Source organism: Centroberyx affinis, unplaced genomic scaffold (genome assembly GCF_046629955.1).
Source record: "Centroberyx affinis isolate AG114_WGS23_722 - 3 ecotype Tasmania unplaced genomic scaffold, CSIRO-AGI_Caff_v1 ptg001769l_1, whole genome shotgun sequence".
NCBI classification, from domain to species: Eukaryota; Metazoa; Chordata; class Actinopteri; order Beryciformes; family Berycidae; genus Centroberyx; species Centroberyx affinis.
Window position 1 is genome coordinate 53,471 of NW_027280164.1, and position 144,179 is coordinate 197,649.

Sequence of the window (144,179 nt, forward strand, 5' to 3'; positions counted from 1 at the left end):
CGGCCTCTCTCCCTCTGACAATGTAGCCGTGATAAAGAAGACCGAGCTTACCAAGAAAACCGAGGTTCAGACTCGCTCTCCATCCAGGAGGAGTGTGCTGAAGCCCGCTGTCCGCCAGACCCGCCCCACCCAGCACCACTCCTGCCCCCGGAGGAGACCTACAGGTGACACTTTGCCTCGTCCCACCGCACGACGGGTGCTGTCTGCAGCGGGGCCGCCAGAACGCCAGCACCCGCCGCATCTCACCTTCACTGTCAGCTTCCATTTGGTTTTTCGGCTTCCATTTTGTTTTATGGGTTGCCATGTTTTGTGTGTGTGTCTTTATATTTGATCAGAATAAAAAAAATAACTGCCGTACATTTTTTCATTTGCCTTTTTTATTTTTGCACATGTGCCTGATCTTAACTTTCTTTTTACTCGAATGCATCCTTCCTTGCTGCTACCATGTTCATCATCCTGTTTGTATGTTCTGGGAGGACTGTTGGGCGACTGTATGCTGCTGCAACATGTTTTTGCTAATCTCTCATGTCATTGTCCATAACACTTCAAAGCTTGTCTGATAATGGTCTGAAATACCTGTAATGAAACACCTCCCTGACCTCCCTGGTCTTCCACAGAGTTCTGTAGCGACTCAAGCTTTTTCTGGTTTATACCCATGGTTGCCAGGCAACTAGTGGTCTGCGGTTTTGTTCTACAGACCTGACTGTACAAAGACTCCCCAATGCTCCTCCGTCACAGAGGCGGTTTGCACTTCATTCCTCCCCGACGGACGGAATTCTGTGTCATTGACGATGAAAGCTCAGTAGACTGCTGCATTGCCCCAATTAGATTTGTGCAGGGGGTGGGTTGCCTTACATAATACAAAATCTCCCATTCTGTGTGATATCCTGCCAAATCTTTGCAGAACAGAGCTTTCTCTTGCTCCAACGGGGCAGCAGCCCGCTCCCATGGAATATTCAATTTGTCATATAGCTTAGCACGCCAGATTTGGGGTTTGCAAAGTTACAAAGTGTTATTTTCAGATGGAGTGGGAGAGACTGTGCATGCGTGTGTCTGTGTGTGTGTGTGTGTGTGTTCTTGCATTTCTATCCTCGCAAGGATAGAAAGATGAGGAAAATCCCCCCAAAACCCCCAAAGTGAGAACATTTCTCACAATAAAGTCACAACGAAACGGCATTTTGAGAGCATCTTGCTTCCTTAATGTGATGTATTTGGGGCGGGACATAATGTGGGAAGGGATCATTCAAAATTGTAAACCAATGGGGTATCAGTTAGGGAGAGAAAGGCAGTTGCATTGGATGGGAGGTGCAGGATTGTTTCAAAAATCTGTGATGGTTTTATTGGTTGGAATTTTTATGTAGGCCTCCTAGTACAAGATGACGTTACCACTAAAAATTTTCCATTTTCCATGAAGTAAAAGTAATGAGATTTTGATATAAAAATACAAGAGAATACTTGTTTTGTCTCTTTTATTTAGCATAAATTGTCAAATGGGTGTATGGTATAAGAATGAGCTAAAAAAAAAAAGTCAAAAAAGGCATTTTTCATTTCAGTGAAACTTTAAGGCTAATTTGGGGTGATGACTTGAGTTTAAGGTTAAGATTAGAATTAGGATTATAGGTTTAGGTTAGGGTAAGGGTCAAGGTTAGGCATGTAGTGGTGAAGGTTAGGGTTAGGGGTTAAGGAATAAAGGTTGTCAATGAAGGTCCTCACGCATTTGTATAGTAATACATATGCGTGTGCGTGTGTGTGTGTGCAAGAGAGAAAATGAGTTGCTTTTTTTGCGAGTTTACTTTTTTCCTTACTTGCTGTTGAATTTTGTCTGACCTAAATACCCTCCCACTCTCTTTGTGTCTCTCTGTCTCTCTGTCTGTCTCTCAGTACCAGACGGCCGTCAGCCCCTCAGCGTTGCCAGACAGTCTCGGGACAGAGCCTCGGTTAGTATACTCCACCAGTGACCTCTGCCTCACAAACCACTCAAATATTGTATTGCAATCTGCCTAAATCACGAAGTGGGGTTGCAATAGAGAAGAGAGCGTCCCATCCCATCTGGAAATCTTCTCCACACACAGGATGTGACTAATTAAAACTAATTAAACACCAGGCTGGACTCACCAACGTCTGGTCCCTTTGGTTTCCTTTGGTATAAAGCATCACAGACCAGTTGGTTTGGTAAACATGAGCGTGTTGTGTGCAGTTTACTGACGTCACCTTACAGGATTTCTGGGTATTGAAGTTAAAACAGTTTTCAAACCGTTACAGTACCTCTTGCTGCCATTTGGATCAGCTAGTAGTGCTTTAAGACAGTGAAACAATAAAAACCACAGAGATCAGGCTGAGCAAATCCCTCTGGAATAAAGAGCTATTGAAAATCATCTGCATCACTTTCATAAAGTCCTGAGGAATAAGTGAAGAGAAACCTCATCAAGAGTACAGATATACACGAGGTATTGTACGTGCATCTAACCTTTGTTCCCTGCATGATAAAACCAGCGCACTTTACTTCTTTATTAACATAACCTTACTCTTTGTGAAATGGCCTCCCTTTGTACTAATGAGTGTGTGTGTGTTGGTTGTTTTTACATCTGTGTGAAACGCTGCCTTGTTTAATGGGTTTTTCACACACACACACACACACACACACACACGTGGAATGAAGAATCCCCACAGCATTTACTCAGTGGGTGTTGAATCACCCCGTGACATTTCTCCAGCAGCTGTGGTCGTGACACTCCTCCGCCACCGTAATGACGGTGATTGTGTCGAAAATAACACAATCCCCTGGCACATCTTAAATGTCATGTCATCGCAGCATACTGTAAGAGCAGTCTGTCACTTCATGCCCACACTGTATACAGTGATTAGCCGAAGTTTCAACACCGATGATGATTTACGCACTCCATTTACAGTCTTCCAAAACATCTGTTGCCATGGTCTTTTTTTCCTTTCTTTTTTTTTTTTTTGAGCCATCTGTAAGTGTAGCTCATCGAGTTCTTGCATGGTGAAAAATAGTTTTCAAGCTCCTGTTTTTAAACATCAGCTCTTGATTTTCTTATTATTTTGACATATTTAACAATGAATGTGCACGAATGGCTGTTTATTTAAATTCTAAATACAGATCTGATGTTAATATCTCATTCTCCATGCCACAAGGAATCCATCAAATCCTGTGTTTTGATGATGCATGTTGACTCACTTTTATTTTCACCACTGTTTTGTCACCCTGTTGTCTTGTATCTCACCCGCCGGGCCTCATCTCTGTGCCACCCCAGTGCCATCCCCATCACTCGCCATCACTAACAAAGATCCCCACCCACATATCCCGGGTGGCCTCCTCGTCCGCCGTCATGCCCCCCCGGTCGAGCTCCACCTGCTCTAACCACTCGTTGGTAGAGTGGTTAGATAAGCCCCGCCCATCCTCGGCCGATTCTCGACACTCCCATGTATTACGCAGTCTTATAGGAAAGGTAGGTGGATGGTAGAGCAGCGCTGAATGTAGCTGTAAGACCTAAAAGTACACAGCATCTTTTATGTTTGAAATATTGTTTTTTCTTCCTAATTGAGCCCCTCTAAGCCTTCAGGATTAAAAAAAACCTCAGGCTGATGTCAGTTTCAGTGGCCTAAGGAACGACTTATTAATCTCCTGTGTGTGTGTGTGTGTGTGTGTCTGTCTGTGCGTGGTTCTTTTGCCGTATTTTGGCATATGCATGTGCCTGTGTCTATATATGTGCCTCTGTTTACGTGCATGTGTGTATTTCTGTTAATGTGCGTGTGTGTGCATTTCTGTTTGTGTGTGTGTGTGTGTGTGTGACAGGACGGCGGGTCGCGGAGCCCTGAAAAGAGGTCCTCTCTGCCACGGCCTGCCTCCATCCTGAGTCGCCGCGGTTACCACGACCACGAGGAGAGCTCCACCTCCATCACCAGCTCCGGCTCCACGGCTCCACGCAGACCCACATGTAGGCTGCAGCTCCTCTCTGCTCCGCTCAGCTCACACATTAACGGCATTTAAAGGGACATGAAGTTTGAAGTCCACTTTATCGACCTCTATAGGCCACCAGTAGGAATTGCAACAACACTGATAGAACATTTACGCAACTCCCCCACACACCCACACCCCCCCCCGTCCCCCTGAGCTATGGTGGCCTGTAAGTGACACAAACAATGAAGTGACATTTGCACAATAGAGATGAGTAAGCCAGCTAATTAGAGCAGAGATCTAACAGAAGCGCCTAGTGAACAGGTTCCAAAACAGGGTATGAGCTGGAAAATGAATTATGAATTGGTGAAGTAGTCACTGAGTCATTGGTATTGATCAACAACCCTATCAACCTCCCAACAGATATATTATAGTCATTTTGTGCTTTGGGGCAGTAAAAATTTAACTTATTGCCCCTGTAATAGAAAGTTGTTTATAGTATACAACAATGGAAAACAGGGTTTGACGGATATGGATTTTTGACCAATATGGATTTTTGAAGGTCGATACTGATAGTTTTGGATTGAAGCTGCGCCAAAAATTACAAATATTCAGTGTTTATCCAAGAATTCTATTCTTGTGGAAAAGCCTCTGAAACTGAATTTAGATCCTGATGGGACATTAAACTCTCAATTGAAACCCAGGATAATAATATTTGTTCAATGTACTATAATTAAATTAGCTGAAGATCAGAGAAGGCCAATACCAAAACTGATATTTTTTCAATTCTGTCTGAATACCAACATTTTGTGCTGATATTTGGTATCTTTAAATTTGACCGTTTTCTTGCCAAAATGTTTGTAAAAATTACAAATATTCAATGTGTCCCCAGACTTCACCCCAGACAATAATAAAATATTCTTAATAATAATAATAATAGACGACATCTGATTTTTAATAAAAGGACAATATCAGCCCCATATATCAGTTTAACCCAAATGTAGAACAATCATATCAAAACAATAGAAAAATGCTTAGGCTACTAATTTTCATAATATGGTTGATTACAATAATTGAATAACTGATTAGGCATGGAATCACGCCTATTACAACTCTGTCACTGTGACTGTCCCTCAGGCTCTGGCATGCTGACACAGTTAGGCCTACTGAGCAGATAGTAGCAGTGTTTTTTCCTATCCATCTCTTTCTCTCTCTCTCTCTCTCTCTCTCTCTCTCTCTCTCTCTCTCTCTCCCTTGCTGTCTCTTTTTCTGTGTTCATCTCTCCCTCCCCTCTTTCACCATCTCCGCATAGCTCTGTCTCACTATTTTCCCTCTGCTGTTTTTACTTATGTAGCTTGGTTTTCAGGACAGATCCAGGTGAGTGCATTTGGGATTGGAGTGTCAACAGCAACGGCCAAACCTGCTTCTGCTTCTTTCCTCCTTTCATTCCTCATTCCCCCTCCTTCTTCCTCTTTCTAGATCCTAAACCTTTCCTCTTTTGCTTCCTGTAGCGTTTCGCACTGAGATGAGGGCAGAGCATAGGACAGGACGGGCCCCTTGTATGACAGGTAGAGGGGATTCTCCATACCTCTTTCTTATGAGTTTTAGCTTTTATATTTAAAAAAGAGTTGAAAGTCCGCACTCATCTTTACAAATTTTAACTAGATGGCACTCAGTAGAGCGCATACCTCCGCCTACACTATGCAATTGTTAAGAAATGCCAGTTCCACATGTTGGATCTTCACCAAAAGCTATTCACGACATCACGAGATGCACACATTTTCATGACTATACCTGAAATAGGACATGGGATCAAATTCAGTTCAAATTCAGACAGTTTTAAGCATTTTAGCCGATTATTGCAACACCAGATGGCCAATGAGCTCTATATTTGTTCAGTTTCCATTAGTGCTGCACTTCTACCACTGTACCAAGTTTTGGAAAAATTTGCAGGGCGGATGTGCCTAAACTGGAAATGAGCTCTCCAGTGCCACCATGTTGTTTGATTGGACCAATAATGGAGGATTTCTTGTCTGCTGTTAGGCCACAAAGTTTGATGGTGCTCAATCATACGTTTTATGCCTTTTTGTGATAAGCCACGCCCACCACCACACGGCCAATTGGTATGACAAGTTAATCAGTTCTTCAACAAAGTTTCATGCAAATCCATTGATAACTTTTGAGATATCCTCCTAACAAACAAACAAACAGACAGACAAACAAACAAACAGACGGAATGGGGTGAAAACATAACCCGCATCCAACTCCACTGGCGGAGGTAATGAATCATTCAAGGGAAGAGATTAGACAATCATTTGGACCATATGTCTTCATCAGTGTCCCTTAGGCTTATTTTCTCAACCCATAGAAGAGCATGTAATCCTTCAATTCAAGTTAAAGGGGCGTTATTTCCTGTTTAAAACATGAAAATCACCAAACAACAGCAAATGGTAGAACTTTGCAATGCACTCCTAACCTCCAGCTGACCAGTCCAATCCCCCCCCCCCACCCTAATTTCCCTCCAATCCAGGCACAGAGTCGGTGCGCTCCCGCTCGGCCCGCAGCGGCCACTCCACCCCGCGCACCCCGGGCTCCACGGCCATCACCCCGGGGACCCCGCCCAGCTACTCCTCGTCCTCGCGGACCCCCGGGACCCCGCGCTCCCTCAGCCTGATCTCCCAGGAGCGGAAGGTGGCGGTGGTGCGCACCCCGCCCAAGTCGCCCGCCACCACGCCCAAGCAGCTCCGCATCCTCAACCAGCCGCTGCCCGACTTCAAGAACGTCAAGTCCAAGATCGGCTCCACAGACAATATCAAGTACCAGCCCAAAGGAGGCCAGGTAACGCTCGTCTTCCACCCTCTCCTCCCGAAACCCTGTATCTTCTGTCCGACTACTTCCTCTCCTTTGCGATGTTGTATGCTTTTTACATGTGTTTCTGTCTTGCTTATGGTCTCAGACAAAGTGTTTTTTTGACTGCTCCCTCAACTCCCTCAGCCTTGCTATGTTTATTTTCCTATGGCCTTTCCCCCTCTTCCCCTTTTACTGCCTGTAACCACACTCATAGTCTTCCAGTCTTTCACCCTACCTCCACCGTCTGTCCTTCAATCTGTCTGCTGGCTCATGGATTTAAAAGAGGGACAAGCAGAAAGAAAGATTTTTTTTTAAGTGCTCTTTGAAATAAGGGAACAGATGGATGGCGTTCTGGAGAAGAAATAACGTTGCGTCCATTAATGCTTGCAGCCATTTAGTGCAACTTAAGACTAAAATTGAGGAAATAACATTGGACTTTTGCCTCTATTTCTTGCGATCTGGTTGATGCAAATGCAATTGAATGAAATGCAGCTTTAGTCTATATGTTTCTATTCTTTGAAGATGACGTTTCCCCCAACAACCAGGGTTCCCAAAGGCCCAAAAGTTTGTGGATTTGAGAGAAATCTATTAAAGCCTTGAACGTTTGTTAAAGTGATTGGATGACCTTGAAAGTACTCTTTATTTTTAATGTTTTTTATTGAAATATAGCACCCAAAGTCATCAGTATGCCTCAGCTCTCTGGCAATCTCTCTCCATGGAGATTTGTGTTGATATAGCAGCAGTTTTAAAATGAATGATTTCACCAGGATTTCTTGGCATGACAAGGTCGAGAGTAAAAAATGAGGCCTCTATGATGTCTAATTTTGACCAATGTCAATTTTGAGTTCTGTCATTGAAGTCACTGAAAAATCCTTAAATTTGACCGTAAGCGTGGGAACCCTGTACAGAGCTTTTCATACTTCACATTCGGCTTCTTCCCCCTGGCTTGTGTGAGGCCAGCACTTCCAGCAAACGCAAATCTGCATTTCAAATCGCGTTTTCTGTTGCCGTGCAGAATCTGCCTAAGACGGGTCTCCGACTGGAGCGTACACCCGGCGATGTGACAGATCTCTCGTTCCGGCGCGAGCCTCTCAGAGCCCAAACACAAAGTCACCGCTGCAGCAGGGAGCGTCGTGATGGCTACAGCAGTGTGTCTGTACAGATCAGCTCTTACAAGCCTCCGCTGATGACCTGATTAGGAGCCTTAGCGTTTTGGCTGACATCTTTACAACTTGCCTGATCTCCCCGCTGCTCTGTGCAGCCAGCCACAAAATAAGCAAAGATCATCCTCCAAATGCCTGCCTGTCATCTGCAGGAGAAACGGGCCGGGCGGAGGGATAGTTTCGGTGTGTGTTTGTGTGTGTCGTGGGTCACGATCGGAGGCTGTGCTGCATCTAGTCTGGCATTGTTATTCCTAACGTGTGCAAATGTATTTTGGAGTGGAGGTTTCTGTAGAGTGGATGAGTGGCAGATGGCAGTAGGGTGATGCACACTCAGGAGTTGTACAAATTTATGTCATTTCCACACATATATTGAATACTTTTTTACATTTTTATTTTGGGAGTGATTTATTTTCAGGGTCGTGCAGCTGAATGTTGCCATGCACTCCTTTGTGTGTGTGTGTGTGTGTGTGTGTGTGTGTGTTTGTGTGTGTGTGCGCGAATGTGTCACTCTGTTATCTGGCACACCCCATGCCTGTTTCCCCAGCCTCCCAAAGTTACTCATGCCCCAACATCAGTGTCTAGCTATTTCAGGGGTGACCTCCTCATCACGTACACACAGTATTTTATCAAACTCTCCCCCTGCTGAGCATTCGCATAGAAATTCCAATGTTAGAGGAGAGAGTTGAGATTGTCATGGGGCGTATCAAGTAGGTACGTCCCATCACAGATGTTTCCACGACACACAAATTTAAAGCTTCCAGGAATAACAGCCTCCTCTATGTCGATGTATTCATTGCAGAGCTCCCACTTATTCCTGCATGCTTGCTGATCTTACTACTTCCATTATGCTCCATTCCCAAGAGGGATTGTTTGTAAAAATCAAGTTTGATCTCTTTTTAGGAATGGCCTGGTAACCTGTTGGTTGAAAGACATTAGAGTTTCCCGTTAGAACATACTAATTTGGCTCTAATGTGATATAACCAAGAAGGAATTGTCTGCAGTACTAATACAGGAGAGAGGACATCCCAACTTCATGACAGTCTAAAACACCACAAAGTACAGTCTCAACACTCCTACTAAAGGAGCATCATCAGTCTTTGTGTCAATAACAGCAGCTTTGATGTCAAGAACTTCAACATCAATCCCAAAATCATCTCAACATCTGCTTAAAAATGAAAGTGCATACTCAAAATTTTAATTTCAGCATTTTAACTTGAATGTGTGCAGAAAATGTGGGTGTTTGCCACTTGGTGTTGCATTTTCAAGGTCTGGAGCACCTTCATGATTTACCCCTAGCCCCCTAAAGTGTGTGTGTGTGCATGTGTGTGTGTGTGTCACCCCTGGGTGGCAGCGGGTGTCTCCATAGACTCCAACTAGTAGTGACAGCTCTCCCCCCAAACACAGGGCTGACTGTCTGTGCAGCGAGGTCGGCCTGACTCCCATATTGCCCAATGTCTCTTTAGCCACCAGCCGCCTGAGAGCGAGTTAAAATTTAATCCTCCTCTTCACACGGTGGCTTTCTGCTCTTTTGACGGCGCGACTCAAGAGGGGTTTAAAGGCGCATGAATGTTTTAGGAGGCTCAGTAGCAAGTGTCTAGACAAACACTTAGCCTAAACACTGCTATTTGCTATATAAGTGGATTTAAAGAAAGCGCCTCAGAGAGGGATGAATAATTGTGCGGCTTATCAGACAATTATAGAAATAAGAAAAATGAGTTTTGGTCTTCCACTGTATTATGTATTAATAGTTTTGTTTGATTATACACAAATGTATTATTCGTTAATAATCTGATCATTTTTTGATAGTGTAGACTGGACCAAAGTGGAGGGTTATGCAAAACTTTTTTTGTGTGTATCCGTGCAAAAGGAGTTTGCTCTGACCAACTTTCCACACTGAGACTAATACTTGGCTTGTACCTGAATTTACCTGTTCACCAGAGAGTGAGTTTCCCTCCAGGGATCATTGAAGCTTAACATTATTATTATACGTGCATTCACAATGCACTGCTTCTACATCCTAGGCCTTGAAACAGCAACTGGGGCTGTGTGCTTATCGTCGTCTGCTGTCCGCCATTTTGAGTGTGGCCTGTTGCTTGGTGTGTGTGGGAGTTTGTCTGCTGTTGTAGTGGTCAATGTGAGTCTACTGAGTATCTCACATCATGGTACATCTACTTTAGACCAGGCGACAGTCGGCTAAAGATCTCTCTCTGTAGAATGTCTGTGTGGAGATAAAGCACAATTTATCAATGACACAAAATAGGAATATGCATTCATTCTTCTGGATGAGGGAAAAAGGCTAACAAAGGAAACAGTAGGTCTGAGTAGGAATCCGTATCAGCACAATGTCACAGTTCGTCCTTCCTCTCCCACCTTCTCAGTGTCTCAGTGTCACCATTTGCCTTTTGTGCTTTGAAAGAAAATATGTAGACTGAAGATGAACCTCATCTCTTAAGGCCTAAATGTGAGACCGTAATTTAAAAGACAGGACATTTCAGACATTTCTGAACATAAAAAGGTGACTTCTGCTTCATTACAAACTGGCCTCATTCTGAAGTGTTTCAGAACCAAGCAGCCAGATGTGCAGTCCCCACAGTGTTCCCTCCCCTCACATCCAAACACACCTCTCCTTAATGGAAGAAACACTGGACCAAGTGCTTAAGGATGGCAAGGTGGCAGCCCACAAATTTGGTCTCCCTGACCCATTCCTCAGAGCAGTGTTCTCTGTGTTCTTCACCATCTGAACATTTGGACACTGCACTGTAAGATGGGTATACAATAAGTAAAGACATCAGGCTGAGGCCATCCTTAAGCACCTGTTTACTTGGTTAGAAAACTAGGAATAAAGAAGCTGGTTCTGTAGATATGGCCTGCTATGGTCTTCTTCTCAACCCTCTGCCTTGTGCCCCCCGTGATTGAAGTATTCTTGAACTGCCCCTCTACAGTGTATTGCTGCTGTCATGTGATAATCTCACATCTCCAACTTTTCAGGAACTAAGGGCGTTTTCACATCTGCGCTTTTAGTCCGGTTAAATCGGACTCTGGTTCATTTTCCCCCTTGGAGGGATTCGTTTGGGCAGTTGTGAACACAGTAATCGTACTCGGGTGTGGACCAAAACTACCGCACCGAGACCCTTTAGAGGAGGTGGTCTCGGTCCGGTCCCAAACGAACTCTGGAGCGGTTCGTCTGTGGTGGGAACGTGATCCGACCTCGATCCGACCCAACTACCAGGTGTACTCTATTTACTCCGCAAGTTTGAGCTAAACGGCTCCTGTAGCCAGGTATAGCAGGTATAGCAGGTATAGCAGGTATAGCATTTTCAAGACGTTTCCTCGAAGTGCATTTGGCATTCTGCTGGTACAGTTTTGCCTGGTATATTGCCCAGATAATTACAACAGTTATGAGCAAATGCCAACTCTGCCATTGCTCCATGTTGCATAGCAATGTGCACTAGTCCAGAACACAGGACCTTCTTCCTTTATTTACTTTCTTGCTCCCGCCCCAGACACATCTGACCAATAAGCGGAGTGAACGTTCTCATGTGGTTTGTAGTGATGCATTTTGGTTCGCTTGGAACCAAGGGGAAAACGCTCCAAGTTTACAAACTCATCAACTTATTCGGACCAGAGCAAACAAACTATAGGTGTGAAAACGCCCTAAGAAAAACAGCCTTGCCTAGCTTGACCACCAAGCATTTTTGAGTTTATCCAGTGGGTTTTGAAAGGCTAGGGTAGTTTGTTTTCTCACCCCACAGAGGACCTTGCAACACTTGAATTGAAGTTAAACATGAAAATCACCAAGACTGGAGTTACAAGGTTTTCACATGACAACAGCAATATACTCCTCGGCCTGACCCTTATATAGTACAGAACGTACTTGCTGTAGCGAGCCCCAACCAGTCCAGTGGGTCCCTGCCATACCAACTGACCTGTCCTATGATTGTGCTTGTAGAAGCGCAGGGGCCACAGTATGCCAACGGAGGCCAAACGCAGCGCCTCCTGGATCTGGAAATCAGTACTGCGCCTCGTCTCCATTACCCTATATCTGTCAGCAGCACACAGTGTGACCTGGACCAAAGACCCGCTGGTATACCTCAGCACTGTCTGTTAGCACCATGTTTCCTACAGTAGGTAAAGGAAAACACCAAAGTTTTGGGAGAGTGAGACTGACCCGTTGGCCATCTTAGCCATTAAGTGATGAGAGCATGACAATCATTCACGTGTCTCCAGTACATTGTTCGGTCCAGTGCTCCATGCTAACACTTTAGCAGCAGTGTTGAGTGATACTAGGCTCCATGCTAACACTTTAGCATACACTATGTTGAGTGATAGTGGGCTCCATGCTAACACTTTAGCATACACTGTGTTGAACGATACTAGGCTCCATGCTAACACTTTAGCATACACTGTGTTGAGCGATATTAGGCTCCATGGTAACACTTTAGCCTACACTATGTTGAGTCATAGTAGGCTACTATCATTATCTCAAAAGTGTGAAAATGAGAACTTGTAGCAGTGTACTGCTGTACTCAGCAGTGTAGGAAATTGGTAAAATTGACACAAAATATGATACAAAAATAACATACTGTTTTGAACTACCAGGGACAACTTTCCTTGTTTCCATAGCAAGTGAAAATGGTGGGTGATGGCAGCTAAAAATCACTGCGCAGTGGATGAATACATGGTTGCTCAGCTGAAATAGGTCCAAAAATAAATACATCAGCTGTATTTATTGATGATATTTCATTTTTTAAATTTGATGAATTTACAGGCCTTTTAGTGGCCTATTATCACTCAACACAGTGTATGCTAAAGTGTTAGCATGGAGCACATGGATGATGTTGGTGTCTGTGTTCTCATCACTTAACAGGTAAATTGACCAATGGGCCAATGTGCCAAAAATTTGGTGTATTCCTTTAACATACTTGCTCAGAATCACACACACAAATACACTTGAATGCAGATGCTCATGTACTCTCACTCAGTAATGCACACACACACACACACACACACAAATCTTGTCAAGATGTACCTCTGTTTGATTTTGCACTTGATTTCTTAGTGGGACTGTTGTAGAAATTTCATTCAAAAGGCCATATCATACTCAATAACAGAAAATGCCATGTCATTCATCTGCAGTAACAAGCATTTTCTCAATACCATGTTCATCAGTGTCGTCCTAATGTCTCCTGCCAGTGGTTTCATGACAAGCATCCATCTCCATCCACCATTTAAGAGGCCCATATTATCTCTGTATTTCTCCATAGATTCAGATTTTAAACAAGAAGCTGGACTTCAGTCACATACAGTCAAAGTGCGGCTCCAAGGATAATCTGAAGCACTCTCCCCGTGGAGGCAATGTATGTACCCTTCCATCTCTACCCTCTTTCTCCTCTCTCTTGCGTCATCCATCGAGGAGATGGGTCGAGACTCTAATTCAGAGCTTGGGAGGCCACCTCTGTGATTGTCCTGAGAATTCCCACTGTACCTATCTTTACCTGAATGTCCCGAGGGGATCAATAAAGTGCAATCTTATCTTATCTTATCTTATCTTATCTTATCTTATCTTATCTTATTTTAACACGGTCCCATCTCAGCACTGTAGTTTCAATCTCACCTTCTCACCTTAGTTTTAATCTCACCCCAAAGATCACATTTAAAGGAGGTTTGGCAATTGCGGACATTATATTTTACTCACTTACATGCCTGCCAACATCCAAAAAGAGCATTCCAACTGGTCTGACAGCCTCTGTTTTTAGCCTCCTCACTGCTGTCAAAACAGTGTCAGAGTGCATTACCGGTCTCAAGATAAGATAATAATCTTCCAAATGACTCCATGTTGGGGCGGTAAGGTGACCTTTTGGTTAGACAGACTGTGCTGGAACCAGATGAGCTGGGCTCAAGCCACTGCATTGGCAAACTTCTGCCCTGGTTAGATTCTCATCTAATCCTATACTCCTTTACATATTGGCTCTTGGCTTGTGTCAGTTTTAGTTTTTCCTCACTACGTTGCTCTCCTGGAGGCTATTGGCAGGTCTGTTGGTGAGTGAAATGTGTAGGCTCAAAAATCCAACTCTTCTTTTCCCTGGAAATGACATTACCACTCATGCAGTTTATCCAGACTCCCTATCCGCCACTGTTTGCCTCTTGAACAGCCCCCACATTAAAAACTGAAGTTTCCTCTTCTTGTTGGTCATTTAGTTTCATATACGTATATCCAGTAGATGTGATATATACCCAGTAGATGAGGTATATGTGTTTTCTCTGTCTATACTGCCATTCTTGATTTTATCTAGCCCATCAACACCTTTGCATTCTTAGTCCTTTTGAACTCTGAAACAACCATTTGTATGTTGTTATGCTGGATGTTACACTATTTCAAAACCTTTCTTCAGTCCGATGAAGCTATGAAGTTAGCTTGAAGATAGTAAAGCACAGTCCTGGGCAAGTGAGAGGCAGAAAGAGATATACCTGAGGGAGTTGATCAAGTATCTCTTGGTTGAGAGCAATGTCAGGCGCCATGTTTTGTTGTTCCTGTTTCTCTGCAAGGCACCAGCATTGAACCTCTAATTCAAACCACTTTTTTTATGAATCAGCACTCTCCTCTCCTCTCCTCTCCTCTCTGTCAACTTAAACACTTCAATCCTTTCTCCGCAAAATATATCGTTTGTCTTTTTCCACCCAGTCCTTCTGTTTTTGTGCTGTTCTGTGTAAAATGTATTTAGAATCTGTCAATGTGTTATGGACTGTACCAGCACTGCTTTGTCTGTCTCACTCCTGCTTTGTCTCCTTGCAGCTACAGAGAGCAATTGACCACAGCGTATTTTAGCAACCCTGCACTCTAAACCGAATGGCCTCAAGATGTCGCTGCAATTATTCACTTGCCTCTTGAGTCCAGACACAACCATTTTAGCTGGTCCAAAGTGGGTTCTGATGTGATGCCATCTGCCTTGAGAATATACAAGACAAATATATGTGAAACTCAACTTGGAAAGTCTCAGAAATGACCAGCAGGGGCGCCCTGGTGGCTCACCGAGTAGGGCATGTACCATTTGGCTCAGGCCTTCCCGCAGCGACCCGGGTTCGAATCCGACCCGTGGTCCTTTGCTGCATGTCCTCCCCTCGCTCTCTCTCCCATACCTTCCTGTCTCTCTCTCACTATATCTCTCAAATAAAGCATAAAATGCCAAAAATAAATCTTTAAAAAAAAAAAATGACCAGCATGCACCTAATACACAAGGCTATAATGCAGGATCACACAAGACTAGTTATTGGGTTTGTTTGGTGTGCATATCACTTTTATTTTGAAATTTGAGAACAGTGGTTTCCCAGTAGGGCAAATTATGGATTTGGGCATGAAGTGGTCCATTTCTGAGACGTTCAAAGTAGAAGACTGTTTTTCACATATATCTGTTGTGTACTCAAGGAGGAAAGTATTGCAAAACTTCTTGCCATAAGGTATGTGGTCATGGTTTTGGTCGTACGGACTCAAAATGCAAGTAAACGCAAATGAACTGCCACAACATCTTGAGGCCGTTCGTACTACCCTGCACCCTAGCCATCCTCTACTTCCAAATCCATACTCCTCATGGGGCTGAAACACACACTAACTCGCCACTAACTCGCTCCGGCTTCTATTAGACAGTTTAGCTCCATTTGTTGCAGGGAATCCCGTGTTTCATGGGATGTTATGCAGAAGGGGACGTAGAGCAATGAGAATCCTCTTGAGCAGCCACAAGTCGTAGCTAGAGACAAACAGCAGGGCGGGTCGGGTTCATAAGGCAGGCGAACACAAGGAGTCAAAGCTTTGAGACAAATAGCGAGATAAATCTGTTTCGCAGATTTGTGCAGAGTGCAGAGCGATCATAACCATCATGGAATAATATTTGTTCAGAGCAACAGGGACAACCACTGGGTCAAACAGCCAAACATACTCAGAAACACACAGGTCTAAGATAGGATATTTAAACAGTGGCAGGATACTAAATGCTTCACAAGAGTTTAAAATAAAGTGCCGTGTCACACACCCGAAACCCTTTCCCAACCCATTCCTCACCTCCACCCCTGCAGGTTCTCATCCCTAGCGTTAGGCTGGACTATAGCCATGTTCAGTCTAGGTGTGGGTCCTTGGACAGGAGGGGCTACTCAGCAGGAGGTGGAAACGTGAGTCTCGCGCCGCAACTCCCATCGTTTCGGTGTCGTTTTCAGTGTTCTTTCTGTGTCGTGTGTTTTCATTGTTGTTTTTTTCCCCCCACTTCCTCCTTGCTTTGCAGTTTACCAATCTATCTTACAGTCACTCACTCATTCAGGAGCAGTGCTGGTGCTGTTTACCTGGCTGCTTTTCATTGACTCCTTATTTCTCCAGTGGTGGTTTGTGTCCTGGGAGGAATTTTGAGGCTGAATGTTGAGCATCTTCTCTCCAGCACTTGCAGGATGCAGGATTGTAGCAGCTTTGAAAATGAGAACTTTCTAGCTACAACTAAGCCATTGCTAAAACCAGGTGTCAAGTCTTTGATGAACACATCCAATGTGAATCCAAGTGAAGTCCATAGTATGATGAATGAACCAGATTTTGAAAAGTCCAAAAATGATAAGTGCAGGGAAAAAAGACAATGCAAGGTCTCAACGTTCCAATATTTAATTATTAACCAACAGGATCAAAAATATGAGTCAGGATTCAATATTCTGCAGTGAATGTGGCTTAAAAATGTGTGCCATACCTGGTTCTTCAAAGCTGTACTAAGCAATATTTTTATGTAAAAAAAACAAGTACATCAGTCTTATCAACCTAAAACACAAAATGAGGCTGCAATAGAGAAGAATGTCCAATCTGATTGCAGACCGGCCAGGTTGGTAAACATGAGTGCGCTGTGTGCAGTTGATTTCTGGGTATTGAAGTTAAAACAGATTTCAAACAGTGACCTCTCGCTGCCATTTGGAGCAGACAACGTACAAAGTTGCCTAGTGCAGCTTGAACAAACATTTTTACCATGATGTAAGCCTACACATCCTGTTTATATCCACCTGATACACCTGAATGGACCTGTCCCCCACCTGCCAACCTGTAATACCCAAAGCTGACGCTAGATGGTGTCGTTGGCCGGTTATACTCTTGACTATGCATTATGCAAAACAAAATACCAAAAATCAGCAACTATCTAGAATTGTGAGAAGACAATGTAAAAATTGGGCAAACTAAAGCAAACCTCCATCAATATTGTCAATGGATTTTTGATGACTCGATTGCTGGAGAGACAAGCCATCATGCTGCTTGTCGTTCACCCACGCTGACACAAATCACCTCTCACCTCTGTCTTTTAACTCTCACGTATCTTTGCAAGCGCTATGCATGGGTAAGGGACTCTGTACTGTATGTCAGTCCAAAAAGCTAACCAAACAGCAAAGAGCATCCTGGTGGATCAGCGGGCTAAGGTGCATACTCTGTACTCGCACTGTCATGGGCTCAAATCTGGCTCATGACCCCTGTTGTTCGTCATCACCTCGCTCTCTTCCCGCCATTTTCCGCTCAAGCAGTTTAGCAGAGCAGAAACGCCTTCAAAAAACATGAGCACTGAGTCTCAGGTTCCAAAAGATACATCAAGTGAATTGGTGACTCAGCGAAGTGATCACTGACCACAGGCGTGTCCCAGTGATTCATCTCGCTGGATGTTGTGTATCTCTTCTCGCTCGTTCTGCTGTGTCCAAAGCTTTATACCTCCTCTCTGTTTGCTGTCTCATCAGTTCACTCCTTACATATCTCTCTGTGGTTTTCCTCCTTCTCTCTTCAGATCCCCAGGGTGTGTCACATAACCACACATCGCAATCTCCTCTCCTATGTAATAGACCGTTGTGTGTGTCTTTGCCTGTGGCTGCTTTCAACTGCGCCCTCCGATTTAACTGTCTTCCAGTGAATCTCTTTTATGGCGTATTCTTGACAGGTTTTGTGTTTATAGCCAGAACGTGCTAAATGGCGAGCTCTGTTCTGCAGTTCAGGATGCAATTACAGCACTCACATAGCTTTGTATTCAATCTTGATTTGGTGGGTCTCCATAGCAGACACCAGCAACTCTCCATAGAGCAGAACATGAAGACTGTTTAATACTTACTGGCATTCTGCTAATCTGGGGTTAATTACATAATTAAATATCACTGTGTTGGAATGTAGATAACTGTAGCCTTTCATTCTGAGGTAGTCACACTGCATTCAAAACCCTATATTTTCCTCAAACAGCAATTGTAGCTTAGTATAGGTCAAATACGCCATGTCCTTCCCCATAATTAAAAAGAGAAAAGATGCAATTTGCTGTTCTGATCCTCTATGTGAGCATCATGGATCAGCGGGAGTGTATGTACCTTGTCTGTGAACTTTGACCTCTGACCTTGCCCCTCCCCGGCCCAGGTGCAGATCCAGAACAAGAAGATTGACTTGAGTCACGTGACCTCCAAGTGTGGCTCTCTAGACAACATCCGCCATCGGCCAGGTAACGGTCAGCCCGTACACATTCAGGACGGTGCCAGCAGTGGGAACTGAGCTCGCAACCTGAAAGTGCTTAAAGAGAGCCAGCACCAAGGCATAGCTGCACCAAACCACTACTGTTATTCTCCAATGTGTTTGACTCAATCAGTGTTGATGAGCGTAATGAGTGTGAATGAATCACCAGTGCTGATTACTAAAAAAACAGTAATGCATAACTTGGAACTCATTTCAAAAGTAATAGTATTGTGTTTGTTATTACTCCCTTGGAACAGTAATTCAGGATGAGTCAGTTTCTAATCCTTTTCTACTATTTCTCATCAAAGTAGTGTGAATACTTACACCAAGAGAAAGTCAAGTTTTCTACCATTTCTCATCAAAATAGTGGAAATACTTCCAACCAGAGAAAGCCAACCTTTCTACCTTTTCTACCAGTTGGGGATCATAACAAAAGTAACAACTTATTTTTTGGATTAGTAACTGTGATGTAATTACTGAAATTGAAATTGTTATTTGTTACACTACTCATTACTGGGAAATGTAATAAAATAATTAACGTGTCGCATGTATATCTTTAGTACAATGCTGAAAATGGTTCAGAACAATACCATCTGGAATTGAGGCCACTAGGTGAACTTTATCCTTAAATTATACTGTACATATGTGAGAAAGAGATAAAGAGACAGATAAATAGAGACAGAATGAAAGTATGTGCACATACTGTAAGATACTGCTGTATACGGCCTGCTGTTCAGCTGTGAGGTGTGGAAAACCCCCTTGCCACTTGCCCCAGATGGTGTTCTAGAAAGCTTGGTGACTGTCTGAAATCCTGCAGCGCCATCAGCTGGTCTCATCCTGTCCTCAGTTTTACAGTCAGCACACTGCGACACTCAAGATATCCCTGAATGAATGAATACATATGTGGCGACTTAATCATAGGAGCAGTATTCAGGAATTTCTCTGTCAAAGCCTTTGCTATATGAATATACGTTTTTCTCATGGCCTGATTCTGTCTTTACAGTTTATATACTTTCTTTACTTCTTCCCAGGGGGTGGTAACGTGCGCATCGAGACTGTGAAGCTGGACTTCAAAGACAAGGCCCAGGCCAAGGTGGGTTCCCTTGATAACGCCCACCACACCCCCGGTGGAGGCCATGTCGCGGTAAGTGTCACCTCCAGTCTCCCAGTATATGACTTAAAAGAATACACCAGGTTTTTGGGATATTGGTGAAACTACCTGTTAACTGATGAGAACATAGACACTAATAAATAAATAAATAAATAATTAAATAAATAAATCATCCATGTGTCCCCAGTAGATCATTATCTCCATGCTAACACTTTAGCATACACTCTGCTCAGCGATAGTAGGTGACTAACATCTCAAACGTGAGGAAAAAAAACCTCATAGCAGCTCTAAAGCTAAATGGTAAGCAATCATAAATGATATGCTGCTAAATCAAACAGTGTTGTGTAGGAGAATTGGTAAAATGTACATGTTTCAGTGATTTAAAAGATGTAAACACAGCCGGCAACTAGCTTACAGATGGCTCCATACTTAATGATATACTGTACGTGTTGATGAGCACACAGCAGCTCACAGTATAGTTGCCAAGTCCACTTCAGATAAGTGACTTTGGGCTTGTTTTTTTCTGAAAGTTACTTGCAAATATTGGCAGTCGCCAGTTCCGTTTTTTTGGGGCTTGTTGTCAAAATACCTGATCAAATACAGGATACACTTCAAAATATTACTCACCACCTTCAAAGCCTGCGCCCCCCCCCCTACCTCTCCGATCTCCTCCACCACCCCACCCCTCCCCGTCACCTCAGGTCTGCAGACACCCTCCCCAGCCACATTCGAAAGGCCAACACTCTGTCATCTTTCAAAAAAGCCCTCAAAACCCACCTTTTCACTCTTGCTTTTGACCTCTAATCTTCTACCCCTCCCCTCTCCCCCTTTCCTCCCTCTCGTCTCATGACTCACATTTTTTAATATTTCCTTTCTCTATTAAAATTGTTTTATCCTGTGTTCGTAAAGCGTCTTTGAGCACTGAGAAAAGCGCTATATAAATGTAATGTATTATTATCATTATTATTATTATTATTATTATTATTATTATTAATAAAATGTTCTTGCTTTTTTTTAAACTTGTTTGCGTTCGTCCGACTAATCCACAAAAACAAAACATTGACAATCTCAGATGAAATCCAAGCTGGCAATCATCCCCACCTGCTGCCCAGCTCCACTACTTTAATATTATAGACATTAACAGATGAATAGTAATAATTAAAAACAACAAATACCACTGTTATCAGTGGTAATATAAACATTCCATAACAAATCAGTTTAAATCAGTTAAATTCAAAGTGAGCACTGCAGCCAATGATCTACCTGGTACACTTGGATGATGTTCTCATCACTTAATGGGTAAATTGACATGGGTAAACGGGACAATCTCCCAGAAACTTGGTGTATTCCTTTAACAGCATAGCAGGTTAGCAAGGTAAATACCTCTGTCACTAAATACCGCTAAACCAAACCTAAACCCCCCGTCCCATTACTCCCCCTTTGTTTTGAGTGATATTGTTAGTGATGTAGAGACAGATGAGGAACTGAGGTGACACGTGATATAAAAAGTTTTTTGGATTTTTTTTAAACACTCCTTTATGAGTTGTTGATGTCATACAAGCACAAAAACAAGGACAAAACAACAAAACAAAACAAAAAAAAACACAAACATATTTCCATCAGTCATTACAGGGGAATGATACGCAGATAGATGGTTGCAGATTTATTCCAAAGAGTTACGTCAATTAAATACAAATGAAAAAGGGGTTTTCTGTTCATGAATTTAGATTTGTGAATGAAAAGATTACAAATCTAAATGAGTAAAATGCTGTTGCCACAGTTGCAGCCTGTTTTCAGTTTTTTTTGAGATGTGCAGGGCTGTCTAGCAAGAAGACTCCTGCGTCGCATCATTGGCGCATTGCATCAGACTGAGGTACACGCATTTCCTTAATATTGTTAGCATGTTTGTTTCAGAGCCTTATAGGGGAGACTGGTTTAATATATTAAAACATCAATAATAAATATAGCCGCAAGCGGCGATTGAGGGGTCCAAGCACAATTTGATAAGACAGACAGATAGACAAAACATTACAGAAGGTAGAAAGACACACACAAAAACTGACATGTTGATGAACTTTGTATCATATATTGGGGAAACATAAAAAAGTTGGGTGTTTTTACGTTTTCCCCATGGTTTAACCATGTTTTCCTTTTTATCATAATTTCATAGTTGTCAAACAGTCCAATGATAATGCAGTGCAGTTTCTATCCATGTTATTGGAAAAGTACATTTTATTTACTTTATTAGGGTTCAAACCGTGAAGGGGTAGAACCCTTCTAAGTTTGTGCCGGTTTATTGTTTTTTGTCTTCTGCCGCGGCTCAAATTGCCGTGAGCTGGAATGAGCGAAAACCATGAAACTTGGCCCAATAACTGGAAATGATGTGCAAATGCTTCCCAAGAAATATGAGCCCAATCGGCCAGATGGTGGCGCTGTAATTAAGGCCCAAAAATGCAATTTTGGAAAGGCCACGCCCCTCACACCGTAAGTCCGATTGACTTGAAATTTGACACACAAGTCCAGCTCAGTGTGCTCTACAAAAAAGCCTCCTGGACCATAAAAGTCTGCCATGATGGATTTTTTGCTAATTTGCATAATGTGAAAAACAGTAATGTGACATCTACTTTTTGGATTTTGACGTTGTCAATACCAAATTTGGTATACAGCCTTGGGGGACTGTGATACACATTTCTATTATAAATGAGCAAGATCGGTTGAAAAACATGGCCGCCATCAACCAAAATATCTTCGCAAAGGGCGAGGCTTAGCAAATATTGGCCATAACTCATTAACCATTTGTCCGATCATCATAAATCTTGGTAGGTAACTTCAGTCCGTGTTTGGGAATAGGTCTACCCAAGCATTTTGAGCCCGACCCATAGGGGGCGTCACAAATGCCACAAACGTGTATCTGAAAACCCTGCAGACAGAATTTCACCAAAATTGGTGTGCGTGCTCTGGGGGCAAGTATTAACCAAAATCTGAAGTGCCATATTGATGTGGGCGTGGCCTATCACATATTTGCTCATGACTCAAGATGCCTTTAAGCAATCCTGATTAAACTCACTGGAGACATCCTGCGCTATCTCCTGAACATGCACACCGAGTTTCGTTCAAATCTGATGGAGGGGGGACGAATGGCGGAACTTTGAGTGCGCAATTATTGAAATGCTGCAGGCTTTATGATGATGAAACAAGTGTGTGATTGGTCTCGCTCCGTCTTTAAACAGAATTAAACTAGCTGAAGTGACTTTGTTCACCTTTGTGAAGCCTGACACCCGCTCGTTGCTGCTAGCGGCTTTAATTTTGGCCGATTGAGCTGCTTCCTTCCGTGAAGCGAAAAAAGGTTTGAACCCTTAAATTGCCGCTTATAGCTATATTTATAATTAGATATTACCGTAATTTGAATTGTAGCCAATTAATTTAGAACTATATTATTACATTTGTGGGAAGCTGCCCTCCTCCGCCATGCTCTCCACAGTTGTTATCACAGTGCCTGCTGGGTAAACCCTCGCTTTTCAGCCAGCACTTGAATTCCTCAATTTCACTTGTAGTGGGATGCCCTCCAACATGAGTGTTTAGGGGCCGTGTTTAGGTCCCGTAATAGTGGGGAGGCTCTAAGTTGTGGATCAGAAGCTGAAGGCCTCAGAAATGAGTCAACCCAGGACTAGGAACAGCTGCCTCTAGTCAAGAATTGGGCAAAGAGACAGACAGCAGGTCAATGATTGGCAGGCACATACAGTACTTATGGGTCAGGATACAGTTAGAAATTGGAGCAAGTGACTGACTCATCTGCTGATATGAGAGAGAAGTCAAATATTGGTTTTCTCTGGATAAGATAATTTATGACGTATCAGTACAGCTTGTGTGTACAGTGCTGACAGTGAGTGACCTAGTCCTAACTAAAGCCTGTGAGACACACAAAAGAGAGAACAAAACACACTCCATTTTGAATCCCGTCAACATGTTGTAACTGTTCGTCCTTGACTTCTCACTTCACACCTCCTCTCTCGTCTAGATCGAGAGCCACAAGCTGTCGTTCCGCGACCACGCCAAGGCGCGAGTGGACCACGGGGCCGATATCGTCACCCAGTCACCGGGACAGTCCGGCTCCGTGTCACCCACCCGCCACCGGGACAGCCACCTATCCTCCTCCGGCAGCCTCAACATGCTGGAGTCGCCGCAGCTGGCCACGCTGGCCGAGGACGTCACCGCCGCCCTGGCCAAGCAGGGCTTGTGAACAATGGATCTCTGGATTTGGCGCTCCTCAGATGCCCTCCCCTTCCTCTGGACGCCGCCTTTTCCACACACCCTTCCAACCCTCTATCCTTGACCCGGTCTCAGTGAGTCCCCAATTCCCCCCAACCTCTCCACCCGCTCCTGCCCCCCCGAGGCCACTCCCTGCTACCATACCGCTCAGCTAATCCACAGCCTCTAAAGGAACCGCCTGCGCTCACATCCCCACTTTAAGATCCATCAAACAAACACCAACTCTCAAACTAGAGACTCAAATTAGGAGCTACTGTACTTTGGTCCTCTTTTTTCCTATCTATTTCCAACCCAAATATGTGCTATTTCCAATTTCTTTCTTTGGCCTCTCTTTTTGAATAATGGTGCATAGAATAGTTCAGTCTGAGCACTGGTCCCAGATCGGCTTTAGTGGTTTGTACAGAATTGTCTTTGCTTAGGACCAGGTATTGGCTCGGCTGGTCTCGGATCAGTGTTTGGAAGAAGCTACAGCCTTTTTTTCTACGCTCAGTAGGAAGTCATGTGGCCAGCACATCATGCAGCACGTGTTGTTTTTGCTCAGTAAATGTGCATGGACGCCAGACCCCCCCAAAGAACCAAGCATCCTTACTGCAAGTCATGCTTGTCATCCAATATATAATATATTTAACAAATATATATAGAAACGTGTATAAAAATACAAGTTCTTTGCCACCTACATCTCTTCAAATCGATTTTAAAAGTGATTTAAAAGTGACAATATGGCTATAACTTATACCTGTAAAATTGCATTATTGCAAGAACTAGATCATGTTATGACGAGCATGTATCGATTCTAATACAAAAAGAGGCTATTTTGTATTTTAAAAAAATGATTTTAGTAAGTTATTTCCTGAATCATTGGATAAAAAATGAAACAAGTTCATGTTTTGTAGTTATTAGTTGTTTACAGTGTTATGCTTGGCGACGACCTCAGACAACTGATGCGGTGTTGCTATGGAGTGCATCTCAGTCCTGTTGAAGAGGCGTCATAACCTTGTACTTTCTCAGTTGGCTCTCTATACAAACCTGTTTATACATCAGAGCGATATTAAACACCGGAGCTGTTATTTCATGCCACACACCTCCATCCAAAAAAACAGAAACAGATGAGAGTATCTTTGTCTTTAGAGCTGCAGATAATCAGCTCACATTAGATGATCTTTGCCTGGCTGTAAGACGATTGGGCAGCGCAGTCTTTCCTCCCCTAACGCAGGCTGAGATCGCACTCGTCAGGACTGTCTGTTGTCTGAGCCACATAGAGGAAGAAGCTACGATTGTAACCTGAGATTCAGCTGCTCTGAAAGGACGCAGCTAAGATCTGTGTGTGTGCGCGTGTCACAGATCCCCAACGCCGTTTTAAAAAGGGATGCTACTGTATCGGGGGTGTTTCGTTGCAATATGTCGGGGACGAAAGCGGAAGAAAACATTTAAAAGATAAAAAAAAAAAAAAATCCATAAAAAAGACGTTTCATAAAAGAAAAATAAAACGACCGAGAGAGAACTCCTCGGGAATCCTGTTGCGTCTGTTAGGAAAAGTGTTTGGGTAATCTAGTTTTCTTTTTTCAGTCACCATTTGTGGTATAACCTGCCTCCTTCCTAATTATTGCCCTCACCCGCGACTGTTTGTTTGCTTCTGTGTTTTTTCTGCATTCCCCACCTCCCTGTGCCCGCCCCAACCCGACTCCCCCACCCCACAGCAACTGTAAATGTATTTAAAAGGTCAAGTAGATGTACGCAGTTTTTCTCCTGTTGATATGACACCAATTACAACAATTAATGACAATAAAATAAGGACAAAAATTGATATTTGGAGTGCTGTCTTCTTTTTTGTGTACTTAACAGGAATGGACCTTATTCACACGGCGGCCATTTTGAACACTTGGGGTAGGAAACTCCACCCAGAAGACTGGCATATATATATAAGCACAAGTGAGGACAAAATACAGATAAACCTAACAGTTACCAAATTAGCAAGCCATTTTGAGAACAACAACTTTTTGAATTTAGCAGGGAAGATAGTTAGCTTACTAGCTAGTTAGTAAGATACTAGCTAGCCTAGGCTAGACTCTGGTAGCTAAAGATAGTGGATATATTAAAATGTAAACATGTCCCTCTAGATTCTTGCTCCGTTTGTTTCAGATATGTTTTTCAATGGGGAATCTGTGAAATGATAAATGCGTGTATCTTGGTACACAACAGTAGGACAGAGCATACTGGACTTGCTCTTCCAGGTAGAGATTATTCAAAATGGCCACCATGCACTTCACTGCGGTGGAGAATCAAAAAGCTGAGAACAAAAATGGGAGTTTGTGAAAAGTTTATTGTGAAATGACAGAGGAGAGTACAATAAGTTAAGACTCAGGGGCTGCGGCGTGTTGGGAGTGGATTCATTTTGATAGCCGGTCCTGGGCCAAGCCAGTCACTTCCACTGGCAGATAGAGAGCCAGCCGGGCAGCAAGCGACGGGAGGGGACGGCTGTCGTCATCGTCATCGCGCCTTCCCCTCCCTCACTGTTCCACTATGAAGACCAAAGACGACAAAAACCCCAATGAGACGGGGAACCGGGGGAGGGGGGGCTGGGATGAAAAATGAAAAAGAGCGATGAAACGTCTCGTGGGAAATGGGGACGGCTTCCAATAGAGGAGGAGGAGACGGAGAGCACCAGTTGGACAAAAGAGAAAAGAAAAAAAAAATGTAGAACAAAACAAAACAAAAAGAAGGGTTTAGAAATGACATCTCATAGTCCTTTGTTCCCGCTGTTTCCTCAGGTGGGTCAGGAAAACAGCGAGTGGATGTCTCGACACCATGGGGTCTGCACATAGGGAAACCATGCTCACCACTGCAGCGGCAGGGTCCTTACACAGACATGATGTGCTTGACAAAGGCTGCAGATGAAGCCCGGGGCCGGGAGAGACAGACATAGAGATAGATAGGGGAAAAAGAGAGAGAGAGAAGAAGAGAACAATGAGCTATATTCCCAAGTGAAGTCAATGAAATGTTTCGTCACTTTCATAGCCGGATGTTTAAATGTAGAGCTACAAATGTGAGGCATCAGGTGAGATATGGACTTTGGCCAATCCATGATATACTGTGTTTGGTCTGGTCATGGCACAAAATATTATGCCACATGCAAGATATATCATATTCACTTAATTTGAATATCTATGAAGTTTATATAGGGATGGAAATTGATGCCTCACTTGAACTGATGCCTCAAAAATGAATGTCAATAATTGTATAATTAGTTAAATAAGTAAATAAGTAAGTAAATAAATACATAAATAAATAATAATAATGATAACAATATTATTACAAGCAGTAGCAGCAGTATTAGTAGTAGAACTTAAGACATAAGATACGTAATAAGATACGTATAAGAAACGTAAGAAACGATAGATAAGATAAGAAACGTAAGATAATTAGTTAATAAAAGTATCATAATAGTTTAGCATTGTGACTAGTATTATAATGTCTTATATAATCTCATATAAGTGGACAAGGGCATTTTCTTGTATAAAGTATTATAATAAAGTAGACTATAATAGATGTTAGTGGAGTTTGTGGCTCACCCTCGTAGTTGACACAGCCGTTCTCGTCCTCCTGTCCCTGCATGAGAGCATCAATCTCAGCCTCAGTCATCTTCTCTCCTGTAGGGGGAGGCAGAGGACAGTCCATATCAGTAAAACACACACACACACACACACACACATACACACACACACACACTCTTGACCCAGCAGGGGCCTGCCTGGCCCGACTCACCCAGTGTTGACAGGACGATACGCAGCTCAGCGCCCATCACTGTGCCGTTGCCCTCCTTGTCGAAGACGCGCAGACCCTCAACGTAGTCGTCGAATGTTCCCTTGTTTGGGCTGTTGACGATGGTCTGGAGCATGGGCAGGAAGCCCTCGAACTCTACTCTCTTGTTGACCATGTCTGCATGACAGGAGGCAAGAACAGCAACAGGTGACTGTCCGTCCAGAGGTGAGCAAGTCAGGTGGATCGAGACATACTGACAAAGCCCTTGTTACTCAACACCAGGGCCTAAACTCCACTGTTTTATTTGCAGAAATAGAGTTTAACCTCCTTTGATAGGTTGACATGAATCTTAATGACTTAAAATCATAGTATACATCATTGTAAGCATCAACCAGATATATTTTTGTATCAGTGCTTGTTGGCCTTATGATGATCACCAACTGGAGGTCATAGTTTACCCTCCTTTTTATTCACCACTACATCACTGGTCATCTCACCAACTCCAAACATTACATTAGGCCAATCAGCCCTTTATGGTGTCTGTACTCCTGATCATTCAGAACAATGTGCTTGTTATATGTGCTCCTAATAATTACTAATAGGCATGTAGGTGTTTTTCCCATGCAGGTTTAGACCAATGGATTGGCCTTTTATTAAAATTCAGATATATGCCATTCTTTGTCGTCCATCTCCGCTATGATGGATTTGATGCAGTTTGATTGTTTACATATTTACTGATCAATACTACACTGGTTGTCTGTGGGAAGCTCATAACCTACAGCAGTAATAGTAGTAGTAGTAGGAGCTGCAGTACTAGTAGTAGTAGTAGTAGTAATAGTAGTAGTGGTATTAGTAGTAGTAGTAGTAGTAGTAGTAGTAGTAGTAGTAGTAGCAGGTGCAGTAATAGTAGTAATAGTAGTAGTAGTACCAGTAGTAGTAATAGTAGTAGTAGTAGTAGTAGTACCAGTAGTAGTAATAGTAGTAGTAGTACCAGTAATAGTAATAGTAGTGGTAGTACCATCCTGGATTTCAGTGGAGAGTTTCTGTCTCTCATTGTCTAAACTGTTTCAGAGACTTTTCCACCGTGACAGGAATACAATTCTGGAGAAAACACTGAATTTTTGTAAAAAAGTTTTTAGAATTATTTGGCAAGAAATTGTGTTGAATGCCATCAGCTGCTTCAATCCAAAAATCATTCATCAGTCATCATCAGTCAAAACCGAGTACCACCTCATTAATCCTCAGCTAATTCAATTACAGTACAGTGAACAAGTAGGCTACTAGGCTGTGTATGATCAAAGCCTGTCTCCTGTCTCTTACCATCAGCGGAGGGGTTTCCCAGGATGGTCTTCACCTCCTTGTTGGTGGGGTTCTGTCCCAGGGCGCGCATGATGTCGGCGACCTGGTTGTAAGCCACCTTGTTGTCACCCACCCTGTCGAACAGACCAAAGGCCTCTCTGTAGTCTAGAATGGAGGGAGAGGAGGGAGTCATTACCTTAATCACAACATCAACAATACTTCTATAGTATTCCTATAATATTCCTATAGGGACTAGCCTCTAGGGACCTACAATGTGCCTGTGGTGCTCAAAAATGACTTTATAGTGACCTTATTGTAATTTATGGTCATTTTATATCTTAGTATTATGATAATATTCCTATAGAAACTTATTAGAATTTACTTACTCAACATGCAGTTTAGTTGTGATATTTGTATAGTATTCTAAAATGTATTATAGGATTACAATAGTATTTTTATGGGAATGTTTCTGTTTCTGTGTGGTGAACTGAAGGCAGATGACAAAACACTATTTAGTAGTGATAGCACTCTTATTTTTTGTTAAATAACCTGGATTAACACGGTTTTGTTTGATTTTATTCTGATTTATTCTGATGGCTAGAAATGAGCAGAGATCACTATATTCTCATAGTGTGTTTGTAGTACTCAGCATTGAGACTATAGTAATGTTATTGTACATAAGGTTTTTTTCACTATAATATTCTTGTAATAGTCCTATAATATAGGGACGTATAGTTTTGCTGTGATATTGGTATAATATAGATGTATATATGTATGTAGTGTATCTCTCTCATCCCTGGCAATTATTGCTTTTATTATTTTCTGTTCTTGTTTTATTTGTTTTGTCTGCCTCACTGTGTAAAGCGTCCTTGGGTCTCTTGAAAGGCGCTATTTAAATCTAAGTTGTTATTATTATTATTATTATTATTATTATTATTATTATTATTATTATTATTATTATTATTATACACTGTATATAGGCCTATAGAATATATTAATATGTTTCAAAAATGGCCAAAATGTACAAAAATTGGCAAAAAAAAAGTATTTGTATGTGTATATTCAGTCTAAATATACTATAAGTGGTCAAATTATATTCTGGATACACATACAGATGTTGTCAACAGCACAGCAGTAAAATGTATTTCCAGTGTCCAAAATGCATTTTTAATGAATGTATATTTAGATTTTGTCGTCTTTTTCTAGTATGGGGCACATTGCTTTGCACTCCACTAACTGGAAGTGTCTGCCACCAGATGGAGACAGCTCCTGGTCAGACTGCAGCAAGGGACGGATACAACAAGGGAAAGACATTTCTATGGGCTCTGTTATTATGGTCTCAATAGAGGGACTTCCGCTGAAAGCTTAGCGCCCCCTTATGTGATTTCCATCCCAGCTGTCTCCTTCTCTCTGCCGCAGCGGGGCTATGGGTCTTTTAAAAGACCACCTTGGAATTGATAAACATAGCTGAGAATATGAGCCCCCTCCTTTTAAGGCCATCTGGGGGTGACCTGAGTAAAAGTAGGGAATGCTGACCACAGCGTAACCAGCAGCCGGCCAGACGGCAGGTCTTGTCCAGTGGTGTCCAATCCGGTGCCACGGAGGGCCAATAGCATGCAGGTTTTTATTCCAATCAAACACTACACCAGCTCATTTCACTACTTAGCTCTCCCCTCTCTAGTTAAAGGTGGTAATCACTGAAATCACTGAAATTATGCCATAAATAGCAATGGAAATGCAAAAATCAAGGCGAGAAGGTAAAGACTTTCCATTCTCATAGATGGGTGCTGTCTGACATAGCTATGTTTAGGAAATCTACAGCTTTTATTTGCTTCAAGCAAGCTGATGGAAACACACCTAAGTTTTTGTGACATTCAGATAGCTCCATAGCCTCAAATAGCCATGTTCCTCTGTCACGCTCAATAGGCCGGTGTTTATCTCTCAGGAGGAGCCTGCAGTAGCCTACAATGTCTCACTCTCCAACTTGACTTATTAGTCACTGACACACACATTAATTATAGTGACAGCCTCTTTGGCTTGCCTCACGGTGGGCCAAGAGATGCTCATGAGGGGAGATTTATGGGGAGTGTCACAAGGTGGCAATGGTAAAATGAGGTTTACTCACCCTCCAGCTGGTCTGGGGTGAAATCCACCTACAGACCAACACAAAACAGCCATGAGAGTGCAGCAGAAATCCATAGAAAACATACATCAAGCCCAGGAGTCTGACGAGCAGAGCTCCCAGGGACAGAAATGCACCATATACACATTAGAAGAAATTGTGTGGGTCTGTGTGTGTGTGTGTCAGGCATAAAACCTTGATACCTATCATTGTGAGAATCAGAGAGGTCACTTCATGTCGACCTGCTCAGACTATGAAGCCCATAAGCTTGCAGAACAAACGATGAGCTTCTGTCTTGGCACGTTTTTAACTCTCATATCACCCAACCATGACTTCACACTGACTTAGTGCGAAGAATAATGCTGTGACTTTCAGTTTGTCAATTACAGACATACAGCCGATCCCCCTGAATGCAAAAACAGCATTGTAACCCCAATAAAAACTGCCCTATCCTCTCCTTTCCAACATCCCTATCTCCAGCCATGTCACCTTAATTGCATTAAAGCCACAAGACAACACACAGGCCTTCTCCACTAATCTATAGACTAATCAATCAGGTCTAAAGCAGGATTAAAGTAATCTCTTTGCCAAAATTAGCTTCACGGGTTTGACGGTGGTACCCGATCTGCGGAGGTCCAACTTTAGATGCATTAACATCTCCACATTTGGTGGCACTCTAATAGTCCAATCCAGAGAGCCGAGGGGTGTGGTTTAGACGGGCTGGTGAGCTATCCATGGTTCTAGTCACTCTGCTCAGTCCGCTTCCCAGCTCTGAAAGTGAAGTGGTCCCTCCAGCAAAACCCACTGCTGCCCTCACTAACTCACCGTCAAGTCTGCATCCACATAGAGAATTTAATAGAAATGTGTCTATTCTGGCTAAGATGTGTTGTAGTAGGCCAGGAGTTACTACACATTTTCATGACAAGGGGCCCAAAGTAGATACACATTAGGCCCCGGACCCCCATTTGATGATCAGAGGGACCCCATATGAGAGTTAGGGTTAGTGGATTTGGTGTAGAAATGGACAGCTCTCTCTACTGTAGATGGAGTGACTGAAAGCTATGAAAGATGTAAACAGTCCTATAACACTGTCTCTCTGTCCTAACTTCAAATGAATGAAATAATAGTGAAATTCAAACCACTTGGTTTCCTGGACCCCACTTTAGGAAAAACCACTGCACTAGGGCTAATTACATCACTTTGAGTGAGAACGGACAAGTCAAATCCCAACTCCTCCGCAGCAGCCATATCTGCATCTCCATCTCATCCCACCATCCCATCCCTAAAACGCAGGCTTTATGCTCTCTGTGTACCTTGACGGCGGACAGGTCGACGGTGGGGGCTGCAGGAGCGGGTGCTGGCTCGGGTGCCGGTGCCGGTGCGGGCTCGGCCTTCTTGGCTGGTTCGGCCTTCTTGGCTGGAGCCTTAACGTCCTTCTTGGGTGCCATTTTAGCGGGTGGAGACTTTGGGCTACGTTGACCCTACAACACAAGACAATTCCCGGTTCGGGTGACAACACAAGGAGTGTAGCTGTGGAGGGGACTCGGAGCAAGAAATCACCGTCTGGGCGTATATATATGAGGCTATTTTTCCTCTCGCCCCCCGTCAACGCGGTCCCCGTGAAAGGATTGGCCAGCGGAGAGGAGGGGTGGGGGTCCGCTCTAAACATGGAATACGGGGCTGCGGGCCAGAAAGTGTTTATTCAAGCCATATATCTTGGAGTGAAAAAAGAAAACATAGGAAACGGTGTGAGAGGTTGCTTGGGGTCATGTGCTTATGGCGATTTCCTCTCTAGCTCACCCAAGGGAACGGTTCCACTTTTACGCGCTCCGTTGCGCACCGTTACGCACAGCCAAAGTGGGACCGACGATACGTTTTGGGCCATTTGATGATGGTTTCATGATGTGTGGAGAGCTTAACACTAACAAATGTAGTTACTTTTACTATATTTGCCTTCTATTTTATCTCACTGGATGAATAAAATACTGGGCCGCAAAGGCAACCATACGAGAGACAGCATAGTCCATACACACTGATTGGCATATGAAAGCCTGAATCGGGCATTTCTGAGGCACATTCCTTTAGTTGGTGTACAGGTAATAACTGTGCGAGAGAGAGAGAGAGAGAGAGAGAGAGAGAGAGAGAGAGAGAGAGAGAGAGAGAGAGAGAGAGAGAGAGAGAGAGAGAGAGCGAGCGAGAGCATTTTGTTTCGTGATGTTGCCTAATTGGTCCAGTAATTTGAGGCTTCTTTCATAAAGAGCAAATCCAGTGTCGGTATGTTACATAACATCTTACTCACTCTAGCAAAAGCACTTAAAGCGCCAAAAACAGAATATAAACTACATATTCTATTCTATTCTATTCTATTGGCATTGGATCAGTCTCTGTCAGGTAGAATTTACTTTTTGAGTGATTGGTCATAAATAAGTTTCCCAAAAACAGAAGCTATGCAGGATAGCCGATATGTTGGGGGGTGGGGAAGTGGGTCAGACAAGTAGCAAATTTAGATTTCAGCCACTTATGGTCATATGTCCCAAGCACTATGTGTGGTGACACTGTGAGTCAGGGATGTAGAGGAGGGTAAACCCACCAAAACCCACCTTTTTATTTGTAGAATAGTGTTTATTGTTTTTAGATACATCTTCATGAGTCATAGTTGCAGAATAAGCACACAGCAGAATAAGTAATATCATACTGATGATAAGTTATGTGAAAATATGGCATTTTCCTGAAAATATAATTTATTTCAGAATTGATTTGGTTTATATTGGTGGTTGTTTGCTTTATGGTGATCACTGACTTGAGGTCATAGTTTACCCACCTTTTTATATAAGTATTAGGCAACCTAATTGTTGTAATGTGATGTTATGTGAATGTATTTTCAGTTAGGCAGTCAGAGAACCACCGTGGGGGGGGGGCCTTCGTTGGGGGTCCTTGAGTTAGCTAGGTGAGTTGCATGGGTTAGCACAGTCAGCAGTGTGTGTACTGGGAGTCGTGTGTTACAATAAACGACCTGTTGAATGGAGATCCTGGATTGAGTCATTGGGGAACTCTTGACATTATTACACTAATGATTTTTTTTTTAACATAGTGATGTTGGCTGCAATCAGAGAGAGAGAAAATAATTGAGATCCCATCATTTGAGATAATAATTAGTGTTTGAGACAAGGGCAGTGGATCAGCCTTATGCAGGTCAGGCAATAGAAAAGGTATCTTTCAGATCTAATAATGATCCCCAGTTTAATCCAATCACTGACAATGGAAAGATCCCGGCCTTGGATAGTGCGGCCTCTGCATTTAATTGCCCAACATCCTTTGGGGTTCCGGTGGCCGTGGGGTGAGAGTGACCACCACCATTCCCAGGGAGGATGTGGTGTGAAGGCACTGGGAGATGGAGATCTAATGGAGAGTTCAGCTGCCAATGCCAGTAACTCAGACAGGGCTAACAGTGCAAATTCGGTCTCTATATCCGTCTCTAAGTGGCAGTGCTGTAGCCCTGCCTCCCTGGTAAAGAAGGAACCGCATAAATTCCTCCACCCTTCGAGTCCTTTCTCCCCTCCCCCACTTGCTTTCACTGACCCCATCTCCAGGAGGGCAGACCAGAGAAAGGCTCCGTCCCTCAGCTGTCATCTGGGCTCGCCCCTGGCATCCCACTGCACCTTCTCCCACTCTGATTTCCCTTCACTCCCCCCTTCACTAGAAACTTTGCCCCTCTCCTTGCACCTGTCCTGCAGTCCAATCCGAGCTCCACTATAGAATCTTAATGGTTTCACCAGCCATGGGCTTTATGGAGATGTGATGGCAGGTCAGGTTGTGAAAAAGCACGAGAGGGATCAAGTTTACTTGGCAGTCATGTATAGCCAAGATGGTTTTGTTATCCAGTTTTGGAGCGTACTCTGTATATAACAGCTTGTTTGTTCACTTTAGAGTCTATAGTTATCCATTAAGGAGGGCTGTTTCTACACAATCACATATTAGTCAGTTGTATGACAGTGAAATCATGTATTTTATTTTACATTTGAGGCGTTTAGCTGATGCCTTTATCCAAAGTAAGTTATGGTGCAATGAGTTCAGTGTCCAGAACATATAGCTGTTGCGGGAATCAAACCTGTAACCCTTCTGTTACTGGATGGTCAGTCTAATTACTAGCCACCCAGCTGCCATTCCTATAATTCATATGACAAATCATTCAAAAGCACTTTTCTATCAAAAGAGTAAACCTGGCCTGTGTGGGTAAAGTTTGCCCCAACAGCCTGAACAACCAAGTTCTAAATACACTTTATCATGCAGGTCCTGAGTCATTCTAAGTATCACATTAGCGGAGATAAATCATCTACACTAAGCTTCTGAGTAAACATGTATCCCTTTACTTATTCATAAACAGCGTCCCACCACCCCCTTGCGACCGCCATACTGGAGGCGTGAGGTCAGATCTTTAAGGTTGGGGTGGGGGGTGGGGGGGTGACTGACTGTACAGTAAAGGGCAAGGCAGGTCTGCACCAGAGTGACGCACGCCAACTGTAGATCGATTTCAGCAACCACCCTCGGAGCCATCCACTGCTGTGCGTGGTGGCAGAGGAGGGGCAGAGGAAGCAAAACCCGATTGAAAGGTCATTGGGTCACAATAGCTTGTTTTGTTTTTTTTCATCCCATAATCCTCTCCGGCGGGTTTCGCCCTCACGCTGGTCAGGAGAAGAGCTTGGACAGCATCTGAAAAATGAAACTTGAAACATACAAGTCAAGGAGGCATATTGCTAACCTCCATGTGAGAAATGTCATCCCCAAATTGACAGTTTTTACAAGCAGATTGTAGTCTTAGTTATGCAAACATTTATCGGAGGCAGAGTTACTACAGAGTTACAGAGGAGGAAGCTAATATGAAGTCTAGCGCTCTGCTACTAACTGATAAAGTGCAATCCAGCTTTACTAAGTTATTACGTTAGCTAGTTAGCCTAGCTGACCTTCCAAATTCAAACTAGCCATACTAGCCTATAGCTATCTAGAAGCTAGTTAGCTAGCTGTTGACCTTCCAACATCGTGAATGTCATGGTCATGAATGAATGAAAAAAAAAAAAAAGCCATTGGCATTTACATTTTTAATTTATATTTTGAGACTTCCTTCTTTGGCATTCGACTTTGCTAGTTAGCTAACCTGGGCTCCCAAAAGCAATTTCTTTGGCCCCACCCGTTAATTCACATGTTAATTCAACTACTGAAATTATTCTGCCTCCAGAGCAGCTCAGCCTCCGAGAAATGTTTGTATAACTATAAATCCAATCTGCGTTTTACAAGCTGTAATAGGAAGAAAAGTAATTTATTTGGCAAACCCCACTCTCCATGCAATGCACATGGCAGATTAACACGCCTGGCGGAGTTAAAGTACACACCCCTGGTGTCCACACACACTCAGCTTTGACATTAGTTAGCAAACTCAGTCACCCCACTGACATGACTATATTTAATGTATTACATATCTGACTGATGATGATACAGCAAGAAAAATAGTCCATAAAAAGGAATATTGCAAATGGGGGGTATTTAAACATAATTATTAATCATCAAGTTTGTTTTAGTTAGTTTATTATTTCAACTAACTTGTTTTTGTGCATTCTGGAGAGACATTGGAGTCAAGAGAGAATCACAACCTGTAAGATTTCAATTATCTTACTTTGATAATTCATAGACAAGGACGACACAAGTGTAATATGGTATGTAGTATGGTATATGACATGTATATGATGGTATGTTAAGGCCTTTGAGACATGCTTGTGATAAAGGGCTATATGAATAAACATGACTTGACTTGACAAACGTGTTCATCCACTCATCATGAAGAAAAAAGAGACCTTTGCACTTTGGTTTTTGTGGTTTCATCAACTTAAATTGAGGAGAGGCAGAGGTGATGAGTTGTTGTTTGTTGCAGACCAAAATGCTTGGGTCTCTCTTTTCGGTCCCACCTCATCCCCCTCTACCTCCGTCCTCTGGGAAACAAGCAGGGTATTTCATAATATCACTTCCAGGTTCGCTTCAGGACAGGCACTATAACTATCTCCTCTCAGGAATGAATGTTGTGACGCGTTGTTGTTGATATGCATTTGTCGCAATCTCAGCATTTCTACTTGGATCCTGACCCAAACTCATGCCGACACTAGAGCACAGTCTGGCGTAGGACACAGTAGAAAATTGAAGAATAAACTTCACTCAGGTTCCAAATGCCAGCTCTAAACGTGAAAATGTGAGCTGTGCAATTAAGATTCTGTGAAGGAGACGGAGGTAATCATTAAGACACAGAGCCGGTCCGAACCTTGGGGTCTTACTAGGTTAGGCATGATTGATGAAATGTGAAGAACCTGAGCTTCAGGAAAATCATGCGATGAGTGCCGTGTGGTGTAAGATTATAAGGAGGGCAGAGGCTCCCAGGTCGCTGGCATGCTGCCCCTGTGCGAGAGTGAGAGAAGTCGATTGGGTTGCTTTAGGGAAGGACGCCATAGAAAACACCGATGGACTTCCATTGCCACAAAACACGCAACAGAGGGTAAGCCAATCAGCCATCTGAGATGACTAGAGAGTAGATTCTGGACTCTGGTTCCGTCCACCGTCCACCCCTCACCCCTAGTGCTTACTTCCACGTCCCCATCAATAACCCCCTCCCCCCTCCAAAAAGAAAATCCAGGCGCTCCAAAAGGAATGAGGCTGTAACTGAGCCTGGGGGGACAGATGGACCCTATTTATAGTCCCCTACAGAGAGGTGTGAAGTTTCTTGGGATTTCTAAGAGTGGGGGCCATGGCTCCTTAAGGGGGCTGATGCAGCCTCTGTGGCCTGCATGCTCGCTTTCTGTCTCTCTCTCTCTCTCTCTCTCTCTCGCTTTCTCTCGAAGCCCTCCTCTGGCCAGACAGGGATTAGACGGGGGGCAAGCTAAACAAAGCCACTCGCTGCCCTTTTTGCTTGTGACTCTGCATCGCTACGGGGGCGACCGGAGGAAATCTGAGACCAGCCAAGAGGGAGAGTCTCCTCTTTCTTCTTCTCCAGCCGATGACATGGTCTTCCTTTTAACGCTCTAGAGATGGTCACAAGCTGTTGTCATAGAGAGGACCGTGACAGAGACACCGCGCCACAATGTCATGATGACATTACCCAGAACAAGAATGGTGACGCTCGGTGTCTTAGAGGTCTCAGAACAGACACCACTCATTCAGTCGCTTTAGAGAACACGCCTTGACACTGAATGAGGATGAGAGCGAAGTACAGTCCTGAAGATGGTGATAATGGTATACTGACCATCCCTGTTAGAGCCATTATACAATAGAAACATAGTTGTAAATAATTTAGATTTGTTGTATTTGATTTGCTAAGGATAATAAGCAGTTCCACAGTCTCATTGCAGTATGCTTAATTAGGACCAATAATTACCGCAGCCAGCCCTGGCTTCTGATTGGTTAAAACGTATAACATGCTGCATGTGCTTGTTAGATAGTTTAGTTGAAGCTATGGAGCCCTGAGAACACACTAGTTTTTGACCATGTTTGCCTTGTACGTGCTTATTGTTCTTGCCGTGCTTACCATACTTATCATGCCTGTGTAGTATGTTTTTATTTTGTACTTGAAGAAGAGTTTTATTGAAGCACGCGTCAACTACATGCTTGGACTCTACAGCTTAAGTGGGCATTTTCAAGAAATAGACGGAGCCACACTAACAATCCCCATTACAATTGGTACTTACATAGAATGACTCTGGACTCTAGAAATATTCACAACAATTAATATGGGACCTTGCTTGAAGTCTTTAAATCTTCTTGAGTGCCATTGACTGCATGCTATTTTAATCTTTGTGGTGATCCAACACAACATGCTTGAAAAGTGTCATATTTGATTAAACGTTCCTGAATGACTAAGGACATGCAGATGAAGTCACATACTAGATTATTTGAAACTGGCTCATAATATTGTAGGGATGTAAGAGACCAGAGCAATTACCTTGGTGTTCTCTGTTGTCTGACAGTGGCACAGACATGTTATGATCTCTATGCTCCAGATGTTTGAGAGCCAACCTGTTGCTTTATGAACACAGGGAACAGCCGTAACCTCGGTGCTGCCCTCTAGTGCTATGCATGCCATCATCCAGTTTCAGTGGGGAGAAACATTCAGTTTAAACAGGCAGACAAGGCAATGGGAGGCTGATGGGAGAAGCAGTCAGTCTCTGTATAATTATATACACCTGTAGTTGTAGCCTCCTGTATGTTTCATTGTTCTCTGCACCCTGAAGAAGGCCTGGTGGAGCTGCAACGCATTAATGTGTTTTCTTAGGTTTTAACATGAAATAGCCATGGTCAATAAAGGCTTTTTAACTTCAGGAGAGTGCTCTTCTCTTTCCTTCACTGATAATTTTGGATTGAAGCTACTTTTGTGCCGATATACAATATATATATATATATATATTTTATATATTTCATGTCAAACAACTCCCAAGGAATCAGTGTTTCCCCAGAATTGTATTCTTGTCAGGATGGAAAAGCCTCAAACAGCATTTAGATCATGGGACACTAAAACTCTCCATTGAAACTCAGGATACTACTACTACTACAAGTAGTACTACTAGTAATATCAATAATAATAGTAACATATTAATGCATTCTTGTGTGGAATCCGATCAAAATGTCTCATTAGAAGCAGTTCAGGGTAAGGGCTTCCCATAGACAACCAGTGCAGTATTAATCAATTCTACAATATGTAATCAAACAAATTGCATTATATCACACGTGGACGACAAAGAATGGCTGATATTCGACTTTTAATAAAAGGCCAACATCGGCAAACTGATATATCAGTCTATCCCTGAACTGAGCAAAATATCCTTGAGACAATCATCATCCTGGATCCCCTGAAGTGAACCATCTATCATCCCTGCCATCTCAGGGCCAAGGCTGTGTTTGGAAATCTGGCGAGGAGAGAGAGGAGAGAGAGGAGAGAGAGGAGAGGAGAGAGAGAGAGGGAGCCTGCCTGACTATTTACGTCCTCTCTTAAGCTCAGTAAACTTCTGAAACTCACACTTGCAACCGCAGACAATGTGGGGTCCCTCCACCGAGGACAGACACCAGAGCTCATTAGACCGGGCGCCAGCCAATCAGCGAAGGGATTTAAAAAGTCGCTAATCACGGCCTCCCGCATAATAAAGGGCCATACATTGCACAGGCTTCTCATGTTCTCCCAATCATCGCCTAGCAATTTTCCATCTTATATGGTTGTATCGTTATGGACAGTGAGCATAGCGCTGGCTGCTTTTTGAGGGGCACAACTGTCTGAGAATAGCAACAGTCAGGACCACCAGCAACAGAGGGCAGCTCATTAGCTGCTAGCGTGCCTGTGAGTGAAAGCTGCTCTGAGCTGCAGCCTGCATTCAAGTCTGTTTCCTACCTGGAAATCTGCTGTAGTGTAAAAGTGCAACAATAATTTGCAGTATATCATGTTGTAACTCATGGTAGAGCTTCCTAGTTTACATGAGGAGAGCAATGATTTAATGTCTCTTTTAACTATTCAAACAAGTACAAGGATTCAACAACAAATTCAACAAGGATGGTTTGGCAGTTTTATGCCTAATAGTGTGGTCTGTTTTTTGTAGTGAAAAAAAGTTTGGAAAATTATAAACCCCAGTCAGTGATCATCAATAACGCAAACAACCATCAATATAAATAAGAGTCAATTCTATTTTCAGAAAAGCATTGATTTATATCTAAATATATATATATATATTTTTTTTTTATTGATTTATTATTTTTTTTACCTCTTAAAAACCCTCAGTTTGATACTACTTACTGTGGTGTATACTATGAATTTATGACAGCCTTAAAACTCTATTTTGCAGATAAAAAGGTGGGTAAATTGAGTTTAGGTGGATTCACCCTCCACTACATCCCTGGTTTTAGCATGGGAAATTTCTTCATCTAGGGTTAAATACATATTGCTTTATTTTATTATTGGAAATAACTGAAAATATTTCATAAACATGTGAAAAGATGGTCCGCAACTCCCAACAAAATGGTCCACCACTTGTAGAGTTTCAAAGTCTGTTTATTTTGCAGAGCAATGCTCACGCGTTTCAACTGTGTCTCCCTCAGAGCATTGAGAACAATAGACTAACAGTGTCTTTATAGCTCTGTTGAGGAGAGATCATCCACAGGTGTGGTGACTCCGCCTATAGGTGAGGTGACCAGTGGGTAAACAACATTTCAATCAATCAATTTAGCCTGCTGTTACAATGAGTGTCTGTACATATCCAGAACAATCCATCACAGTCCCAACAGAAAAAAAAAGAAAAAAAAAAGGCAGACAGTAAATAGATGAGTGGAGGGGCCAGCACATCCCCATAAACATCATACAAGCCAATGCACAATTGTAAATAAATCAGTGATGCATTGGCAGGACATTTACATAGTTTTGCACTTTTAAAGGCTACCATATGTCATCAAATACTTGTTCCTGTGTATAAAGATCACATCCCATCTGATTAACTACATTATGTCCAATATCCTCAAACAATCAATACATTGTATTAACCACATCGTCAAAACCCATCTCACTTAAACACTTGGCTTTGGTATATATATGAAGAAAAATTGTTTAAAATAATCAAACACTATTGGTAGGCTATTCAGTTGTTCATATGGGAGTCAATCAAGTGAGTTGCCTTTGTGTTTTTATTCTTGAAAGAAGAAGAAGAAGAAAGGCTGCTAGGAGCGCCAGCAGTTTACTTCTAATTGAAAATATTTTATTTTGGCAGGTAACAAGGTAACAAAGTTATTTTTTAGCTCAATGTTGAGTGGCTTCATGCTACATGCTGCTGCTAAAGAGACTGATTACACTGGTGAGTTTACACGCTGAATATGTGACATGTCTACACTGACTTGGCCCATCGTTCATCTGTTTAATAGATTTCCAGGTCTGCTGTATGATAGGTATTCTCCAGGATGCATAAAAAAAAAAGAATTAAAAAAAAAAGAATAAAAGTTTTTATCATAGGTTTAGATGGAAACTTTTGTGTGTCAAGTAGCATAGCCTCTATACCAGAGTTTCTCTACCCCCGACTCCCAACCTCCACACACACACACACACACACACACACACTGTTACAACAATGGGACTTGCATGTGGTAGTTTGAATCAAGTGATTGGGTAACTGTGTCCTGGATGCTGATTGGCCCATGGATGACAGCTCCAGGGGTATAAGGCCAGCGGACAGTTGTTACCCTGGGCTCTGTCTCCTTCCGGGCTTCCAAAACAAACACGACCAGTTTTTTTGCAGTTGCTGACCTTGCTGAGCGTGAATTATCTGTAGTAACTTGTATGTTTAAGACAGCCTAAGGCTTTATGTTTTGTGTAACTGATGATAACTTGTACATAGCTGTAAATACAGACCACAGTAGCCGTTTGTTTGAGGACCTTGTTTTCTCCTGGGGCTTTTTTTCCTCCCACTAACCTAACTTAGGGAGTTAGGTTAGCGGTTTATGTTTTTTGGTTTCTTTTATTTTACCAGGTAAGTTAGAGTGTCTAGTGTCAGTACCCTTTTGTCTGTTGTTTTGTCATTGCCCACCCTGAAGTTATAGTGGTAAACCGGGATAATAAAACTGCGACATTTTGACTGTAATTCTGTTTGCTGGTCTTTCTTGGGAGCAGGAAAAGAGGAGAGTTACACCTTTTATTCATGTTGTCTACTTCCTCCTAGGCTGGACATAATAATGCACACACACACACACACACACACACACACACACACACACACACACACATTATGCCTCTGCAAAATTCTGAATGTCTCTCAAACTATAACGAAAATAGGTATAATAAGTTTACAATTACATTAACTATTCTTACATATCAAAAAGCGTGCAATATTCAGCTGTCACTTCAATCTATACTGAACAAAAATATAAACGCAACACTTTTGTTTTTGCTCCCATTTTTCATGAGTTGAATTAAAAAATCTAAGACTTTTTCTATGGACACAAAAGGCTTAAAGGTAATCCATCCACCTGACAGGTGTGGCATATCAAGATGCTGATTAAACAGCACGATTATTGCACAGGTGTGCCTTGGGCTGGACACAATAAAAGGCCAATCTGCATACTCACCAGACATGTCACCCAACAGCATGTTTGGGATGCTCTGGATCGGCGTGTACGACAGCGTGTTCCTATTCGTGCCAACATCCAGCAACTTGGCACAGCCATTGAAGAGGAGTGGAGCAACATTCCACAGGCCACAATCAACAACCTGATCAACTCTATGTGAAGGAGATGTGTCGCACTGCATGAGGCAAATGGTGGTCACACCAGACTGGTTTTCAAAAAATGCATATCTGTAGCCCTAGTCATGTGAGATCCATAGTTCAGTGCCTAAAAAAAAACTTTTTTCAAGATAAAACTGCACATTTTAGAGTGGCCTTTTATTGTAAATTTGAGAGAAATAAGCCTTTTGCGTGCATAGAAAAAGTTTTAGATCTTTTATTTCATCTCATGAAAAATAGGAGCAAAAACAAAAGTGGTGCGTTTATATTTTTGTTCAGTATATTTCTAAGCATATTTTGTGTATATACACTACTCCATTACCACAGTGTAATTACTATTCTCAGTGCTGATTGGCATTACGTCTGTTAGGACTGTAACTACTACAAATACATTTTGTCATACTCTACACTTTATAGTCCACCATCCATATATTGCTGTTATACAGTATATGATAGGTCAGCTAAGCAATATAGGTTATAGGTTATAGGTTTTAAAACATCTTGCCACAAGGACTACAGTTGAAAATTAGCCACACACTGGCACATTTACAGAAATGTTGATTAATGTGTGTTGTCCTTATAAATAAATAAACATAAACATAAACATAAACAATGTCCAGTGTAGCACAAATGTTGATTATTATAACACTATTTTACAGATTATTTACCACTACTATTACCACAGCTTATTGAATATAGGTGATATTATAGATGATTATTATTATTTTCTTATCATCGAAAAAAAAGTTTTAGTGAAGAGTACTATACATTATATACCACAGAACAAAGAGAGGCACATCTCTGCATCTGTCCAGTAATAATGCTCCGCTACATCTTGCAAGTCCATCAAAAAAAAAAAAAAAAGACATTGTAAAATTATTTTATCATCTGACTGATTTCCCCTTTTCCTTCTAAATGTCCCTCCAGCATAATGACCCTCATGTCTTCTTCCCTTACATTTCCAGCAGACTAGATGAGCTGAAGTGTACTGCTGCCATCCACCAGTCAAAAACAGAACTGAATCAGTCTCATATATTGGAATCATAGGCTTCTATCTGGGTGGAGTGCAGTTCTGATATACTGAGCATCAAAGACTTGACATCCCAGCTGGAAAACTTGTTACGGCTAGGCAAGTGAACCCAAGTGCAAGACAAAAGAGCACTGGGAACACAGGGAAAAGGAAACACAAGGAAATCACAAGAGCTAGGCAGGGATCATGACAAAACTGTTATTTATGTTCTATCTTTTTAAATATTTAACCCAAAAAAGTCCTTTAAAAATAATAATAGAAAACATCACACAAGAATAAAGTAACATTCAAAGATTCATGAATATGTGGATAACTCAATTCCTTAGTGAATCGCCGTATGCAAAAAAAAAGTCAACTTAATACCAACTTAATACGTTCTCTTTTCTTTTCACAAATGTATCTCTACAATAGAACTCCAAATATAGCTGCCTACATAACCACAGGGGATGGCTACTGATTTGGTTGTGGTTGCTCCTGAATCTGAAAAAAGTAAAAACTTTTTTTTTTTGGAACAACTGTAGTTTATTTTGCAGATCATCAGCCCTTTAACTGCTGTAGCATAAGAGGAAACAGTACTTAATTCCCATAAAAGACCCTCTGAGTAGATCTATCTTGTTTAGGAAGGAGAGTGAATCAAGACCAATTTGCCAATTAATATTCATGCAGATTTTAAATTCAAAGTTTCACATGCATGCATCCTAGAGTCATGATTTATGAAATTGACTCAGCACTTCCAAGGTATGCTGTACACAGACTTTAACGTAGGTGTCATGTCAAGTGTAAAGCTGTTATAGTTTCTACTACAGGCTGGCAGCTAAATGATACTACAGCCTCTCAGCTGCAGCCTATAACTCATATATATAGAGCTGCAGCATCAGCTACACACCAAGTCTTACTACCAAACTGTTTACTCACTTTAAATATGTGAGTGTTTCCAGCACGTGGCCACTGGAGGTCACCAGTGCTGCACAGCTCTACAAGAGAGCACCGGCTAAACTTAGATAGGGAACTTGATCTGGAGTTTTGGTTGAAAGAGGACCCCCACAAAACCACAAAACAGTTATGTATTAGGCTTAAACATAGGACATACAATCTGGTTGGCATGATGGTTTATGACTAGGCAATTTAGACAATCATATTTTGTATGAAATGCACTAAAATGTAAGGCAAGCCAAGTGCAAACCTCCGCTCCTCTTTGATACAGATTTACAAATGGCATCAAAGGTTTTACAGAGACTCAAAAAGTGGGTCACTTATGGTTCCAAGTCAGTTTTCTGGGGGCTGGAGGTATTTCCCATTACTCACACCCAGTTTGTTCAGACTGCTGAACCCAGCAGAGTGGCAGGCAGATAGCCTTCTCCACTGAGGGCCAGTCTTGCCATGATCAGCAAATACAGGCACCACCTCTAATCCCACCGCCATGGAGCCGCTCCATTGTCAGTTTTTTTTTGCAGGCAATTGGCCTCAAAGAAAAGACTGTGAAGAGCAGGTTGCACAGAAAGCAGTATACAAAAATAGGCTGAAAGTCAGCTGATTTAAAAAATTCAGAATATGTAAGTGATAATAGTTTTGTGTGTAAAAGTTGTTTTTTTAATTATTTAATGTTTCAAGTGCACAGAGGTATTCAAACACTTCAGTATAAAACATAACCGTTAGAGACTTCATTACAAACACAGATGAACAAAATAAAATATAAATAAATTTGCCAAAAAAATCGATAAACAAAGAAACAAATAAATAAATAGCTAAATAATGCATTAATAAACAAACAAACAAATAAATAAATGAATAAATAACTAAGGGGATCATTGAGAATGAAAAAAAGTTATTCTAATGGTTTACAGCAGCCAGAATTTTAATTGCTATGTAATTTTTAGGAGTGCAGGACCTGTGAATTTAGTAATAAATGTCGGTCTAATATTACCGGTCTCGCTCATCGACAAATTGTGGGCGTTTTCCTTAAGACCAATCCAAATGCCGTGCGCGACAACGATGAGAAAAACAACGTAGTGTTGGCCAATCCGCCTTGTCCTTCCCCAGCTGAGCGGTTTCGTGGGACACGAGGGCTTCTCAAAGTTTATTCATTCCTATGCTGTAAAGGAATATTTACACACTGGCTAGATAGTTAGCAGTTTTGACGACAGCAGATTATATTCAGAATTACTCGTTGCTCTCATCGGGCAACCCGTGACCAAAGTCTGTAGGCGTACAGTGTTACTAAAGGAGTAATATGACAAAAATCCTCTCAGCTTACAACGTAGTTAAATCTCTGAGGCATGGATGTCTGGTTAGCAGGAGAGTCGGGAACTCGTCCGCCTGGCTGAGAACCCACACTAAACTTTTTAGCGTGAAGGTAAGGGGGTGAATGAAATTGGGTGTTGTCGATGAAATGCAATCCTTCAAGTGACTTTACTAACTTATCTGTGTTGTTTCCTCACAAGTATGCTATACCTACCGAGGCAGGCTAACGTCAAGCCGCCCTGTCCGATTGTCACGTCGAACTCTATTTAAAATCTGACAACTCTAGGCTGCCTTGCTTATAAACAGACGGACATACCACATACAATATTACACAAGTCCTTTTCCGAAACATCCGGAGCCACTTTTCACCTCGGCACCGATACAGCACACCAAGCAGCAACTATACCAATAAAAGTTCAAATTTATCAATTGATTTGCGGTCATCCCCAAAATCGTCTTGAACCGAAAATACACCGTGTGTTAGTGGGCGGCAGCGAGTGTCAAGCAAAGCTAAATGTCAAAAAAATATTGAAATAACTTCTGCTTGGTTAATTCTGTGTATGCCGAATTGATGAGTGGCTCCTTAAGATTCAGAAAAGGTCTTGAGTCATGGTTTGAGGTATCGACTTGTGCCAGTACATAAGGCCAAATTAAAATTAGTACGATTTTAAATAGCGTTTAGGCGGACTGTTCTCTCCCTTTAAAGCGGACACTATCGGCGGTAGTAGCGTTGTGCAACTCTGCAAAGAACTGAAAAGAAAGGAATTCTAAAAATTGCAACGATAAGTTAACTGGTGCTTGCTGGCTAGGTAAACGTGTCATTCTTTGTTTTAGTACAAGCAAGTCTTCAGGAGAGTTGCATCATAGTTGGCAGTTAGACACAAGTTTGCACCTGGACGCAGTTCATGCCGTACAGGCTTTTACTAGCTAATGTGTTACATAATATCCATCTCTGCAGCTAACTATAATCAGAGATGTGGTGGACGGTAAAACCACCATAACCCAGTTTACCCACCTTATTATTTGCAGAGTTTACCCTCATTTTTGAGGATATAAAATTATCTGTATTGAATTCACGTAAATTCATTGATTATATCATAGTAATAGTCAGGCAGTTAAGGTGCTGTAGGACGAAGAATCGTGCAGGTACAAGCACTGGATTTGGCACAGAGGTAGCTCTCCATGGTAGAAAAAGATTCTATATGATCCATATAGAATCTTTTTCGTCGTAAGTTTGGCCCCTGAGGGCCATGGCGGCCACTTTTCAAAATGGCCACCGAATGTCTTTGAATCCGATGACGAAGGGAGTCATTATTCATTCATTTTGATCAATTTCTTTTTCTCAGATTGTTCTTGTCAGATGGAAGAACAGACATCTCAGGACATTGTTGAATCTTTTTCTACCACAGAGAGCTACCTTTGTGCCAAATTTGGTGCTTGTATCGCCAAGTGCACAAATCTACCCCATTATAACTAGTATAGACCTGATGTAAGTTACATGATAATAGGGATTTTTTTAAGGAAAGACAAATTATGCTTGTGTGAAGATATAGATTTTTGCTTCTATTGGTAGTTGTTAGTTCATAGTCCACCCACCTTTTATGTATCACTACACCATTGGCTATTATGTTTATATTTATTTTCAGAGTGACACTTGCTGTTATTACATATCTTTTTTTTCTCCCTCATTCCTTTCGCTCGCTCTCTCTCCCTCTTTTTATCTCTCGCTTTTAATCTCTCACACACAGAATACAGAACAACAGAATTGTCTGTCTCAGCATTCACAGTGGCCTACAGTTTCAGTCCCAGAGAATCACAGCTAAACTAAAAGTCTGTTCCACATCTCTTGTAAAGTAGACAAACTGCCAAGCACTTCTGCCGATGGTCTTCCCAAACTCGCCCTCGCCTTACCCTCAGGTGAGAATTTGCTTGTCATCTGCCTGTCTCTCTTTCCACTCCCAGGCCCAGACGGCCCACCTGGTTCTGGAGGATGGCACCAGGATGAAAGGCTTCTCTTTCGGGCACGATACCTCTACAGCCGGGGAGCTGGTCTTCAACACCGGCCTGGTGGGGTAAGAGGGAGAGACGCTGACATAGGCCTACCTCTATTGGATTTGAGACAAAACAGTGCACAAGAACAATAGCAGGTCCGATTTTAGGATGTGCAGTAGCAACAAACCAAAGCAGAGTGGGAAATAACCAGCATGCAAACAGACGAATCCCAGGTTTCTCCTCAAACTGTCAAATAGCTGAATCGCTTTGTGAATTTACAGCATCACTATATGAATGTTAAGTGTATCCAATTGGTTTTGAAAGGGTTTCATAAGGCCTAGGGATGTAGAATTGTCCATGGGTTGAGGCCATGACAGCAGCGTGCTTCAGCCTGACCGCATGCCACAGAATCCCGGCATGAACGTCCTGCTATTCCCTGATATTCTCCAGGTATCCCGAGGCCCTGACCGACCCCAGCTACAGAGGCCAGATCCTGACCCTGACCTACCCCATTGTAGGGAACTACGGCGTGCCCAACACCCAGGAGCTGGACGAGCTGGGCCTGAGGAAACATGCGGAGTCAGAGCGCATCCAGGTCAGAAACAACAAGTACACTCAACATGTGTGGGGGTTTCAGGCTTTTTGGAGACATAATTTTTTCGCATTGGTTTCTTCTTTTTTTTATCTTGTCCTGATCACTGCCCCGACTTGAGTTATAGCCAAGGAATATGTGGCAGCAGCAGTTAATAGTCATAGAATAATGATATACTGCTGACGACAATGCAGTGTTGCAGTTTAGTATAATAACGCCGACAGTGTTTTCCATACACTAACAGTGTTTTCCATACACTAACTGTGTTGTTTTCCATACACTAACAGTGTTGTTTTCCATACACTAACAGTGTTTTCCATACACAAACTGTGTTGTTTTCCATACACTAACAGTGTTGTTTTCCATACACTAACAGTGTTGTTTTCCATACACTAACAGTGTTTTCCATACACAAACTGTGTTGTTTTCCATACACTAACAGTGTTGTTTTCCATACACTAACAGTGTTTTCCATACACAAACTGTGTTGTTTTCCATACACTAACAGTGTTGTTTTCCATACACTAACAGTGTTTTCCATACACAAACTGTGTTGTTTTCCATACACTAACAGTGTTTTCCATACACTAACAGTGTTGTTTTCCATACACTAACAGTGTTGTTTTCCATACACTAACAGTGTTTTCCATACACTAACAGTGTTGTTTTCCATACACTAACAGTGTTGTTTTCCATACACTAACAGTGTTTTCCATACACTAACAGTGTTGTTTTCCATACACTAACAGTGTTTTCCATACACTAACAGTGTTGTTTTCCATACACTAACAGTGTTGTTTTCCATACACTAACAGTGTTTTCCATACACTAACAGTGTTGTTTTCCATACACTAACAGTGTTTTCCATACACTAACAGTGTTGTTTTCCATACACTAACAGTGTTTTCCATACACTAACAGTGTTTTCCATACACGGTAGTAAGTTTTCCATATGTGGTAAACTGCGGTACCACTCTCATTGCTGGGTGGAGAGGGCTGTGGGTTGTGTTTCAGTCAAACCTCCCCCAAGAAGAACACCAGCATTCTTCTTCTTCTCGTCAGTTTGCGGTAGCCAGCGTTCTTCCCAAAATATGCAGATTAGATGCAAATCACACTCCTCCCCCTCCACTGAAAACCCCCTCCCCCCAACGGCAAGAGAGTCCCAAGGAAACTGTCATTGAAAAAAAAAACTTTTAAGGAAAAAAAAAAAAGATTGCGAGTGCATGGTCATAAAATGAGAGAATGTGTTAGGTTCAGTTTGTTTTTTATGCCAAGTTTTTATTTATTTATAGTTTGATGTAGATGCAGATGTTTTTTTTTACAGTTTGATTTTTGTTATCAGTGACAATGTCCTGTTTTTCAATTGCCTAATGCCAATTTTGGCAAGTTGCAGCAGCATGACATTAAACTGGGATTTGAACCTACGCAGTGAATGCCTGAGGCACTAGGTTGCTCCAACTTTTTAATGTTTGTTAAAGCCTGATGCTGTGGTGTCTCTAGGTATCCGGTCTCCTGGTTCAAGACTACAGCCATGAGTACAGCCACTGGAACTCCGTCAAGTCTCTGGGCCAATGGCTGCAAGAGGAGAAGGTTGGGATTCACGGTACCAAAGTTCACAGTGTAATCTCAGAAAGGGAAAAAAGAACCATGCTGACTGTAAATTTACAATTTGTACTTTCGTTGTTCAAAGGTTCCTGCGCTGTTTGGGGTAGACACTAGGATGCTGACCAAGATCATCAGAGACAAGGTAAATGTAATGGTTTGATTTGCAACATCTTTCACAAATGGATTGGTTGACCATTGAAAGGGTGAATACTTTCTTTGTGGTTTCTCGTCAGGGCACAGTTTTGGGAAAGATTGAGTTTGATGGTCAGCCTGTGGAGATTTCTGACCCCAATCAGAATAACCTGGTAGCAGAGGTCTCAACCAAGGTAACAGCTGCTAACCATTATTATTCTACACCCCAAAACACTTGTCTTCTCCATGACACTAGCTAGAACCTGTACAGTAGAACAAGTCAAAACACGTTCTCTACACTGTCTACACCCTGTGGTGCTGAACGCTGACCTCTCTGTACCTGTGCCCCCCCCCCCCCCAAACCAGGAAACCAAAGTGTTTGGAAAAGGAAACCCCATCAAAGTGGTGGCCGTTGACTGCGGGATCAAACATAACATCATTCGCTTGCTGGTTAAGGTGAGACATGGGGATGGAGGCAGGTGGAGCTGAAGCCTGGATGGATTCAGTGGATTTGCTGCTGAGTGTGCTAGGTTAGGTTATGTTTGTTGATACCACTCAGTTTCTGAATTGCAGAGCAGGTTATTTCAAGTGTTGAGACTAATAGTGAGCTTAGAAAGTCCTAGGTAATGTCATGAACTAGGGATAAGATTAAGTGTCCGTACATCTATGATTGGAGGTGCCTACTTGATAACCCTAATGACATTCCTGTTCATAACCTTTTTCCTTTGACATCCAAGCAATGTTTCTGCATGGGTTCTCTCTGAAAATAGCACAAGGGAAACATACATCATGTGTATTGGGTAATGACTGGTGAAAGTATCTCTGTGTCTGTGTGTCTGTCTGTCTGTATGTGTGTGTGTGTGTGTGTGTAGCGGGGTGCTGAGGTCCACCTGGTGCCATGGGACCAGGACTTGATGAGTATGGACTACGACGGCCTCTTTATCTCCAACGGGCCTGGAGACCCGTCTCTGGCCCAGACCCTCATCCACAACGTCCGCAAGGTAGGAGGACATGGTGCTGGTTGATAAGCTGCATTTGAGAGGAATTTTACCTCAGTGGATCTTAGCGTAACCTTAGGACAGGCTGTGAAACGCTGCAGTTACTCTTAATCCTTAATGTTTTTATGTGATGCAAACTGTGTGCAATTATTGACAAGGATCCTATGAGTCAAACATACTGAGATGTAACTGGTTAGACGTGGTTATCGGGTGTACTATTACCTAAACCGTCATCTGGTAATAGAGTCTCTCATTTGAAATGAAAGAACAGCGGTTAGAGAGTAATGCTTTCAGTTCATTAAGTGTGTTGTCAGTGTTACGCCCTGTATTCTTCTTCCTGGTTCCTCTGGCATCAAAATGAATGAAGACTCAGCCAGCATATTATTTTTAGTTCTCATGGGTTTGGCTGAGATTATGTTTATATAATGGTCTGCACCACCCAGCCTAATTCATATTTGTGTGTGTTTGTGTTGTCCTGTAAAGGTGCTGGAGAGTGATCGTCCCCAGCCGGTGTTTGGGATCTGTATGGGAAACCAGATCACTGCTCTGGCTTCAGGGGCTAAGTCATACAAACTGCCTATGGGCAACAGGTAAATAGCTAAGCATGCTTATGATGAGTGATGGGACGATATGCTTATCTCATGGTACAAACTACTTAAGACACACATGCAGACTCTTAAGCATCCTCAGAAAGTTTTTCAACGCTGTGGACATTCGTATACAGTGGATATGTTTATCGTGGCACTTGATAATGGCCTCATACATGAGCAGCTGTAATAGATATTTTTTCACCTATTCGGTTTACAGTGCTGTTTAACCGCTTCTTCCACAAAGAACTTCTAAATGCGTGCGTTAAGCATCTCTGTGGTCCCCTAGAGGCCAGAACCAGCCGGTGCTGAACGTAATGACGGGCCAGGCCTTCATCACCGCCCAGAACCACGGCTACGGCATCGACAGCGAGTCCCTGCCGCCGGGATGGAGCCCGCTGTTCGTGAACGCCAACGACGGCACCAACGAGGTTGATTTCACTCCGCATGAATGTCCAATCAGCTGTTACTATGTTCATAAAACTACATATGTGAAGATTTTGGTTCCATGAGTTTTGAGGGAAAAAAGCACACGTTTCTCTTACAAAATGAGTGTAGATAAGTAGTAAGATTCATACTAGTAAGATTCATCATTGAATATTAGCGGTTCTTAGCAGTATACAGACCTTAGTTTACAAAAAAAACCCACAAGATTCTAAAAGGATAGACTCATCTATGTTTTCTGAAATATTGACTGCACTGCAGGGAGCATTTTTTCCCTAAAATAGAGATACTACATTTTGGAGTGAAATCCTTCATTTGTTGTCAGTTCAATTCAATTCAATTCAAGGTGCTTTATTGGCATGACAGTTCACAAACAAACAATATTGCTAAAGCATGTAAATGTCAACACAAAGCATGTTGTCTTTGTGTTGACATACCATAGCAACAAAAGTATGACTGAAATCATTCATCAACACTAAGAATACCGTTTGCTCGATTTCATTTTCCTTATATTAACTCTGCATGTTTTCCAGGGCATCATGCACAACACTAAGCCTGTCTTCACGGCCCAGTTCCACCCCGAGGCCAAAGGCGGTCCCACAGACACAGAGGTAACGTTGCACTTAAAATGATGGAAATGATTACTGAAATACGTCGTTTCTGTGGGTCTTATTCACACTGACTATCCTAGAGAACATTCTTTGCGGAAAGGAACACTCTGATTTCAAGAAGCAGCTTCCCAAAAGCATCTTAGCAGCAATAAGTATCATGTTTTTCGCTGCTCCTTTGCTTACAAGCGAGCAAAAATAATCTTTAGGGAAACCCAGATGAGAATTTTTATGCCTACAGATGAAGGCAGAGCTTGAATTTTGCATCACCCACTGAAATTGCTTTGGATATTTAGAAATTCAATTGGCTGGTGGAATCTTGAAGCCACCATGGCTTAAAAAGTCAGTTTCATGCCCTGGGTGCAGGAAGCCAAAACTGAAAATGAGACTACACCTTATATTATTTCTATAATCCTATTCAAACAGTGCTCTTTATTGACTTTCTTTTTTTTGTACCTGCAGTTCCTCTTTGATGCCTTCATGTCCCTGATCAAGAATGGGAAGAATGCCAACATAGTGTCCGTCATGCCTAAGAAACCCAGCATCCCTCCCAGAGCGCAGGTCAGTTGTCTCACTGCTTCAGCCATCCAGCCACAACCACTGCTCATGGAATTTCTGGAATATCATGGGGTGTATTTGAGGTGTATTCCAGACAGGGAAAGTCAGGGAATTTATAGGAATATACCAGAATGCATTTTACAACTTTTTTTTTTTTTTTTTTTTCGCATTCATTGCATTAGATGGTGGTTTTCAGCTGTTTTTCTCCACAGAAAGTCCCAGCTGTAATGGGAATCAGACTGTTTTACCCCTTTGCAACTTTTCTGTACTGAAAAGCAACACTTACAAACCAGGAAGGAATACAAGTTAGTTTAGGTCATGGAAGCGCTCTGAGTAATAGAAAGTTAGGAAAAAGTCAAGGAATTTTACATCAGGGCCACTGCCTCGTGACTGGGGCTTCAAGCTGCAGGATGTGTGTTAGTGTGTGTGTTTCCCGTCTGTCTCAGGTGTCTAAGGTGCTGGTACTAGGCTCCGGCGGTCTGTCCATCGGCCAGGCTGGAGAGTTCGACTACTCTGGATCTCAGGCTGTCAAAGCCATGAAGGTAAGAGGATAACACAGCAGTTTGGATGTTCTCTGTATAGAAGGATACAGCTATGATGCCCAAATGTGGATGTGAGCAGTATATGTATTATATATCCTCATCTTGAAGGGAATATCAACCCCAAATCAACATAACACTCTGTGTGAAAATGTGTCAGAAAATATAATTTTGTGTTGCTGGGAATTGAAAAGAGTTATTTATGTAAGACATATTTTATTAGAATTCATTGGAAAAGGGAAAACTTGGTGATCATCAGAAAAGGGAAGGGCTATTGCTGTCACTTGTTAGTCAGCTATTCAGTCAGCTATTCTGCATGTCCTGAAAAAGTCTGAAAAAAGCCTAAAATAAATTATTTAAGGCCTTGAAAAGCATTAACATGTCGGAAATACAATGCTTTTTTTCACTATGCAATGACAGGTTTTTAGTGCTGCATGTTCACTTTTAGATTCATATAGACCAGGGTTATTAGTGCAATATGCACAATCTGTTTTTTGTTTCTCTTTTCATCCTGTCTGCTTTACTAAACTTCATGTTCCTTAATTTGTTTCCTGTTGTCCCTTTTCTCAAACTGCCCATTCATAGTTTCAGAACTTTCATTAGCTATGTTGAGTTAGAATTAGGCTGGTTTTGTCAGCTTTGTTTCTTTATTTTGGTTTTTACATTGATCTTAAATTCAGTTCCAGGTAGCTTTATAAAATCTTAGGTATTAAAAATCTTCAATTTGTCTTTCTGAAACTTGCACATAGCCTGTCATTGTAAGACCAGCCAGTATACGTATGTGGTAACAGCACAACATCACTTATACATTACCTACATATTCATTCTTCAAATCACAGGTTTTAGTACATCCAGGCTAGTTTTGATTTAAGTAGTGATATTACTGCCTTACTGAGTGTGATAAAAGGTAGAGAAGCACATGGTATAAGATTTTTCTTAAATGATGTTCTTGTGTTTTACATACATGGGCCAGACGTGACCGTCAAACAGACCGGGGGGGGGGTCTGGAAACTTTATTTAGACCTGCAGCCCCCTCAGTGAGCTGTATGTCTCCCTCTTGTGGCCATTTTAAATCTAGCAGTTTCTCCTCAACAAGGAGTTCATCCCCAGAGCATACACTGATATGACAATTTGTTTAATTCGACAAGCTTGATTGACGTGATAACACAATAATGAACATTCGTAGATTGATTATTCATGAACATCACTAAATAAAAGGTCAAACTGGGCCAAGCAAGACATATTCTGTGGCGACTTTATTAGGCACACCTAGCAAGTACCTACTAGGACCCACATTTTGGCTCCATAACAGCCTGAATTTTTCAGCTCCTGGATTCAACAAGGTGCTGGAAAGGTTCCACAGGGAACTTGGACCATGTTGACTCAATAGCGTTACCTATTCTTCTTTGGTTTAAATGCGGGGGCAAAGTGAGAGTTGAAAGAATTTTATCGGACTGACAGATAACGTCACATAACAGGTCAAATAAAAGAAGTGAACATTAAAGTGAGGGGAGGGAAAAACAAGTGAAATAAATCTTTAGGAATTCAGTCAGTAATCATTCAGCTTCATCACACTTCACATTTCTTTTTAAATAAATAATAATAAATAACCACATTTTGTGCTGTTACTGTAGGAGGAGAACCTGAAGACGGTGCTGATGAACCCTAACATAGCCTCGGTCCAGACCAACGAGGTGGGCACCAAGCAGGCCGACTCTGTCTACTTCCTGCCCGTCACTCCGCAGTTCGTAACTGAGGTCATCAAGACGGAGCGTCCGGACGGCATCCTGCTCTCCATGGGCGGACAGACTGCACTCAACTGTGGTGAGAAGCTTGTGTGTGTGTGTGTTTTTACGCAAGCATGCACTTGTGTGTCTGCTTGACTCGACATGGTCGCTGATTTCATGTGTGCATGTAAGAGATGTATGCACTCATAGTACTGTGTAAGGCACTTAGGATAAAAGCATTTCCCCAAGCGTGTCTCTTAAAAATTGTGTCTACACTTGTATGTTTAACCCTGCGTCTGTATGTGGATTGGCGGCATCAGGAGTGGAGCTGTTCCAGAGTGGCGTCCTGCAGCAGTATGGGGTGAAGGTCCTGGGAACCCCGGTGGAGTCCATCATGGCCACAGAGGACAGACAGCTCTTCGCCGACAAACTGATGGAGATCAATGAGAAGATCGCTCCCAGTATCGCTGTGGAGTCGGTAAGGATCAGAGTCCAGACAGAATATAGCATTCACTATGAAAATCTGATACAGCTGGTGGACGACTAGGAATGCACATAAGCAATTCTGCACATCCTGCACATATTATCTACAAGTGTAAATTGCATATATTAGTTACGTGAATAGTTTTGACAATGCATGTCTACACACCTAGACACTTTCGTTACATATGTATGGCCTTCTGTAGACCTGGTAGAACATTTTGGATATTCTGTATATATGCTGTAAGTCCACATATTTGTAAACATATTTGTTATGTTTGTCTTTATATTTTCACATTTTTTCATCTTTTATATGTTACATTATTGCATATCTGTTTTTCTTTTGTATATTTTCATATCGTACATAGTTTTCATTCATTTATTTGTCTCATTATGCTCTACTGCTGCTGTTTTACACACCCTGCATACATGCTGTTATATATTACATATTACATATACATATTTTTTATACTTTTCTTTCTTAGCAATGCTTATGTTATGTTTAAAACCACACATTTGCTCAATTCTTATGTACGCTCTATTTTTCATTGCTGTTTCCTATTACTATTTACTGCTGCAATGGGGAAGTTTTATCTAATCTTATACAGTGACCTTTTTCTTTTACTTTAATTACACTTAAGTTGTAGCGGTTTGACTGGTTTGTTTGGGGTGCCAGCCAAGCCTCAGCCTGACAAAGTTGGTTTGATTCACTCGAAGTGCAAAGAAAAAAAAATACATTAAGGCACATTAATAGACATTAGCAACATGACCTTCATGTACCCTAACAAGTATCTGGGTAGAAAAATATCCAGGTTTGTCTGTTGAGATGAATTATCTGATTTTCTTCTATATCAAGGCTAAGTGAAGATTGATGTTTTACCATTTACCTTTAGTCTACTTTGATGGCTCCTGAGCCATCAAAGCCATGTAATGTTGGTGTGTATCTTTCAGGTGTCAGATGCCCTAAAAGCAGCAGAGCAGATCGGCTACCCGGTGATGCTGCGCTCGGCCTACGCTCTGGGAGGCCTGGGCTCCGGCCTGTGTGGCAACAAGGACAAGCTGGAGGAAACCGCCAGCAAGGTCAGAATACACGGTGCATGGCAGGGATGCACCTATCAGGCTATCTGGGATCGATTCTGATTGCTGATTTTTTTTTTTTGCAGTGTGATTGGCTGATCACGGATCCGATCGCTGATTGAAGCGATGCATTTTACTTTCTACTAACAGCACAAGCTGGCCTATCCATGTCTAAATATAAATCCTAGATTGTATCCAAACACAGAAGTTTCATGTTACTGTGTGCTTGATGACTAAGGTGCTTCCTCACATATTCCCACTGACAGCGCATGGAAAGTTTTTCATTGCGGCAGCCTTCCGTCCAATATATTAAACGGGTTCTAATCTCTGATCATAGGCTGTGAAATTCAAAGCACAACGTCAGAAATGAACTGTCAATGCCAGATGGACGACATGCCTATGCTACTAACGCTCTGCTGACTGCGGCAAATTGGCTCATACTTTTTACGGCATGCATTCGACCGCTTTCCTGATCCGACAGTTGAAACTTTGAATGTTTATCGTCCAATTATGATTGGTGGCGATTGATCTGTGCACCCCTAGTGCTACAAGTACTACAGCACTACTACCATTACTATACTACAGTACGAATGGACCATATTTCTACTTTCTTTAGATCCAACAAATCTTTTCAGACACCCTTTTACTACCTTGTCAGTAGAGTGATATCTAGGGAAGCTCTAATGTTGTTTTTGCAGCTGCAGGCCTGAGAGAAATAATTGCTGAATATGTTTTCATCAGTTCAGAAAACATGAGGAGCAATTAATCAAATACTGGGGAAAAAGGCCAGATCTGCTTCTGATTTTGGCCCATGCATTATGCCAGTGTTAATGTAGTCATAAAGCTGGTAAAATAATAATATTCTGTGTATATGTATATATTGCAGGCCCTGGCCATGAGCAGTCAGATCCTGGTGGAGAAATCCCTACTGGGTTGGAAGGAAGTGGAGTATGAGGTGGTGAGAGACGTGGCTGACAACTGTGTCACCGTCTGTAACATGGAGAACTTTGACCCACTGGGAATTCACACCGGTACTAAAACACACACCTACTACATACTATTCCTCTCCTCTCCTCTCCTCTCCTCTCCTCTCCTCTCCTCTCCTCTCCTCTCCTCTCTCAAATTCAGGGACCTAGATTTAAGTTAATCCTAGCCCTAACCTCTCTCCCCCTCCAGGCGACTCCATCGTGGTGGCGCCGAGCCAGACGTTGTCCAACGAGGAATACCACATGCTCCGCGAGACGGCCATCAAAGTGGTTCGCCACCTTGGCATCATCGGCGAATGCAACATCCAGTACGCCCTGCACCCCTCGTCCCTGGAGTACTGCATCATCGAGGTCAACGCCCGCCTCTCCAGAAGCTCCGCCCTGGCATCCAAAGCCACCGGGTAAGAGAATACAGGCACATGACCACACACCACAGATTTCCTCTTGCACCTGTTCAGCAGGATAGAATATAGAATATAGGACTCAAAATGCAACGTCGCAGTTTTTCTCCGGGTCATTCCTGGAAACATATGATAATGAAAGTTTATCTGGGCTGGATACCTTGCACTTGGCTGAAGGAATCTCACACTGTGGTCCAGCACTAGTTAATCTTAGTCTCCCTGCCCATGCCTCCCAGGTACCCGCTGGCGTTCGTGGCCGCCAAGCTCGCTCTGGGCATCCCCCTGCCGGAGATCAAGAACGCCGTGTCGGAGAAGACCACGGCCTGCTTCGAGCCCAGCCTGGACTACATCGTCACCAAGATCCCCCGCTGGGACCTGGACCGCTTCCAGGGCATGTCCCGCGAGATCGGCAGCTCCATGAAGAGTGTCGGGGAGGTGGGGGAGGATCCTCGGACACTTGCGCACCCACCCGCCCCACTCACTTATTCACTCACCACTCGCTTACTCACTACTCGCCCAGAATATATTGTGATATCTCGCTCTGCCGTGTTCAGGTGATGGCAGTGGGCCGGACCTTTGAGGAGAGCATGCAGAAGGCCCTGAGGATGTGCCATCCATCGGTGGACGGCTTCGTTCCCCGTCTGCCCCTCAAGAGAGCCTGGGCCGACAGCCTCGACCTGCAGCAGGAGCTGGCTGTGCCCTCCAGCACCCGCATCTTCTCTCTCGCCAAGGTACACTGCTCTAACACAGTCATGATAATAATGCATTGTATTTATAAGGATCTTCTCATTAAAATCACATTTTGCAGAGTTGCAGAAAAAGGTAATTACAAGCAGGTAAAACACAGCAGGGAAGAATGAAATGCAAAGAAGTACCGGTGGCTCACTTCCATAGGAATGCCTGGTTGTCTAGAAATGTCTGTCTTTGATATCTTGCCTTGGTAGAATAGAAGTGGAGTAATTTTGCATACTTGGAAAAAACATATAATGTCTGGGAGGACAAATCAGAATTGTATCTGAAATGTATTTTTTGCTTTTTTCTGTTTTTGCACCGGCCCTCTGTGGTGCTGCAGACCTGGCATGGCTTCTTCTTCTTAGAGAGCTACTTAATTTCAAAGAGATTTTATCGGATGAAGGTGATACAGCACTTTAACGACCGTATCTGGACACGGGGTCAAGCGCCGCCACTCAAACCCAGGGATGTTGAGTGAAGCAGTGCGTGGGGAAAAATATCCACAGGTCCACCACTTAAACATGCTTTTATTACCCATTGAGAGGAGAGCAGGCTTGCGGTCGAGTCAGTGTCAGACCTCCAATAGTGAGAGCTCGGCGTCCCGACAGTGGAGATAGATTTGTCCCCTTAAATGCAGAATGAGATCATTGAAGGTGGCAGCAGCATTAGGGATTAATGATCCACATCTTATCTCCAGGCTATCAAACACCAGCGATAACCCCTCAAGGTGGTTGGCACAGCCGCTGTCACTGTCACCTCACCTCCCTACTCTCTGCTGCCCACCAGTTTGAGTCTTAATACCCACATTTGCATGCAAATCTCTGGTCCACACCCATTGAAAGCAATAGGTTCTTATGTTGGAAAATCCCCCAAAACAATACAAAAAATACAGCCTGGGCTATAAACACACACCCACCCAATGACTGACATGCATTTAGAACCTCTATACTAAGAAAGGAAATTAGGGTTGGACTGAGTTCTGATATTTTTTGATTGAAGCAGCTAATAGGCAATATGGAATATCTTAAAATTTTACCAGTGTAGAGAAAGGTTTCAAGCAAGTAGTCAAGCAAATAAATGAGGTCAAACAAAACGCTCTTCAGATGCAAAAAGAATGTGATTAAAAGTGAAAAAAGAGACATTTTGGTACTCAGACCATCATCATTTTTTTCATTTCTTGTCACTTTTTCCCACCATGTAAATCAATCACATTCTTTTTTTTTTAAACTCTTTATTTATTCTATATTGAAGTAATTGAAATATATTCTTTATCCTTCTGCCAGCTTGATCAGCGGTAATCGCCACATTTAATACAACTCCATACTCCGATTATGTTACTTGATTTGTGTTTAGTCAAGTTTGTTAGCGGTAGCATTTTCCATTAGCTGCAGCTCGTAGCATCAGAATAGTAAATGTTGGATAAGATATGTTCACAGTCTCCATCTTTCAAATGCATCTCCAATGTTTACCCGTATTTTACCACGGCTCTGGTCATGGAGCTTTTTCGAAAGAGGACGAGGCTTTTTAGGTCGGGTAGAATCCATCTCACTTGATCCATTTCGTTTGCTTGCTTCCATGGCTACAGCACGCTGTGTTTGCGTGCCAATTTGTTTCATATCTGGCAACCCAGGGTGTCGAAATGGGCAGTGGGCGGGATCACACAGGCCAAAACAAAAACAGACGTTCCGCTCCGGAACGGAAATTTCAAAGGAGAACATACTGGTTGTAGCATTGTTGTCAGAGAAGCCAGTATTTCAACTTAGCATGTTTCCTTAATCTCTGATGACATATCATGGTCATTTTATGATTTAGTACAGTAAATATATTACATATTGGTCCTTTAATTTCAGTTACTATTACACTGAACAAAATCCACAACAAAAGCACATCGATATCAAAATTGGAAATAAAAACATATATAAATAAAAATATAAAAAGGGGGGGCACTACTCTCTCTTTACAACCTTTGATCCATTCTTTTCAGACCAGCTAAGAACACAACCCATCTTTTCTCTTGAATGCAGTCCATTTTCCCCAGCGTTGTTCATGGATCTCTGCTTTAGTCCTTAGATAATAAGTCAGTTTTTCCATGGAGTATATTTCTTCTACAATGTACAGCGACTGACCTGGTCCTGGAGGGTCACTTTTCAACCAGCTCCTTGTGATGGCCTTTTTACCTGCAAGTATCAGGATTTTGAAGAAATAGATTTCCTCCTTTCGAATTATGTCATCGGGTATCAATCCCAGGTACACAATCCGGGGGTCACTGGGAATCTTATCGAATAAAATCTCCTCAAGAATCTGAATATCCCTGTCCCAGAATGTTTGTATTTTTATACATGACCAGACAATATGCGAGTGATTAGCATTCATCTGCCCACACTGTCTCCAACATTGCTGCTGTTCACCCAATTGTTTATTTTTTATGTGTGGTGTAATAAAAAAGCGGATTAAATTCTTCCAACCAAATTCCCTCCATCTTTTAGAGCTAGTGGAAGTTTGTTGCGTTCTACACATGGAATGCCGATCACTCTCCGACAGTTTAATGTTCAATTCTAGTTCCCATTTCAATTTTACATATAGTGAATTTCTTCCGTTTCGTTTTTGTAAACTACTGTATAGTTTAGAAACAATCCTTGAGGGGGTTTGTTTGTATGCACCTGTCAACACTTCAATCACTTCATTACCTTCTGCTAAAATTCCTTTTTTAATTTCTGTATTATAGAAATGTCTTAGCTGTAAATATCTGAACAGGTCCCCATTTACTAAATTAAATTCTCCTTTGAGATTTTCAAAAGTTTTAAAAGTTTGTCTATCTCTCCAGGTCTAAACCTGGGGGTCTGAGAAGGCCAAATCAGAAGTTTACTGTCTCCTGCCAATTTGTATTTTTTGACAACCTCATTCCATATTTCCAGTGATACTTCTAAAATGTAATTTTCTCCCTTTTGATCTGTATATTCTTTTCCACCTAGCCTGGCCTGAGGTTGAGATTGACCCAGATTCAGCTCAGTGTGTTTCCATCTAGCTCGATACTCCGGGGAGCACCAATAGACAATGTATCTCATTTGGGCAGTGTAATAATATTCTCTGAGATTTGGCAGTGCTAGGCCTCCATTTTCCTTATCAATTTGGAGTGTCTTAAATTTTACCCTTGGCCTAGGTCCTGCCCAGATAAACCGGGATATCTGTTTATCCCATGCTGTAAACTGAGATTCTGGGATTCTGACTGGTAGTGATAAGAAGAGGTATAGCAACCTTAAAATCTTGAACTAAAGTCCAATGCTAGTGTTGACCATTTTGTTATCTTTCTGTATCCTATTATTTATTATATTGTAGTTTGTTTCATATATTTTGTTCACTTCCTGAGTGATTAGCCAGGTATTTTATTGATTTTGCTTCCCCCTTCAATTTATATTTCTGCCTGATTACCTGATTACCAATCTCCGGCACAGACTAGAATTCCTTCGCGTTCGGAAATTATTGTATCAAATAGAAATTTAAAGAATTTTCTATCACTCTCCGGAGGGGCGTATATATTAGCAAATGTGACCAGAACGTTATCTATCCTTCCTTTGATGATTATATATCTGCCCTCTTTGTCTCCCTTTTCCTTAATTAGTTCAAAGTTAAGAGAGTTGGAAATCAGAGTAGCCACTCCTTTTTCGACTATTTTTACAAGAACTGAAAAAGGAGTTTAAGTACCCAAACTTTTTCAACTTATCATGTTCTTGTTTCGACATGTGTGTCTCTTGTAAAAATATAACTTGTGTTTTATCCTTTTTCATTTTTGCTAGCACTCTATTCCTCTTGACTGGATTACTCAGGCCATTCACATTCAAGGAAGCAATTCTCAAGTTATGTGACCCCATCATTCATATTCCAAATAATAAATGAGCTAGTAGCCCCCAAAAACAAAATCTGAACAAAAACGGCAACTATGAAACACCTAAGTGAACAGACCTCCAAACGAGGAGGAGGCTCTCGGTCCTCCTCAACTGTGACCCCGTTGGTGGCTCGAGGGTGAAGCCTCTCAATAGGAGAGGGCCCTGTGTTAAGGGTGGCTGATGAGTCAAAAAGCAGTGACTCTACCATCCTATGAGTCCAACGTATCCCATACAAAAAACGAACTGGCCTCTCCCAGGCACATAGTGATCAATTCAAGGCCAAAATGCAAAACTATCAAAATGCAAAACTATCGGTCATTTTAGAGTCTCGGAATTGTAACAATCATACCGGATCGTGTAATTTAAATCCTCGTTCATATTTGCTCGGTGCGTCCCCTCTGGAGCTCCTGGAGTTTATCCCCTTGCTCTCTGGGCCGCGGCTTGCCCTCTCTCACGGCGACCCGCTGCCTGCTGCCATCCCAACAGCTCACGCAGCCGTGTTTCCAAGCTGCTCTCTCTCTCGGCTGGCTCTGGCTCTTCCACGGGGAATCCACGTCTCTTCAGCTCCCGCTGCGCCTCCTGTGCACTGATGTATGTTCGGACCCCCGTATCCCAGTGGATCCGAATATTCGTGTATGGTGTTTAGAAGCGAATCACCTTTTCCTTTACGGCTTTCTTTATCCCGTTGTATTGCCTGCGCTTCTTGACTATCTCAGTCGCCTAATCATGGTCGAAGAGAGATCTGTTGCCCAGCTGGATTTTTCCCTTTTTCCAAGCTTCTCTCACTACCATCTCTTTGGTTGTGAACTCCTGGAAGTTGATAGTGATAGGTCTCGTGGGGCTTCGGGTTGGGGTTTGTGCGCCAGGGACCGATGAGCCCGCTGTATTTTCAGATCCAAGTCTTGTGGTAATGGCAACTCGCTTCTGAGGAGTTTCTCAATAAACTGTGATACCGAGTTTCTCTCCTCTCCCTCTGCCACTCCAAAGATGCGTATGTTGTTTCTCCTAGACCGGGACTCGAAGTCCGTTAGTTTTTGCTGCAGGACTCTTTGCTGTTCCAGGCAGGTGCAGAGCGCCTCCACTGCCCATCCCTCCACCCGCTCCACACGGGACTCCGCTTCTCCAACTCGGTCGGACAGACTCTGCACTTCCATCACAAGGTTGTCAAGTTTGCCATTGATTTCTTGTCCCAGGTAATTAATTTCCTGTCTCAGGCAGTCGTCGTCCCCCTTGAGATCAGTTTTTAGCTCCTCTGTCGCCCTAATTATGTATTCGGAATCTATACTCGTTCCGGGGCTCCTCTGGCCTTCAGCGGCCTCACTTCGATTGCTAGCTTGATCTACTTTGATGTTGCTAGCTTTCACTGCAAAGGCGCTTTTGTCTTGAGTTTTCGGCATTTTTTCTTCTCTTTTATGACCTTTGGTGATTCTTTTCCCACTCATCGATCCCTTTCACTAATAAATGTCAAGTTTTCGAGTTATTCGGTGGGTAAATCGAGATAGGCCTGGTCACTATGCGTCTAGCTACTCCATCAGCAAACCCAGAAGTCAAATCAATCACATTCTTGATGCAACTGAAGAGCCTCTCTAGCCTTTTTGTCTGTGTGCAGGCATTTTTTCTTCATTCGTTTGATATCTTTGACCGTTTTCATGCTCAAAAAATGACCAGTATTCAGTTTTTATCCCAGGATTGTATTCTTGTCAGGGTGGAAAAGCCTCTGAAACAGCATTTAGACCATCATGTGACACTAAAACTCTCCACTGAAAGCCAGACTAATGAAATTCTTTTAGGTGGGTTAACAGCTCCTTAAGGCAGGTTGAGGCAGGTTTCACTGCAGGTTTTACACCCCTGAAGCTGTTGAGGAAAATCCTCCCACACCACACTGGAAAGATTTCTCTGGTCAGACATCTCATATAAATGATTAAAGTCCATATGCTGGGTAAGAAAACAGACACAAAATAAGGCTTCTCTGGTGCGTCAATTTCAAATTGGCTTAATCAAACCAAAAAAAGGGAAATCCGCACTCTCAAAAAGATATCTTGATTGATTTAACTGACAGTTCAGACATCCCATATAAAAATATAAATCATAAAAAAAAAATTCACCAGCTGATGACGGAAGACCAACCCTATAGGAAGCTATTGGAATTAGCTCAGAAGCCTTGTACGAGCAATGCATATGAAAAAATTGATTACATTTTGGGGGGCTTTGGATATGAAACATTTTGCTTTAGGCAGTTAAATCATCAACCACCTTGTTAATGAACTGATGGATTGAGTCTGTTTTATGTTTCACCCTCCAAGGCGCTCCACAGCGGTGTGAGTGTGGAGCAGATCCACCAGCTGACGGCCATAGACAAGTGGTTCCTCCACAAACTCCACCGCATCACACAGCTGGAGCAGCACCTGGCACAGTATAACAGGTAACACACACACACACACACACACACACACACACACACCCACCCACACATAGATGCCCACTCTGATGATACACTCATCAACCTCCAAATTGAGGTTGAACACTATTAAAATGTCTTGAATACAGTTAGGGTTAGTTAGAGGTCTTATTTTTTCACTATGCAATGACAGGTTCCTTTGTGCTGCATGTCCACTCTTAGATTAATACAGAACAGGGTTAGTAGTACAACATGCATTATATCTACTTTACTAAACCCAACTGGACTTCATGTCCCTTAACAGGTAATTTCCTGCTGTCCTTTTTCTTATTCTGCCCATTTATAGTTCCACAGCTTTCATTAGATATTTTAAATCAGAAATAGGCTGGTTCTCCAAGGTTTGTGTCTTTATTTGGGTTGTTAAATTGGTCTTACAAATACAAACCCTCTTTGGATGTCTTTGCCCTTTTATTTTGCCCTGACCAATGCTAGTACTGGCACAGCAGTAAAAAAAGTGTGAAGTGTGGTCATATGAGACTTATGAGAGCAAACGTTACTGACAGTACCAGTCAGTCAGTAGCTGAGGGTGAATACAGTTTACCACATTTTTAGCCTGACACAAACCTTTATGAATGAATTCACAGTAATCATCAGGGTTATATGAGGACAGGGTCTTAAAATAAAAAAAATAAAAGCATACTTTAATGCTTTTCTTTAAATATACGTATATATTTTTGTGTGTTTTGGCTGATGATGATGACACATTACTGGTCAGCTCACTAGATGTCACTATTGGATAAAAAAAAAAAGCTGGTAACATCATTTTCAGGCTGTAGTTTGGTGGTGATGTACTTCTATGTGAGTCTGTGTGTGTGTGTATTTGTGTGTGTGCACATGCCTATCCTCATGTCTGTCCTCCTATCTGCATGTGTGGACGTGTATGTAGGTGCTTGCATTGTGTGACCAGTGTTTTGACATCCACAACAAAGCGCTCTCTGCTGCTCTCACGTGGTTGCCTTGATACCTGCAGCTTGTGTTTGGGAAATCTCTCTCTCTCTCTCTCTCTCTCTCTCTCTCTCTCTCTCTCTCTCTTGTCCCCTTGTTGGCTCCCTTTTCATGTCTCTTCTCAGGTTACACTGATGTACCAGGGCCAATAATGGCCTTTTGTTACATATCGTAGATTGGCCAGTCATGTGATCCACCTCTGATATGAATCAATCAATCAACCACAAACAATCTGTAAAACCTGCAATTACATTTTATTGTCTTTGCACATTTTATTTATTCATTTAAAGGTATAATATGTAACATTTCCGCATTAAAATATCTAAAAACGAAGTCGGCCAACTAGCTAGCTAGCCGCTCTAGCCGCTCTGTTGTTTTTTTTCCATTCTATTGTTCTAATTATTCATTTAAAAGCCTAATGTATCCCAGAGTTTTCCCTATCATTGAATAGGTAGGGTGGGTTACTCTGTTTTAAGGAACTGCACACCCATTTAAAAGAATTTAATTAGTTTAAGTGGAGAGTTTTAGTGTCCCATGATGGTCTGAATACTGTTTCAGAGGCTTTTCCACCCTGACAAGAGTAAAATTCAGGGGGAGACAAGACACTGAATACTTCTAATTCTTTTACATGTAAATGGTCAAATTTAAGGTATTGAATATCTGCACACATTATCAGCTGTCAGTGGCTTAAATACAAAAATATTGGTCGAACCCTAGCCTCTTCACACGTCTGTCCCTCTCTTTCTCTCTCTCGGTTCACCCTCTCTCAGCTGCCCCTCTCTCTGCCCTCCGGCTTCCTCGGCTCGGCCACAGGTTGCCTCTTCCCTCTGCTCTGCGGGACACGGCTGTTCAATAATTAATGGCTGGGCGTCCGGTGGGCGTCCACCGCCACAGGCCAACGCATGGAAGCCTGTTGTAGTTTCCACTGCCTCTGGAGGAGAGGACATTGGGATAGGGACACAAGAACAGGCTGCCAGACTGATAGACCACAGAGCTGAGCACAGGTGGGCTTCAGGCCCCGCCGGTTATCTGACTCATTCTGTGTGTGTGTGTGGTGTGTGTGTCTGTCTGTTTATACTCTCCTTATGAGGACAATAGAAGTCAGTCGGATAAGTTGCAGGTAGACCTATGCTGATTCTTCAAGCCTAACTTACCTTGCTCTCAGACCTCTCACTGTCATTACATTCAATGTATAGAAAAATGGGAGCGAAAACAAAAGTGTTTTTATTTTTGTTCAGTATATATACATACGACAGCAGCTTTGCCGCCCCCAATGGTGGGGTACAGCAGCTGCCGCTCATGGGTCTGTGCATAGCTTTTTGCCAACGCAGAGTTGACAGATGTTCTACTTTTTCAACTCGCCACCTCTCTTCGATCAGAGAGTGTTTCTGTTATCATGGCAACCACACCGAAGAAAACCATGGAGGAGCTAATTATACTAGAATACCCTGAATTGTATGACGTCTCTGTACCGGTGTACAAAGACTTAGATAAAAAAAAAAATCTTCATTTTTGTTGTTTGTTTACGATTTGTGGGAGAGCCTCTTCCTTGTCTGTTCCATTTTGGTTTTGTTCCTAGAACACTAAGCAGCAGGGGCGGCGCAGTTGATGGGGCGCACAGCAGGAGCGCAGGAAGGCAACTACTTTGAAATTAATAATAATTTAATAAATAAAACAGCACTCTGCAGGCCTTATCCAGCTGTCGCCCCAGGCAACTGCCTATATTTCCTATGCCATTGACCGCCACTGGGTGATGTTTAAGGTTAGGAATTGGGAGTTGGGAATGAATGTAGTCAATGGAAGGTCCTCACAAGTATAGTAATATAAATGTGTGTGTGTGTGTGTGTGTGTGTGTGTGTGTGTGTGTGTGTGTCAGTGTTTGAGAGTGTGTGTTTGTATGCTTCAGCAGTAGCATATCAGTATGTCTGTATGCCTTAAAATACACTCATGACACATGTGCGCGCACACACACACACGGTTAGATTTCTGTTAGTTGTAAAAGTTAGTGTATTTGATGTATTATGCATAGAGTGTATGCATTTGTGTGTGTGTGTGTGTGTGTGTGTATGTGTGTGCATGGCATGTAAACTATTAAGCAAGCTGTCCTGATCAAATGTCTGCACTTCCTGCGGTTCAGACTCTAAACTCTTTTGCTGTTCTCCCCCTCTGTCGTTTCACTGGGGTTTGTTATTTCTCAGCCCAGCCATGTGCGGTGGAAGTTAAAACACACTTGACATTTCCAATATCGTTACGGTGCGAGGTCATAAATAATTCAGATAGGGAGGCGGTAGAGCAAAAGCTGCGCTTTAGCAGAAGGAAGAATTCCTTTCTTGCTTCTCCACCTCCATTTTTCAGTGCACCCTCACACCTCGCGCATAAAACTTGTATCGATTAAAATGAGTTTTAAACGGCTGCACTTGCCGACCTGGTGCTCAGGCACCTGGGCGCCTCGTTTGCCAATGTGTTATTGATCGCTCTGAGGTGGACCGCTCCTCGCTGTCCACCTCGCTGGACAGGAGAGCCAGCCGTGACCTCATTGCCGGGTCGACTCTCATACTTCACTGGGCCTGAAAACACACAGGTAGAAGAGAAGGAGCCACAGGTAGAAAACAACATTCAACAATAAACACTTTTGCTCTCGCTTGTCCACTTCTTCCTTCTATCTCAGCGGGTCTCTTCCGTGTGCATCGGCGTAGTACTGCCACACTCATGTGCAGCAGGTATTTTCTGTATTTTAATAAAAGCTTTTGAGCTTAAAGGGGACTGCCACCCATTTTAAGAATTCTCATGTTATTTCTGTTCCCCAGGAGAGTTCAGTCAGTGTCTGTGAACTTGCACCTTTCTACCCTAAAGCTGGAAATCTGAGAGAGAACCCTTGAATTTGTGATGCCACTGGGATGTAAAATTAGGGGCTGCTCCATTGACAACGAATGGGACACTGACGGTGAAGCCATATGTTTCTATTCTAGCATTGCTAACAGGTATGAACCAGTATTTAAATCTAAGTTGGGTGTCCACCTCACTGGATAGAGAGAAGAACTTGATTGCTGGGGTGTCTCTCATACTTCACAAAACTTGAAAAGACTTGAATAGTATATGGGGTAAGAAAGTCAGTGCCCCATTCACTGTCTATGGAGAAGTAACAGATTTTACAGCCCAGTGACATCACAAATTCAAAGGTCAGTTCTTCAATTTCTAGCTTTAGGAGTGGTCCATATTCATGTGTTGACTGAGCTGTCCTGGGTCACAGGCAGAGCATATGTGATTTCTACCAGCCTCCACACTGCATAGTGTGACACCGGGTCAGATCTGGCAGGGAACCTTGACTGGGAATATGCTTCACAGCAGTGGTTCTCAACATGGGATCCGTGGACCACCAGTGGTCCTTGAGGGGGTTCCAGGGGGTCCCCAGCAAATTAATGAATTGTTAAACTTCAGAATTATTTCATTTGCAAGAAGTTAACACAATTAGAGAATGTAGAAGAATGACTGTTTTGATCATAGTTTCTCTGTTATCTCTCTGCCTACAATACAGATAGTCTGGTAATTCTGGACAAAATCATATCTAACAATACAAATATTCTCAGATTTGGGTCTGAGAGACAAAATCTCAATGGGGGACTGTCTAAATGGGGGCCCGTGGCTCTAATGTGGACTAAATTAGGGGTCCTTGATATGAAAAAGGTTGAGAATCACTGCTTTACAGCACAAAACAGGAAGAGGGCACTGTTCTTCCAGTGCCAGTGGAGTTTCTGGCAATGACAGATAGCAGAAGGAATGAAAGGCCAATGGAGAAATCACTTCCAACATGTTTGTCCTCTTCAGTAAAGCCAAAGAGAAAACCTTTGACTAAGAAGCAAAGATCGACAGAGATTTGCGACAGGAAGCAACAGGGTTTATGGGAAATATGATCTTAATTTAGAGAAACACTACAACTAACAATATCACTGGTGTGAGATAGAGGCTAGCAGTCGCCTCCACCATGATCTTCATTTAGTGGGAGGTTTCTCAGTTCATTTCCAAACAGACCCTGGACCTTGGAGCAAGAACATGATCCGACTGTGATCCCACCCAACTACAGGACACGGTGCATTATGGGAATAACACGAGAGTCTAATATGACAGGAATGTGTTTAATAGGAAAGTAGAAAATGTTCAAGGTTGCTTAACTTGCAGGAGTGTCAGCAGAGTCCCCCTGTTTCTAATTGTAAAACTGATGAATTACATTAAAATAGATCAATTATTTATTCTGAATCTCATTCCATAAAATAGAGATAATCCTTTGTTATTCATGAAGACACAACAGGCCCAGTTCCAACAGAGAGAGTTTGACTACAAATGCGATGATCCACAAACACAGACGATGCAGATTTTGATGCTCCATGTTTGTTTTCCCTGGAGGAAAGTCCCTTCCCGCTGCAAATTTCTGACTGATGACGGAAATGACTGCTCCTGCGGCTTTGGCTGATAAATTACATTTCGCTTGAAATGTTGCCATGTGAAACGTAACCAATCTAATGCAACACGGTAACAACTTAACACCTATATCCCCTGATTTGGACCAAAGCAACTGGATTACAGGTTTGAATTGCCCATATAATCACCATATCTCATCATTCTCTTTCTCCAGCGGCACAGTTCCCAGGGAGCTGCTCCTGAAGGCCAAGCAGGACGGCTTCTCAGACCGGCAGGTTGGCCAGATCGTGGGCTCCGGCGAGGGGGCGGCCAGAGAGCTTAGGCTGGCTCACGGCATCAGACCCTGGGTCAAACAGGTGAGCGTCACTGAGCGCCTTCCTGGAGCTTCCAGTGCAGGTCAGGTGGAGGGAGCATCCACTTGATCTGACACCGTGCGCTCGATACTTGACCCCTGCCTGCTCCACACCCACGCATGCCCACACACACACACACACACACACACACACACACACACACAGCACTCCCTTTGGCTACATAATTAGAAGAATACGAGAATATGTAACGGGGGCAGAGGTGAAAGATGTCATCGGCCCCATTCCACCTGGCATTAACATGCGTCTTGCATCCAGATTGTGTCTTGGTGTGATTTAGCTGGATTACACCTGATGTTAAAACGCATCTCTGGTATAGATGTAACATAGATAAATACAGATTGCTGCATGTCACTTCTTCTCATTATAACATCCTTTAAAATTGACGGTAAACACCATGTCTCATTTTTTCCCCATTCACCAGTATCCTGACAATCCATTTTTGACAAGGATGCTACTATCAGAACTGTCTGATGCCTGATGGATTTTGTATGCACTTTGTGTTTGGATTCCCACATTATTAAGTTAATTTCAGTTTCTGTAGCTGGTATATCTGGACTGGAAATACATTGCATTTACAGCTTGTTAAAGGACAAAGGACGTGATTTGAATTGTAGCGCGTTTCTAAATTTTTCCATCCCTTACATGTTAATTCTGACTGGTTTTACATGCATGCGCCACGATGAAAGGTATTTTTTTAATCAGTTTTGCTATACCTCTCAGGCTCATTCACTCCCTTTCAATTCCAAACGGCATAGAAAGCAACTCCTGAGACGTCTAATTCGGTCGGTAAAGACAATCCATCAGTGTGAACGAGAAGCCAACAATATCATGCTATAAACAGCTATAGTTCATGAAATTAAATGGAAATTAATGCTACATTTTACACAGTTACAACTTAAAATTTCTTTACTAGGAGTAACTAAAAGGAAAAATAGCAAATATCTCATAACGTGATAAAAACACTGAAAACGATATACAGTGATGTAAAACAGTACAGGAATGCAGGAAAGGAACAAAAACTCCAATCATGCTGGCATTCTCCTTGTAATGTAGCCAAATGCGCCTCTGACCACGTCCAGATCTTCAATGTGTCTTGGGTTAATTTACACCTGGATTTTTATGCGTTTTTGTCCTATCTGAATGAAATCCAATCACCCAGGATGCAGGTTAATTCCAAGTGGAAAGGGGGCCATTAGTATTCGCCTAGCAATTACTATCGCACCTGTGATGGAAAATAATACATCTCCTGCTCTGACCCCTCCTCCGTCAGACCATTCTGTGATAGTAATATTCATAATCATATTAAACCTATTCACTATTCTGTTGGCATGTCTGTGATAGCAGATGGCACAACCTGTCAGTAGCTATGAATAAGCTACATGTTACTACCAGATGAAAAGAGTGAGATTGTTTTCCACTGATTGAAGAAACTATTTTCTCTGGTCTTTCTTTTCAGATTGACACCTTGGCAGCAGAGTACCCAGCTATGACCAACTACCTGTACTGTACCTATCACGGCCAGGTATGTGGTCCCTGAAAAGAAAGCTACTCACTTTTAATATTGTACCATTGCTGTTTCTTAGTAACCAGACCAGCTACTGACAGCTGGATTGGAATGTGGCTTGAAGATATGAGAAATGTATGAAAACTCTTTATGAATATATAATCAATATTGTACTGCAAAAATATTAATAAGTCATTCTATTATTGAGTCTTAAGCGCTTATCTTCTTTAAAACTGGGGTGAGCGAATTTCAAGATATTGACACAAATTGCAGTGGAAGCAAGTGGAATCATCTCATCCCCATTGGTAGACTTTTTCAGTTGTTCTGAAAAAAAAAAAAAAGATTTTAAGCCTGAATATGATACTAAAGAACTAAATAAGCAAAGGAACCGTATGTTGCCAAGGGTATATCTTTAACAGCGGTTTTGTCAATTCGTCAGGAGCATGATCTGGACTTCAAAGACCAGGGAATCATGGTTCTGGGCTGTGGGCCCTACCACATCGGTGAGGCTGATGATAAGCTTTCATATAATGTGCATGCTGTTCAAATAAAGTGTGCACTGGATACATTAGTCTATATGATTTAACAATTGCTATTCTGAATATTTTGAATCTTTTGTCTTGTTCAGTATAACAATCAAACTCCTGCCTATAGCTAAAATAATCGCATTCTCCACTGGTTCGGTCCACCAGGGAGCAGCGTTGAGTTCGACTGGTGCGCTGTGTCCAGTATCAGGGCTTTGAGGCAGATGGGCAAGAGGACGGTGGTGGTCAACCACAACCCCGAGACCGTCAGCACCGACTTCGACGAGTGCGACCGCCTTTACTTTGAAGAGCTGACCCTGGAACGCATCCTGGACATCACCCAGCAGGAGGTGAGCACACACACACACACACACACACACACACACTAGGGTTTGACCGATGTGGGTTTTTGAACGCTGATGTTGACATATTTTGATTTATGCCGCCGATAGACAATATTTGCACTGATATTTGGTTTCTTAAATTATGTTTTCATGCCAAAATTCCCCCCAAAATTTCATGGATGATTTTCCCCAGAATTGTCAGGTTGGAAAAAATCTGAAACAGCATTTAGACAATGGGACACTAAAACTCTCCACTGAAACCAAGGATACTACTACTAGTACTACTACTACTACTGCTACTACTTATAATAATAATAACAATAATAATAATAATGATACTACTGCTACTACTACTACTACTAATAATGATAAAAATATTCACGCAATCTAGATCAAGAGCTTCCCATAGACAAACAGTGCAGTATTGATAAATTCTACAATAAATATGTAATCAACCAAACTGCATCATATCCATCATATCAGAGTTGGATGACACTGATATGGTTGAACCCTGACACTCCAACTTTCTGATTTGTTTTGATATGACTATTCTGCTGAAGAATAACTTATATAAAGAAATTAGTTTTCCAAGGAGTGAGAGTATTAGCGGAATGGCTGTGACTGATTTCCAGTAGTCCACAGTGCTGGATTATGAGCCATTTGTCTCCCAGCCCGGGGAAAAACAAATTCTTTGCTCAGACTACCATGGATGAAGCATCGCCGGCAACAGCCTAATCCTCTCTGTTGACTCATATATTTGCTCAAGTCAGAAACTGGTAACGCATGCAGCTTTGCCGCCTATTCTTCCAGGATTGGCTCGGCTGTGAAAAGTAGCCAAACAAAACTCCTCTCTCTCTGTCAAACAGCAACAGCGAAGGCTCTGAATGGGTCTTAATTGGGACATTTGTTATGCATACAGTACCGGCTAGTCTGAGATTTAAGAGCTTACGTTTCTACAGTCGTGTGTGTGTTTTTTTTGCGAGTTTGCAACGTTCGCTGACCTCTCGGTAACTCTCGTAGTTCATGTGGTTCCGCTATTCCAATTAAGTCTTCGTCTCACAATATTCTTAGGTGGCCATTTTCCAGCGCAGTCGAGCTTTTGGGGATTTTTCTGATGCTAATTGTTGTGAAGAAGTTCCAAGAGTTGAGAACTCTTAACTTGGTAAAAATAAGCATTTGCTAGTTAGTATCAGAGCTTCTGAAGTGTGTGTGTGTGTGTGTGTGTGTGTGTGTGTGTAGATCCCAGCTGCATTCAAGATTGCAAAACGTGCTCAAAGGCATGAATAAAGGCTTTTCCCTGAGCTTGTGTGTGTGTGTGTGTGTGTGTTTGTTGTTGCATGTGTGTGTGTGCGTGTGTATGTTTGCGTGCTAATGTCCATTGACTTTCTCTTGCAAAGGAATTGTAATCCAGTTAAAGTAGCGATGGGATCAGAGTGTGATTAAGTGTTTGTTTGTACAGGGAGATAACATTACCATCCACCCCTGTCTCGCAGCCACAGTTCCTTCTCTGTGTGTGTAGGTGTGTGTGTGTGTGTGTGTGAGATAAACACAGCATTAGAGCAGAGAGCTAAACTCTGGACAGGAGCAGGAGAGCAGGCCCATGAATAATGAAGAGATACAACCTGGCGTTGTCGTGGAAACGGCATCCCCCCTGGATCAGCCAGACAGTAAGAGGGGCAGTGGTGTTCTTATTAAAGGGAACATGCTCACACACACACTCACACACACACTGTCCCTCGTGATAAATAATGCCATGGCACGACCTAGATCAACTGATGAGATTGTGTTTTCAGTATGTGATCAGCGGCCGGAATAATTGGAAGTGGCCACAAGTTTCGATCTGTAAATCGTGGCTGACAGGCTGGTGGCAAGTAGTTCAACATGTCTTGACAGAGTTTCTCTTCCTCCCCTCTCTTTTCTCCTCCCTCCTCTCCTCTCTCACTATTCTGCCTTCCTCTTTTCATCTCTTCTCCAACTGCACCCTCCTCCTCTATCTTCATATGTTCTCTTCTCCTTTAACCTCTCCTCTCCTCTCCTCTCCTCTCCTCTCCTCTCCTCTCCTCTCCTCTCCTCCAGGGTTGCTCTGGCAGCATAGTGTCGGTGGGAGGCCAGATCCCCAACAACCTGGCCGTCCCCCTGCACCTGAGCGGGGTGACCATCCTGGGTACCAGCCCCCTGCAGATCGACCGGGCCGAGGAGCGCTCCGTCTTCTCCAGAATCCTGGACGACCTCGGGGTGGCCCAGGCCCCGTGGAGGGCCCTCAGCTCCCTGGTGAGAGGAAAAATCAGTGAAATGATAGACGTTATTTAGAGCACAGTCCTATTCAGTCCTACTCATTGGGTCACTATGGGACGTTTCTTAAATATTGGCCAGTCACGACGTCCACTGCCGATATGATGGAGGTTCCCCCCTGACTCCGGCAATCAAATTGTATTTTCTTTGCACATTTCATTTAATTGTTTAATTGTTCAATTATATTTAATTTAAATGCCTAATTCATGCCAGCGGAGATTCCCCTACTGTTGAATAGGTGTCAACCTGCCTTAAGGAGCTGCTAGCCCACCTAGAATAATTTCATTTTAAGTGTTTTAGTGTCCTTCCCTTTCTTATGAGTCCTCTTTCAGAGGCTTCTCTACCCTGCCAAGAATAAAATTCTAGAGGAATTTGTACTACTTTCTACTACAAATTTTTTGGCATGAAAAATGTCTAATTCAACGAAGAATATTGGCACAAGATGTTGGCTGCCAGCCACTTCAGTCTGCACACTGTTTGCAAGCTTCACTACTTCTTGCCAGACTTAAAGGAGCCAAATATGGATAATAATTTGAATGGCCTCTCTTATCAATGGTGTCTTCTTGATTTGAGCCAAGGCCATTGGCCATTGGCTATTAGGATTTCTCTTTCTTTGCTGTCACTTGAACTTTAGTTGCTAGAGACATTCATTCTGTGAATCTTCCTTCTTAGCCTACTAAACCTTCGCAACCAAAATGTGGTGCCTTTTACTGTGCAGCCAAACAAACTTGCATAATGATCTAATCCTCTATTCTAACCACACCATTGGCTGCTCATATGTCACTTGTTAGCATGCTGTCAAAGCCTGAAAAAAGAAATGATATCAATTTCATATGAATATCAAGAATAGCTATATTTAGAATATTAAAACTGCAAGCAGTGATGAGCGGGCCCTCGCCTCTGTGTGCAAGTCGGGGCGTGTTGCAGCTGCGGGACATGTAGATGTCCTCAGGCCTGGACTCTTGTCCCTCATGTGAAATCCGGTGCAGATCGGACAAGGTACGCTCAAGTTCACACAACTTCCTGTCGCCAGTAGGCGGCGCTATGGCTATAACCGAATATCGGCACGTAGACGCGTCCAGGCCGGGACTCTCATCCGACATGTGAAGTTTGGGCCAGATTTGACCACGTAGAGTCGCGTTACAACCCACTTCCTGTTTGGTGTCGCCAGTAGGTGGCGCAATGACTATTGCTCCCAATCGGCCTGTAGATGTCCTCAGGCCTGGACTCTGGTCCAACATGTGAAATCTGGTGCAGATCGGACGACGTAAACTCAAGTCAACGCAGCTTCCTGTTTCACGGCGAAACATCGAAATTCGCCGCGCCGCCATGGCAACGCCGTGCGACGAACGCTCCCGATCTTCACCACTGAGCGTCATCATGGTCCTACGGCTTTTCTGACCACATTTGAGGTGGATCTGGTCAACCTGCTAGTAGTAGCACACCCCAGTATAAAACATGTCATTTCCTCTCGCCAGTAGGTGGCGCTATGACTATAACCGAATATCGGCACGTAGATGCGTTCAGGCCGGGACTCTCATGCAGCGTGTGAAGTTTGGTCCAGATTTGACCATGTACAGGCCAGTTACAAGCCACTTCCTGTTTCGTGGCGAAACGTGGAAATTCGCCGCCTCACCACGCCCACGCCCTGTGACGAAAACTCAAGCTTTTGATAACTTTTCATCGTCAAGGTCTTTTAAACACGCTGACCGAGTTTGACGCGGATCCGATCATTCGCCTAGGACGAGTTCGTTAAAGTACGACCCCTGCAAACGGCCAAAATTTCGCACTCAATTCAAAATGGCGGACTTCCTGTCGGGTTTAGGCGCATGGTACCTACGGACTTTTTTTTAAGTCTGGACATGATACACGTGCCTACAAAGTTTCGTACGTCTAGGACAAACGTACGGCCGTGAGTATTTTTTTGAAATTTGTAGGGGGCGCTATCGAGCCGTTTTGCCACACCCATGCGCGAGACCCATAAAATATATAATTTTTCGCCACTTCTGACGCGTGTGCAAAGTTTGGTGAGTTTTCGAGCACGTTTAGGCCCTCAAAAGCCCGATTTATTTGAGCGAAGAAAAATAATAATAATAATAATAATTCCTTCAGTTTCAATAGGGCTTCGCACGAAGTCGTGCTCGGGCCCTAATTATTGTTATCGTTTTATGGGATACTCTTTAAATGTAACTGCCCATGGTCAAGTACCGGCCTGTGGTTATTTTGGATACCCTGATGCTAGTTGTAGCCTCTCTCATGGTTTTGACTCGTTCCCACCTGCCCCAAACACTCATAACATTACCTATGATGTAACCACAGCCCCACAGCCTCACAGCCCCACAGCCCCACAGCCTCACAGCCTCACAGCCTCACAGCCTCACAGCCTCACAGCCTCACAGCCTCACAGCCTCACAGCCTCACAGCCCCACAGCCTCACAGCCTCACAGCCCCACAGCCTCACAGCCCCTCAGCCCCACAGCCTCACAGCCTCACAGCCTCACAGCCCCACAGCCTCACAGCCTCACAGCCTCACAGCCTCACACCCTCACAGCCTCACAGCCTCACAGCCTCACACCCTCACAGCCTCACAGCCTCACAGCCTCACAGCCCCACAGCCTCACAGCCCCACAGCCCCACAGCCCCACAGCCCCACAGCCTCACAGCCCCACAGCCTCACTCCCGGCTACATTAGAACGAAGCGCCAGTAGGCAACCGACCCACACCCCGTCCCACCCCGACCCAACGGAATATCTGGAGTGCTGAAACGTGTCTTTTCCATTAGCATTGCCCTTGTTCGCAGTTGCCACAGGAGAAGTGTGTGTGTGTGTGTATGTGGGGTGGGGGTGGGGGGGTTAGCTAGCATAGAGCGAACAGTGCGCAGAGGACAGAGACAGACTCCTCCTCTGTCTCTCCAGAGTCTACCTACACTATTCTATTTCCCCGTCTATCCAGGAGACACAGTTTGTTTTTTAATGGGCTGGAATCGCTCCAGCAGGGCCGTGGGGAGACGGCGCCGGAGTCTCCGGGAAGCCGCTCGGCGTTTCTTAATGGTACTCCACCTCGCCAGTGAGCGGCGCGTAATGATGGAGACAAAAAAGGGGAGAGCCTCAGAGAGATGGAGGAGAGAGGAAGATGATGATGATGATGATGATGAGGTGACGAGGAGGAGGATAGATGGCTCGCCCCTTGCCGCTACACTCCTCTTCCCCGACTCTTTCTTCTCTCATCCCTCATGACTTGAATCAAAGAGAAAATCCAGAGGGAGATGAACTGAAGCTGCGTTTCTGACTGTTGGAGCTCTTTTACTCTCCTCTTTACTCTTTTCATTAGCAGTTCTGTTCTGGGAAGATAGAGGAGTCCATCCTGTCATCTTTGAAGCCTTTGTTCAGGAGTGTGTGTGTGTGTGTGTTTGAGTTGGGAATGGGGGAAAAGGGGCCTTACTGCGTGAGCGCTTGGTTACCTGAGGCACAATTGCTTGATGACGAAAAACACACACCCAGGAACAACGCCCGATTGGACGTTGATTCTTTGTATTCTCTCTCAGTTGGCCCTCAGCAAACATTTTCCCAACGTTAAATAAATTCTCTATGATATATATTGTATGGAGAATTACATGAAGATCGAAATACAAACGTAGTAGACTGAAGACTAAGGGTGATGGAGCTTTCATTACTTTTTCATTCTAAACCACACTGGAAAGATAGCTCTGTAGTCCATCCCTGCTTGATTCTTGCCCTTGAGAATGGCAATAATTTAGACTAGAAATGGCAAATGACCCACTAATGCTTCCCCTCCTCAGCATCTGTTGTGCTTTCTTCTCCCATCCCAGGAAGATGCCTTCACCTTCGCCAACCAGGTGGGCTACCCCTGTCTGCTCCGCCCCTCCTACGTTCTCAGGTGAGAGTTCCAAACACCAGCCAACATACAGTGGGTAACATGATTGTCAACCTCATCGTCCTATCCTTGTAGGACATTTGTCCTCATATGTATTTAAGTACAATAGGACACACACACACACACACACACAATTTTGAGGTTCTTAAACTTTTGTCTCTTGCTCTGGGACCTAGTCTCATGAAAGCACTGCTACACTTTTTTGGGCCTCAACCCACACTGTATCTTAATAAACCATTGTCTTATCGATTGATTTTCCCTTCTACTCTTTCCGAGCTAGAAACAGCAGCGATCATACCATTAATTATCTAACTTTTTTCCCAAATCATTTCAGCGTCTTGTTCTTCCATCTGTAATGGCCTTTAGTGTCCTTTCTCTGGGGAAGTTACTCATCTTCTCTGTCAACTTGAGATGCTGTGATACTGTTTATCGACGTTGAAGAGGAGCCTCTCCTCTCCTCTCCTCTCCTCTCCTCTCCTCTCCTCTCCTCTCTCTGTCTTGTACTGACTCCATGGCCTGAGGGTAGGGTGAACTCTCTCTGATCTTTTTCTGTCCCCAAAGCTTTTTCGCTCTTCCCTCTGACATACTAGGTAATGGTTTTTGAGTGTTCTTCTCAGCCTCTGCACACATACACAAACTCACACATTTACACACACACACACACACACACATTCATACACACACACACACACACACACACTTCTCTGTCAGTTTCACACAACAATTTTTTGCACCAGTAAAATACACACAAACACACACTAAACTGACAGCAGGGGCTTTCTGCCTCCCTCTACCGGTGTTCCTCAGTACAGTTAGCTGATACTGCAGTTGAACTGGAAAGCCATTTGGCTTCTCTTAACTAAATGAAGCCAAAAAACTTTGCACATAGTTATAACCGGAGCAGGATGTATACGTTGTATTAAATTAGTGTTGCAGGTATTTGTGTAAAGATTTTGGGTTGGATTGATAGAAGGATTGGACGGCGGATGGATTGCCGATAGCCGATATTTAGTGCTGATATGTATGATCTTTAAATTTCATCATTTTCATGCCAAATGTATGTCATTATTATTACACAATTACTCAACATCATTTAGACCATGGGACACTAAAACTCAAGACTACTACTACTACTAATAATTACACATTCATGCATACTTGTGTAGAATCTGATCAAAATGTCACATTAGAGTCAGCTCAGGTTAAAGGCTTCCAGGCAACCAGTGGAATATTGATCAATTCTACAATAACTATATTATTAAAAAAACACATTAGTATCATATTAATAGCGGACGACACTGACTGGCCGACCGGTTGATAAAAAAAATCTTTCTAACCGGAGTAATAATCATATGGCATCATTCGGGAAGAAAAGTGTGCTTGTACTGAATACTTTATTTATCTGATAATTCAGAGAACGGGGGACGCAAACACTAGATGGCAACAGAGTCATGAATATGCATGAATGTAAATGCATATGATTCTCCAGTCACTGGTCCTCATGTGGAGGGTTGGTGTGAGGGTTGCTGGTCGGCCATATGTGTGCCTTTGAGCAACAGCGAGCCGCGGAAGGAAGCTCTGACCCGAGCCTATGGCCTTCCTTTGTCCTCTTTCTGTCTGTCTGTCTCCCCTCCTCTCTATCATTCGAACAGGTGGATGGCCCAGCTAGCAGTCCATAATCAAAAACAACAACAACAACAACAACCACCAAAGATTTTGCCTAAATCTGTTGTTTTTTTAATGACTAAGCTCTGAACTCGTTCTGAAGAGCCTGGAGTGCTTTGCGACCTAAATAGCTCTCCTTTTCCCTTTCTCTCTCTCTCTCTCTTTCTCTCTCTCTCTCTCTCTCTGTCTCTCTCGGCTGTTTCCAGACCTTGTTTCCTGATGATAATAGTGATGCAACGGAGAGATAATGAGTGTTTTGAGCGATCAACTTTCATATTTGAATTTTTTTTTTTGTTTGCTTACTTTCTCTTTTCCTCTCTCATGGCCTTTTCTTTCTTTCTTTCTTTCTTTCTTTCTTCCTCTTCTTTCTTTCTTTCTTTTTCTTTCTTTCTTTCTCTCTTTCTTTTTCTTTCTTTCTCTCTGTTTCTCTTTCTTTTTCTTTCTTTCTTTCTTTTTTCTTTTTTTCTTTTTCTCCAGTGGCTCTGCAATGAACGTTGCGTATGGAGAGGAGGAGATGAAGCGTTTCTTGGAGGAGGCCACTCAGGTGTCTCAGGTGAGATCAGTGTGTCCTGTGTGTGTGTGTGTGTGTGTGTGTGTGTGCGTGTGTGTGTGCACACCTGCATGAGACAGAGAAAGATTACCACAGAATTCCCTCCAAAAGTCTCACTCAGGCTTTGTATTTGTAATTGCTCTTATTCATCTTGAGTCTTTTTGATTTAGCCTGTTAGGGTTAGTGATCACCCACACACACACACACACACACACACACTCTCTCTCTCTCTCTCTCTTATTGACTTGCATTCTCGCTCTGCCAATTAGGTAATGCTACCAGCTGGCATGGCTGCTGGCTAGTATTACTTGCCCATCTCTGCTTCACTGCACCCCCGGGTGGATCTAGGGCACCTGGCCTCTCCATGGGCCCCTACCTGGGGGTAGCAACACACACACACACACACACTACATGCACACATCACACCTTCAGAGCTCCAAAGCTTTCATTTCTCTTGACTCATGATGCTCATCAGGTTAGTATATAGTAATAATGAAATATTCACAAAGTCTGCAATAATACAGGCTTTAATAATACAAGTCTTGGAAAACTTGTTGGACTTATTTTGACACACACACACACACACACACACACACAAGGAAACAGTCTAGTTCATGTAGGTTCAGTTCCTTGACATTTACATTGACATTTAGCTGCCTAACCTTAACCAAAGTTTTAGCTGCCTAAATGTAACCCTAAACAACAGTTGTTTACACGCCAAACATCTCTAACACATATCAGTAAATTGTGAGCCGTAACATAGAGTGCAGGATTAATAACCGCAGCTCTCAGCTACAATTTGGTCCTGAGTTCAGATGACAATGACCAGCTGTGGCTGAGTGAGAGAAGTTAACGGAACACAAATATAAGTGAGGATGAAAAGGGTTTTTTTTGCTGGTGAATCTTGCACCGTCTCTGCTACACTGTCCTGCTGTCTCCCCTCCAGGAGCATCCAGTGGTTATCACCAAGTTCATCCGCGGTGCCAGGGAGGTGGAGGTGGATGCTGTGGCTAAGTCTGGCAAGGTGAGGTATTATCTTCATGTCCTGTCCGGTTAGAGCAGCTTATTGTTACGCAGATGACTTCTTACAAGTCACCAGAAGTCCATTCAATTGCTATAGGGATGAGCGACAAGGGAAACTCAGCCTGTGTGTGGACAGTCAACAAGCTTGATGGCCAAGAAAAGTTGGCTATGGCTCAAGTTTTGGCAGTCATGGGCCATCAACAGCCAATCACATTTGTGTACTTCCTTGTTTCCCTACCAATGTGATTTAATTTCATGAACAGTAATTCTGCCTGGCAAGTGCAAAATGGATGAGAAGAAGCCAAAAAAGAGAGCAGGAAGAAGAAACAGCTAAACTCCCTAAAATGTACTAGCTTTTCAGAATTGAGCGTTGAGCCCGCTAATGAGCGTATTTTCTGTTGTTTTAGGACATGAACGTGCAATATGATGATCACATGGTCTTATCAGTGCCAAATAACTGACGTATTAGGCTGCCATGTCAAGTATGACAAATCGTGACCTTGGTATTATAAGGTTCTATCTCACCTTCTTGTCAAAACTGAGTTAGTCTCATGAACCTATTCTGTGTGCCTGTTGACATTTGTGTGGTGTTATTTTTTGAAAATAATGATTTTTGAGTCTGTAATTTCTAAAACAAAAGGACCCATCTCCATTTAACTCAATGGATGCTGAAAACTTTGAAGCTCAATATCTCAGAACTATCCTGAAGGCAGATAGAACCTTATAATTCTAAGCTCACGAAATGATAACAATGTAAATGGCTGTATGAATGAACAGGTACTGTAATGTTTCATAGCCTAGTGGAGTCTGTGGCCTGTACGCCTGTAGGAATTATGATATGTGCTCCTTCCTGGTGGTCATTTGTTTAGTGATTGTCATACTAAGCAGGAGGCAGTGTGTGTGAGCAAGCTTGAATTGTATCACTATGTGTATTGCATTATCTAGTTGACCTTTCATAGTGGTATACAAGGGAGGTTTGCTAGATTTAGAGATGAGGCTTTTCGTGATTTGAAACCTCATTAGGTTTTCCACCTGCTGTCCTGGGTGCTGATCAGGAGTTACAGTTGTTGGGGTCTAGTCAGTATTTAGTATAGCTGATGGCTTGTGTGTATACATCTTCTACATAATCTAGCCTAATGTTGCACAGTAGAACAGCCTGGAAAATAGCGTTATCTCTTCCATTTTATTTTATTTACATCCTATTTTCATCCTATTTTCATTCATAACAGTATCAAAATCACTCATCTCCACTGTAGCCCGGCATTATTCAGTCTTCCATTATTTTTCTGTGTAAATGGAGAGGTGGGACAGATATTCAGCTCCGCAGATAAATAAAGTGGCAGTAATCTGTTTCATCTTTAGTGAAAAGTCATTACAGTCCTGATAGATCTGATGGAGAGAATGGAATACATTAAACCCAAGCTGAGGGAAAAACGGGGAGACTGAATGAATTTTTCTTTTTAGATTTGATCAATCGAGGACACATTGAAATGATTCTTCTTCAACCAACTGTTTTCATATCTGACTGACATGCGCCACAGGAAAAGTTTAATTTTTCTTTTCCTGTTTTTTGCTTGTCTTTGTATTGTTTTGCTTTTTTGTTTGAATGAATGGTCACCTATTACTTCCTTACCATATTGTTTAACCTTGTTGGCTTCTTTCACAGTGTTTCATTCAAAGGAAAAATCCACCCTAAAACACTTAAACACTGTTAAAAACCAGCTATTGGAGATGTTGCTTGTAATTCTGGGCTAATTTTGTTGTTTGCGGTGTATTTTCTTATTCCTGTAGATAGCTGGCCAAATGTGATGTCATGTCACGTCGATTCCAGATATTTCAGGGTTGTGTTTTCAGTAAGGGGCACGGCCACGATCATAGACACACCCCAGTGTTCACTATATTTATATGGCCATTATGCCCACCTTTGATTGAAAGCAACAACTTCTTGGCCCTTTTATGGGGGTTCTCGAAAGGCCTTCTGGGAAATGTAGGAAATCACTAACTGAAGTAGAAGTAGACGAGGCAGGTTGAGGGAAAGTGGGTACAGCAAAAAAGTGAATTACAATAACTCTTGGAATACACTGAACATCACAGATTGATGATATATAACAATGTCAGAGTATCTGAGGTGGGATTTTCATTTTAAGAACAGAAGTTGGCCACTAAAGGCGTGGAAAGCTTGGTTTGTTAACCTTAAAATGGTTGTCATTATTTCTGTCATGGTGTCACAGCTAAGACACCTGGAACAGTGTGTGTGTGTGCGTGTGTGCGTGTCTAGACAGGCTGTCAGGAGCCCAGTGACCCTTGGGGAGCCCGGGGCTAGTGGCCCTCCATATTGGATAACTGCAATGTCAGAGAAAGTCGATCCTTTCACATGCTAAACAGTAGTAGGCCTAGCATCAGCTGACAACACACTCCACACACACACGCTACAGTCTGCGAGGCCAGGCCGACATCACAAGGCAGAGTTGGTGTTGATGAAATATTCACCATGCCACATTCTTGGTTCACCCAATGCCCAAGAAAATAGCCCTGTGTGTGTGTGTGTCATCTATTCCTGAAGCTCCAATATTTGTGTCATCTGTTTTCATTTTCATGCCCGGATTTTTTTCTACAGGATGAACACATTCAAATTGAAAGAAGTGTTTGTAAATTGTCCTTCCTCTTCCAGTAATCACAGATGCAGTGCCTTGCAAAAGTATTCAGACCCCTTGACTTTTGGCACATTTTGTTGTGCTATTGAAGTATTTCAAAATGCATTTATTCTGAATTTTTAGTCTGAGTTCAATTCAAAGCACTTTATTTTATCAAAGTGAAAATAAATAAAATAAACAAAAAGTATAAAATGAAAATAACAGAAATCTGTTGTGTAAGCATTCATCCTGTTTCTTTTGAAACCTCAAGAAATAGACTGATATCATCCATAAATGAACCATATATCCCAAACTGTGCTTAAGTAAAGGGCTGGGCGATAATTCAATATCTGTCTTATCTAATTTATGTCTATATCTTTCAGTGGAATCATATCGTGATGATATGAAGATATTTTAATATTGTGACACACATTTCTGCTGTCTAAATTGATGATGACAAGCAAATTTTAATTAAAAACTGATAAAATGAGGTATGGTAGGAATATTATTTGAAAATTTCAGTTTTGTTTGACACCACACCTAACATTACCATTTGGTTCAATGAGATGAACATTAATTTGATTATTTAACTTGATTTTGCATATGTGAGCCATATCGTGATATATATTGATATCGAGAAAAATCCTTATGATTATCATGATATTGATTTCAGCCATATCGCCCAGCCCTACTTAAGTATTCTGAATCCAGCCTACATGCTAAAATCTCATTGAGTCCCATTAAGATCTAGTGAAGGGATCAGTCTCAGCTTTGTTAGCAAGAAAGACAAAACATTGACAAACATTCACCACCACTAAATACAATCTAAAAATGACATCTGAGGAACAGATGAGAAATGTTCAGCAAATTTTTACTAGTGTGGCAGTTTAACCCAAACAAAGCAAAGGGCTTGAATACACAAAATGGATTTAGTATTTTAATTTTTATACTTTTTGTTTGTTTCATTTTCACTTTAATAAAATAGTGCTCTGCATGGAACTAAAAACCCCGAATAAATACATTTTAAATGACATAATAGCAAAGAAAATTTACAAAACGGGTCAAGGGGGTCTGAATACTTTTGCAAGACACTGCATATTCATTAATGTGATTTTACTTGTTTGCTTTACAAGTTTTTGAAAGTGGAAACAGTAGTATCCACAGAATATCCAATAGATCACTAACTGCACTCCAGTCATGTACACACTGATCACAGGGAAATGGTGTAAGTTTAAGAAGTAGAAGGCAGATTGAGGGAAAGTAGGTACAACAAAAAGGTAAATTACAACACTTCGTCACAAAATAACAACTGGAATGCATTGAACATCACAGATTGATGATATATAACAGTATCAGAGCATCCGGGTGGATTTTACTTTAACAGTCACTTCAGCTGGTAGCGGTAACCTCTAACCTCTGACAGCTTACCCAGCTGTTTACTTGTTAACACTGATAAGTTGCTCCAGGCGAGGGAGCCACAGGAGCCGGCGTCGGTACTTGTACTGAACCCCTCTTCTGTTTTTTTCTCCCGTTTGATGGCTGCGGGAGTCATTTCAAGGATGTCAACATGAACGTGGACAGTCTGGTCGTATGGTAGACTTTCCCTCGTTTCACTTTCCCTGAACACTGCCCCTCCTTTAACTTCAATATCACATTAACAAACTGTGCATTCACTGAATGCCAAACAGGTCTCATTATTCCTGGCCAAGCAGTGTGCGTGTGTGTGTGTGAGAGAAAGAGAGAGAGAGAGAGAGAGGGGGGGAGTGAAAGAATGAAATATAATACGTATTAATTACAAGCTATATCAGAAGCGTGCTAATGAATGCTGCAGTTAGCAGCAGTTTAAATGAGCTAATGACACGCAGCTCATTTAAAGACACACACACACACACACACGGTAGCTTGGTGAAACAAAACAGTAGGGAGTTTATCTGGTGTCACTGTGACAATCCACACACACTGTTTCGTCCCAGGAGAACAACTTCCTTGCTGATAAATTCACCCAGAATAGGCCAAGTGCATAAAATTCTCCAATTTAAAGTTTATCCAGCCTTGAGTCGTGATTTCTGTCTCTCAGTGCAACCTTTTTCCCTTTTTTTTTTTTTTTTTACCATTTTCATGCAAATACTCTGGAAGTGTGACATAATGAATGTTTGGCTGTCCCAGGTGCTGGTCCATGCCATAACGGAGCATGTGGAGGACGCCGGGGTGCATTCAGGAGACGCCACCCTAATGCTGCCAACCCAGACCATCAGCCAGGGGGCGCTAGAGAAGGTCTGCTCAGCACTGCACACCCCATCCAGTCACCCTCAAACTTCATATAGCGACTCAACTTATATCAAATGGGGCAGAAAGTTGAAAAACAATCAGCCAATTCATATTCTGTGGGGAACAAGCACTCCCGCTGATGTTATGCATATTTTAACCATGATGTATGCAATCAATTACTCTCCATCATATGCATATGTAGAGATATTACGGTGTCAAACTATTGGCAGGTGGCCTCATATTGTGCGTGTGTGTGTGTTTTCTTGTCATGACTCTCAGGTCAAAACCGCCACTCGGAAAATTGCACAAGCGTTCGAGATTTCAGGGCCCTTTAACACTCAATTTCTGGTTAAAGGCAACGATGTCATGGTGAGTCATATTTCCCAGTGCATGACTAAGGGACGGATCGACATTTTCACAGCCGGTCGCGGCAAACGCTGTTTACTTTTGAATTTAAATAACCGCATGTTCAGAATGAATTGCAAAGCCGGGTGGATTTCATGATCAATATTGCCTTCGAATTCGGTTGTCCAGCTACATCAGGATCTGTATGTTTGACTCTGTGTGTGCATGTTTGTGTATTTGTCCTGTAAATGTCTGTATCTGCATCTAGAGTGTACATTATTAAATCATGGTGGTGTTTTTAGATGTGTTTTAGTGTGGGTGTATTTTTGCCTCGCGCATCTCCTTGTAGTTAGATAGTGTTTGTGTTTTTCACCCTCTTAGGTGATAGAGTGCAATCTGCGGGCGTCGCGCTCCTTCCCCTTCGTGTCCAAGACCATCGGGGTGGACTTCATCAACGTGGCCACCAAGGTGATGGTGGGAGAGCCGCTGGACGAGGCCAGCCTGCCCTCCCTGGAGAACCCCATCATCCCTGTCGACTACGTGGGCATCAAGGTGAGGGAGGGAACCAGACTGGGATCTGACTGATTATGGCTTTCTTCATCGCTTTTCATTTTATTTGAATGGTTACTTTTTATGTCAGTTCTGCTTTGTAGTAGAGTACAGAGAATGACTGAATGAAGAGGTAGAGTACATAGCAAGTAATATAAGCCAAGTAATTTCTGGTACATGCCATGCAATGGAGTACCCAGCCTGTTTTTGCAATGGAATATCCTTTCAGCTGGTGTTGTACCAAGTCAATTCCATATCAGTTGTAGCCAGCATAGATCCAGTCATCAACCTCAAAGAAAGATTAATCGTGACAGATTTGACAAACGACTGTCAGGTTCACATCTGTCATGTCTTATACTAAAAACTAGAAGATAGAAGATCCAGTGGTTTTGTAAGTAGTGGAGAAGTTATGAAGAACTGTCTCTGCAAGCCAATTTCTGAATCGATTAAGCTAAGTTTCATTCTCTTTTACCCAGCAACAGACTAAGGAAAGGTACAAGGCACGTCTAAAAAAAAAAAAAGTTCAATCCAGTTCTGCCTAGTTACAGGCTATAGTGGGAGTGAGGCAATATTTTGTGAAAACCTTGTATCTCCAAAATGTCAACTTTTCAAGAACTGATAAATACAGCCCTGTTCTTAGCTTGATGCATTTCTGACATTATCCGATGAGTTTTGAAAGGATTGTATTAGCCGGAGAGGTCATAGACTTTTCTCAACCCATAGAAGACGATGTAATTCTTCGATTGAAGTGAAAACATGGAAATCGCCAAAATTAGCCTCACAAGACTCACAAGCTTTTCACACGACAACAGCAATTTAAAGTTAATAGCCACTTGTATTCTCCACACAAGTCCTAATATCTGTGTCTCCATTGAGCGTTTTGCAGCTTTTCATATTGTGTATGGCGGGGAAATTAGAGTCTCTATGTACAGAGCCCTACATGTATGACTTATTAATAGGTACTGCAGGTACGGCAAGTGAAGGCTCTATTGGATCACATAACAAAGGCGGCAATTACTACTCCATCCCCCCCAGCGAAGCGTGATGGGGGGAATAGTAGGTGCGTTCGCATAGCGGTTGGCAGGCTTACCTGCAAGATTGGGTATGAGAGAGTATATGTGTCGCCAGCTGTTCCAAAGCTGTTTTCCTCCAAAGTCATTTCTCCCTCTAATTACAACAGAGCTGCCGTAACAATGGCTGTGGTTGGGAACCAATCGCGCAGGTATAATCCTCCACTCTTCCCCGCCACCCGAAGTTTTCAATTTCTAGTCTGCACGGTGGTGAGGAATATTAATCAGAGCGCTGAATACTCCAGGCGCCGGGCTGAAAAGACTTCCTGAGTTTACTCAAAGTCAATGATACAGACTCGACTCCCCCAGACTAATAGGGGGCTTGCTGGCACCCCTGCTACAATCCATGATGATTCTCCAGCTAAAGTTTTTCAGCTGGACAAAGTCTATTCCCTGCACTGTTTGCTGGTTTGAAACCAGGCCGTGTTTTTCATTTCAGCCATGCAGTTGGTCTTCCTTCAAATCTGTCTGTTCTGTATTTCCCTGTCATTGATAGTGAGGGCAGGAAAGCCATTAAAACTAGCCACACGATATTCCTATGATCTTTGACGGTTATGTCTTGATTCGTAAATCTTAAGGTCTCTTTCAGAAATAGAAACTAAACGGTCAAGACTGTGTCATCATCAAAAGACCCTGTCTGCACCATCAGAAGTCCTAGGAGACTGCCTTTGTAGACTCAGTATCAGCACCCAGGGTGATTTCACAGGAATAAGGACATGTTTTCTCACAAAACAAAAAAAAAATGGAAATAAGAGTCAGTCTTCAAGTCATTTTCAGTAGAGCAGCACCAGGTTTTATCTGTTGAAGACATCACATGGCGCCAGGGATGTAGTGGAGGCTAAAACCATGTAGATTCAGTTTACCAACCTTTTATTTGGGGAATAGAGTTTAACCACCTTTTCTGGCTGATATAAATCTGTATGAATTCATACCATACATCATAGTATGTAGTATCAAAGGGATGGGGTTTTTAAGTTAACAAGGACACACAGTGTCATACATGTGAAGCAGCCTACACAGTTACTGTAAGCAGTATTGCAGAGAGGAGGCGAGAGAAGGATCCTGGTTCAGTGTGTCAGGAGCAGTGTTGGGGGTAACACGTTACCCCCAACACTGTAATCAGATAACTTTTTTGTGATAATGAGTAACTTGTAGTAGCGTGTTCATTTTTCAATTTATGTATCAGTTATTAGTTACTTTCTCAAACTTACATTTTGCTACTTTTATTTTTCTTTCAAATGGTTTAATGTTTAGTTATTTTGAATGGGCTTTCCGCAAAGTCCTGAGGTGCCTGCGCAAAGTCGACAAACTAATAACAATACGATCTATATTACTTAAAGACACGAGTATCTCCCAATGTTTCAAACCAAAAGCAAAATAAAACTGGATTAAACTAAACAGGCAGGACATGTTTGCTTCCATGAAATCGAGCTCTCAAGTAGGAATGAGAGCTTCAGAATTCAGAAAAACAGAGCAGAATAATTTTTTTTCCCATGAAAACTTTTCTCAGAATTCTGATAATTATCTCGTTAATTCAGAAAAACAGGGCAATTTTTCCTTTAAGTGAATGCATTATTCTTCCGTAGATTGGAGCCTTTGTTCTTTGGTTTCTTGGTTTAGGCAAGAATTGTTCAGGCTGATCCAAAATCACTGGGTGCCAAGAGAGCCAATTCCTTGTTTGTATTTGTTACCTTCCAGTGAGTTTCTCTCTCTCTCTCTCTCTCTCTCTCCTCTTTCACTTGATCCCGTTCGCTCTCTCTTTGCCATTTCTCCAATAAGCAGGCAGCTAAACGATGTGCGTGTTTAACATATGTTGCCGCCACAATGGCAGGCCCCCGCTGTAAACACATTGAGATGCATTGAAACCATTAGGCAGCCTCAGTAGCCTGTAGTGTGTGCCATCCAAATGTGCTGTATTCCCTCTCTCTCTCTCCCTCTCTCTCTTTCTCTCTCTCTCTCTCTCTCTCTCTCTCTGTCTCTCTCTCTCAGCCAGCATCCTCACCGCTAACACACATCTCAGCGCCATCCAGAGAGACCGGCTTCATTTATCTGTCTCGTTCTCTATCTCCCTTTCTCTCTATCACTCTTTCTGTCTCTCTCTCTCTTTCCCCTCTCCTTCGACACTCCCTCGTTTGAGGCCACAGTGTTTTCTTTCTCCTAACAAGTCCCCATTGTGTAATTTCTGTCTCTGCATACAAACTCGCGGCGCAATAACGTAGCTGTATTTATGACCCTGAGAGGAAGAAGAGGAGGAGGAGGATGGAGACGGCGTCTGAGGAGGAGTGGGGGGTAGTCTATGTCCGTGGGCCCCAGTGCGCACATTGGCTGGAGGAAAATAACTCCCACCTGTTGTGGTTACTAGGGTTAGACTGATGTGTATATAAGGGTTTGGGGATATATCTGGTCAATATTGGCCTTTAAGTACAGATGCTGTACAGTCCCACGGTGCTGTTGTAGGAAAGTTATAACCAGGGTATTGCACAGGAAAATCATGGCAGAAGTTGAAAATTAAATGAAAGGAATGAAATGCTCATGTGGAGATGTCACATAATTTGTGTTAGTTTATAGCCTTTGTATAATATATTATATCAGAATAACAGCAACAGTCACATTATTTGTTGCCAGTGTATAGTTGTTTAGCGAAATCCGACCATGATAAACCTAGCTCCTGCTATAAAGTTGTTGTTGCCATGGTAACATCAATTTGGCTATGATAACACACACACGTAAAAGTAACTACTTTTCATGCCTCTGGCTTAAGACAAGCAATGTCTACCCTGTCTAACCCTAACCTTAACCTAACCCTCAGAACCCTCAGACACGGCTTTTGTCCCCAATTGCACAAGCCGTCCCCAATCAACTGGTCTTAAGTCTGGTGTGTGTCCCTGAAAGTCTGACTTAAGTCATACCCACACACACACACACACACAGACCCTTCCCCTCATTTACTTAGCTCGGAACTAGCCATAAAGTATGTCAATGGTCATTGGTCATTTTGTGCTATGGGCCAATAAATATCAAAATTATTGCACCTTTAAGGAGCTGCTAAACCACCTAAAATAATGTAATCTGTATTGATTTCAGTGGCCTAATACATCATTTTAGAGGCTTTTCCACCCTGCCAAGGAAGACACACTGAATCCTAGTCAATTTTTAGAATATCAAAATATCAGCTGGAAGCAGCTATAGGCCTTCAGAAACCCATACTGGTCAAACTGTAGCTGTTACATCTCCATTCACCAGAGCCGGCTATATAGAGACATGTATACAGGTGCACCTTCCGCCTCCGACAAGGCCCCCAGTGGGGAAAAGTGTTATGTGGAGATATCTTACTTTATTTATTTCCTTTTCCAGTGGAGCTCAGCTGGTGCCCCAAGATAACATTGTTCATGTTGTGGAGCTTCGCAATTCCACCGTCTCTCGGGAGTGGGCGGTCGAGGTGGGATGGGGAGATGGGGAAGTGGTGTGTGCGTTCGTCGGTGGTGGTGGGGGGGGGCTCTGGTTATAGAGACCTGGTTGCCGTGACAACCACAGACAGTCCATCCAAGAGACTTGCAGGACAAAACATTACAATTGAGACCACTGAGAAACATGTTTTCAGGATACAGTTCACGACGGCTTCAGCTGTATCAATATGGCTACTCAGTCCCAGAGCATTCAAATCTCCAGTGAGTGTTATTAATGCCCCCCCCCCCCCCCCCCCCCACACACACACACACACACACACACACACACACACACACACACACACACACACACGCCCCACCCTACGCCCCTTGTTAGCGATTCTCCTTCCACTTCCATCCCTCCCTCATCGTCTTAATGATTGAGAGAAGACGGCAGTCCAAACCTTGTGCTAAAATTGATGTGGGGGAAACAGGGGAGGGTGTGTGTGTGTGTGTGTGTGTGTGTGTGTGTGTGTGTGTGTGTGTGTGCATGTGCGTGCGTGCGTGCGTATAAATCCACTGTTCTGGATGCACACTGAGAGCCTCAGGGAAAAAGCCTTTGCAACTCTCATCCTCTGTATTTTGCAATTTCTCTTTCTCCACCACTCATTAGATTCACATTTGTTTCTCTTCTCTTCTATTGCATGTTTATCTGTTTTACTCTCTCTCCTATCTGTCCCTCCCCCACCCCCACCCACCCCCCTCTGTGTGCGCACCTCCCTCTCCCTCCGTATTTCCCTTTCTTTCTCGGTTAAACTCTGCTATTTTATCTCTGCGTCGTTTCTCTCTGTGTGTGTCTCTCTTTGAACAAAGCCATGATAAGCGATGCCAGCTTCCTCTCTGTATTCAGTTCTCCTCGTCCCCCCTTACATTAGCATGCTAACATTACATTCAGAGCTGATTAGATAGCCCGCTTCAAGGATGAATCCCCCCCAGTGGCCCTCGCCTGTGTGTGTGTGTGTGTGTGTGTGTGTGCGTGTGCCAGCCACACTGTGCCACACAACTCCGAACCACCACCTCCCTCCTTCCTCAAGGTAATGGGGGTTGTCTGCTTCTAATTGGAGAAATAAGAATGGCTTCCCACACTGGGGCAGCGGGCCCCACCACTCTTAATATGTCTCTAATACAATAAAGAGAAGCTCCTGTCCTCTCCTTCTTCTCCTCTCCTTTCATTCACACTCTCCTCTCCCCTCCTCACCTTTAATTCCGTTTGTTCCTCTCCTTTTCTCTCCTTTCATTTCATTCGTTCTCCCCTTCCATTGAATTTGTTTGTCTTCTCCTTTCATTTCATCTGTTCTCCTCTCCACTCCTTTCATTCTTTGTCATCTCTCCACTCCTCTCCTTTCATTTCATTTGTTGTCCTCTCCTCTCCTGCCTCTCTTGTCCTCTCATCTTCTCTCCTTTCATTTGTTTTCTTTTCCTCTCCTCTCCTCTCCTCTCCTCTCCTCTCCTGCCTTGTTTGCCTCTCCTCTCCTGTCCTCTCCTCATCTCCTCTTCATTCATTCATTCTCTTTTCCTCTCCTCTCCTTTCCTCTCCTGTAATCTCCTCTCCTGCCTTTTTTTTTTTACCTCTCCTGTCCTCTCCTTATCTCCTCTTCATTCATTCATTCTCTTTTCCTCTCCTCTCCTCTAATCTCCTCTCCTGCCTTCCTTGCCTCTCCTATCTTCTCCTCATCTCCTCTCCTTTCATTTGTTTTCTTATTTCCTCTCCTCTCCTCTCCTCTCCTGCCTCTCTCTTCTCCTCATCTCCTCTCCTTTCATTTGTTTTCTTATTTCTTCTCCTCTACTCTCCGCACCTCTCCTGCCTTCCTTGCCTCTCCTATCTTCTCCTCATCTCCTTTCCTTTCATTTGTTTTCTTATTTCCTCTCATTTCCTCTCCTCTCCCCTCCTCTCCTCTCCTCTCCTGCCTTCCACTCCTCTCCTCTCCTCTCCTCTCCTGCTCTCCTCTCCTCTCCTCCTCTTGTGGTTTGCCCTGCTGTTGTTCTCTCGCTCGGGCAACATTCTCCCTTCTCTCCTCCTCTTTCTCCTCCTCAGCATGTCAAACAGGCTGATGAAGGGATTGGAGGCCCGCAGTGCAAGTAGCTACATGTTCAGTTTCTCTGTCTTAGTCTGTCTAGTCGTAGCATCACTCTCAGTTCCATACACTATCTATTTCTCTGTCTCTGGTAGTCGCAATAAAAGTTTTCTAATGGAAATGAGAAAGGTAGTTTGCATGCAGTGAATTAATGAATAATATCTGAAAAAAAAACCTCCTCTAATTCTAGGTTTCTATGAGCCTTTATCCATCATTAAACAGACATAATTTGCTATTTATTTTTCCATATTCCAGCAAGCATGTGTAACTGCCGCAGGCTCGGCACACCTGTCAGGATTTAAAGGGATTGCACGCTTCGTTGTGCCCCTAGGTGGCAGCGTTGTCATTAAATCCCTCTCGAGGTGGAAATTACTCACTTTTGGAACGCATAAGGCACGACCCATAGCACCCACATGGGAAATGATTCAGGTCCTCTATTGATCGCCGACTGCTTCCTACTATTTCATTAGACCGCCACGAGGCCGCCATGGTGGACAAACAACAGGTCTTTATGGTCAGGCAACAGGTATTTGTGATCAAACCACAGCCATAGCCAATGATACACCTTTTTGGTAGAAAATCATGATGAGAATGCAGGATGCAGGAATGATATACATATATGTCTTTAGACCAATGTAAGAAATGGCAAAATAGAGAGGAAACAAGCATGTAATTTGTGCTAAGCTGTGGCCTATTTGGCTCTGTGACACCACATTCAAATGCCTAATTTGCCAGCCCCAGGATTAGAACCCGCGACGCCAACATTAAAGTCTGTTGCTCCACCAAGCGAGCTCAAGCACCCGTGTGGCTGCCTGAGAAACTTTATTGTGTTTCCGTCTACATGTCAAGTGGGGTTTTTTGAATTTTTTGGGACTGACAGACCAAGCCTACGAACTGACAGACGAGAGTGACTGGTCATAGCTAAAAAGTGACATTTTACAAGGGAGGTGTAGTTTGAGCAGCCGCCCATCAGCGACACTGTATGTAGAAACAAACCCTTCCCTCCCCTCTCCTTTCCACCAGGCCCCCATGTTTTCATGGCCGCGGCTGAGGGACGCAGACCCCGTGCTTCGCTGTGAGATGGCCTCCACCGGAGAGGTAAGTCTTTTCTTTTTACTTTCTTTGCTATCTCTCTTTATTTTTCATCCCATCCAATTTAGAAGACCTAGGTGAACAGTTATGCTTGTGTGTGTGTGTGTGTGCGTGTGTGTGTGCGTGTGTGTGTGTGTGTGTGTGTTTTCTCGCAGGTAGCCTGTTTTGGACCAAACATCTATTCAGCCTTCCTGAAGGCCATGCTCTCTACAGGCTTCAAGCTGCCACAGAAGGGCATCCTGATTGGGATTCAGGTAAGAGTGCAGCCAGCTGGCAGCCCACTGGGCTCCTGTGTGTGTTTTAACAAAAGAGAATTATAGATACTGTATGTCTCACATCTTTTTCATTTGTCTATTCCATCTAAAAACAAAAAGGTACACCCCATTCCTTTCAAATGCCGACTCTGCAAAGAGTCAAAACAGTTTTCAGGTAGGGGATGAAATGTTTATAAGTGAATCAAAAGATGCTTTAAAAACAGACATACTAAAACTGCACTAGGCAAGATTTTATGTCAAAACACACCCATCTCATCAGCCTAAATCACAGTTCGGGGCTGCAACAGAGAAGAGTGTCTCATACTCGGAAGTGAAATGCTGTGAATTTGCCTTCATTTGCGCAAATTAATTTCTGCTGGTAGGTATGGACTCTGGAGGGAAATCTCCTCGCTCAGGTAGTGATGAATCGAAAGTTAAGAGCAAAACTTTCTCCTAAACAGCAGTGAACAAGCCACTGATTGTATTAAGTGGTTTTTAGGGAACAGGTCCACTCCAAGACAAGTGTTTGAAGCCACGCGCCCGTCACAACACGACTGACTTGCTGCAACACATGATACATCCACATCACTCAGCAACATCGATTATGATATTCTCCTCCTATGGCTTTAAGAGAGACAGCGTGGGAGATGCAGGGCAGGGGATAAATAGTATAAGTGTCTGTATGTTTGTGCACTTTGTCTGCTGACAAAGAGTGCGAGTCTCATATAAAAGACGAGCAGAGCAATAAAGAAATAGATGGTGCTGACAAATCTGACAAACTGTTCACATCAGCCTGCTAGTCGTAATTACAAGATGGAATGTGGGATATTTTTGTGGCTTCCAGTCCACCAATGTCGGCCATCCAAGATAATAAAAAATCTTAATTATCAGTTATATTCCCACTAATACAACCAACTATACTGCGTCTGCTGCAGTTTGTCTATGCTTGATTTTAAAATGATAAATAAAAATGATTTTGGATGTGGGCGTTTGAAGTAGTTAAATCCGTGAATGCTTCCAAGTTGTAGCAACAAGATGTCATCCCGTTCTTCCACTTCTTCCGATGTGATGTGAATGCGGCATCAACCAAGACAGGAAGAGGACTGCCTCACTTGGAATGAACAGCATGAAGCTCCTCAAAATGGCAGATGGCGGAACCATTCAAAAAACGCCACTCCCAAACAGCTGTACCTTCTTCAGTAAAACACAAAAAAGAAAGGCAAAAGGAGGGAATAAGGAGAGTGACAAAACCCAGGGGAAGACCAGAGTGAACCTCGAGCTGAGGAGGTTCAAGACTGACAGTTAGTGATAAAACAAGTATTAAAATCTGTTACCCAGTGGTGAGTGATCTGTGCAACGGTGACGTAAAACACTACCAGTAAGGGACTCAAGGGGTCCCCAAACTCATTAAATAATTCATATTCTACTGGTAGCAGCATTAACTGGCAATCATTGCATCATAAGTGGTATAACATTTTTAACTAATGATGCAATATAATCATTTAATAATGAAGCAAACCCTGAAAAATCATCAAAAATGTCATTGGTATGCATGTGCATGTTGCTTGAAATGGGATTTTGCTTTTTAATGGGTGAAATTTTTAGCATCAACAATTACATAATATGGATGTGCTGTTTATCCAGAACAACAATATTAAAGCGCTCTGGAAACTGAATGAAACTACAAAACAGGTTTTCATTTTATTTTCCAAAACACAAATACAAAGTTGGATTAACTGTGAAAATCCATTTTTTTTTATTGCCTTGGTGCTTGTGGCACTCTGTTCTGTTCTGTTCTGTTCTCTGAAAGAGGGGAAACCAATTAGAGGAAAAAGAAAAGAAAAAATCCTACATCAAGGCAAGCTCGTCGTAAAACTGTTTCATAACTCATTGAGTGTTATGAGCAAACCGAATAAGCTCAAAGCTATTTCCCAAAAAATAGCTTCACCACTACTCAAATATCTTGGTACAAGCCAGGCCTTCATTCACTCCGTGTTCTTAGTGAAGAGATGTTTGACTCAGCGTGCTCAACCACTGCTTCAATCAGATGCTTTATAGAGTTTCATCACATACATGGTTCATGAGGCCAGGACATCTGGGTCCTCCAGCCGACCTTGGGCATGACATGAGAAGACAAAGTCCCCTACAATGACATTCTTACCCATTTGAAACCCCCAGCATTGAAGCCTCTGTTGCTCAAAAACACTTGTGTTGGCTATGTCATGCCTCCTAGATGCATATCTGCTGAAGGCCAGCAAAAACAAAGATCACACCAAATCCCTACTGAAGTGATGCAGCATCCAGCCATCCACTCTGGAGAGCCAGACGGGGTACTGGCACACCTGGATTTCCTCCTGCAACCAAGAGTGTGGAGCATATAAAAGTTTAAGACATAACCAATCCATCCTGCTCCAGTTTTCTCCACTGCAGTTGTTTGGGAGAAGGCTGAAAAGGAACTGCAGTAGCTAAATCACAGTGTTTGGTGGTTGTATGAGTACTACATCATTTTCATTGTGGGGTGAACTATTCCTTAAAATGTATCATAACCAGCCTTTCCACACAGCATACACGGACGTACAGTACAGTGGCCACACTGTAAGTAAGGTTTTGCCAAATTATAAGTATGAAATTTCACTGATTCATGTGGGTGATGCCAAACTTTTTGGGAGAGGATGGAGCGAAGCATGGTTTGTACAGAAGATGAGCAAGAGGGTGAGCGGAACAAAAGGAGAGGGTAGGCAGAGGCTGAGTAGAGCTGCACAATGCCGTGAGCGATTAGCAGAATTTAAAGTCGCTCAACTCTGCTCACATACTCCGATGACCATTAGAGGAGGAACCAGTGTCAGGCCCAAAGGCATCAGTGCCTGCACTGGCTGTCCTCTCTTGTGATGTGCCTACATCTGGCCTTTGTATGGCAAAACCTTGTGGGTCACATATTGGCCAGGCCTTCACAGTTAAGTGCAATGGCATAAGCAAAATACCCCTAATAACCGTTCACTGTGATAGAAGGACCAACATCCTCATCGATATTGATGGATAGCCTTAAGCGAGCAAGTCAGCACCCTTCCAATGACTTTGTCCCTTAATAGTTAAGTTGGTAGAGCCGAAACCGACTTGAGGGTGTCTTTTCAAAGGGCAGCAGTGCATTGAAGTGGAGGTTGTCTTTCAAATTGGTACAACCCAGACAGAGTAGAGAAGGCTGTTGGATGAGGGAATCTACTTGTAACCCGGTAGAATCGAGCAGTGTCTCACTCAGGAGTTTATTGACCATGTGCAATGGATAGGCATCGAACTTGGATAGTCCATGCAAAACCATATAGTGCCATCGTGCTTCAGCATAAACACGATGGGACTACAGCAGTCAGTGTGGGACTACTCCTGGGGAAGACCGGAAGTATATGAGATTCATGTGATGGTGTATGAAGTTAGCGTTACCTGACAAGGACGAAATCCCCAGCTTGTTTGAAAGCATAGACAGGAGTGCTATTTACCATCATGAAGGCTACATACCATATATAAAGAAGGCATTTGATATTGCCAGCCTGAGAAAATGGCAGCGAGCAAATATTTATATGTATGAAAAGCAACGACATTACATAAAGAAAGCTTTCTATCAGTTTGACTTCCTCCAGTGAGTTCTGGTCACATTCCAATTCGTCTCCTGCAAAAAAAAAAAAATGTCACCATTTCCCTTTACTCACTCCTGACTGAGTGCCCAGTCGTTACTCATATTCATAGAGAATGGTTTTGGTGAGACAGCAGTAATTTCAGCAAGCAAATTGTTTACTGAGCTGAAGGGCACACAGTTTGGGTGTAATCAGTTGCAAATTGGCAGCAAACACTCACAAAGGAGTGTTCAGCACTTTCAGTATGCTAGATGGAATCCATTAAGTGGGTCATTTGAAGCTGACAACTGGTATCAGAAATGTATTTAAAAATCCTGCAGTTCGGATAGCACCTTAATGAAATAAGACATTCAATTAAGATGAGATTTGGTTGAATTTGAATTTTTATCTCAACCAGAACAATGACTCTTTGGAGGAACACAGGACAACAGTGAGCCAAGAGGTTGCTGCAGTATTGGAAGTGTGATGGGAGGGTAGGACCTCCACAATAAAACAGCTCTTTTCTGCAGATTCCTCTCAGCTATACCTTACACAGCATTATGTTGTCAAACCAAGAGCAAATCTCCAAGCGGAACTCAACCTCTTTTCTTTATAATGTCAACCCCTGAACACCTTTCGCGTGTGGGGTTGACCGTTTTTTCATCCATCGCTTCCAGGGCTGCTCCATTCCGGGAGTGGATCCGCAATATTACACCAGGGTCAGTGTCTGTGTTATTACTGCAACGTTGTTTTCTAATCGGAACCGCAGGTAGGGCACGACAGTGTGAAATATCCATTAGTCACCGAGGCTGCGCTCAGCCTGCCCCCTCTCCAACGGCTGACCTGACGCAGCTGGAGAACGGCCACGCATCTACAGCCAGCGGCCACGCTGAAGGCGCTGTGGATGCACATCACGACTGTTGAGAGATTCAAGAGGGAACTTGCACTAATGGCAATAGGTGATGGACTGTATCTCCTGCCATTGCTCTGGACCATTTTGGATGAACAGGGAATACCACAGGAACACACTTCCTCTCTTTGTGTTTCTCCAGCTCCCAATAGCACTCTCTTGCTATGTCATTCTCTTTCTTTGTCTCCTTCCCTCCCCCACAGCATTCGTTCCGACCCAACTTCCTGGCCACAGCGCACCAGCTGAAAGAGGAGGGCTTCAAGGTGAGGATTGAAATCTTGCCTGTTTGTAACACCACAGCCTTGGTTCCTCATTCACAAGCAACACAAAAGTCATACTTGATTGGATATAAAGTAATTGAATGACATGTGGTTGATGAAGCTTCCTTTCCATTCTGGTCATCATTCTACTGCCCTTACATTAATACTTAAGACTTATCCTTGATTTCCCTAAGTGTTGGTATGACATACTGTATATGGTGATGATGCTTAAGGGAAAATCCTCCAACATGTGCCTTCTGTTCTGCAGCTCTATGCTACCGAGGCCACCTCAGCCTGGCTGTGCGCCAATGACGTGCCCGCCACTCCAGTAGCGTGGCCCACCCAGAAGGGAGAAGACACCAGTTTGTCCAGTATTAACAGGTGGGGAAGTTTTCATTTTCAAGATTAAATTGGAAATTTTTATATCATGGAACTCAAAAACAGTCCTACACGTGAAAATTGTGGAAAAGGCTGGGCTTTTCCAAAAAAATCAAGGCACTATTGTAAGGGGATGAGAAAGGTCTTATGTCAAAACAAAGTCAAGCATGGGGAAAACAAAAAAGCCACAGGGACATTTCAGCCGTTTTGGCCTTAATTAGGCTCTAGCCAATGATAAAGGAAAAATAGAGTGAATATGCTCTATCATTAGTAAATCAAGGACCGCTGCGATGTACATTTTAGCTGATAGAACATAAAGTGAAACTGATTGGATTTACCCCAGTCCTGCTCCAAACTTAACACTGACTTTATTCCACGAGTCACTTTTGCTTTAGTCAGGAGCTTGTTCAATTATCAGAGGTACAACCTTCTTCAAAAGTTGTAGCCACACAGAATAATGGCAGCAGGCCTGCTGGAAGCGACTGCAGTTTTCAGGTGATGATTCCACAAACAAGTCATGATCATGCTAAAATGAAGCCATCTGGACCATATGCTTGGGAATGATTTGGTGAAGAGGAGGATGCAAAGGGAATTAAATAAGCCCACTCTAAGACAATACACACAGAGCACTGGCAGCAGGAGGCAGGAGGCACGAGGATTGGACGATTGTTTACAGAGGATTTAGCAGCACCTTTGTCGTCACTGTTGTCTGCCCTCTATGTTTGTATTAGCATTCAGCCCCGATGCCACTGTCTGTTAGAGGCCTTCAAATGGAAAGGGCAACGCAGACAATTTCTTTTTTTGTGTGTGTGATGCCATAATGAGGATACAACAGGAAACTTAGCATCAATTATTAGCAGCGATACAACTAATCAATATTAAAATCTGGTTTCCACTCCAGTCAAAGCTAATTTTCTGCCTTGATTATCCATGTGCCCTTTGCAACTCCAAGTCTGTGATCAAGTTGTTGATCATAGGAACTGCCCGATCAATCCCTATGCTAACGCCAGCCATTGCCTGAATTAACCCAACTTTCACTATCATAGTATTTGGATTAGTCTTAATATGGCTTAAATTCATATTGCTTTGATCCCATGATTCTATGACACTATGTGTGTGTGTGTGTGTGTGTGTGTGTGTGTTCGTGCAGACTGATTAACGAGGGCCACATCGACCTGGTGGTTAACCTGCCCAACAACAACACGCGCCACCTAAAGGATAACTTCCTCATCCGCAGAATGGCTGTGGACCACGGCGTCCCCCTCATCACAAACTATCAGGTCAGGAACTGTCACACTACCAACGACTGCATTATTAGACCTGGTAGTAGTATTAGTATTAGAACTGCTAGTAGTCAAGAGTATTGCATGAGGTTTGATTCAATTCACATGCAAGTCCATTTTACATGTTAGGCATTTAGTAGAAGCTCCTATCCAGAGCAAGGTACAATCAGTGCAGCAGTGCAACAAGCTTCACTTCCTATTTGACCAAAAAATCACAAGCAAACACGATTAGCGAGTGCCAAGGTAATCTATATAGAATAGAGTCCTGTGACCATAGAAAGATCTTTTGTAAGAGCAGGTGCTCTTTCAAAGAAGCTAGGAATAAGAGCTGAGGAGATGGAGATGGAATTTGTAAAGAGAAATAAGGGCTTTTGTTTCCACTTTTCGCGGCTGCTTAAAAGGCTGTTTGTCAGGCAAGAGAAATTAAGCATTCCCCTACTAGTTCAGACATTTATAACTATATTCATTCTTCAATGGTGATAATGTCCAACCGTTCAAGTCATGCTTGTCCAATGAACAATAGTGAAGTGTACCAAATGACGAGGCTAGAAATGGATAGAACGTAGAAATATCCGATTAGATAAGTCAAAATTCAAGAAGCGTTATTGAAAAACTATGAGAAACTAGGTTTCATATTTGTTGTGCGCATGGGAATGGTTTGCGTGTGTGACCCAGGTGGTGAAGCTGTTCGCGGAGGCCATCTGCTACGCCGGGGAGCTCGACACCACCAGCCTCTTCCACTACCGCCAGAAAGAAAGCCAACAGAGAGTGGCCGACCAGCAGACTGCGAGGACGCTCGGCTTGCAAGATGCTTCTTGTTAAAAAAAAAAAAAAAAAAAAGAGTAGGACTTAGAGTTTTCGAGAGGCTGAATCATCCAAAATGACTTCTCCGTGGTTCCTTGTAAGTTCTGATGGAGAAGCTGTGTGAGGCTAGGAACTTCAGATTGGTTTTCTTCCTCCAGTGTGATTTCACCAGTAGGTGAAGCAGCAGTATCAGATGCAAGCATATAGGGACACGTGGTTCCTAAATAATTTCGTAACAACTCACCACCTCTCTTGTTCCTGTCCTGTGATGTCAGGGTGATGTCGAGCTATTTCAGTGACAGGAGTTGCAGCCTGAGTTTAGTTTCCGGGGGCCAAAACACTCTGATTGATACCAGGCTTCAAGGGATTATTCTACTTTCTTTCAACACAGGTTAAGGAGGCTGGAAGTCGACGCATCAGGGGAAACGGTACTTGCGCTGCTTTCTCATGAAAGTAGATCCCTAAGGGTGGCGTGTCTTTGTTTTCTTGTTTGAACTCCACTGGTGCATTACATTGTTACAGTGCCAACGCTGTTGTATTTTCTTATTTTATTGATGACCAGTGCCCCTGTTTTTTTCAGACAACTTTGAAAATTTCTGCGCCTCGGTTTTATTGGTCTCTGTAGCGAGGAAACCTCCCCGCTGCTCGGCTCTCTCTGAGCTCGTTTTAACACTAATGGTCTGGTCAAAGGCCAGTCTTTTACTCACTCTGCCTCATTCGTGCATTTTGGTTTCGGACTAAAGAAGGTGTTGTGGACCCAACTGAAATCACAGTATGTACTGTAAGCGTGTCTCATAAGCAACTGTACGTACATTAGCTATAATGTAGCTACTCCTTAGTCATTTTTCATGATGCAAGGAACTGCTGTTTTCCAAAGAGCTCCAGCCTTAAAACCTAATCCAAGGTTGAAACTGATCTGTTCATATTTTTAGATTTCTATGTGTATATATGTTAAAAACTGAGTCTGCATTTGAACCTGCTCTGCATTTAAACATTGTACTCTTCCTGCATACAAACCAGATATAAAAGTATTCAGAACTCTCTTGCATTTTTGTTCTTTTTTTTTTTTGTCCCACAGTATGTTTATTAGCTCTGAATCCACTTTAATATGAAGTCTTCTCTCAGGGGACGCTTGCCGTGTGTGTGTGTGTGTGTGTGTGTGTGTGTGTGTGTGTGTGTGTGGTGAGTGTCTTAAGCTGTGTTTGTGTTGGAAATGTGTTAAAAAGCAGGTGTTTTTCCTCCCACTCCCAACAGCCTCTGCTTGAATCAGCCTATTCAGGCACAGTACAACTGCACTGAAACGTGAGATGGTGTATTGTTATACAGCAATATAAAGAACAGTTGGGTACAAGAGGATAGCACAACGCTACCAAGTACAGACTCTGAAATAGAGCACTCTTGCATTATTTTTGCAGCAGTTTAAAAACTGATTCATTTGCAACAGTCGTGGAACAATTGCTATCAATATATTATTGCCAGCAATATGCATTTAAAACCCTCAGTGAAAGCACAACCCTCTGAAACTGCAGAATCTGACTTCAATGTACAGTATGGATCTTAATCTTAACTTACTGACCTGCCCACTGTTTCTGTTAGTGGGGCTTGTATGTCTACATCCACAAAAGCGCACAATTATTCTCTATTCAGAACAAGAAGACTTAATCAAAGACCACCTTACTTTCTAGGGCAGAGTTTCAAAGTTATTGGTCATTTTTGCCAAGGATGGATCGAAGAGTGTGTGTATGTGTGTGTGTGTGTGTGAGTGAGAGAGAGAGAGAGAGAGATCTGAGTAATATCTTCGTTCTGCCTTGCTTTGTCAGTCAGATATAAGGCGTTCTTTTTCACTTTGAAAACCCAAGGAACTTTTTGGGGTTTTTTTTCACCTGGCTCCGAGACATGAAACAAATCAAAATCTATACACGTCTAGCACAGTTCCTCTGGGATACAAACGTGTCATCTTTTGGAGATATTTCGCTATCATGATCTGTTTCCTTTTTTTTTTTTTTTGGAGGGGGAGACGGGGCGTTTCAGAATGAGGAAGTAAAGACTTGCCAGCTGATAGACTGGTTTCCCGGACTGGGAGACCAGAGTCTCCAGTGGATGTGTTTGTTTTTTACTCTCTCTCTCTCTCTCTCTCTCTCTCTCTCTCTCTGTCCTTTCCCATTCATGAAACACTTTGTGGAAGTTATCACTGCACTGACTCAGACACACAGGGAAGAGGAGGGGCAGAGGGGGTGTTTTGCATCTTTCTTTCTCCCTCCATGTCATCCTGCAACTGCCCCCCCCCCCCCCCCCTTGTGAGTTTATGGTGCACTCACATAATGTACTATGATAATGTGATAATATGATAATGTGAGAATATCTGACTTTCATGTGCTCATGAAAGTGATGCACGTAATACATATACAGTATGTTTAGTTACCTTACAAATGATGAGTGCATTTAACGTGACCTAAAAAGTTAGTTGTAGACTATGTATTATAGGCTATAATATAGTATATAGGTAACTATATATGTGGGGGTGTGCGTGTTTGCATCCCCGGTTCCTGTTCATCTGAGCTAATTCTGCCTCAGCAGCCCACTGTTCGATTTACCAAGGACCACCGGAGTCACGATTCACTGCAGGCACAGTAACCAAGCAACAGGGCCGGTTGTGGTGCTCGTAGCTGACGAGACCCCCACATTGTGTTCGGCGGTATGTCTGCAAATCCCACTTTGATTAAAGTGTAGGATCGTTAAGTTTAACCTCACCCTGTTATCTTGGAAAAATTGCTTTTCACATTAATGTGTTTTGGGTCTGCTGGCCCGAAGGCACCGAGGTCTCAGTTCCTATATGAAAGCATGCCTTCCCTTGGGCAGGTAAAAACAAATGCCTTAACTGCAACCTGATTACCAATGAAACGGCTCCATTTCAATGCAAGAACAGAATTTGTATGTGTGTGATGACAAACCCCAAAAATACATGCCTGTGGTCATGGGATGTAAGCATAGGTTAAGATGCCTTTGAGGCACAGAGCGGTTTCCTCCTTGAGGACTCGACTTATTGCTGGTTTCACATGGTATGAAGATGGAATTATCAGCTAGATGAAGAGAGACATCTTTTTTTCCGAAATGTAAATTTGCGCATAGCCCAGGGCGGAGAGGAGACAGCTGGAGCATCAAAGTGACGATGCCACTGGGCATGAATCCTCACATGAACACAGTATGGGTAAACTAGCTGTAATCATCCCTCCTAAGATGCCCAGTAGGAGGTCTTGAGGGGCTGTTTTGCTGTGTGCCATAGAATGCCGCACATAAGCAAGTGGGAGCAGTTCATCTTGGTGCTGATCTTTATATCTTGGGCAACTGCAATTTTGTAGGATCTTCATAGAGATGAAAGGACAAGAAATGGTGATGTCTTGACTTCAATAAACTCCAACTCGGTCTTAGTGTTGCGCCAATGTCCTGCAAGCACCAGGGGCAATGTAATAAAGTTCTATGTGTTCCTTTTGAAACAGCAAGGGGAGCTCAAAATGAGATTAGTTGCCCTGGCTTGTGTGTTTAGTGATGCAAAATTCGACTCTTTTATGAGATTCGGTTCTTTATGTCACTCAGTGAAAAGATTTTTTCAATTGAGTCTTTAGTTTGATTCAGTTGGTGAGAGAGGGAAGACTTCAGGGCCCAGTATTTCAAAACTTGTAATCTGGATCAGAATAATCCGGATAATGAAATCCTCCTTTTCTCAGTCATGGATCACGGTGATCCTGCTGACTTTATCTGAGTATTTCAAAACACAGGCAGGGTGGATCACTGTGATCCCTACCTGGCCGGATACGGATTTCCCAATCTCAAGTCTCCGCCTCCGGGATCTGAAACATGGCGGACTACTTCATGAAAGGAGTAGCACAGAGCCGACTTTCACGTCAAAAGTGTAAGTTAACCGTCGTCTATTGTGTAGCGGTTTTAATACCATACGAACGGCAACCAACACATCATGCAAGCCAACTATTTGAATTGTCACCTTATTAAAAGCAGGGCGTGGCGATCTCTAATTGAGACGCGGCCGTGCTAACGGGAGCTAACGCGGCTCCATTGACTTGTGTGTTAAGCAGCTAGCGGGCTATCATTAGCGTCACGTCATTTGCAACACGGCAGATTTACAGTATAAGCAGGCTGCATTGTGTACAGACCTGCTCAGTGCTTAGAGAAACAGCTTGACATTTGAAATAGCATGGTCCTGTTTTAGTTAGTGGTCACATTATTTGACATGTCTTTGTTGGAATAAAACTTTGTTTGGACCCTGCATCCCTTTGTCTTTCTCTGTTTTGGTACATGCAAGTTACAATGTTTGGTGAACTAGAATTTGAGAAATAATTGTAATTTTATTTACAGCAGTTTTACAGTGTGGTCAAAATTTTTACTATGCTTTAAATTTTTTGATATTACTTAAATTACTTGTTAGAAGTACAACACTAACACTTAAGTGTAACGAACATCTTGAGTAACAATATCTAGGAGAAGTATGAGCTGAGAGTTTGTCAGTCCAAGTCAAATCCACCTCTGAGGTGGGATTCAAATGATCCTGAAATTTTGGTATCAAGTTGATCCAGATATCTGACTTAACTTTTGAAATACCCAAATCAGCCTTTTATCTGGATTCAAGGGAGGATTGGATTACCAGAGCTGAAACCCTGATCTTCAGGATCAGGATTCTCCTGATCTGTGTTGAAATACCCAGTTTTCAGATCAGATCTAGATTTAATCCAATCCGACCAGGATAATCCTGTCAGATCACGTTTGAAATACTGGGCCCTGGTGAACGATGAATGAGAGTCAAAAGTGGATTGGCTCCACATGATTCTCGTTGTATACACTTAGGAGAGTTGAGAATAATGTAATGTCTACCCAGTACTGCTATAGGACAGCCTACACTCATGAAAGTGGATGCAATCTTTCAATCAATGAGAACCACGTAGACTCAATCAACGAGAACCGTGGGTGTAGATTAGACGAACCAAGTGCATTTATTTCTTGTTCATCGCATATATATAACATTGCAAAAGTAGGAAATGCTACCAATAACTAAACTCAAACAAATTGACTAAGCCAAATAAAAAGTGAGGATGAATAAAAAACAACACAAAAGTGAAATAGGAAATATTAGAGACTTCCAGGTCATCCAAATGTCATGCTGCACATTCTGCAAAAGACTTTTAATTTTGTTTTTAATATGCATACGTACCAGCTCTACACTTGTATGTCAAAGCAGTTGAATGGTGAATGGAACAAATAAATGTAAAAGGTGTTTATTAAAGATGCAAACAAAGTATGTGAGTAACACAGCTCACAGCTCCTCTCGTTTGCGAATCGAGAATCGTCCATGGATTTTCCATCGCTGGTGTGTGTGAGAGAGAGAGAGAGTTTGCGTGGCAGAGTAGGCTCAATTTAGTTTAAATTCATATGACATGGTCCTCATTCTGAATCATTTAGATTAGATATGAGCGGTTTTTGGGCTTTTTGCATTTTTGAAGAATTCCTGAACTGACTGAAATGAAAGTGAATTGAATCCAGCCCTGGTGGGGGATTCTGGTAGCCGTTTTGTCTCTCTTTGTAACTAGCGGCTACGACAGATGGGAGGGGAGACCCAGCTGTAGCTCCTCGCAAAGCTGATTACATTCAACAGCGAAGGTTGATGCATTGAACATGAGGGCTTGTAAACGAGCGATGGGGAAACTAACGCCAATCACAGAGGTAACGCAGCAGACAAACTTAAAATTTATCCCCGCTAATAAATAAGACAAAGAAAACACAAGACTGCTCAAATCAAACGGAATAATCGCTGCCTCTTTTTGAAGGGAGAGTGTGTCCAGGAATGCTAAATAATGCACTGTTTCACCACGCTCCTCTGGCATGAAGAGGGACCCGCTGTTTCTCATCCAAGGAAAAAATAAACCTGGCTAATTGACATGCATTTGTCATGCTGGGCCAAATGAATTATCTATGGAGGCGGGGGCGAGGGGAGGGGGGGGGGGGCGGGGCAGGGAGGTAGAAGATGTTGCTTCCCTCTTGGGCTGAGTCACATAGGCCCTTTTTTTTTTTTTTTTTGCTTTATGCAGATCTGATTGGCAGCTATAGATGAGGGGGCAGCGTCATTGGCTGACTGCCCCCTACAACCACCCACCCCCCCCCCCCCCCCCGCCCCGCCGCAGTGCGCAGCCCACCCGGGGATAAGTGACTACCCTTAGGGAATTAGGAGGAGATGGTGTTTCAACCTTGTGTGTGTGTGTGTGTGAGGGAGGGAAGTGAGTGACACAGTGTGTGCTACATATGTGTGTGTGACAGATAGGGAGAGAGAGAACGGGCGTAGGGGTGTGTGTGCAGGAGTGGTACAGAGGGATATTAACGTGTGACTATGCATTAAAATCCAATTAGGCTGCAGTATATATATATATGTATGTATGTACACACTGTAGTATGTGTGTATCACACTGGCTACACAACAGAGACACCTTGGCCTCGTGGAGTGCAGGTTAGCAATCTCCTGCCAGCACACACACACAGAAATTAACACACTTTCAAGCGTTAATGAACACAACAGGATCGTTGAATACGTGATTTTAATGCTCCACACAGCTTCAGTCCTTACTCCCCGCCAAAGCCTGCTTTGGCATGTGGTAAATACCATTCTGCGGCAGCAAGACGCCACCCCATTAGCCGTAATGTTGTCCCGTTCCAATTGTGACCGCAGTTTAATTGTTTCCCAGGCCGTCAGGGGGTTCCAGTTGCCATCTATACAAAGAGGAGATTGCCATAATGTGTTTCCATGCTGCTACAACACAATCACCTATTGTTTGACAGCTTCCATTCACCACATGGGTCTTGCAGTCACTTATAGTGAGTTATGTTGTTGCTGTAATAACAGGTAACTTAGACTTCATGCATATGTAAACCTGGTGTGGAAGACAAAGCTCAAAAGCGTCTTGGCCCTGCGATCATCACTGCACCAATGCCTTGCAATTGAACAATGTTGACTTTAGCATTAAGGTGCTTATCTGTCCAATTAGTCATCTGTCCAATTAGCCTACTGCTGCTGAGGTGGATGGTGAGGTTGTAATATATGAGGTGAGACTACAAGACTAGGTCGTGGACTACACAGAGAAAAATAAAGGTGCGAACTGAAACCGAAAATGGTTCTTCGGAGTGATGCCATAGAAGAACCATTTCTGGTTCCACAAAGACCAAGGTTCTTTAAAGAACCATTTTTTGCACTCCTTTGCTTAGACACCTGCATTGTGTTTTTGTTTATCTGCCTTGTATAGCCTCATTTGCAATTGCACAATATACTGTATACTAAACCTAAACCTAACCCTAACTATAAATAACCCTTTAACCTAGGTCAATAACCCCAATGAAAATGGTTCTTTGGGATATTAAAAGGTTCTTGAAAGGTTCTTTGTGGAACCAGAAACGGTTCTTCTATTGCATGACTCCCATTTTCGGTTCCAGTTCGCACCCTTATTTTTCTGTGTGTAGGTGTAAGGCTTGGTTCATGCTTTCTGTGTGGCTAGACAGACGGGAACTCCAGTGGAATTGGCCAGTAGCTCCGGTTCCTCTTTCTTCAGCCAATCCTGGATGGAGTTGTCATGTTCAAACGTCAGGTGGTGAATGCAATTCTACATCCTCATCCTAAACAGCACCTTGCGGTTAGCTACACCAGGTCCTGTGTGTTGGTAACGCAGCCATCTTGGAATTAATGATCACACTAAATCATTATGTCTAAAGTGATTTGGTTTAAGTGCACAGGAAATGTTCCATCTAAATTCATTCAGTAGTTAAACGTCAGGCACGAGCAGTGGAGAAAAAGGATGGATGGATGGATGATGGGGATGATTAGCGCTGGATGGGCGCGCGAGGACAGGGAGAGATGTATCCGCTGCAGCCAGTAGCGCTTTGTGCCAAAGTGCCTCGCAGTCAACTGACAGTAGTTCAAAGGACTGAGGAGTTCACAATCTGCTCACTATGAGTCTCTCTTGACTCCTCTGTGATTATGGGGAGGTTGGCTGGTCTAAATGGTCGGACAGCTGTGTGTCTCTGACAAAAAAAAATGAACAAAACCCAGCTGAGCCTCTCTCAGTCTCTCTCTCACACACACACACTCTAATTACTTCTGAATCACATCAAATGCCCATCTACTTTAGCTTGCTTGACGAGCCCACTTAAATTATACCTTTTAAATTACAGTCTTTCTTGTTAAGGTACCATTAGGAATACTTTGCGAGACAAACTAGAGTGATGGCAAATTTCCTTTTTTTGTGGCGTTTTCCCCTCAGGTTTCGCGGGAGGACTTGGAGATTGAGGGCTCCGAAGAGTGTGTTTTGCAATCAGCATAACAAAACCTGCACTAAGCTCCATCACACCCCTTGTTTAGCTTGAAGGGGGCGCAATTAAACGCGGCAGAGGATCGGCGTTAGTATTCCGCCAATGTAGGAGAGATTTCCCTGTACGGTCCGTGAAGGTTTTAGCTCGAGCTTTGTCTAGAATGCCAAAGTTAAGGTGTGCTGTGCTGCTAGCAGGGAGAGAGAGAGAGACACACACACACACATTGCACACAATTGTGCTGCTGGGGAAAACCTGTCTAGCCTGCTAAAACTGCAGTAAGCCACAGCAAAGCTCTAAAAGACGCACCGGGGAGAGCTCTACTCGCGGTATCTTTGGATTATGAGGGGTATTGAAGCCCCTAACCCCTCTGCGCTCCGGCATGAGTTTACACAGATATTCAACTATTAAAGTAGGTCTACAAAGCTGGAAAAGACTTGGGCCTATAACAAACCAGCGTACGTACCAAGTTACAATACACTGTGCGGGATTTGGCGAGACCATTTTGCACACCGCCAGGTCGGGTATCTGTTCCACGATCCGCTTCTTGTCAGAAAACCCATTGTGGTCGTTCTAAAGATCAAACGTGTTCTAGGGGGAGCAAAAGGGGAAGAACACATGGGTGGTAAGTTCTGCCATGATACTTGATACTAAAAAAAATATGATCATAGCGAAGCCGAAACGGTTAAGCCACATTTCCTCAGGAACCACGGGGCTTTATTAGTCTCTGAGCAACTCATCTCTGGCCAGTTCGCCTTCAGTGACACAGACGCGCGGGGGCCCGGCGAGAAAAAGCCTAAAAAAAAAAAAAACAGAATCAAAAAGCCTTTCATGAAAACGACAGATTTTGTTAGATTATTAGGCTCATCAAAAGCTCTGCCTCGGAGCTGCAGATCTCTGTGTTTTATCCCCGCTCCCCCTCTCTTTTCGGGCCCTGGGGTGCGGAGCGCAGATCTGAGTGCTGAGAGGTTGCCTTGGAAGTCCGGGACTTAAAGACAAGCTACAAGAGTAGAGTCGGCATGCTCGCAGCTAATTAGAGACATGTAAGAACAATGGCCCGGCACTGCTCGAGTCACCACACGGCTCCCACTGAGACAGGCCGAGCAGACATATGGGAGGGGGAAACTTCTAACTTATTAGCCAGCTGCAGAAGTCAGACTCGCGCAACATAATTAACAGTAGCAACAACCCTGTAAAAGATCAGAAGATGTACAGCAGATGGCGCATTGGAGGCTATTCCAGAGTTAGCCTGCGTTGTGACCAGTGTTGGGCAAGTTACTGAAAATTAGTAATTAGTTACAGTTACTAGTTACTTCTCTCAAAAAGTAATTAAATTACTTTACCAATTACTGCATAATAAAAGTAATTAGTTACTAGGGAAAGTAACTTTTGCGTTACTTTTAAATGTCTGCTTCAATTCTCTTATTACACATAGCTATATTATTTTAGTGTTGCTGTGGCACAGTGTGAGACAAGAATTTTATCTATAATGGTACCCATTATCACTATGATGAAAAGTAAGTAGTGGAACAATAAAACACAATAGATTTGTTTTGATAGGCGTATTTATTGTAGCCTCGACAGGCCTTCAAATCAAGCATTAGTACACTGTGTGGGCTAAGTTACCGGACTGGTAGCAGTGTTGCCAACTCTTTTCCATGGAAAGTAGCTATTGGCTGCTCAGAAAGTCACTAGAAGTCGCCAGATGATGTCATACGATAATTTGCATATCAATATATAATGCTGCACTTGTTATGCACGCCGCGGAGTAGCCGTTTAAATATAAGTGCTGACTCCGCCCACTCGGGGCAGTTTCGGCGTACGCCGGTAACAATTACAAGTGGACCCTATCCTACAGCCCCTGCTGTGGGAAGCTGTGATCATCAGACTCTCTGGATTAGACGAGCAAGTAGAGAAAACCGGCATCAGCCGTACCAATTTACTGCCAAATGCTTTGGGATTCAACCCATTAACTTTGCTTCCCATGGTCAGAAAAAGTCACCAGATTTGTCGCTAGTCGCTTTTGAGAAATAAAGTCTCGAGGGAGGTTGGTAGTCTTTTGATTCACTTGCACCACCGTAAAGTCGGATGATCATAAACCGGATAATCCCGTAACGAGTAACGAGCCCATTTAAATTTCAGTGATTGTAATTGCGTTATTAATTTGAAAAAGTAATTAGTTACATTACTAGTTACTGCCAAAAGTAGTGTAATTACTTTGTAAGGCGTTATTCCCAACACTGGTTGTGACTTTAAAGCGATCGATTTAATCGGTTTGCTGCCCAACACAAGCGTCCAACACAGCGAGGATACCCCCAGTATTGCGTTCAGAGGGCCACAGGAGGGATCTGTAGTATCGGTGGGAGCTATACAGATGCTCAAACTGAACTGGGCGAACACTCTGTAAGAGGGAAGAGAGAGATGAGCTCATTTAAAGACGAGAGCGGGTCTCTCCAGTGTGTTCAGAACAACGCAAAGCGGCATTAAACATTTAACGCCGGCTCGGTTACGTAACGGGTTTCTTTAAGCTCATTAGATATGAATCTAGGCCAAGTAAATATTTCACCATGGGCTACTGTTATGTCTGATCCCTCGCCTCGCCTCTCCTCTGCCTTTGAGCGCTGAAGCCGTCCCTCTACCTCTGCTGGTAAAGCTTACGCCGCTCTGAAGTTCGCAGGTCCAAACCCTGGATGGGTTGCCATTTTCAAGCCGTGCCACGTTCCTGCCTCTTCTATTTATAGGTGTTTTACATCAGCGCTCGTCGATTTGCTTCCCTCTTAGCTCCCGTCATCGTCTGTGCATGACAGCAACACGGGTGCCATCTTCTCTTTGCTGTTCAGAATGTCCTCCGCTTAATTATAAAAGCTGAAGGGCTAAACAGCGAGAGAGAGGTCGTCTGTTCTCTGATGCAACCCCAGGCAGCTTGTCTCAGCCATTTTCAATTTAACATTCCCTGGCGATGAGGAACAATAGCATTTATTACGTCTGGCAGAGGGGAGTGTGTGTGTGTGTGTGTGTGAGAGGAGGGGGAGGCGGCGGGGGTTGCCAGGTATGACAGGTTAGTGGTACAGTGGCAGTGGCGCCCACAGGAGTAATGGCTGCTTGGATATGGGAATGAAAACCATAATGAGATGAGAGCGCTCATCGATTACCCTCGTTAAAATACAGATGATCCCTACCATTCATACTCAGTGCAGGCGGCAGCGGCACTCCCTGCCTATTTTCTCTGCTTCTGTTATCCAGGCTACGCATATATTATGTCTGCACACACACAAATGTAAGCACACACATAACACTTTGAGAGAATAGATGGCCTTCCGGTGATTCATTGCAATGCGCCCTCTGGCAGCCATATTGGAGGTCTTCAGCTCAGAGCGGCAAAGGCTGAAAACAACTGATTGCATTTCTAATTCAGTTGCCTCAACATTAGTATGAAACAATGGTTAATTTCTGTGCTAATTAATTATTTCACCATTGAAACACCTGATCCATTTTGCGTTTAAATCATGGGTGGTTGAGTTGTCCCCCTCAATATATCATTGCAAACATAACTATATAATTTTAAATAATATAATAATATGCATCGAAAGCACTTGTGCCAATTATAGACGCAAAACAATGCATTTTTAAGTTTCGAAAGATTGCGCGCCCCCCCCCCCGCCCCATATGCCTCACCGTGGTTTGGTCCACTGCCTACCATCCCCGAACCCCCCCACACACACACATTAGCCCTCGGTACGAGTGTCTGTGGAACAATCTCTGGAAGTGTGTCAGTGGTGGCTGACCTCCAGTAAGTAGCTACTTTGCAAAGATTAACTTAAAACAAAGGATGTGTCAGACATTTTTCTTTACTTCTACCACTCAATAGAATAAAACACATTTACAATTGTAACCAGACTACATTTTGTTCGCTCCATTAGGCTACCTCACGGCTGAATCTTGTGCATCAGCGTATTGGTACGGGGCAGCCGCGTCTCCTAATGCATGTCTGTCTATGGAGGCAGGAGGTCTATCCACAATTAACTCGCTGAATTTTCTACCGATTTTCAAGCGGTTTGGTTTGTTACAAATGCCAGACGTGTATTTATGATACAGGATACTTGGTTAAATTAAAATGCGGGTAGATTAACTTACCCTACATTAGGTTCAAAGTATATTCTTTTTTTCTTACTGCATGTAAAATGGATGCCACTATGTAATTTTGTTTGTAATTTTGGAAATAAATGAAGACTTAATTCATAAAAAAGACATAATTTTCATTTTCATTTTTAATTTTTTTTAATTTTTATTTATTTATTTTTATTATTATTTTTCTCCTATGCTATATGCCTAGGTATTACGTAGGCATGCATAGGGAGTTATCTGAAGCCAGCCAGGGGAGGGGAAGGGAGTAAGCTAGGGAGGGGATAAAATGTTAGGTTTCTTTCTTTTTTTATTCTCTCTTGAATTACACTGTCCGCAACAATGTGTTATGGAGATGAATGGACACATATGAATGTGATGCATGCGGGTATGTGTATATGATTTATTATCGTTACACCGTAAAAAAACAAAATAAAAATTTGATCAAAAAAAAAAAACTGAGTGGACTCTTCTCAAGCTACAACTCAGTGTTTTGGGGTAGACTGGGGCTAAAGACAAGACAGTTTATTGTGTCACAGTAACCTGAATGTGGCAACAAATCTATCTTATCAAACTATTCACTTTTACTTATATGTTACTAAATGGATATACACTCACTCCACAACCATTTTTTTCAGGTATCTCTCTTTTTCTAGCCTGGTTGTTATACAGTATATAGTACATTATTTGTGCACAGCCAATTCTCCAGTGGACCTCCATGATGGCGTGGTTGCTGGGAGATTTGTGATGCAACTACAAAGCCTCCACATGGGGAAATGAGCAGCAGTAGAAGATGGTGGGTTCTCCACATCCCTGCTCTGTCTTCCAGATGCAGTTTAAAATGTAGCACAGTACAAGTACAATACTTAAAAGAAACCTAAAAACACTGTGATGTACCTTGCATTTCTGGGCCCATTTTGTTGTTTGGTGGTGTATATTTTTTAGGTTTTGGTTTCAGTCCCTCAGAATCAAAGAGCGAGGGCTTCCTTCTTGACTCACCATTTAATCCCGACACTGTTTTATCTCTATGTTCAATAGCCATACAGGGAGAAATCCATCGTAGAAGAGGCAAAGAGACCAATTTCTCCACCCAGTAACCTCAATTGGGGCTGAACAATTAATCGAAATTTTATCGAAATCGCAGTATGACCTACTGCAATTTTCAATTGAGGAGGCGCAATATTTGTTAAAGGCGAAATGTGTCAAAATACCATTTTAAATTAAATATTGTGGTGCTGCAGAGATGTCCTGGCCTACACATCATATTCTACATACTTAAGAAAACATCTTTGTTTGGTACAGATCCCCGCAAAAATCACACCATAATCATTTTAATACGTTTTTCAATGAAAATGAGAATAATGATATAAAAATGATCATCCCCTCTAATATCACAAATCATATCGCAATTGCAATATCAGTCAAAATAATCACAATTAGATATTTTTTCAAAATCGTTCAGCCCTAGCCTCAATCCATGTGATCTGTTGCTTCACATCACCATTTCTTTATGTCTGGAGAAATATTGCATATCTCAATATTTAATTAATTTAGGATCACTGTTATCTAAATTCTTTCTTCTCCCTCTAGGATTAACAAAGAGATGTATATGAGAATATACATCTGCATTAAGTGTAAGAAGTAAGGCAAAAGAAAAGCATTATGTCTCATTTGTAGATGGCTACAAATTGCTGAAAGATTTCTGAGATGTTTCTCCTTAATGACCCTTTAGAGACTTAGAATAGAATGAGAGCATAGTAAGACGTGAGGAAAAAAATGAAAGAGCTAAGTGAGAAGCATGACATACCAGAGTGAGACAATCCAAGGCTGGGCAGAATTTCTATGAGAAAATGGTCAAAAATGTCTAGGAGAAGTAAATGAGAGGAAGAGGAGATCTTATTTAGGATATTGCTTTCCTCTGGAAATAGACCAGAATGCAATGCAGCCACAAGACATGTTTTGTCTTGTGGGAAAACTCACTCTGTTCCTCTTACTATTGGAATTGCTCGCTCCACCTACGCATAAAACCCACAGCTGAATGCAACTAGTTCAGGCATGTCCTCTGAGGGTTGTCGAAAGGCATTCTGGGAAATGTAGGAAATTGATAACTGAAGTAGAAGTAAATGAGGCAGGCTGAAGGAAAGTGGACACAACAAAAAGGTAAATTACAACGTCCGTCACTAAACTTATGGAATGCATTGAGTCACAGATTCATGATATCTAACTGTGTAAGAGTAGGGAATTTTCCTCAGTCAAAACACACTTAGGTAAAAGCAAAAATACTGACTTAAAGAAACACACTAATTGTAATTTGCTGCTTGTGTGAAATGAAAGCCTAGTGTGTAACAAATGATGTTGCAGTGTGTGCATGCTTTTAAGGGAAAGCGAACAACTTGCTGGGAGGAAACACTGGTCTTGATAGTGTAGTTACACACAGGGTATTGATTATCTGCTCTATGCTCAATTAGCCGACACACTCCTTCCCCTTACTGCTGCACCTGCAGCAGCCTGCAGAGCGTTGTAAAGGTTCATCCCTCGGCCAGAAAGTCTGATATGACTCTTTCCTTCAGTCCGGCGAGCGGTTAGAGAGAGTGCCGACTAATAAGAGCCTAATTTGGACCTAATTGGAGCTCTGTCTGTCTCGCTGTGAGGTATAGTGTGGCAGATTTCTTCCTCTGTGGATGTGGAAGAACCAAATGATGACAATTCTGCAGCGGGGAAAGCTCTCTTCACCGACTCTTTTCAGTAATTAAGAGTGGACAAGGGTTGTACTCCCTAGTAGCGTACAATTTATACAATTTACAGTTTCACACCACATGGCATTCTCTCCTAAGCTGCGAGAGAGAGAGAGGGAGACAGAGAGAGAGAGAGAGAGAGTAGCATATTTGTGTCATTTGAAAATGGAGGCCTGGTTTAGATGTGAGCCGAGTTTGTTCAGGAAAACATCCGCCCACTCCCCGAGCACAGAGACGTTCAGAACACAAACAGCGTGTAAGAGCTTTGTGGTTACTTGGTATAATGTCTTAAAAGAAAAGCAGCCTCTCGGAAGCCTCAGTAAGAGCCGAGAAGAGAAGTGGCTCCGGGGACAGGTGAAGCGATACACCTTTGGTTTAGTTCTTAGAGGAGGGAGGTGAATTCAAACCAGTCAGGAGAAGAGAGGCCAACCTGGCTGTCTGCAGGCTTCAGACGTAAACTTCTCTGAACTCCTGGATGGTTTCGATTCACCTTGATCTCTCAACCTCTCTACCGTACAGCGCTTCTTTGCCCGTCCTGTATCCCTGCATCTCTTGAGCTCTTAGATCCCTTCTGGATCCCTCTGCCTCTCTGACACCTCAGAAGTTCATCTAAGAGAAAACAGGTCCTGGATTGTGGAAATGAGCTGAAGAGCGTTTTCCTGGTCTGTGTGAGCGCTTGTGGGACTGAGCTGAGCCGTTTTGTGGGAGGATGCTTCTTGCATTGCTATGTTGTATGCTTTTTAGTCATCTTGTAAAGCACTTTGTAACTGATTTGATAAGTACTATAATTAAAGGTTATTATTAACATTTTATTATAATTATTTCTACTCCTACTTGAGCTCTGCTTGTCATGCTGAGCCCTTTTAACGGTAAATGCAATATACAATATATCTACAAGATTTGGAATTTTTTAAAGGAATTGTATTTAAGTAATAGTCTGCAATCTTTTGTCGTCACAGTACTGGACACACTGTTTGATTGACAGGTGATCTCTGACAAGTGCAGTGCAGAAACACCACAGCAATGAGCGCTGAGCACCAAAGATGGAGACAAAATGAATGGGAAAAAACATATCTTGTGGATTACCACGTTTCAGTGCTGATAATGAATTTTTGATATTTCACATTTCATGGTTTCCATGGTTACCAACTTGGGTAAAATCCAAACACAGGGGAAACAAGCCAGTGTCACTGTCAAATATACATTTCTATGTAGATGTTGTTGCCATTCTGTCCAAAATGAGTATCTACATACATTGTGAAATTTGTAATTGTTTTGGGGTTCTGTAAATTGAATAACTTTGATTTTTTTGTTGAGGCTAAACTGTTACCAGAGGTCAGGCTCAGCTACAGAACTGTACCTCTTGTGCTGGGATGGTCTGTTTGAAGGACAGTCCCTTTAGCTCTTATATACTAGGTCACCCTGCCAAACTACCTGTTTTAATCCCCCAAACCACACTCCACACTCACGTCTTCTATGTTAAAGGTCTTTGCCTGAAGAGAGATAGAGAGCTCCATCTTTCTTCCCTTAAAGCTCTCCTCTGGTGACCCCATCACCCCAATCAAATTCCTAAGCTCTCTGAAAGAGGTGGACATCTCAAAAAGTGATGATTATCACAATGAGACCCACAATCCCAAAATGAGTTTTGCCCTTATAGAGGGGGAACGGGGTCGCAGGAGTCCGGGAGGAGCAAGCACACCTCTGTCCGTTTCAGAAGGAATGTGTTGCTGCCCCCTGGAAGCCAACAATCTGATTGAAGATCTTCAAATTGTCAGTGATGCCACTGGAGAGAGACTTTAAATACAATTTATATTTGTTTGGTGTTAATTGAGCTGGAGGATGTCAGGAAAGATAAAAGGGATTTCTTTATGAGAGACACAACAGGGAGTCTGTGAGATGGAGTCTGCAGAGGGAGAGTTCGGGGTAGTTGGGGGACAGGAGGAGAGATAGATGGGCTTCTGACAGTGGATGATAAGCCTGGCCTATCATCATTACTGTTATAAAGGTCAGTGCAATATTCCCATGTAGGTATGTGTTGGGACAAACACTCTTGAGACAATGCTTGGCTCTGAATTTCCCACATTAACACCACTAATCCCACATTTGATGTCTTTGTATCCAGGGGGGTTGGGGTCTGGGATGAGGGAATTATTCATTCCCATTCTGCAGCTCATTAAAGTGTTAAAACCACAGCCGACTGTGTTCAGGCCCGCGCCGCACACTCCAGGTATCATTTAAGAGGAGAGCTCAGGCAGGGGCTCGTTGTTTATGGTTTTGTATATCCTTCTAAAAGCTAGTCAACCACAGCTAAAGGTGGGCCCATACTCCATATTTATGAAATTGGTTCTGTGTGAAATTGGTTTTTGCCTAATGGATCCCTGCATGGGTGCTCCGCCTGATACCTCTGCCTCGGCTTATCGGCACTGGAGTCACACCGATGACAGAAAGACGGAACAGGAGAAAGGAACAAAGAGAAAAAAAAAAAGAAATGAAGCTAAAAAATGAAACAAAAAAAAAAGAGAAGAGGAAACGAGGACACAGGTGAGAGTTACCCGAAGATAGCTTCAAGGATAAAGGAAACTAAAGAACCATCCGCTCCATCGTTTTTCCTGAATAAAAATGGATGTTTTATAATGTATATGCATCGCATACATTAACATGATTAAATACTGTATATTATAACCTCGATCAGTGTGTCGGACTCATCGGAGGTTAAAAGCAATGATGGAGAATTTCTCCCATTTACATGTAAACTACACCGAGGCCCCATATACTGTAGGCTATTAGCTTCCACCTAACCGTAAATTTGCTTGCTCCAGCATACTTTACACACATTACAACTGCCATGGTAAGAGCAGAACAAGAAATGTAAAGTAAAAGGCTGCTGAATCCTTGCTCCAAGACACCACACACACACACACACACACACGCACACACACTCCACCACCATCACCATTCCCTCTCTGTCTCCAGTCTGAGGGCCAATCAGATGGCTAATGAGGCTGGGGGAGCTGAGTGCAGCGTGACACTGAAAGCCTTCCCGCATAAAGAGAGAAAAGAAAGCGGCTGGTGTCGCCGGATGGACCCGCGTCTCTCCCTACAAAGCCAAGCTTCATTAAGCAATAATTGGAAGGATTTCACTATTGTAAAGAGAGCGACCACTTCAGCAGGGTGAGACTTATATTATGAACAAGGGGTCAGACCGATATGTATCAGTATATGGATATTGACTTCTTATTTAAAATTACATGTTGGCCAGTCAATGTCGTCCACCTCATATGATGCAGTTTGATTTATTGTAGAACTGATCAATACTACACGCCATAGGCACCGATTTATGTTTCTGCCGGTGGATGCTCAAAACAGTTGAATGCCCCACCCCACATCCAAGATAAACCTTCTGCAATAACCTTAGCCTACATGACTTGTTGCTATACGGATTTGGAAAAAGTTGTCAAACACACGCATTTCAGCACCATAGGAAATTAACAGCGACCGACACACACACACACACACACACACATTGGTGATCAAAAGTTACACACCATGAAACACACGAAAAATAATAATCAATGCCACCAAAATTATTTAGTAAAAAGGCTCACATGAACATAAATCATAGGCACAAGACACCGCTGCTATAGTACACCCATAAAGAACGCAACATAACAGTATAGGCTACAAGGGGCCTATTAACAGGCCAAACAAGTTATAATATCGTTACACACGCAAAGAAAGCATACAAGCGCACGCAGTAAAATACAGTCAATAAATTAACCATCAACACATAGGCCGGCACAGCTACTAAATATTACAAATTGGATTTGTTTTTCACTCACCATTGACGTTATTTCTTTACGAGGAAAGTGTTACTCCTTGCAGCCGTGCACTTGATGAATTCATCTGCGATTACATCCAGGTTCCTATTTCGTGACACATTCTTGTGACAGTTCAATACAGCAACGTGGTTCAGTCTTGCTTGCCCCATTGTGGACCGCAGATAAGTTTTAAGACGCCGCAGGCCTGAAAATGACCCTTCTGGACTGCAGGATGTTACAGGGACAGTCAGTGTGAGTTTCAGTAGTTTGGTGATCTCTGGCAACATGGTTCTCAATTAGAGATGCACCGATCGATCGGGTTGTGACCGGAATCGTCCGGTTTTCAGATCGGCCATGACCGATCAAATTTAAGACAACGGTAAAAACTCTGTTGTAATAGTCTATACATCCATACTGATCTCCGTTCCAGCGCGTCCCGTCTCCTCTCTTTGCCGCTGTCCTCTCCCCCGCGCTTTTCACGCTTCAGTTTATCACATGCATGATATTGGTCAGCCTGTTTACTGTGTGGGAGAAACGAGCTACCTCCCGATCTCAGCGGTGTCAAAACAAAAAGTCATTTTTTTTCACCACAAGATGGCACTATGACTCTTTAAATCTCCATTACATTGGGCTGGGCTCCATGGTTAACCTTTTGATGTAAATAAATTACATTAGGTGTGTTGTTATATAGATCTGTTGCACCTGTTTTCTTTTGGGAAAGTAAAACATGTTAGATAAAGTGGGATATACTGCAATTGATTTTCAGTTGGATTTTATTTGTACAGAAAAGCTCTGTCCAGTAACCTGGAGCACTTTTTTATTTTGAGATTTGTTTGAGTGAGAGTGAGAGAAGGTCCTGTAACCTGGTGCAGTTTTGGAGAAAATGTAAGTTATTAGTCAATGTTTTATTATGAACATACAATTGAATTTTAATTTTCCATTAAAGAAAACTTACAAAAATGTTGTGTATGCTGTCAATTATAGTTCTTAGAAAGAAAATCGGAATCGGCCAAAATCGGAATCGGCAGGTCAGACTTTTAAAAAATCGGAAATCGGAATCAGCCGAGAAAATTGCAATCGGTGCATCTCTATTCTCAAGTGCTCTCCCTGACCGCCTTTCAGGAAGTCCACTATCTTGAAAAGCAGCTAGGCAAACTCCTTGTCGTTTTGCTACGTCCGTCGTCGTTACTAGTTGACTGGGCACTGGCGGCACTGGTGGAACTGGAAATCGCACTGGTGGAAATTGTTGTTTTTGTTTTTTTAGTAAGAAATTTGTCCATTTTGTTAGGCTAGGTCATCAGCCTTGCTCTACACACGATGTCAGATTAACCGCGAATGTGAATGTGGCGGTTAATCTGACATCGCTTTCAACTGGACAATGTGCACTGCATCTAACGTTAGCCAATCACATTAAAGCTATGACTTTTGGATCAACTTGTATTGTAACGTGGGCTATGCCGCGCAGGGGGTGGAATTTGCTATCAAATCAATGTAAATTTGGCCCGCTGTGGCTTATACAGTAGGCCTATCAAGTGCATTTTCCCCATGGGTGCTCGGCCTTCTTCGTGGGTGCTGGGGCCCGGAAGCACCCACGGAATCGGCGCCTATGCTACACGCGTTGTCTATGATCAGATTCCACCTGGATATACATGGATTTTTTTATAAATGTTCGTAATAACTTATTAGTAATAGTAATATCGGTAACAACATTATTCTTCTTCTTCTTATTATTATTCTCCTAAGTTTTAGTGGAGAGTTTTAGTGTCATTATGGTCTAAAATGTTATTGCAGAGGCTTTTCCACCCTGACAAGACTAGGGGAGACACTTTTACAATATTTTACTTTTGAGTGTGTGTGTGTGTGTGAAAATTTTAAATTGGCTTCAATCCAAAACTATTGGTATCTGTACTGACTTTATAAAACCCATACCAGTCGAATCCTTTTATGAACACATCTGAATTGTTATATGGCTTCACATTTTAAATATTTCTTATTTCATTTCAATGTAATGTTGAAGAAATCGCCCAGCCCAGTCGGTCCCTTTCTTTTGCCTCGTTCCTGTTTACACACTCCAGAGCGAGCATAGAGGATGCATGCAAGACAGAAGAGACATGACATTTTTCTAAATAATAATTTTTAAGCTGCTTACTTTGCTATAGGCTATTGCTCCTTAATAAAGCACTTAAAAGGAACATTATATTTTGTGACTGTCATTATTTAGGCCACTTGAGCTGGAATGTGCACTTATGTAAGGATTAAGCTTACAGTGTTGACCATTGCAGAACAAATTATATAACGCAAAAGTAAAGTAACAACTAGTGTAACTGCTTTTCCCAGGGAGTAACGAGTAAAGTAATTAATTACTGTCAGGAGAAGTAGGCTACTGAGTATGTGTAATGTCGCGTTGCTTTCCTTGAGTAATAGCCTCAACACTGGTCAGTTTCCACAGTTGGTTGTGTACTTTAAGTAGGACTGAGGGTGATACAAGCTACAAAATACACCATGCTTATGGAGAAAACTCTTACATTTAAAGCTGAAATCTGAGATCTGAGACCAAACAACCACAGAAGTATTATATTATCAAAGAAGGTGTAGCAGCCGGTGTGGCCAGTGCCATCAGCTCACCAGTAAACAGTTCCCACCCTAGTAAAAATGTCTTCCCCAGACCAGTAATTTAACTTCTAACTTTTAACTTGTAAACTTTTGAAATTAATTTAGGCAATATCATCACTTATGATGGTGTAAATATTGGGACTTGACATTAACAGCAGCCTACAGTGTGTGCTGTCAGGTTGGCCAAAAAATATTTTCAATGTAAGCTCTTTGGGTCAGCTAGGATGCTAACTAGCTAGCAGCACTCGGGCAAAACAGCCAATTGGTATTGCGTAACCAGACTCCACAGTGCAGATGGATAAAATAACTATTTATCACTGGAAAAAAGTCCCGGCTTCCAGCTTTAATGCAGAAAGTCTAACAAGTGCCACAAGGTGGAGGCCATGCTGGGAGACGCTGAGGGAGCAGAGCTATTCCCAGGAGTGGCTCCCCGCTTCAGTAAGACCTCTTTGATGCTGAGACACAGTTACATCTCATGGTCAGTCCCTTTCATTTGGCCTTTTGAAGACGGTCGGATGTGCAAGGGAAATCATCAGAGGAACTTAAGTGTCTTTCCACATTGCAGTTGTTAGGATCAAGGAAGAGGAGTGAAATGCCAAGCAGTGTGACATTCTCAACAAAGGTTGGACAGCGTTCCTCTTAAGCGTTCCAGACAGTAGTCGATTTGTACAAGGGGGGATGGTGGGGTCTTATGGGGACTAGGGATGGGAGGATATAAGATTTTACCTTTTTTCGTGATAAAAGCACTCAAGATAATTTTATCTTGGTGAATTTCCATTATTGGGATAATCGTGAATATCCTCACAAGAGACTTGAAAAAGCTGTCCAGCTCACTAACGTACTGTCCTATTGAAAGTAATACAGTTTGACTCTATGCCACTATGCCAGTTGGACTTTATTTTATTTAAAGAACAGACTCACACAATGTTTTTATTTTTTATTTATTTACTTGTCCTTTATTTATACCGGGGGACCTTATAATTTATGATTACCTTATTTAAGATTATTTGATTGGTTTTTTTTTTGCATTCATTCTGCTGTCCTTGCTGTACCTCTGTCTGTGATCTGAAAACAAAACAAGTTATTCATTTACTGTGCATTTACCAGAAGGGCCATCTTATCAGAGCTGCGCGGACCTGGACATTACTTCTACCCGTCTACATGCCACAAGTAATTTGGACCCATAGAATAGTACGTGCGTCTAATAAACCTACGACGTGTCCGCGAAAAGGTTTCCGTGTGGGTTCAGTTCATGAAGCATTCGCATTACCGTCTCCCTTTTAACACAGAGGCCATGTTTCTGCTTTAAAGTCAACCACATAGTTCTGTATCCAAACATCTGTCCAGGTCCGCGCAGCTCTGATAAGATGGCCCTTCTGATGTCCCTTGTTGAAGAGTAGCCGCCTCGTCTCCTCAGTCCTAATTTTTTTTTTTTCAAGTGTGCTTTCAGGGTTCCACGGGACATTTTAATGTCATGATATGTTGAAAGCATATCGAGAATTACATCATATGAATGTCCTTTGTTAAAATATTCCCTTATGATTTCAATCTCCTCTTCCATCCTTTCAAACTCAGTTTAAAATTCGTGCAAGGACACTGCTGAGAGTAGTACACAATAGAAACAGGAAATGACATTGAACTGTCACCAGAGACTTGGGTTCTGTCCAAGGATGCTAACTAGCTAGCAGCACTCGGGCAAAACAGCCAATTGGTATTGTGTAACCAGACTCCACGGTGCAGATGGATAAAATAACTATTTATCACTGGAAAAAAGTCCCGGCTTCCAGCTTTAATGGAATGGAAGAGGAGATTTCAATCTCCTCTTCCATCCTTTCAAACTCAGTTTAAAATTCGTGCAAGGACACTGCTGAGAGTAGTACACAATAGAAACAGGAAATGACATTGAACTGTCACCAGAGACTTGGGTTCTGTCCAATCACAAACAAGAAGTGTTGTCCCACCTTTTCCGTAATCTGAAATGTCGTGTTTTCTGAAATGTCGTTGTGTTTTGTGAAATGATGTTGTGTTTTGTGAAATGTTGTGTTTTGTGAAATGTTATTGTGTTTTCCGAAATGCCGTTGTGTTTTGTGAAATGTCGTTGTGTTTTCTGAAATGTTGTGTTTTCTGAAATGTTGTGTTTTGTGAAATGTCGTGTTTTGTGAAATGTCATATTTTGTGAAATGTCGTTGTTTTGTGAAATGTTGTATTTTCTGAAATGTCATTGTGTTTTGTGAAATGTGTTTTGTGAAATGTCGTTGTGTTTTGTGAAATGTCATGTTTTGTGAAATGTTGTTTTCTGAAATGTGTTTTGTGAAATGTTGTTGTGTTTTGTGAAATGTTGTCTTTTGCCCCTCAGGGCCACCGTATTTATCACTCACATTGGGGTGAAAATAAGACAGAATGTCTAGATGATTCTTTCTCGACAGTTTCACAACACAACCTGTCAGCTCCGTGGCTCAAATTGGACTGTCTGTACCTGTGCCATGAGGAGGGATGAAATGGGGGATGGCAGTTTTACAAAGGGGATGGTTTTTGACAATTGTTATTTCAAGGGGGATGGCATCCCCTCGCATCCCCCCTCAAATCGACTACTGGTTCCAGAAGTCCCCAACAGTTGCATTGGCGGTGACCCAGGTTTGAATGGATTGGTTCACCAAATGGTGCAAACTACAGCCTTCAAAGACCCTCAGGAGAGACATCAGTGTAAATAGTTTTAACCCTCATGTGACCACAGGGGTCAGATCTACTTTAAGGCAATAGATTTGATCCTTCCAAAATGTCTTGAATTTGTCAGTCAACTTGTCCCCAGTAAATGCATTACCCTGGTTTTGGTTTCTTTAGGCGACAAAAAGCAAAGCATTCCACTTATGTGACTTGATAAACAGAATCTTTATAAGAATCCAGGTTTCTGTTGGGACAAGATATGAAGTGATACATACCCACAGAAGAGGGAGGGGACATTGTGTGTGTGATTTCTGAGCAGGCAGACGGTTCAGCTGTGAAACAAAGAGCTCTCCAAATGCCCCTCTGACACATTTTCCAATATGCATCCGTTGGCAGCACATACAAGACCATATCCTGCATTATTGATGAGCCTAGTGAGAGATTATGTGTAATGAAGTTGTCTAGTATACATGTTTATGCTTTTACTCCAGCTACAGTAAAACCCCTTTTCGAATGTACACACATTATAGCCTGGTCTCATGTCAAGCTCGCAGTGATAGTTATGAAAAGTAATGCATTGTAATTTCGTGAGGTATTGTACGAATCGAGTGGAAGCAGGTGGCAGTTTGACATTGCAATAGCGCGGTGGAAAATGAAGACATGGAGGTTGGAGGTTTGGATTGTCGTATACACCTTTGACTCTGGTGATCCAGACCCATCTCATGCAGAAAGGTTTTCGGCAGTGAAGAAAGTTAGATTTTCAGCAAAGGTTTTTTCTGTTTAACCACGACCAAAGCCTTTCCTTAACCTTAACCAGCAAGATTCTTGTTTTTCTTAAGATTCTTAAGATTAAGGGCGACGCCTTTGATGATAAGCGGTTATGTAAAAGCTTTCATGAACTCACTATAGGTTGAATCACTATTGCATGGTATCAATCGGCAATAGAGGACAGGAAAACAGACATTTATGACGCTTTTCCACCGCATGATACCGGCTCGGCTCGACCCGACTCTACTTTTTTGGTTTTCCATTTGGCAAGTACCAGGTACCATATTACCTGGTACCTGGTGCTTTTTTTGGTAGCACCTCCATCGAAGTTCGAAGCGAGCTGAGGCAATACCAAAGGTGACGTGAAAACACTGCAGACTACTGATTGGTCAGAGAGAATCGTCATCGCGACACAGGACATATATGCTAACGTTAGCTACCAGGTTAGCTTACCCTCTTGCGTTGCCTTGAGCAGCCTGCAGTCTTTTGTCTTGCTGCCTTCAGCCTCTTCCGAAATAAAATCTGTTTCTTTGCTGTGACTAACAGCCACATACCGAGAATCAAGAACACCGTCCCTTTGATATCCTCCATTGTTGCTGTGTGTGTCGCGTTTCATGCGGCGTCGCTATGACGATCAGTTGTGGGCGGGGGGCGCACATTGAGGGGGTACTATCTGCAGTGGAAAACCAAAGTGGTACTACCAAAAGCGAATAGAGTCGAGGCGAGGTGAGTTGAGCCGGTACCATGCGGTGGAAAAGCGGCAAAATTTATATGAAAAAGTTGCAGATTATTAGTTAAACCAAAGTTTTAGTTGCCTAAACCCAACCCTAACCTATCATGTCTCACCAAAAACGCATAACTTTTCGTACAATATGTACAACCGCTGCTGTGTGAACATATTACACTTCATCATGAGAAGAAGATGACCTGTCTTTGATCTTGCACACCAGCCGCCGTTGGCAGAGGTCAAAAACCATAGCTGCTAGACAGCGTTTGATATGCTTCCCACGTCACATCTGTAGAGTCAGCGGCCCTGGTGGCGCATTCTATTCATAGCCAGGGAGGAGGAGACAAAGATCTCTTTGTACACGCACACAGGAAAGAGGGCCAAGGTTTTTAGGGGAGGGAGCGAAGGAGGGAGGGATGGATGGATGAAGGGTGGCTGGCGCTGTCAGTCTCATCTCTCTCCTGTCTCTCCTCATCCATCCTCACCATGCTGACAGCAGGCGTCCAAGCAGAACGCCGCCTGCCTGCCTGCCAGGTAATTCATATTCCCTACCTGCACAGCCCAACACACTACCGCCAACACAAGGAGACAGGCAACGCAAGTGGGCTTGGTGGAAGGACAGAAGAAGAATAAGAAGCAGTAGGTGGGGGAAAAAATGAAGTTGCACTGAGAGATGCAAAGAGAGAGCAGGGGGATGGGACGAAATGCAGAATTTGGGCAGCGTCATGCAGTTGTGAGGATGCTGGACAATTTATTTCATTTTAGGAGACAGAAAATAGTTCTTATTAGCAAGAGAATCTTGATGTGAGGGTGCAGAATAGACAGTGAGACGTCATTTGCTCTGTGCAGGTTTCATGCCATCCTCTATGTCTTTACCTCCTTGGTAGAAAAGTAGAGTGTGTCTAGCCAACAACAACACAAGTGGCATTAGGATGCATTGCAGACAAGCTTTTCTTTTTTCAACTCGGGTGATGTTACGCCCGGGGCAAGGTATATTCATACACAATCAGTGGTTACAACTAGGAGAAACTTGCAGTGGAAGCTGGTGCCAGTTTGTCTGGATGCCCCCCCCCCCCCCCCCCCCCAAACACACACACACACACACTAATATAATAATTTATACTGTGTGCTAAACATTTTCTTTTAATTCTTTTTACTATTCTTTTTCATTTTTCACTTCAGCCCGTCACTCGCATCCATAAACTAACCAAACACATCAAACAGTGTCATTAAAAAGCTAATAGGTAAACTGGCTCAGAGCCATTCCATTCATGTTTTGTCTACACACAAATTGCTCTTTTGTCCTTAATGGATGTAAATTTCTTAGTGAGTTGTTTGTTATTATTTTATTTTGGAATGTCAGTGTTTTTCTCCACAGAGAGCGTGGCCAGTATAGTGAAACAGTCCTGGGTCATGGTGAGAGGAAACTTCCTACTAGAGTATACTGTTCACCTCACTTTTCAGTTTTGATAAATACTACTTGGGAACTTGCAGTTTGGTGACAGATCTTGGCAGTTTCTCTGACTTCCTGAATTTGTAGGGAATGTTGTATTCAAATGATGTATTTCAAGTAAAATGAACAAAATTAACGATTTTCATTATATAAGATATTTGGGGTTCTTAACTCTTAAAATCCAATTGTAGGGCACCACTATATAGCCTATAACCACTTGCTGGATTTTTCATTTTGTGGTTTGCATTGCAATGTTTGGTTTGCTGTAAAACTGAGTGCATGAAAAAAATCAAGTACTCTCTAATTACATTTTTTTTTTACAGAAGCAATGCATTGTGCACACGCTCTAGATAAATAAATATAATAAATCGAGTTTAAAATAAGTTTTGAGAACTTTTTGAGACTAGGTGGGGTGACAGCCACTGCCCTCTACTGACCAGCCGCCACTGGACACTAGCATCATTTCTCATCATTTCTCCCTCCATCTCTCTCTCTCTCTCTCTCTATCCCTCTCCAGTCCTCTTCTCGGGCCTCTCCTTCCCTCCCCGCGCGTCCTTTAGCGATTCAGCAGGCATCACAAAGAAAATTCAGCCGTCGGATGAGGACAGATTGCGGGGCCTCTGTAGCGTGGCGTAACCGATAGGCGATTGGATTGAGAATAATTCCCTCTAATGACGGGGCCGGCTCAAGGCTGTTAGCGGTAATGAGAACACGCTACGTGCCCAGAGCCAGACGCCGCTCTGCCTCCCAATGCACTGCGCTGTCAGAGGCCAGGAGACACACACACACACACACACGCACACACACACACAGATATGCATATGCAGACACAGATACATGGACAAGGACACAGAAACACACAGGTGTACCTCCATGAACACGTTGTACACAAGCGCGCACATACAAGTGTGACACGACCATATAGACAGAAGAAGAGTCCAACACATTCATGGATACTACAGAGATTTAACCCATCAGAAAATATAATAGGCTGCATTGCGTTTCTGCTTCTGCTTTATTTGGTTGTGTATACCTCAGAAAACATTGGTGGGATTAGTGAAGGACATTACCTCCTACCCACCGGTGGCTGTTTCCCTGCCCTGAACGAGCCCCGTGGCGTTGGCAGGAGACCGGTATGGCTCTACTCTGGAGCCCGGTGCTTCTAACTGGCACACAATGCTGGTGTGTCGCACAGCCACCTACCAGGCACACATGTTACATGCATGTTGCCAAGGATGGCATTTCCGCACCCCCGCCGCACATAGCGAGTGTGAACACAGCGGAGCGTCCCTCTGTCTAACTGTGCCTCCACCCACCCGTGCCCGTAAACACACATGCACGCGCGCACATACACACACACACACCTGCAAGATCATCAACACATATGCACACTCACACACCTGTAAGTTCACAGGCATACATGCACACACACTCACACACCTGTGGGCTCATTGACACACATTCACACGCAAACACAAGCACAGACACAAGCAAGTATAGAGCAAACACAAAAGGACAGATGCACGCACACACACACACACACACACACACACTAAGAGGCATGCAAATAAACACCCACCCCACCAATGCATGTATTCGCATGCACACACATAGCAGCAGGCAGATTGTTTACTGTAGTACTGGGAGCCTAACCAAACGATGCATGGGCGCAGATCTGTAATCATAAAAATCCATCCTTCGTCCCTCGTGTGGGAGTCGCGGCGGAGTGTGCGAAGTAGTAACACTTCAGATGCGGGGCGTAACGACGGACCGCCAGATGCTCAATGGAAAGCTCAACGGAGCCGATCGGTGGCGGGTGCGATCGCGAAGCTCCCTGTACGCCTGCTATTCCCACCTCAGCAGAGAGCGAGGCATCCGGCGGTAGCAGTCAACCGGGCCGTTTGGCTCTCCACAGCCAGCTGAGAGGACAGATGCCGATTCTCTTTGTAAGCACATGAGCACTCAATGGCTTTGCTGTCAGCTAACAGGATTTCATGTAAACTCTTGTCCTTAGGCTGTTTTAACGTTAAAAGTGGTACCGCAAAGTTGTACCTGAAACCGTTTCATTCTACCCATAACCTCTAGAATTGACAAAATAGTAGCACTGATGTGTTTAAATGGGCCCAATGTGAACGCAAAAGCCTAGTTTAACCCTCCGATTATGTTTGGGGTCAATTTGACCCCATTCAACATTTAACGTCTCTAAAAACATGATGAACATTATTTTTTCAGCTCGATGACTTTTCCTAATTTCATGGGGAAAACTGGTAAACATGAAGTGTAATATTATGATACGTTTTCAAGGGCCTGTACACATTTTGTATACAGCGGTGTTGTTTGGAGTCATTTTGACTCCAAACAAAAAGCCTTATAAAATCAGAGGAAATATAAAAGTTTTAGATGTATTTTCGTTCTCTTTGTTTTCACTGATAACTGAGGGAACTTTCCCATGCAATTTTTGATCTTTAAAAAACATTCCCATGCTTTAGGGCCCTAACAAGACGGGCAGTTTTATCAAGTTTTTATAGTTTTATCTCACCTGAAGATTTTCTACCAATGAGGTCCTGTCAGCTCTTTGAAAGACTATTTTGGTGACTAATTTACTTGTATTGGTATTTTTTCATTATTGACTAACTGCTATGTGTTACTTGCTGATGTTCTGAAGTGTAAACTTGGGTAACACTTTCAATTACAATCATTTTTTGTAGGTTTAAATTGCTGGGGTCAATTTGACCCCAAACATAAAAGATGTCTGTTAATTTTAACATAATAGGAGGGTTAAACCTACAGGTATGTTTCCCCATTTACAGCTCATCAGCTGATAGGAATTTTGCTCTGCCAGTAAAGGAAGCGTCAGAGACATGAATAACTTCAGATCATATTTCTTACCACTTCAAAGAATAATCCGTTTGTCTCTTGCTCTGACAAAGGAGGCCATTTGACTGGCAGCAGGGATACAGTGGATGGTGAACCCACCTAACCCCACCCACCTTTTATCACTGCAGCAATAGAACCAAACTCTCAAATCCATGTTTAAGAATAATGAGGTATGTGATAGCTTCTTGCAAATCAGACAACACGAAGAAGGCATTTATAGAGACATAAATGATGGTTCATATTTCCAAAAACATCCTCTATTGTCACAGCAACGACATGTTCTGCAGATCCAGTTGTATTATGATGATTTTGAAACGGCTCATCCTGACTATTCATCTTGTAGCTCTTTTTCATTCTGGAGATCTGAAGAAAAATGGATTTGATGAAATACTAAAGCCTCTGATGATTTGAAAGTTTAGGAAAGCACAGGAATAGAGCGACCTTTTTCTGAAACAAGGTGCTTGTGTCTGTATTTCAGTTGATAGGTGATCATTTAACTTTGAGTCCTTTAGTGCTACATATTGTTGTAGATTAGGTTTGACCACTAAGGATGAGTTACAGTGTGTTTAGTGAGGATCACCCTGGACTGACTTTTTGTTCAGAAGAGCATCATTTGGAACATTGTAATGTGCCACAGGAAAATCCCACACTGGCCTCAGCATTTGGTGTTAAGAAAACTTGTACGCTCAATTCATGACAGTATTTCCACTGCTGCAGAAACTATGCAGTGGATATTATTTATGATTTGCTTGAAGGTGTGGTGCAATATGAACTGAAACTGGTTTTCCAGTATCTTGTGAAACAGCGTTCTCTCTCTTTGGACACATTGTCAGAGAGGATTCAAAACTTCAATTATGGTTCCATAGAGAGAAGAAGCAAACCAAGTGGGTTGAAAATGGATGATGGCAGCAGAAACCTTGGTTTGAATGCAGTTAATTGATTCATTCATGGTGTCTTCTGCATAAGTGGAAATGTAATTGAAAGAGATAACAGGTATTGGAGCCTTTTGATCCAGAGAGTGAATATTGTGTTCTCGCCTGTTATTACATATGGAATGACATATTATTTGAAGCATTTGATTCCTGAACACCACAACAGCAGAGGTGTGTGGCAGGGGCTACGGCAAATAACCAACTATAAGGCCAAACACTCAGCCTGTAATGATGACCCAAAGCTTCCTAATGAACTTAATGAATTTTATTGTCGGTTTGATAAAACCTCAACCCGCCAACAGAGTATGCCTACAGTGGAAGCTCCCCTGAGTCCACCTTTTGTGATTGGGGAACATGAGGTCAGGTGTCTGCTGCGCAATCAGAACAGCAGGAAAGCGGCAGGCCCTGATCTTGTGTCCTCAGCAACTTTAAAATCGTGTGCTGCTGAACTTGCTTCTGTTTTTACTTTTAACTGGTCTATCAACCAGTGTAAAGTACCAGCATGCTTTAAATCTGCAGTAATAATTCCTGTGCCTAAGAAGCCCATTGTTAGCTGTTTAAATGACTACAGGCCCATTGCATTAACATCTGTTGTAATGAAAAGTGTTTGAGCGTATAGTATGTAAACATCTGTCCAGTGCTGTGCTGGATCCCAACCAGTTTGCGTACAGGGCCAATAGGTCGGTGGATGATGCTGTATCTCTCTGTCTTCACTCCATCTTGCAGCATCTAGAGGCCCCTGCCACCTACGCTCGAGTACTGTTCATCGACTAAGGTTAAGGTTACTTTATTGTCTCCCATGGGAGAAAATTGTCTTGGATTAAGGGAACTGCTGCACCGAACCAGACAATGCAATAAAAACACATTAAAAAGGAACACACTTGCAAACATTAGCCTGAGAGAGTCACAGAGCCATTCACACTGTTAAAACTTACAAAGATTCGAAGGCATACTTCTCAGAACATACACATCTCAGTACATAAATTATAAGCAACAACGCATCTCACTTTACATGCTTACAAGCAAACAAGCGATTGGTGGAACCTACAGTTATCTTAGAGCCTCCTACTTTTCTGTCTGTCCTCCAGGAGTTGCCCATTAATAAGTTTAACTGACAGAGGGACGAATTAATGTTTATAACGATTGTGCTTACACAAAGGGACCCTGCACCTCCTTCCAGAGTTCATTAGCGCATACTCAGTGTTCAACACATGGGAAGGGTCAGATAAAATCCTGTTGGCCTGCCGAATAGTGGACTGCTCAAAAATGTCTTGGTGGGTGAGGGCTGTGGGCGTTCCCATAATCTTCCCTGCCGTCTTAACCAGACTAAATATTTGAGCTTTAAACTTGACCATTAGGTTTCCAAACCAGCTGGTAATACCATAATGTAAGATGGACTCTATAGTAGCTCTATAAAAAATTAACATAATATTCCTGCAGACACCAAAAACTCTGAGTCTCCAAAGGAAATGGAGGCGCTGATGGATTCTTGCACAGACACTTGCCACATGTGTGTGCCGGCTAAGCTCACTGTGGACCCCTAAATATTTGTAGGAAGTGACCCAGAACATCTCGCTTGTATAATAGCACTTACCCTGTAGCAATCCACATCCTAAATGTTTCACTGGTTGTATAAACAAGCACATGCACTTTAATTTGTCACTTTAAGGGCATGGGCCATATAGTTGCACTAATTGTATTTCTTGTATTGTAATTGTGGCAGTGTGTTTTTCTGTGGACACTTCTTGTGTGTACTGTGTGATTATATGTTTTGCTGTTGTTGAGCGCACCGAAACAAATTCCAAATCAACTGTAAGGTTGATATGGCAATAAATGATTGAATCTGAATCTTTCACAGGCTATTTAAATCATTGTATCCTGAAAACAGAGTGATTCCTAAGCATCACTTTATGATACATTACCCAAGATGCATCTGGAAAATTAGCCGACATTGTTCCACACACATTTTGGTCACATTTTGTGTTGTGTCAGTCAAAGTCAATGTCATGTTTACTTGTTGACAAAATGTTTTGTCAAAAGCTTTTATTTTGTATGTAATGTGTTTTCCTTTTGTGGGGTGGGGGGTGTCATTGATTCGTCTACAGTGTCAGAATGGAAATAAACTATTTGGGAGATTTGAGGATGTAATCTCACAGATTTAATCGTGCAATACTGTATTTACACCCTGTAGTGTTATCAGAGGCAACTCCAATAAGTTGCTAGGTAGACAATGAGAGATTTGATTTTTAACACTACCAGTGTTAAGAGGATTTAACACTGACTTGTGTTGAATAGTGTTACATTCTAACTATACAAAGACCCATATAGACATTTGTGTTGAAATCAACTCTCTTAGAGTTGTTTAGAGGCTGCTGAATTTGCTGTGCCATACAATTTTCAATGAACTCTGAGTTTTGTGGGAATATTTGGACCCATTACCAGACACCGCCTGCAATTCTGTTCAAAATATTATTCTCCAAAGTTCTTTGAATCTAATTATTTTCTGGTTGGTTTTTTTTCACATTAAAAATCAGTCTACAATTCCATCAAAGGGTACAATGAATATGACCAGAGACAGAAATGAAGGCTAAACTGACTTTAGATTAAGACAAATGAATAGAAAGGATTATTATTTTGATCATCATCATTTGTATTTATTTTTATGATGATGATGATGATGCTGAGGGACGGGGTGATGGAGGTGTGACAGATGGGGATAGTGAAGACATGTCGGGCCTGGCTGAGGACAAGAAGACGAAGAAGACGAGAACCACGATGAGGCAGGTAGAGACAGGTTTCTGAAAGAGTGCATGCACACACACACACACACACACACACACACACACTTCCTCTTTCTCCTCTTCCTGCTGCTCCTCCTCCTTCCTCATCCTTTTCTTCCTCCTCCCCTTCCTTGTCTCCTTTCTTTTTTTTCTCCCTTTCTCCTCCAAATCCTCCTCCTTTTTCTGCACTCCCTCCTCCTACTCATTCTCCTCTTCCTTCACCTCTCATTCCTCCACCCTCTCTTCCTCCTCCTCCTCCTACCTCTCCTCCTGCACCTCCTTCACCTGTTCCATTTCTTTCTCCTCCTCCCAGCACAGAAGTTGGGGAAAGGTGGTGATGGTGGTGATGATGATGGTGCACACAGTTCTGGTGGTCCTCACACACCTGGTGCTTGTCGGCTGGTGGCAGAGGGGAGTTGAGGATGGATTGGTGAATATGATGGTGATGATGATGGTGATAATGGTGATGAAGGTGACAGTCCTGGTGTTCTGGACTGGTGTTCTTCATCTGGTGCTTGTTGGCCGGTGGCAGAGGGGAGTTGAGGCCGGTCTGAGGATGATGATGGTGGTGATGATGGTGATGATGGTGATGATGGTGATGGTGTGTTTGGCCGGTACAGCGAGGTGGAGTCAAGGTGATGTTGCTGAACGTCAATAAACACAAAGTCAGTTTCCTTAGGAATCAAAGCAAAATCGATTATTGTCACTTGATTACTTTTAGTGAAATTTATTCAAAGACAAATTAAAGTAACATTTACTGCTCCATCAAATGTGGTAGAAAATGCCATTCAGTTATTTCCCTCAAGTTCCAAAGTGTACCTACCTGTTACTGCTGTTGTTAGGTGGAGACCTTGCCACCATGCGAGCCGGCTGAGAGCTTTTCTGCTCTGAGTTCCTCAGGAGGTTGGCCCTCCTCTTTCTCTCCTCAGACCTGGTTTTGGCCCGACCACGTCTGGGCTGAAAGGAGGAGCGAGACTTCTGCCCATCTGCAGCCTTGATGACAGGAGGCGCTGCCTCACTTCTGCCAACGCACAAGCTGGGAGCCAGGGAGGAGGACTTTCCACTGGAGGAGATATGACAATCAATCAATCCATTCATCAGTCAACCACTCACCTTCAGCTAACTTAAACAAAGCAGTAACCACAAACACACACACACACACACACACACAGACTTACCGGGAACAGTCGTGGTTGCTGTCACTCAGGTTGCTCAGAGAGATAAATGGATGGCTGAGGACTTCGCCAGGCAAAATCCTCTTAGCTGCATCCATTTCCAGCATCCGTTTTAAAAGACCGACAAACTGTCTCCTGTCCTCAACCTCTGCCCCATCATCTGTAGTCAGGTAGAACTGGATTTGGAAATAAGAAGCAAAGTCCAACAGGAAACCAGATAAATCAACTTCCTGGATTATGGAAACAGAGCCAGCGAAGGTGATGAATTTCATCAATTTAGCCTTGACTTGTTCAACACAACACCTACCTCTCTCAGTTCATCCAGAGAGCTGAAGGGATAGAAGAGGTGGTGACCAGACTCTATCCCTGTGTCTGCTGTGTATTCATCTGGGGTCTGAAAAACATAGACAGGACACCTCTTGGTCACTGTCATTCATTTAAATAAATCCACAGTGTTTTAAATACATCCACAGGCACTTTTACATGAGGAGATGTTGTGTGGTTGTGGTACCTTGAGCCTCCACAGGTTGTGGGGAGCCTGTCTCCTGAAAAAGGAGGCGGTTTTTGCTCCAGCGCTGAGCATGTGATGCCCTGGCTGTCCCCGGGTGTGTATGATGAAGCGGAGCTGGAGAGACAACACATGGTCACATTAGTCTAGAATATACATCAAGATCCCATGAGGTTTTGGAGATGTGTCCGTTACGATCGGCTCCTGGAGATCTTTCAGGAAGAGTATCTATGTAAGCAGCAGTTAGATCTATTAGGAATAGAGTAGACAGGAAGGTTACTGACCAGATCATATTCACACCTCCCTGTATAGAACGAGTAGCCGAGGAACAGGCCACCCATCACGCAGCCCAGAGACCACATATCTATGGCCTCGCTGAACGGGAGGCCCAGGATGATTTCTGGAGACCTGAGGGGCAAAAAAGAGTATACGACATGAGACATATGTGACACAGCCTCTTATTTACTGCTTATTGACTGTAGTAGACAGACACTAGTACAGTATCAGTGCAGGGCTTTAGAGATCTCACCTCCAGTACAGCGGCTGACAATCATAGCCGATCTTTGCCGCTGATGTTGGTATGGCCAAGCCGAAGTCTATCAGTTTGACCTGGATTGGCTCTTTCAGGCGGTTCACCAGCATGACGTTGTCAGGCTTGAGGTCCGTGTGGATCACTCCCACAGTCCTCAAGCCATCCAACGCCATCGAAAGCTGCAGGTACAATATAGAAATGTAGAGTTGATGCCATAGTTGGACACTGAAAAAGCTATTTATTTTGATTTGTCTCTGACAAATGTTGGGGATTAATTTTGAGATTTTTGGCTTTATTGTTTCAATTGGTCTGCAATCTAGTTGTGAAAACTACATCCACTGTACCTGCTGAACGATCAGCCTAATCTGCTTCAGAGGCAGAGGTCTGGACCTCCTCTCCCTCATGTAGTCCCACAGGCTGATGTCTAGCTCCTCAAACACCAGACAAGTGTGTCCTTTCAGCATAAAGCAGTCATGCCACTTTACGATATGGCACTTGTCCAGGTCCAAATGGCGCAGTTGTTTCAGCATGGCAACCTGTGAGTACACAAAGAGTTAGAGATGGTTATGTGATCAATATTTAGTTCACATATGACATAATCAATTTCATCAGTGGGTCAAGTAAAAACTGACCAGCTTGACAAATGACAAACATTTAAGTGGCCCACCTCCTTTTCGGCCTCACGGACGTAGGCCTCTTTATCCTTCAACACCTTCACCGCCACGCTCTCGTTGGTGTCTAGCTTTAGACACCGAACCACTTTTCCAAAGCTCCCCTCTCCCAGGACGGCCTGCAGCTTGTAGTTGTTGCTGCGGGGCTCCTGCTGGGGCGCAACAGCGACCGAGAGGGGACGAGCGGGCTGGAGGCGCCTTGGACGACGAGTTGTCATCGTGAAAGAAAGCTGAGGGGAGACGAGAGCAGGTGGAGGGAACAGAGAGAAAACGGTCAGATACTTTATTAAATACTAATTACACAAATTTATTTGAACTTTATAGAAAAGTATACTCTCACTCTTACCTCAGGCTTGGGTAAAAAGCCCAAGGAGTAATAGTAAGCTACTATTTTTAATTGAGTGAAATGTTTCAGTACTTTCCAACAGTATCACCTTCACTTCAGAAAAGGAAGTCACCAACTCACCTCAATCCCGTCTGCTTGCAGGTGTAAAACTAATCTAGACTAGTTAAACAGAAGGTATACAGATTTGGAGCTTCTCTCGGTAAGTTGAATGACGTCTTGAGTAAAAAATATGAAAAATACTGGAAAATACTAGGAAAGCAATGCTTGCAACACCAACCACAGAATGACATCCAGACACAGAGATCTGACAAGTAGAACCATTATGATGCAACTATGGCCTCTGATATCCAGAATTCCACTGCTTAAAATAAACATTGAAAATGATTCATATGGAATGTATATAATATATCATACATTATAATATATACATCCCTATGTACTTTATATATACTGTATATATATTTTCCCAAAAGGCATCTTAATCACATAATGTCCAACTCATCCTCACACACTCTTTTCCTTCAATAGAGGCCTGACAGTAGCTGACCTCCCATGACTAGTGGTGCCTCCATCTACTGACCTGCTATACAACATTCACATCTAAATGCATATAGCACAAAGGAAAACCACAAGACCAAACGACTGAGTTCATTCAAGTTTCCTTTTCAGAGGACAATAATTATTCTATTATTTTGGATATTGTGATCAGCACAACACAAAGCTGGAAACAGTCACAGGGGAACAGGAATCTCCACTGGAAAGGGGATTGACTCCATAAACCTGTAAACCAAAGTTACGCTGAAAAACCCCAAAAATACTATTAACAGCAATAAGTGTATTCTACAACTGAGCATACACCACCGCTGTACCCAGCCAGCCGCGGTCTCCTTTACTGTACTAATCAGTTGTATTGATAGACATAGAATCTTTCAATGAATCAATCTTTTTAAACCTGCAAAGCTTCAGATCTGGGCCACACTGGGCTAAACATCAAAATATGTTTTGGCATCTCTGATATATAAAACAAAAAATCGAAAAAAAATAACAGGTCTAGCAGGTGGTAGCAGTCAACCGGGCCGTTTTCACCTTTTACCGCTACAGTTCAAAGATAATGTGACCATCCATGAGGAGCACTAGTGCTCAATGTGCCCTCAGGCCAGCAGGGGGAGCTAATGCAGCTCATCTTGACCCAAAGAGAGCCCATCGGCCCTATACAATGGGTTGTGTAACCGAGACCACCCACCGACCCAACTGTGGGTGAGGATGATGCACACATCATGGGAAAATATGAGATTGCTCCTCAAATGTACTGTGACCTAGCATCAAACATGTAACCGGGCCAGTGGGAGTGCTTTTTAAGTCCATTATGCCTTTCCTGTCATTTTGGATAAATGGACTTACCCACTACTCTTACGAGGCTTAGAGAGGCCTGTAAACACAGACACAGCGGAAGGCATTGATGTCACTTTCAGCTGATGCACTGCTCTTTGAATCGCATCGCTCCCACGTAAATAAAAAAAAAAAACATACCTAAGTTATGAATTTAACCCAGCTTGCTGCCAGCATCGAAAGGTTGCCTTTGAAAAATGTGCCTTGTAGATTCTGATCCAATATGTCATACGGATGGCCATTACCACCTATATCATTACTTAATCATCTAAACCATGTACAGTCCTCCATTTGTGCTCATTAGCCTGGAGTATCCATAATTAAGAGCAAACATATGGAGGTGATACTTTTGATGAATTCAAAAGAGCTGAGGGATTTGAAAGGTCATGCTGAAAAGAAAAAAAAATGAGGAAGGATGAGCAGACATATGTGCACACATGGATGCACACACACACACTCACATTAGTTCTAGTCCCATTCGGTTACCACACAGGTGATCCATCCACCATCACACAGATAAAAGTATAATTGAAGTGGCCTACACCATTAGAGGCTCTCAATCGTAGATATTTGTGGACTGATTCATTTGGTCAAATGAGCCTCCATCTTTTAACATTTCAACAAAAACACAACAAAGCTGTTGGAGTGGAAAGACGACGAACGGTCCCGAAACATCAGTCTCTGTTATGCCTCGTTCTGCAAGTCAGCTTGGGGTGTCAGCCGTTGATGATTGAATCAATTTGCAATTATGAGCGCTGCTCATCATCCATCTACCTGCTGTGACAGTGATGAACAGGAGATACTGCCACTGCCCACAGTCATATTTGGTAAATATATGCTGAATCCTTAATTGGAGGCAGCCTGCTACAATAAATGTGATCTCA

At 42.8% G+C, this 144,179-nt stretch overlaps 3 protein-coding genes across 4 annotated transcripts in view; 2 read left to right on the plus strand and 1 right to left on the minus strand.

Annotated features, from left to right (window-relative positions):
• The window catches only part of map2 (microtubule-associated protein 2), a 46,724-nt gene extending 22,955 nt beyond the window's left edge, over positions 1-23,769 (plus strand). The window contains exons 8-17 of the mRNA XM_071529139.1: positions 27-179; positions 1,888-1,937; positions 3,815-3,956; positions 5,428-5,484; positions 6,447-6,754; positions 13,194-13,286; positions 15,997-16,089; positions 18,326-18,407; positions 19,450-19,562; positions 23,548-23,769. Coding sequence (XP_071385240.1) covers positions 27-179; positions 1,888-1,937; positions 3,815-3,956; positions 5,428-5,484; positions 6,447-6,754; positions 13,194-13,286; positions 15,997-16,089; positions 18,326-18,407; positions 19,450-19,562; positions 23,548-23,769 — 1,313 coding nt within the window. The remainder of the gene's footprint in view (positions 1-26; positions 180-1,887; positions 1,938-3,814; positions 3,957-5,427; positions 5,485-6,446; positions 6,755-13,193; positions 13,287-15,996; positions 16,090-18,325; positions 18,408-19,449; positions 19,563-23,547) is intronic.
• A 2,335-nt stretch (positions 23,770-26,104) lies between these two features.
• myl1 (myosin, light chain 1, alkali; skeletal, fast) lies at positions 26,105-32,508 on the minus strand. Of its 2 annotated transcripts, none has more exons than XM_071529141.1 (6): positions 32,313-32,508; positions 30,982-31,009; positions 28,878-29,021; positions 27,561-27,734; positions 27,368-27,445; positions 26,105-26,683 (listed from the first exon to the last, which is right to left on the minus strand). In XM_071529141.1, the coding sequence occupies exons 1-6, from the start codon at positions 32,424-32,426 to the stop codon at positions 26,655-26,657; spliced, it is 567 nt and encodes a 188-aa protein (XP_071385242.1). In that variant the 5' UTR covers positions 32,427-32,508; the 3' UTR covers positions 26,105-26,654. The 2 variants fall into 2 exon arrangements, with proteins under 2 accessions (XP_071385242.1, XP_071385241.1); XM_071529140.1 differs by having other exon boundaries at positions 32,292-32,508.
• Positions 32,509-46,386: 13,878 nt separating this feature from the next.
• Positions 46,387-105,863, plus strand: cps1 (carbamoyl-phosphate synthase 1, mitochondrial). Its single transcript, XM_071529138.1, has 38 exons — positions 46,387-46,639; positions 48,490-48,599; positions 48,970-49,114; positions 50,612-50,701; positions 50,802-50,858; positions 50,950-51,042; positions 51,215-51,304; positions 51,721-51,849; positions 52,330-52,436; positions 52,723-52,864; positions 53,411-53,488; positions 53,948-54,046; positions 54,490-54,585; positions 56,217-56,406; positions 56,630-56,787; positions 57,741-57,869; positions 58,753-58,897; positions 59,043-59,253; positions 59,490-59,688; positions 59,808-59,984; positions 66,173-66,291; positions 71,903-72,044; positions 73,519-73,584; positions 74,006-74,069; positions 74,259-74,440; positions 76,511-76,705; positions 80,556-80,623; positions 82,763-82,838; positions 83,782-83,859; positions 88,658-88,765; positions 89,039-89,128; positions 89,486-89,656; positions 97,268-97,342; positions 97,492-97,590; positions 102,309-102,368; positions 102,634-102,746; positions 103,894-104,023; positions 104,702-105,863. Exons 1-38 carry the CDS (start codon positions 46,517-46,519, stop codon positions 104,846-104,848), a joined length of 4,551 nt encoding a protein of 1,516 aa, XP_071385239.1. The 5' UTR covers positions 46,387-46,516; the 3' UTR covers positions 104,849-105,863.
• Positions 105,864-144,179: the final 38,316 nt, after the last annotated feature.

Bases quoted from the DNA above. Each gene is read 5' to 3' on its own strand.
- cps1 (XM_071529138.1), top strand. From the start codon at position 46,517: ATGACAAAAATCCTCTCAGCTTACAACGTAGTTAAATCTCTGAGGCAT. The intron at 56,407-56,629 runs GTGAGAAGCTTG...TGGCGGCATCAG, and splicing joins ACAGACTGCACTCAACTGTG to GAGTGGAGCTGTTCCAGAGT. The intron at 80,624-82,762 runs GTGAGAGTTCCA...CTTTTTCTCCAG, and splicing joins CGCCCCTCCTACGTTCTCAG to TGGCTCTGCAATGAACGTTG.
- myl1 (XM_071529140.1), bottom strand. From the start codon at position 32,426: ATGGCACCCAAGAAGGACGTTAAGGCTCCAGCCAAGAAGGCCGAACCA. The intron at 31,010-32,291 runs GTACACAGAGAG...GTTGGTCTGTAG, and splicing joins TCGACCTGTCCGCCGTCAAG to GTGGATTTCACCCCAGACCA. The intron at 29,022-30,981 runs GTGAGTAAACCT...CCTCCATTCTAG, and splicing joins CACCCCAGACCAGCTGGAGG to ACTACAGAGAGGCCTTTGGT.